This window comes from Coregonus lavaretus (genome assembly GCF_964263955.1).
Source record: "Coregonus lavaretus genome assembly, chromosome: 6".
Taxonomy (NCBI): Eukaryota; Metazoa; Chordata; class Actinopteri; order Salmoniformes; family Salmonidae; genus Coregonus; species Coregonus lavaretus.
The window spans coordinates 31,256,091-31,377,621 of NC_139993.1; the positions used below are offsets into that span (position 1 = coordinate 31,256,091).

Genomic DNA, 121,531 nt, shown 5'->3' on the forward strand with positions numbered 1-121,531 from the left:
CATCACCGCCTGGTATGGCAACTGCTTGGCCTCCGACCGCAAGGCACTACAGAGGGTAGTGCGTACGGCCCAGTACATCACTGGGGCCAAGCTTCCTGCCATCCAGGACCTCTATACCAGGCGGTGTCAGAGGAAGGCCCTCAAAATTGTCAAAGACTCCAGCCACCCTAGTCATAGACTGTTCTCTCTGCTACCGCACGGCAAGTGGTACCGGAGTGCCAAGTCTAGGTCCAAAAGACTTCTCAACAGCTTCTACCCCCAAGCCATAAGACTCCTGAACAGCTAATCATGGCTACCCGGACTATTTGCACTGCCCCCCCACCCCATCCTTTTTACGCTGCTGCTACTCTGTTAATTATTTATGCATAGTCACTTTAACTCTACCCACATGTACATATTACTTCAACTACCTCAACTAGCCGGTGCCCCCGCACATTGACTCTGCACCGGTACCCCCCTGTATATATAGCCTCCCTACTGTTATTTTATTTTACTTCTGCTCTTTTTTTCTCAACACTTTTTTTGTTGTTGTTTTATTTTTACTTTCTTTGTTAAAAATAAATGCACTGTTGGTTAAGGTCTGTAAGTAAGCATTTCACTGTAATGTCTGCACCTGTTGTATTCGGCGCATGTGACCAATAACATTTTATTTTATTTTATTTTATTTTATTTTATTTACTCACAGTCTGGACTAATCATTATCCAATTGGTGTCACCTGTGTCTACCTGTTCACCTGTGTATTTATGCCCTCACTTCCCTGTGTTCCCTTGCTCAGTTTTCTCTGCTAGTTTCTCTATGCTCAGCAGTACTAATCAGTGTCTGATCTGAGAAGTATGTACAGGTACTCGAGTGTTCTCTCTGTTTCTTTACTATTTCAGTCTCCCTGTTTCTTTATTATTTTTAGTTACTATTTCGTATTTTGGCTGTCAGCCTGTTTTTGGAGACTTATTTGCTCCACCTTTCTTTTATCGTGTTAAGTCCGTTGTTTTGTATCTTCTTTGTGGGGAAAAAGGATGGTGGGCAACGGCCGTGCATTGATTACCGGGCGCTCAACGACATTTACATTTACATCATTTAGCAGACGCTCTTATCCAGAGCGACTTACAAATTGGTGCAGTCAACTTATGATAGCCAGTGGGACAACCACCCTTTTTTTAAATTTAATTTTTATGTGGGGTGGGGGAGGGGGGGGTAGAAGGATTACTTTATACTATTCCAGGTATTCCTTAAAGAGGTAGGGTTTCAAGTGTCTCCGGAAGGTGGTCAGTGACTCCGCTGTCCTGGTGTCGTGGAGGAGCTTGTTCCACAATTGGGGTGCCAGAGCAGCAAATAGCTTTGACTGGGCTGAGCGGGAACTATGCTTCCGTAGAGGTAGGGGAGCTAGCAGGCCAGAGGTGAATGAACGTAGTGCCCTCGTTTAGGTGTAGGGTCTGATCAGAGCCTGAAGGTAAGGAGGTGCCGTTCCCCTCACAGCTCCGTAGGCAAGCACCATGGTCTTGTAGTAGATGCGAGCCTCAACTGGAAGCCAGTGGAGTGTGCGGAGGAGCGGGGTGACATGAGAGAACTTGGGAAGGTCGAACACCAGACGGGCTGCAGCGTTCTGTATAAGTTGTAGGGGTTTAATGGCACAGGCAGGGAGCCCAGCCAACAGCGAGTTGCAGTAATCGAGACGGGAGATGACAAGTGCCTGGATTAGGACCTGTGCCGCTTTCTGTGTAAGGTAGGGTCGTACTCTGTGAATGTTGTAGAGCATGAACCTGCAGGATCGGGTCACCGCTTTGATGTTAGCGGAGAACGACAGGGTGTTGTCCAGGGTTACGCCAAGGTTCTTTGCACTCGACAGGGAGTTGTCAACCGTGATGGCGAGATCATGGAGCGGCAGTCCTTCCCCGGGAGGAAGAGCAGCTCCGTCTTGCCGAGGTTCAGCTTGAGGTGGTGATCCAACATCCACACTGATATGTCTGCCAGACATGCAGAGATGCGATTCACCACCTGGTTATCAGAAGGGGGAAAGGAGAAAATGAATTGTGTGTCGTCTGCATAGCAATGATAGGAGAGACCATGTGAGGATATGACAGAGCAGACGTAGGGAGGTTAAATTCACCCAGAACTGTGAGGGGTGAGCCATCCTCAGGAAAGGAACTTATCAAGGCGTCAAGCTCATTGATGATCTCTCCAAGGGAACCTGGAGAGCGATAAATGACAAGGATGTTAAGCTTGAATGGGCTAGTGACTGTGACAGCATGGAATTCAAATGAGGAGATAGACAGATGGGTCAGGGGAAAAAGAGAGAATGTCCACTTGGGAGAGATGAGGATTCCTGTGCCACCGCTGCGCTGACCAGATACTCTCGGGGTATGCGAGAACACATGGTCAGACGAGGAAAGAGCAGTAGGAGTAGCAGTGTTTTCTGTGGTAATCCATGTTTCCATCAGCGCCAAGAAGTCGAGGGACTGGAGGGTAGCATAGGCTGAGATGAACTCTGCCTTGTTGGCCGCAGAACGGCAGTTCCAGAGGCTGCCAGAGACCTGGAACTCCACATGGGTCGTGCGCGCAGGGACCACCAGATTAGAGTGGCAACAGCCACGTGGTGTGAAGTGTTTGTATGGCCTGTGCAGAGAGGAGAGAACAGGGATAGACAGACACATAGTTGACAGGCTACAGAAAAAGGCTACAATAATGCAAAGGAGATCGGAATGAAATTAACTAAACATCTGGGAAAGCGAGAGAGCGGGGCCTCCCTCACTTACGTTTCACTGAAACACTCAAATATAACTCTCCCAACTTCCACTTTAGAAATTATAATTGTTGTAAATTACAGCGGTTCAATGTTTTCTAGGAATAGACTCTAACTTAGTTTATTCAGCTAGCTAACTTGGTACAGTATTCTTCTGTGAAAACCATCCAGGGCAACAAATCCTAAGACGCCAAAGCCAACTAGCATGCCAGCCTCCAATAACACGGTTTAGCACCAATACTCGGTTACAACAAATCACCAGTGTGTTAACACGCCAAGCAGATCATTCGTGTCCGTGTCTAACGTTGTGTAAAGTTTTGGGTTAGTTTTGACAGTTTGAGTGAGTACGTCGTCAACTTATTCAGCCAGTTAGTTAGCTAGAATAGTTAGCATACTAGCTAGCCATTGCTCTCTGCCAACGAACCAACACCTCCTCCCACGTCACGAACACACAGAGAGCCAAGCTAACGTTAACTAGTCACCCATGTCCCGAATTCCCTTGAACGACTCTGGTTACCAGTATGTAAAAACAAACAAAAATAGATGTAGGTTATAACTTACCCTTACCCTTAGCTACTGTTAGCCAGTTAAGTGCAAAGCTAGCCACTGAATCGATTCAGCCAGTTCGCGTCTGTCCCAACGGAGAGAAAACGTCTCCAAATATTAAAGCTAGGTCGTTCCAGCTATTGTTTAGTTAGCTATCCAGGTAGCAACAAGCTAGCTACATTTAGAGTACAGTAGCTACTAACTACCTAACGTTAACGCTTCAGATAATGAGGTTAGAAAAACAGCTGAATGGTAGGTAGCTAGCTGGCATAATTACAGGTACTCTTAAGCGTGAAATAACATTGGAAACAACTATCCACAGTTGCTAATAGTTACCAGTAGCTACCCGCTAGCTAGCTAGCTTTATTGGTCCAGGTAGTGAGTTAGCTAGCCTCGTGCTTCACCGGGCTCAGCCGAATACAATACTTACCTACAATAATTACCTACAATAACCTACAATAACTACCTAGATAAATGACCTACAATACCTAACTACAACACCTACCTACCTACCTACCTACCTACCTACCTACCTACCTACCTACCTACCTACCTACCTATCTACCTACCTACAGTGGGGGAAAAAAGTATTTAGTCAGCCACCAATTGTGCAAGTTCTCCCACTTAAAAAGATGAGAGAGGCCTGTAATTTGCATCATAGGTACACGTCAACTATGACAGACAAACTGAGATTTTTTTTCAAGAAAATCACATTGTATGGTTTTTAATGAATTTATTAGCAAATTATGGTGGAAAATAAGTATTTGGTCAATAACAAAAGTTTCTCAATACTTTGTTATATACCCTTTGTTGGCAATGACACAGGTCAAACGTTTTCTGTAAGTCTTCACAAGGTTTTCACACACTGTTGCTGGTATTTTGGCCCATTCCTCCATGCAGATCTCCTCTAGAGCAGTGATGTTTTGGGGCTGTCGCTGGGCAACACGGACTTTCAACTCCCTCCAAAGATTTTCTATGGGGTTGAGATCTGGAGACTGGCTAGGCCACTCCAGGACCTTGAAATGCTTCTTACGAAGCCACTCCTTCGTTGTCCGGGAGGTGTGTTTGGGATCATTGTCATGCTGAAAGACCCAGCCACGTTTCATCTTCAATGCCCTTGCTGATGGAAGGAGGTTTTCACTCAAAATCTCACGATACATGGCCCCATTCATTCTTTCCTTTACACGGATCAGTTGTCCTGGTCCCTTTGCAGAAAAACAGCCCCAAAGCATGATGTTTCCACCCCCATGCTTCACAGTAGGTATGGTGTTCTTTGGATGCAACTCATTCTTTGTCCTCCAAACACGACGAGTTGAGTTTTTACCAAAAAGTTCTATTTTGGTTTCATCTGACCATATGACATTCTCCCAATCCTCTTCTGGATCATCCAAATGCACTCTAGCAAACTTCAGACGGGCCTGGACATGTACTGGCTTAAGCAGGGGGACACGTCTGGCACTGCAGGATTTGAGTCCCTGGCGGCGTAGTGTGTTACTGATGGTAGGCTTTGTTACTTTGGTCCCAGCTCTCTGCAGGTCATTCACTAGGTCCTCCCGTGTGGTTCTGGGATTTTTGCTCACCGTTCTTGCGATCATTTTGACCCCACGGGGTGAGATCTTGCGTGGAGCCCCAGATCGAGGGAGATTATCAGTGGTCTTGTATGTCTTCCATTTCCTAATAATTGCTCCCACAGTTGATTTCTTCAAACCAAGCTGCTTACCTATTGTAGATTCAGTCTTCCCAGCCTGGTGCAGGTCTACAATTTTGTTTCTGGTGTCCTTTGACAGCTCTTTGGTCTTGGCCATAGTGGAGTTTGGAGTGTGACTGTTTGAGGTTGTGGACAGGTGTCTTTTATACTGATAACAAGTTCAAACAGGTGCCATTAATACAGGTAACGAGTGGAGGACAGAGGAGCCTCTCAAAGAAGAAGTTACAGGTCTGTGAGAGCCAGAAATCTTGCTTGTTTGTAGGTGACCAAATACTTATTTTCCACCATAATTTGCAAATAAATTCATTAAAAATCCTACAATGTGATTTTCTGGATTTTTCTCTCTCTCATTTGTCTGTCATAGTTGACGTGTACCTATGATGAAAATTACAGGCCTCTCTCATCTTTTTAAGTGGGAGAACTTGCACAATTGGTGGCTGACTAAATACTTTTTTCCCTCACTGTAACTACCTACAATCTAAATACATGGTTTAAGCTTTACTCGACACCATATAAGCCAAGCTTACCTCCTGCCAGAGAGAGACGGTTAAGAACCGCTACCCACTCCCCCTGATGACAACGGCATTCGAGTCATTGCAGGGAGCCCGGATCTTCTCCAAGCTGGACGAAATGCCTACAACCTGGTGAGGATTCGGGAGGGGGACGAGTGGAAGACAGCTTTTAACACATCCAGTGGGCATTTCGAGTACCAAGTCATGCAGTTCGGTCTAGCCAACGCACCTGCGGTGTTCCAGGCATTGGTCAATGACGTGCTCTGGGACCTCCTCAACCACAGCGTCTTTGTGTATTTGGATGACATCCTATTATTTTCAAAGGACATGAGCAGCACGTTCGGCAGGTCCTCCAACGACTTCTCCATCCCCAGCTCTACGTCAAGGCGGAGAAGTGCGTGTTCCACACGGAGACAGTCTCCTTCCTGGGGTTCATCGTCACCCAGGGGGACCTACGGATGGACCCAGCCAAGGTCAGCGCGGTACTGGATTGGCCCCAGCCATCCTCCCTCAAGCCACTACAATGGTTTTTAGGGTTCACTAATGTTTATAGGCGATTTATTCGCAATTTTAGCTCCCTAGCCGCTCCCCTGACAGCCCTCACCCAGACGAGCGTGCGCTCCTTCTCCTGGACCCCGGAGGCGGGGAACGCATTCGATGCACTTAAGCAGTGCTTTACATCGGCCCTGGTCCTAGGGCATCCTGATCCGTCCCCACCGTTCATTGTGGAGGTTGATGCTTCAGATGTTGCGATGGGAGCAATCCTGTCCCAGCGATTCCTCATGGACGGTAAGACTCAACCCTGCACGATTTTCTCCCGTCGGCTGTCCCCGGCGGAGCGGAATTACGACGTGGGGAACCGTGAGCTGCTAGCAGTCAAGCTCGCCCTGGGGGAGTGGAGGCATTGGCTAGAGGGGGCCGCCCATCCATTCGTCATATGGACTGACCATAAGAACTTAGCCTACATTCAGGGGGCCAAGAGGCTCAACTCGCGCCAGGCCAGGTGGGCGTTGGTCTTCATCAGGTTCCAGTTCACGATCTCATACCGTCCGGGGTCGAAGAACACCAAGCCTGACGTGCTCTCCCGGCAGTTCGACCCCATGGACTTGGTGAAGAGGGATGACCCCATTGTCCCCAACGCCCTGATTGCTGCCACCGTTTCGTGGGGAATCGATAGGCTGGTCAGAGCAGCGATACGGCGGGCAGAGGTCCATCTGGGAGGATGTACGTACCCAAGGCGGCGCGCTCGCAACTGCTTCAGTTGGCGCAAGCGTCCGACCTCACCAGCCATCCGGGGGACGCCAGGATGTTGGAGTTCCTGCATAGGAGGTTCTGGTGGCCATCAGCTGAGGGGGATATGTGCGCCTTCGTGGCTGCTTGTCCGGTGTGCGTTCACGAAGAGCTCACGTCAGCCCGCGGCAGGGCTGCTCCAACCCCTGCCTAAGTTTCCCTGGTCCCACATCTCGCTGGATTTCATTTCCGCCCTACCCCCCTCTGATGGATACACAGTCATCCTGGTCGTTGTGGACCAGTTTTCGTAGGCTGCCCACTTCCTTCCCCTTCTCAAACTGGTGCAGCACGTTTTCCGGGTCCACGACCTTCCCCAACATGTGGTGTCGGATCGGGGCCCTCAGTTCACCTCCAGGTTCTGGAAGGCATTCGCCACCTGCCTCGGCGCCTCTGTCAGCTTGTCTTCCGGCTTCCATCCCCAGTCGAACGGGAAGATGGAGCGCGTCAACCAGGATCTGAAGGAGGTGCTGAGGTGCTACGCCCCCAGCAACCCAGCTACGTGGAGTCAGCGACTGGCGTGGGCGGAGTACGCCCACAACACCCTTCTCTGCTCGTCCACCGGCCTGTTCCGCATCGAGTGCCAATACAGGTACCAACCCCCCCCTATTCCCAGAGCAAGAGGAGGAGGCGGCGGTCCCGTCAGTCCAGGCCCACATCATTCGCTGTTACCGCACCTGGAGGCAGGTACGGGCGGCGCTTAAGTGGGCCTCGGTCAGGTCTCAACATCAGGCCAACCGCAGGCGTCGCCCGGCCCCAGTTTTTGCCCGGGACAGAGGGTGTGGCTCTCCACGCGGGATCTTCCGACAACCTTAGGCACCTCCTTACTTACAGTCTGGACTAATCATTATCCTATTGGTGTCACCTGTGTCTACCTGTTCACCTGTGTATTTATGCCCTCACTTCCCTGTGTTACCTTGCTCTGTTTTCTCTGCTAGTTTCTCTATGCTCAGCAGTACTAATCAGTGTCTGATCGGAGAAGTATGTACAGGTACTCGAGAAGTGTTCTCCCTGTTTCTTTATTATTTCAGTCGTAGTTACTATTTCGTATTTTGGCTGTCAGCCTGTTTTTGGAGACTTATTTGCTCCACCTTTCTTTTATCGTGTTAAGTCCTTTGTTTTGTATCCTGGCTTCGGGTCCACCAGTAAAGATCCTTGTTTCACCATCTCTGCCTACTGCCTACTGTCTATCCTGCACCGCACCTGGGTCACACCTCACACCAACCCTTACACGGGTGGGATCAATTTGATTATCATTCGAAGTGAACAAAGCTGCGTGCTCCTGAATTTCAGATCGCTACTACTGTGTTTAGAGGTACATAATGCAAGATTCCTTGCAGTCGCTTGTGAATGTGCTTGAGTCGTACAGAGGAAGAGAGAAAGTGTTGTGTTGCACCTAAAAAAACAGAAAATATCTGATTAAGTATGAATTTATACAAAGCCAATTATTTCATTTTATTTCAAATATGACAACAAATAAAGGTTGAGTCATTGCCTACTTAAATAAGGCGAGTTGCATAGCTCCACCATATTCTTCCTAATATACAGTGGGGTCCGAAATGATTGACACCCTTGATAAAGAGGAGCAATAATGACTGTATAAAATAAATAATTCAAATACTGAGCTATATTGTATGCTAAAAAATGGGAAATTATATTATTTTATCCTAATACAATTGCTCAGAGAAAGAGTAATTGTTTAACAAGTAATACCTTTTTTTCTCAAAAAGGTAGGGTCAAAATGATTGACAACCCTAAAGATTCTTATAAATAAAGTAGTCAACATTTTAGTATTTGGTCCATATTCCTAGCACGCAATGACTTCATCAAGCTTGTGACTACAAACTTGTTGGATGCATTTGCAGTTCATTTTGGTTTGGTTTCAGATTATTTTGTGCCCAATAGAAATGAATGGTAAATAATGCATTGTGTCATTTTGGAGTCATTTTTATTGTAAATGAGAATAGAATATGTTTCTAAAAAAATATCATAACCCCCAGACATGCTAACCTCTCACCATTACCAATAACAGGAGAGCATGTCTTTGGGGTATGATCTTTGACCCTCTGTAACTTTCTCACTCATCATTATTCACGAGTCATTCAGGATTATCCTTAATCATGGTAGCATCCACATTAATGTATAAGTGTTTAGAAACATATTATATTCTTATTTACAATAAAAGTGACTCAAAATGACACAATACATTATTTACCATTCATTTCTATTGGGCACAAAATAATCTGAAACAAGTGCTTGACTTGGGCCAGAGCTGTCTGGAACGCAGTACTGGCACCTCAAATTTTTGGGAACTGCATACCAGTTCCTTTTTACCGTTACTCTGTGAATCCGGCATATGTGTGCCAGTAGACTGTTCGAGATTGAGAATATGCAGACTGAGAATGCGCAGGATGAGCTGTTCCAAGTCGTCAAATCACAACAGAGCCAAGCAGAAACGACATCAAATGGAATGCTGCAGCAGGAAAATTTGATTTAGCTATGTTTATGTTTTTTTGCTAGTAGGTAGGCTAGCTAATTACCGATCGCGCTAGCTAGTTTTAGCAATGTTGGATTAAGAGCAGGGGTGCATTGGACAAAGAGCAAATGATGAAATTAGTTTAAGAGTTGCAGTGGATGAGATAGAACGAGAAAGAGCTGACCGAGTGCGTACGGGAAGTGGTACAGCGCATCCTAACCATCGGGTGTGTTCTCTCCATCCGCTGGGGGGGGGGGTGGTCTGCACGTTTCTTTCTATTCAGAAGTTGAAAGAAATTTGGCGCGAATAATATTGTTCAAGCAAGAAGAAGGAAATAAAGAAAATGTTTAATATGTTGTATTTGTAACATAGTTAACTATTAAATGCATTACAGAAGTGTAACGTTAGATCAGCTAATGTTAACCTGGCCGTTTGTTACTTTCTTTGTGAATTAATTAATGAATTGGCTTGAATCCTGGGCTATGTATTCGTTTGCATTGTTTTTGGTTTAGTTTTGTAGCTAATTCTAACAGTCAGGCATTTAAAATGTATGGCAATATGAAAAAGGATATAATATTTGATCAAAAACGCATGGTGCTGAGTGCTTTTACTTAACCACACTCAGTAAACGCATTGTAATGTTAAAAGGTTAGACATGAAAGATAGCTACCTAGCAAGTCAGTTATTTTCAGTAAATGAATTAATAAGCTTGGTCCCCATTGCTTTTGCTCTATAGTTCTCACCAAAATGAAGAGAAAAAAGGACGTCATGTCCTTCTTCCAAAGAAAAGACAAGGCAGAAAGTCAGACAAAGCCAGAGGGTTCAGGTGTGGAGAGAGCAAGAGAGAGCAGGAAGACTTGTCCATTGGAGAGACTGAGAGTGAAGGCATAGTAGAGCAGGAAAGTGAGACAGATGGAGAGACTGAGGCTGAAGGGGACGTAGAGGCTGGGAGTGAGACACCAACAGATGAGCCATGTGCGTCCACAAGCAGTGGACCATCAGGTTTGTGATGTTGAATGAATCTGTGGTTACTTGTGAAGCAGTGCAATTAGTCAGTTTATATGGTGTATAGAAATGTCGGTTTATGATTTAAATGAATGATCTCATTTAACATGCTAATGGACTTGTGATATAGATATCAGATGGAGTTGTCTGATGGCTATGGTATGTGTCTAAAATTACCCAAATAGATACTTTTATTTATAGTTTTTTGTTGTTGTTGACAGATGACAGCAAATCCCGGGAGGACCCACCGGTGCAGCCAGTGATGAACATGTACCCAAGAACTCTGATGGGGGACAGGAGGAGGAGCTTCAATGCGGCCTGGTACCACATCCACCCCTGGCTTGAATATTCAAAGAAATCAGACTCTGTGTTTCAGAGACTGTATTTGATTCAAAATTGGGTTTTAACAACTGGAAGAGGGCAACTTACAAAGAGGGGGGATTTGCAATTCATGCAAGGTCTGAGCGGCACAAACAAGCAATGATTACATGGAGAGACTATCAGAAAGCTGTAAAAAGTAATGCAACACTGGTAAATGCCCTAAACAAGGAACACAACAAACAGGTTCAAGAAAATCGGGACTATATTAAAACAACAGGAGAAGTACTACTACTTACAGCCACACAAAACATTGCACAAAGAGGACACGATGAGTCTGCAGAGTCTGATAATAAAGGGAACTTCATGGCAATCCTAGAAACAATAGCTAAGCATGACACAACTGTGAAAAAAAGGTTGACTTACATTCATAATGCAAAATACACAAGCAAAGGGATTCAGAATGAGGTTCTGAGTTGTTTGGCAGACATGGTTCGAACAAAAATTTTAGAAGAAGTGAAAGACAGTGAGGTCTTTGTCACGTTCGCTTACAGACGAGACGGACCAAGGCGCAGCGTGATATGCGTACATGTTTATTAAATATTAACCACAATGACAAAATAACAAACGAAACGAAACATGACGTCCAAGGCAGCACAACACAACATACCTTACACGGAACAAGATCCCACAACCCACAAGTGCCAATAGGCTACCTAAGTATGGTCCCCAATCAGAGACAACGAGCTACAGCTGCCTCTGATTGGGAACCACACCGGCCAACATAGATCTACACGATCTAGATCTAAACATAGAAAATGCAACATAGAACATACCACACAGAAAATACACACCCTTACTCAACAAATACGAGTCCCCAGAGTCAGGGCGTGACAGTCTTTAGCATAATGGCAGACTAAACAAAATATGTTTAAAAAAAGGAGCAGATATCTCTAGTACTCAGGTACTATTTCAGTGGAGCTGTCCATGAGAGCTTTCTCCACTTTGAATCGGCTGATCGACTCGATGCAGCAGGGCTTACTGACAAAATCATACACATATTAGAAAGTCATGGTCTTGAATACAAAAACAACCTAGTAGGCCAAGCATATGACGGTGCTTCAGTTATGAGAGGCAAACATTCAGGCGTCCAGTCACGCATTAAAGAACAAGCAAAGCATGCCTTTTACATCCACTGCAGTGCACACTGTCTAAACTTAGTTTTAGTGGATACAGTCAAAGCTGTCCCTGAGGTAGGACAGTTCTTCTCCTTACTAGAAAGACTATGTCTTCACATCTGGGTCATATGTGCATCAAAAATGGCTTAGCGTACAAAGAGAGATGTACCCAGGTGCACCTAGAGAGCTTCAGAGACTAAGTGACACTCGCTGGGCATGTCGATATATGGCTCTACATACTATTATGGATAGATTGCCTGCCATTAAGCGAGTCCTGCAAGACATAGTTGTCATAACTTGCCCTCATGGGTTGAGGATCAAACATTCCTGCTAGGCAAAGGTTTGAACACCCCCTTTCTTGGGGGCCAGTTTTATGACTTAACAGCCGGTCATAAATAGTTTGCAGAAAAGTACTCTTTGTGGTCTCTAGTATGGGAAGAAAGAATTTCCCTGTGAGACAAAGGAAGTCTTCCCGCCAAGACTCCAACATCCAAAAGTGGATAATGAAACAATATTCCTACTTAAAAGAATGTGGAAAATGGTCAGTGGGGATCTAAAGAATAATCATGTCATATTGTTTATTATTTTGTGACGTCATTAAGGATGGTAAACTGTAGTTTACATCTAAATGTTGTATAAAATATATGATTAAGTATGAAAGTATTTTGGTGAAGATAGAAATGTGATTTTAGTCTTCTAATGAGATAATAGTTGTTCATATAAACTATGCACAGTGACTAGCCACGCCCTGAGTGACATCAGAGATCGTGTAAAAATGATGGAACACCCCTTTTACCCCGAGTGCATAAAAAGCCTTGAAAAACAAATCAACCTTTAGACCAGCAGACGTGAAGCGTGAGCTAAACGTTGCAAATGGTTGAAACTCTACAGACCAAGAAGCGTGAAGCGTGAGCTAAACATTACAAAATTGTTTAAAACTACAACTCCATTACCAAAGGAAGACCAGCAGATGTGAAGCGTGAGCCAAACGTTGCAAATGGTTGAATTTCTACAAGACCAGAAAGACCAGAAAACGTGAAACGTTAGTCCACACGTTTGAAATGGAGAATCTCTGAAACTCTCAACCTCTACACGAGGTGAAGAAGAAGACAATGCACTAGACCTTATTATTTCAGTCTGCAGCTGGCATGTATAGTCATCTAGAGAACATTCACAAAAGACACAAAGTGGGAAGGACAATCCTTCTCAGAGAACCGCTGTTACATCTGAAGTATCCATCTAACCAGCACTACGCCCAGAAACTATACCAAGGACATTGGGATTTCTGGTGGGCAAACCAGAGTCCTACATCATCAACTCAACTATCGAGGACAGATACACGTAAATACATGTTGCATTTCTAATCCGAATGAGCGTTATTATGGTGCATAGGTATTATGATTACTGTGAGCATAGTCTCCAAAGTAACCATGATAGTTTGAATCTCTGTCTCTCCCTTCCACTCTGACCCTCCTTCTACCTGTAGTGTCTAAACAATTTATGACTTTGCTGACGTTTGCAAATGGTGTTAGAGGAAGTTGACTCAGCTTGTGGAAGCATCTGGAGAGCATTTCTATAGGGGCACCCTAAAACAGAGGAAGTCTGTTATGTGGCGTCCTGGGATTGGTCTGTGGGGGAAAACACCCATATCAGGTTACATATGATATATATACCTTGGTTGGGACAAAGGACTGGGAGAATAACATATTAAAGATTGGGCCGGTTGTTCTCCAGATGTCTGCAGAAGTCTGTAAATTGGCGCTGAAATCTTCAATGTAATAAATTATTATAATCGAGGACAGTGTCAGCGGATTCCTTGTCATCACAGCATCTCAGCATCGTTCTCGACACTACATACCCAAGCAGTCATGCGATTGTTAGTCCAGTCCACTAGGGACCTGTTTTCATTGTATTACGTTAGTATCAATAACCTATGTGTGTTTGTATTGTGTTATTATTTAGTTAGTTAGTAAATACATAATTAAGCCAATTTGTGTATTGCTGATTCATCAATAAGGTTAGAGTTCTTGCAGGTTCAAGGATTATGCGACGTTCAGAATGAGACTGATAAGAGGTAATTATTTGATAAGTGACTGTTATCGATATATAACATATCTTATAAGAGTTTAATTTGGGAGATGGTAACTCGTTAAACAACTTCTTCCGTGGTGCCCCAAATTCCTAATGTGTTGATTGTTACATGATTAATTTAATCATGTGACAATTAAACATAGTTAGGTGATTCGATAAATAACAGTCATACATTAAAGTAAGTCACATCACGACATAGTCCAAGAACACAACGGTGACAGATCTGTTGAGGCACGAGGTCTGCTTGCACAGATATATTTACAATTAATTGTGTGCCTTGTTACACTCCATATCGTTTTTGGAGAAGCAACATTTCTATCAGATATGCTTCAGTCTTCATCACTTGACCTGTCAAAGGCTGTTGATTTAGTTGAAGACTTAGTTCAAACTTTGTATGACTACAGGGATGAGTCATTTTTTGATGACCTATGGAATGAAGTGTTGAACACAGCTGAGCAATGCGATACTGCAATACAGCCCTCTGCAAAACAACCAAAAAAGCTAAGCTCTCAATTTAATGGAGACTGTGTACTCAGTACAGTAGGTCAGAGGTCAGATTCAGAAATGGATAAAGACAGTTTTCGTACAACCTTTTTCTACCCTTTCTTAGAGCAGTTGCTCAATGAGCTTAACAGACGGTTCTCTAGCAATAACTGTGACATAATGAATGGCATCCAAACTCTAAACCCCAAAAGTGAAGCATATACATTTACATTTACATCATTTAGCAGACGCTCTTATCCAGAGCGACTTACAAATTGGTGCATTCAACTTATGATAGCCAGTGGGACAACCACCTTTTATGGGGGGTGGGGGAAGAAGGATTACTTTATACTATTCCAGGTATTCCTTAAAGAGGTAGGGTTTCAAGTGTCTCCGGATGGTGGTCAGTGACTCCGCTGTCCTGGCGTCACGGGGGAGCTTTCATCTCAAAGAGAAGTCCCTGTTTCCATTTGCTAGAATGTATGAATCAAATATTGAGGACTTGGGGCATGAACTACATCAGTTCAGAATACTTTTACAAAGGAAAATACAGAGAGGCATGCAGAGACCCTCCAGTGTAGTAGAGCTAGCATTATTCATTGAGCCTTATAAAGTTTTCTTTGATCTCTTTAAACTGTGCAAAATAGCTGTTTCAATCCCTGTTAGTACCGCTTCTTGTGAACTGAGTTTTTCTGCACTAAAGCTGGTGAAAACGTATCTTAGGTCCACAATGTCAGATGAGAGATTAAGCAATTTAGGTATATTAAGTATTGAGTCAAGGAGGGCAAAGGCCTTGAATCTAGATGAATTTGCTGATCTTTTTGCAAGAAACCACAGAAACCATAGAATACAGGTGATGTAACTGATACTGAATATGTATTAATGTAAAAATGTAATGTAAATGCAAATAATACATTGTTGAATGATTATAAACATAGTATTTTGCCTATTAATGCCTGCAATGCAGTGAAGAAAACGATATGACAACAATAATGTCTAATGTAACTGGCCCCAGCCTGCCCCCCCCCCCCCCCCCCCCCCCCCCCCCCCCCAGTTGAAATGGTCTAGAACTGCCACTGCTTGGGAGCTGAGTGACCTCTCCCGCCAGTTCCAGCGGCGGGACATGACTCTCCCCATAGCTGACAAGCAGCTAGGTCAAGCGATACGGGTGTTTGAGTCAATGGTGAACATCCTTGTTCCCCATGCTGAGCAGGTGGGCACAGCGATCGAGAGGATGGCCTTCAAGGGTGTGGAGCTCCATGAGAACAGACGTGTGATGAGGATAAGTGCATCGCAATCCTTCAGAAGTCTGCCGGAGAACAGCAGGCTCACCCCAACCACCTCCTCCCACGTCAGCGCAATGGACAACGAGAGCAGACAAACAGACAGAGAGAGAATTTAAGATGTGAAGGTCCTCTATCCACACTCGTGGCCTGAAGAGCTGGACATTCAGTTTGGAGACAATGCAGTGAGACACCTGTGCGAGGTGTTCAGAGTAGATGGGATGGAGAGTGTTCGGGGATTCCGAGAGTTCAAGGATTCCAAAGCTACAAAATTGCCGGTCTCCTTGTCACCTCTGATGAAGGCAGTAGAAACCATTGCCATATCCACCAGTGAATGCGTAAATTCAGCAGCATGAATGACATCCTGACAAGCAAGCGAAATGCGCTTGCAGTCAGCCACCTTTCCAATCTGCTTTTCCTCAAACGCAACAGTCCACCACTGCAGTTCCATCCCTTGCCATATGTGAAGGCATGGCTGAGTAAAGGAAGGAGACACGCCAACACAACTGACTGCCCTGCCACTGCCAAAGAAGACACAGAGCACAAGACAATGTGGAGTTTTTTTTATATGGTGAGTAAGGCTAAATAGTGTGACAATAGTTTGTTTGTTATCTAAAATATTTGAAATTGATCTGCTAATAGGCCCACATTTTAATCAATAGTTTGTTCGTTGTCAGGGTTGGGGAGACGCGGAGTTCAGTCTACTTTACGCACCAGTCCTCGCAGACATTTCAGCACCATGGCCACCTCCTCCTCAGCACCTGGACAGCGACTTGTTTAACGTTATCAATGTTATGTCAGTAATGGCATGCAGGATTCTTCCGTTAACTAGGCCTAATCTGTTTTTTTTTTTTTTTTTTTTTTTTTTTTTTAGTCATTTAGCAGACGCTCTTATCCAGAGCGACTTACAGGAGCAACTTGTAGACGCTAGTGGTGCTGATATGCTCATGTTTGTAGGCCTAAGAAAAAAGTCACTAAGCCTAACACAAAACCAATGTAATCAAGTAAAGACCACAACTTATTGTCGATTTAACGTTGATTAGTTATTGTTTCTTATATGAAAATGAGTGTATACTTGAATGGTGCCTTTATGCTTTACTTCTGCTTGTAATGTGTAGATCTGTTCTCGTATAAAATATTCCATTCAAAATCATTCCTTATGACGACCAAATTTACTGCTGTTAAAACAGTTATTTTATCCTATGAATTTGAGAGCTTATGATTTTTTTTATTTGTATCATTCAATTACATTAACAAACTCTTGAACTTGACTTGACTGTTGTTATGCATTTATTAGGGCTAATAAATAAATAGTCAGTATTGTATAGTACATTCTAAGTGTATATTCTTGTTATTTGATAGGCTACTAGACTTTAATGGAATAAGCCTTATTGACAGTGAATAATCAAAGGTCTTAATAGCATAGTGTCATTTGTGAATTTCGGTGAACATATATTAATGGGCTGACTGTTACGGTCCGGCACTGTTGGTCCTGTTCCTGCTGGTTTTCCTTTCCCTTTTTTCCCCTGTGTGTGTTGTTTGTGTCTGTCTCCCCCTGCTGTGCAGCCCAGTCAGAGGATCTAGGTCAGGGGGCGTGGCCATTCTCTCACAAGATCAGTTACATCAAGCTGCAGCTCATTGTCACCAATCAAGCAGCAGTTATCTACCCGGGCTGGACACCTCTCCAGCGCCAGTTCGTTCCTACACTACCTGTGGTAACTTGGCCCGTACAGCACTCTCAGTTTAGTTGTACTCTCTCAGTATTATTGTTGTTCCTGCCACGTTTGTAACCTGTCTCTCCTTCGACCAGATCCCGTCTGTTCCTGCTGCCTGCCTGCTTGCCATTCCCACGCCGCTACCTGCTCCTCTGTTACCTGTTATCCTCGTCATCCAGCTCTCAGGACTACTGGCTCTCCACCCCACTCAGCTCCTACCCCGGCCTGAAGCTACTCCACCCTGAACTGCTTCTCTCTGCCAAAACACGTTGAATAAACTACATCCTAATTCACTCTCTTTGTCCGTGTGTCCGTCTCTGCACCTGAGTCCCCCACCCAACCTAATACTGACTTGGAAAAAAACTGCTCCTGCGCCTCTTTCAACTGTCTGAAACACAACCAAAAAACGAAATATGAGACCAAATACTAAATGTTTTACTACTTTATTTATAAGAATATTTAGGGGTGTTAATAATTTTGCCCCCTACCTTTTTGAGAAAAAAAGTATTACTTGTTAAACAAGATATCTTTCTCTGAGCAATTGTATTAGGATAAAATAATATAATCTCTACATTTTTTGTCCTCGGCACAGCTTGGAAAGAGCCTTCTACTGTTCTCAGCACAGCTAAGCCACTGCCGGACTGTACTTCGACTCTTCGATGATCTCTCCATGCTCACATACTCACAAAGCTATGGGCTCGGAGCCAGGGTGAGCAAAGAGTCAATAGGATTGGACCCTTCTGTCATTCAATTATGTGTATATTTTCTATATTGCTGTGTCCAGAAATGCCGTCTATGAAATATTTTTGAAGTGACATACCCAGCCATCACCTCTGCCTCAAGACATGGCAATATCCCCACTTCAACATCAAGGCATGTCAGTGTCAACACTCAACACACAATGGAAACCAATTAAAGCCTAATTCTCCGTAGTGAGGTATTGGGGGCCCGATACTTAGCGTAGATTTTACACTTCCTTTAGATTTACACTCATATCTACTCTTCTCCAGGAGGAATATTCGGCAGTGCGCTGGATGTGAGCACATAGCATGGGCTGCCGTACCCAGATCATCAGTGCCAAGTCTGACAAATGGTGGCTACTAAGCGGCATACTCTGGGGAGTATCTCTGCCTTTAGGAATTATCAGGTAAGGCTACTTCTCTGCTGATGGTTTCATACTACAAACGAATCTGAGGTACTCTTAAATCAGTGAATATTACAATGCTGCTCGCCTATTTGCACCTTTAATGTAGACTATCTGCACCTTAGAGACTAATTGCACTGACTCTCCACACACCCAACTCTTACACACAACCACACATAAACACACGCACACACACACACACACACACAAGCACACACATGCACATATACTTACACACACACACACACACCTTCACAGCAAGATCGAAGTAAGCTTGATATGTTTTTTTGTAGATAATTAATCCAGTGTGATGACCATTGCTTACCATATGATGCTCATACAGTGGGGAAAAAAAGTATTTAGTCAGCCACCAATTGTGCAAGTTCTCCCACTTAAAAAGATGAGAGAGGCATGTAATTTTCATCATAGGTACACGTCAACTATGACAGACAAATTGAGAAAAAAAAATCCAGAAAATCACATTGTAGGATTTTTAATGAATTTATTTGCAAATTATGGTGGAAAATAAGTATTTGGTCACCTACAAACAAGCAAGATTTCTGGCTCTCACAGACCTGTAACTTCTTCTTTAAGAGGCTCCTCTGTCCTCCACTCGTTACCGGTATTAATGGCACCTGTTTGAGCTTGTTATCAGTATAAAAGACACCTGTCCACAACCTCAAACAGTCACACTCCAAACTCCACTATGGCCAAGACCAAAGAGCTGTCAAAGGGCACCAGAAACAAAATTGTAGACCTGCACCAGGCTGGGAAGACTGAATCTGCAATAGGTAAGCAGCTTGGTTTGAAGAAATCAACTGTGGGAGCAATTATTAGGAAATGGAAGACATACAAGACCACTGATAATCTCCCTCGATCTGGGGCTCCACGCAAGATCTCACCCCGTGGGGTCAAAATGATCACAAGAACGGTGAGCAAATATCCCAGAACCACACGGGGGGACGTAGTGAATGACCTGCAGAGAGCTGGGACCAAAGTAACAAAGCCTACAATCAGTAACACACTACGCCGCTAGGGACTCAAATCCTGCAGTGCAAGACATTTCCCCCTGCTTAAGCCAGTACATGTCCAGGCCCGTCTGAAGTTTGCTAGAGTGCATTTGGATGATCCAGAAGATCATTGGGAGAATGTCATATGGTCAGATGAAACCAAAATATAACTTTTTGGTAAAAACTCAACTCATCGTGTTTGGAGGACAAAGAATGCTGAGTTGCATCCAAAGAACACCATACCTACTGTGAAGCATGGGGGTGGAAACATCATGCTTTGGGGCTGTTTTTCTGCAAAGGGACCAGGATGACTGATCCGTGTAAAGGAAAGAATGAATGGGGCCATGTATCGTGAGATTTTGAGTGAAAATCTCCTTCCATCAGCAAGGGCATTGAAGATGAAACGTGGCTGGGTCTTTCAGCATGACAATGATCCCAAACACACCCCCCGGGCAACGAAGGAGTGGCTTCGTAAGAAGCATTTCAAGGTCCTGGAGTGGCCTAGCTAGTCTCCAGATCTCAACCCCATAGAAAATCTTTGGAGGGAGTTGAAAGTCCCTGTTGCCCAGCGACAGCCCCAAAACATCACTACTCTAGAGGAGATCTGCATGGAGGAATGGGCCAAAATACCAGCAACAGTGTGTGAAAACCTTGTGAAGACTTACAGAAAACGTTTGACCTGTGTCATTGCCAACAAAGGGTATATAACAAAGTATTGAGAAACTTTTGTTATTGACCAAATACTTATTTTCCACCATAATTTGCAAATAAATTCATAAAAAATCCTACAATGTGATTTTCTGGATTTTTTTTCCTCATTTTGTCTGTCATAGTTGACGTGTACCTATGATGAAAATTACAGGCCTCTCTCATCTTTTTAAGTGGGAGAACTTGCACAATTGGTGGCTGACTAAATACTTTTTTTCCCCACTGTATTATAACTTAAAATATGGGATAATATAATTGGTTATTCTATATTACAGTGAACTTTTAAGTAAAATTGGTAAACATTTTGTCACGTCTGCTACTAGTACATCACGAATGCATTGTCATTAACTTTGCAAAGCATAACATGCATTATGCCAGCTAAAAGATAAGGGAAACACTAGTTTACTTTATATTACAATGAAACTTGAGCTAACATAATTCAATTTTAACAGAGTCAAAATGGATGGTAAACATTTTCTCATGTCTGCCAGTAGTAGATCACAAATCCATTGTCATTAACAATGCAAAGCATAACATGCGCATATTATGTCAGCTTCAACATTGGAAAAACAGTAGTTTACTGTATATAATAACTTTGAGCCAACATAATTCAATTTGACACAGTAAAAATGGATGGTAAACATCTTCTAGTTTACAAAGATGAGTAAGATAATCTTGGAAAAAATATAGCACTGTAATTAACAACCCTCCTCATGCAGAACTTTTAGAAGAGACAACAGGACCAAAGGAGTGATGGAGAAGAGCCATTGGGACCTGAAGCACATCCGTCTTCCAAGGCGTCTTACAAGGCTGGATGATACAAAAGTATGTGGACACCCCTTCAAATTAGTGGATTCGGCTATTTCAGCCACACTTGTTGCTGACAGGTATATAAAATCAAGCACACAGCCATGCAATCTCCATAGACAAACATTGGCAGTAGAATGGCCTTACTGAAGAGCTCAGTGACTTTCAACATGGTACCGTCATAGGATGCCACCTTTCCAAAAAGTCAGTTCATCAAATTTCTGCCATGCTAGAGCTGCCCCAGGTCAACTGTAAGTGCTGTTATTGTGAAGTGGAAACGTCTAGGAGCAACAACGGCTCACCGCGAAATGGTAGGCCACACAAGCTCACAGAACGGGACCGCCGAGTACTGAAATGCGTAATGTGTAAAAATCATCTGTCCTCGGTTGCAACACTCATTACCGAGTTCCAAACTGATTCTGGAAGCAACGTCAGCACACATGCCTAAGATCACCATGCGCAATGCCAAGTGTCGGCTGGAGTGGTGTAAAGCTCGCCGCCGTTGGACTCTGGAGCAGTGGAAACGCGTTCTCTGGAGTGATAAATCACGCTTCACCATCTGGCAGGCCGACGGATGAATCTGGGTTTTGCGGATGCCAGGTGATCGCTACCTGCCACAATGCATAGTGCCAACTGTAAAGTTTGGTGGAGGAGGAATAATGGTCTGGGGCTGTTTTTCTTGGTTCGGGCTAGGCCCCTTAGTTCCAGTGAAGTGAAATCTTAACGCTACAGCATACAATGACATTCTAGACGATTCTGTGCTTCCAACTTTGTGGCAACAGTTTGGGGAAGGCCCTTTCCTGTTTCAGCATCACAATGCCCCCGTGCACAAAACGAGGTCCATACAGAGATCGGTGTGGAAGAACTTGACTGGCCTGCACAGAGCCCTGACCTCAACTCCATCGAACACCTTTGGGATGAATTGGAATTCCGACTGCGAGCCAGGCCTAATTGCCCAACATCAGTGCCCGACCTCACTAATGCACTTGTGGCTGAATGGAAGCAAGTCCCTGCAGAATTGTTTCAACATCTAGTGGAAATCCTTCATAGAAGAGTGGAGGCTGTTATAGCAGCAAAGGGGGGACCAACTCCATATTAATGCTCATGATTTTGGAATGAGATGTTCGATGAGCAGGTGTCCACATACCTTTGGTCATGTAGTGTACCAGGAAACACACACAGCTCTTCTGAGAGAATACAAGGACTCAACAAGACGTGTAGAGTATGTAATGTATATTACATATAGGGTACGTAGATTAAACCACACTTTGTAACGTATTTCTAAATTAAGTAATTGATCTTGTTAATTCTAAGATGTATTCCTTTTTGTTCTTTCAAAACAATAACAAACCTATTTTTAGTTGACTTAACTGTGTTACAAGTTTTTATATTTTAATTACCATGCCAGGCTATTTTGGTTGATAGCGTATGCTGATTTCTGTTTTTTAAAAACACACACATTAAAAACACGTTTTTGAAATGTGTTTTTATGGCACACATAGGGACCAACGATACTAGTAAAACGACATGTAAAGGCAACATGGTATCTGAACTTCGTTGTCCGTCAAATGCACACCTTTATGGCTGTGTTATATCCTTCCTGGAACAATTAATGATGAATCCTAGCCTTGTGCCATGGAGAAATATCCAGCGGAACAAAACCATCGGCAGATAGCTACACTGCTGCCATAAAGGGACGCACCTGATTGGCAATGCCGTTCAGATATCCTGTGGCCCCATGTCTGAAACTAAAACACCCTACAACATCAAGCTGCCAGGCAGTAATTACGCTAGCTTTCACCAGGTCAGTCTATTTCAAGGAATTGGAGGACTACCAGATAAAGTGGCCTCTCATTTTATTTTATTTTTTACTCCAGCCACACAGGGTGCAATTGGAGAAATGGAAACAGCGCCAACAAAATGTTTTATTATCTTACTTAAAGTCCACTGTAATATAGAATAACCAATTATATTAACCCATATTTTAAGCTGGCATAATATGTGCATCGTATGGTACGCAATTGTCATCACACTGGATTAATGATCTACAAAAAAAACATGTGAAGGTGTTTGTGTATGCATTCTTTGACAATTTAACATTTCCTAAACAGCACCACCGTTAGGCTACTGCAGACTCTGCAGTCTCACTCTACCCGTGATATCAAAGTAATTTTTGGTAAGTCGCGAAAATGAAATAAAATATTTGGTATAATTTTGATTTTGGAAGATTAAATAAGTGTGCTTCAAACTGTTTGCTTTGAATGATTTGTAGCTATCGTCTCTATCTGTGCATGAGAGTGCATCCGACTCCAGAAAACACGCGATACCGTAAAGTGGTGTGCATTCTCGCACCAAAATTCAGGCGGAAACTGAAGAGCGGATGGGTTGAGTCGGCGGCGTTTTGCGAGTGTCGGCTTGACCTCAATGAAACTACAGGATTTTATGTATCATAAACACGATATGAGCGTCCAGCTAATTGACTCACCAAAAAGCTGTTACATTTGTAGCTTAATTACTATTAAGACAATGCTACATTGCTGACTTCTCTGTTTTGTTGCGGAGTTCCCAACCACGTAAACTTCATCCGTGACAGTTAAATTCAAACAGTTGTCAGTCATCGGATCCAGAATTTAACCGGGTGAGCATCTGCATCATGTCAGTTATGTTGGTAATGCCAATATTGCCCTCAATGGCTCGTAGTTGGCAAACCAGCAGGAATATATCTTATTTAGGGACGCTTCTTGGCTGTAAATTAGCTGTAAATTAGCTGAGTAGCCATAGGTAGCTAAGCTAGCTAGCTAGCTAGCAAATTAGCTCTGGTGATCCAGGCTGCAATGACAATCGCGCTAACGTTACTGTAATTTAGCAGCACTGCCAGCATATGATATGTGTTTTGTCTGTAATTATATTCAGTAGATTGGAGTCTTGTATTTATTTGTAAGTGTTGAGTAGCTCACCATGATCATAATCACTTATACAATGTTTTGATTATGCTATTTTTATATTGGTTGCAGCTCTATTACTGGTCATTTTGTTGCAGATGTTTCAAATGTTATTATACACATAATAGCCTACTATAATAGCATACAAATAAACCATACCATATTGTCATAGGCTAAATACACAAAGGGGACTTTCTATGGTGGTGACACACATGACAATGACATGTACTTTGAGCCTGAGGCAATACCACTGCTATCTTGATGGACATAGGTCAATGAAGAGACTAAAAAAGAGTGGAGGTTGCTCTCATTATTCCCCTGCACATGAAATGGCGAATGCAAAAGCATTTGTAATTTTGTCATTTTAATGTGTGGGTTTTAAAACTGTCTGCTTACACAGTGAAAAAAATAAAAACTTCCGACAGTTACCCCTATAAATTGCAGAAACACCCTACTAGGCATTGAAAGGGGCTTGTATATGTAGTCTCCATCATGTCAACCTGGTGATGTGCTGCCTATGACCCATGCTCTTATCCACAGAATGGAGGCAGATAATTGCCCTGCTGGAAACAAGGAGAAACATACAATTTCCTCACCTTCAGCTCAACAGGAGAACACTGCTTGTGGTGGACCAGACAGCCAAAGCCAGTCCTCTAGAGCTGCTTCCAAGGCTTCCTACCCTGAATCGGAGGACCTGGACTCCTTTAACCTGATAGAGCCCCCTCCTCTGGACTGGAGGTCAGATGACTCTAGTGAAGCAGGTTCAGTGGAAGAGATGGATGACCCCAGCTTCCCTCCCTCCTCGGTGCCTGTGGACAGTTCAGAGGACGGACTAGGTGAGTCCCTGCCTCCAAAGGACAGACTAGGTGAGACCCTATCTGCAGGGGACGAACTAGGTGACTCCCTACCTCCCTTGGACACCAGTGACACTGCAGCTTCTTCTGTGGTAGTTAGCCAGGAGGAGCTAATCGACTATGCTGCTGAGGATAACACCGCAACCGAACAGGTTCTGGATCCTAGCGAAGAGGGAGGAGAGGTGGGGGATGAGGTGGAGGAGAAGGTTGAGATCAGGAGACCAGGTGACGAAGACCACACTCGGATCCACCACCTGCTAAACCGACTCCAGGTCATCAGAGAAAGCCCTCTCCCCGGGGACTCAACCTCTGACCCTACACCATCAGCATTCTCTGAGACCTCTGAATTTGAGCCTCCGGGCCAATCTCGGTTGACGGACATCAGCTCATTGCTACCAGACCCAGAGCAGAACCCGAAACAGGCCTCGGGGCTGCTTTTCTCAGAGAGTCACCAGAGAGACCTATTAGGGCTGCTGAAGTGTACAGAGATAGGGGCTCCCCAGCCCAGTTCATCTGACATCCAGGTTCCTCCTCACATGGCCCGGAGAGGGGAGATGGACGCGGTGGTGTCGGTCTCCTACAACCAGGAGGATGGCGAAAGGTTCTGGGACCACTTTGGGAACGGCGAGCGGCTGCGACACAGGGATGACTCCGTGGACTCTTTCCCGGAGGACGAGGTCCCAGAGCCCGTATGGATGAAGTTAGGGGAGGAGGCTCCGGAGGAGGTAGACTCTGCAGAGAACAGTCAGCGGGTAAGTTTCACATGCTAAAATATGGTTATCAATGATTAATGGTGGTGTTATTAGTGTCTATTATTTTGCTGATGATTGGTTCGAATGAGCTGTGTCTTTCACTTTGTTCAATAATCATTGACCTCTTCACTTACAGGGCACAGAGGACCGCCCAGCCTATAAAGATGGTAATCTCAATTTAGGCTGTATGTAAAACTTCTGCTTCTTTCATTGGACTAAATAATAATAGTAATACGTTTCTGTCAGTGCCTGGCCCCTGTGACCCAGATGACCTCCTGGATGGGGTTATATTTGGGGCCAAGTACCTGGGCTCTACCCAGCTCAAGTCTGACAAGAACCCGTCCACCATTGCTCGAATGAAACAGGCCCAGGAGGCTGTGGATAGGATCAAAGTGAGTTTTCATTTTAAATTGTAGTCATTTAGGATTATTTAAGATTCTATTTGAAGAGGTAGGTTTTCAGATGTTACGGAAGATGGACTGGGACTGTACTGACATTAGGGGGAAGCTTGTTCCATCCTTGGGATGCCAGGACAGAGAAGAGCTTTGACTGGGATAAGCGCGTAACTGGCCTCTCGTAAGAATGGGAGGGCCAATAGACCAGAGGTGGCAGAATGGCTCAGACCATTCTGCTAAAAAGGGGTGATCTGCTTTAGATTGTATCATCAAAAGGTTTGCTCTTGTCTTTCTCCAGGCCCCAGAGGGAGAGTCTCAGCCTATGACCGAGGTGGATCTCTTCATCTCCACTCAGCGCATCAAAGTCCTCAGCACAGACACACAGGTAGGTAACTTCTACAATTGACACAATCAGCCGAGCATGACGTGCATGACATGGTTTGAATGGATGACAAAGTAGTTGAAGGTCATTCCTTGAATAGCAGTGTCTCTAATTTAAGTCAAACTCGTCCTGTACAGTTGAATAGTAAAGAGAATCAAAGTGGGTCAGTTTGTGTCAGCTTGCTCCCTTCTGCATGGTTGGCTGCTTCTAGATATATAGTGGGTGCTGTTAGGCTGTGTTCACAAAGGCAGCCCTATTCTAGTATTTTTTCCACTAATTGGTATTTTGACCAATTACATCAGATATTTTGAGCTGATCTGATTGGACAAAAGACTGATAAGTGAAAAAATATATCACAATTGGGCTGCCTGTGTAAATGTAGCCTTAGACTAACCTGGCCCTCTTTGTTGTTAGACCTAGTGGGAATGGGTCCATCATGGATTTTTTTCACATTCTTTTACAAAAATAATTGCCTCTGTACCATTCAAGTGTTAGTTAACTTACATGAAAGTGTTAGTAAACAGTTAGTACATGTTTCCACACATTCATCCCTCCTGTTCCACCTATAGGAGACCATGATGGACCACCCTCTCCAGATGATCTCCTACATCGCAGACATCGGCAGCATCGTGGTCCTGATGGCCCGCAGGAAGCCGGCCGGGGGGCGTAAGGGCCAGGAGGGGAACCCTGCTGGGGCCAACTCCCCCAGGCCACAGAAAAAGTGCTGCATGATCTGCCATGTGTTCAACTCTGACGATGTGAGTCAGCCAAGCAGAAACCATACAACATTATGTCCAATTGGTTTTCTGTGGGGTTTTTTTTGTTGTTGAAAATAATCAGATTGGGTTGAACTGTTTTTTTTATTGTTATTTTTTTTATTCCCAGTGCCTGTCTTTTTCTACAGTACTTGAGCCAACAGTACTTGCCAAAGCAACTAGGTAGCCCAGCTTTGTTGATTACAGAAACAAACAGCCTGGCACCAAGGTGACTTTTACATGCCAGGAGTTGCTAAACAGGAGGAAATTAGCAGTTCATTACTGTTACAGTTAGGTTAAGGTTTGGGATAGATTATGGTTAGGTTTAATATTAGGATTGAGGTAAACCATAGAAAACAATCGGCCATATCTTGATGGTTAGCCACAGCCTATTTTGACTACTTGAAATGCTCTGTGAGATTATGAGGAGGAACAGGATTGCCATACTGTTGTATGAAAATGATTATCGTACTCTTACCTGCCAGGCTGGGACATGTTTGAACATGCCCACTGACTCACTGTGTCTCCTGCATGCAGGCCCAAGTGATCGCTCAGGCGATTGGCCAGGCCTTTGGTGTGGCCTACCAGCAGTTCCTCCACGCCAACGGCATCAAGGCCAGTGAGCTGAGGCCCAGTGAGTACAGTGACTACCTGGGGACACAGGAGCACTACAACGGAGACCTGGTGCACTTCTCGGATTCAGATAACATCAGAGAGGTACAGAAACCCCTCAGCATTTCAGCACCATGTTGTTATTACCAGCCAGGGTTTCCTTTTGAGTGTAGGCCTACAAACGCAGTATTCCTCCTACCTTTAGCCTAGATAAGCGTCTGTTTTTACTTTTGATCTAATTGACTCATGTTCGCTTATCGAAAGCAGGCAGTGGCGATTTAACCATAAAGCAGATTTCATAGGCTCCTGGTTGATGTAAACATTTGGTTGTGCATGGAGTTAAATGTTGGCCTTCATAAATCAAAGAGATATTTGCTGGTTGTACACTATGCAACAAGCACTTCCTATCTTGCTCAAGACAGTATTGAAACAGATCCATACATTTCATGATGTGTCTTAAGTGAAATGTACATCAAGGTTGTGTTCAGTTGGGGAAAAAACATTTTGAAACGGAGTGAGGTACTACCTGAACTTTTCCAATAAGAACGTCATTTTTTTGTTTTCAATTGCAAAACGTTTTGCTACGGCGTTTCCCTACTGAACACCACCCATGAAATCCCTCTTTCTCTTAAACCATCTCCCTACTGTCTGTGTCCAGGTGTCCATCTCCAAGGCTCCCGGGGAGATAGTGGGGGTGGCTGTGGTAGAGTCGGGCTGGGGCTCTATCCTGCCCACGGTGGTGGTGGCCAACCTGCTCCACGGTGCTCCTGCAGAACGCTGCGGGGCCCTCAGCATAGGAGACCGCATCATGTCAGTCAATGGCACTAGCCTGGTGGGCCTCCCCATAGCCACCTGCCAGAGTATAATACGGGTAAGAGTGTCTGTGCCTGTTTAATTTGTTCCTGTGAGCTGTCTCACAGGGATGTAGCTCAGTTGGTAGAGCATGGCGTTTGCAACGCCAGGGTTGTGGGTTCGATTCCCACGGGGGGCCAGTATGAAATATAAATACAAATACAAATAATAATAATAATAATAATGTATGCACTCACTAACTGTAAGTCGCTCTGGATAAGAGCGTCTGCTAAATGACTAAAATGTAAATGTAAACGTCTCGGTTGTGTAGTTCCTAGAATGTACACTAGATGGTTCTGTATTGCTGAAGTCATAGAGATTGATGCGGGTGATATGTAGAGAGGGAGAAGAATTGGTAGAAATGGTTGCTTTCTAGGTATGATTTCGGCATGAGGTTGGACCTGATGGCAGGTTGTTGCATTTTGTCACCTAATGTTGTTTTGTTAAATGTATTCCATGCACATGCAGGGACACTCACACAATACTCCTGTCATTCTGTGAATGTCTTTCATTATCTAAGAAGCACAGAATGCAGTTAGTGAACAGATACTTTAAGGTGACATAGACATTTATGGTTGCAGACATTTACTGTATGTTTGCAGACATCTCTCCAGTATTTGTATGATGTATTTTCCACTTTTGTTTTTGTAAAAGGATTTTAAAAAACAAGCAGAGGTGAAGCTCAGTATCGTCCACTGCCCTCCCGTCACCATGGCAATTATCAAGCGACCGGACCCAACATTTCAGTTGGGCTTCAGTGTGGAGGACGGGATTGTAAGTGACAGTTGCTTTATTATTTTACTCTACAAACTTGTATGGATACAACTGCCAGACAGAATCCCCAAATAGGATCCAACATTCTGTCACAACTTCCTCCGAAGCTGCCTCCACTCCTTGTTCGGGCAGGCTTCGGCGTTCGTCGTCACCGGCCTACTAGCCACTGCCGCTCCATATCTCAGCATTCCATTTGTCTTGTCTTGTCAATTTCACACACCTGGTTCATATCCTTTCATTAGTACATGTACAGTGAGGGAAAAAAGTATTTGATCCCCTGCTGATTTTGTACGTTTGCCCACTGACATAGACATGATCAGTCTATAATTTTAATGGTAGGTTTATTTGAACAGTGAGAGACAGAATAACAACAAAAAAATCCAGAAAAACGCATGTCAAAAATGTTATAAATTGATTTGCATTTTAATGATGGAAATAAGTATTTGACCCCTCTGCAAAACATAACTTAGTACTTGGTGGAAAAACCCTTGTTGGCAATCAGAGGTCAGACGTTTCTTCTAGTTGGCCACCAGGTTTGCACACATCTCAGGAGGGATTTTGTCCCACTCCTCTTTGCAGATCTTCTTCAAGTCATTAAGGTTTTGAGGCTGACGTTTGGCAACTCGAACCTTCAGCTCCCTCCACAGATTTTCTATGGGATTAAGGTCTGGAGACTGGCTAGGCCACTCCAGGACCTTAATGTGCTTCTTCTTGAGCCACTCCTTTGTTGCCTTGGCCGTGTGTTTTGGGTCATTGACATGCTGGAATACCCATCCACGACCGATTTTCAATGCCCTGGCTGAGGGAAGGAGGTTCTCACCCAAGATTTGATGGTACATGGCCCCGTCCATCGTCCCTTTGATGCGGTGAAGTTGTCCTGTCCCCTTAGCAGAAAAACACCCCCAAAGCATAATGTTTCCACCTCCATGTTTGACGGTGGGGATGGTGTTCTTGGGGTCATAGGCAGCATTCCTCCTCCTCCGAACACGGCGAGTTGAGTTGATGCCAAAGAGCTCGATTTTGGTCTCATCTGACCACAACACTTTCACCCAGTTCTCCTCTGAATCATTCAGATGTTCATTGGCAAATTTCAGACAGGCATGTATATGTGCTTTCTTGAGCAGGGGGACCTTGCAGGCGCTGCAGGATTTCAGTCCTTCACGGCGTAGTGTGTTACCAATTGTTTTCTTGGTGACTATGGTCCCAGCTGCCTTGAGATCATTGACAAGATCCTCTCGTGTAGTTCTGGGCTGATTCCTCACCGTTCTCATGATCATTGCAACTCCACGAGGTGAGATTTTGCATGGAGCCTCAGGCCGAGGGAGATTGACAGTTATTTTGTGTTTCTTCCATTTGCGAATAATCGCACCAACTGTTGTCACCTTCTCACCAAGCTGCTTGGCGATGGTCTTGTAGCCCAATCCAGCCTTGTGTAGGTCTACAATCTTGTCCCTGACATCCTTGGAGAGCTCTTTGGTCTTGGCCATGGTGGAGAGTTTGGAATCCGATTGATTGATTGCTTCTGCAATCGCAACAAATAATCTGCTCAGACCCCAACCAAGGAGCATCAAAAGTCGTGCTATAAATTCTCAGACAACACAAAAATTCATTGATGCCCTTCCAGACCCCTTCTGCCTACCCAAGGACGTCAGAGGACAAAAATCAGTTAACCACTTAACTGAGGAACTAAATTTAACCTTGCACAATACCCTAGATGCAGTTGCACCCCTAAAAACGAAAAACATTTGTCATAAGAAACTAGCTCCCTGGTATACAGAAAATACCCGAGCTTTGAAGCAAGCTTCCAGGAAATTGGAACGGAAATGGCGCCACACCAAACTGGAAGTCTTCCGACTAGCTTGGAAAGACAGTACCGTGCAGTACCGAAGAGCCCTCACTGCTGCTCGATCATCCTACTTTTCCAAATTAATCGAGGAAAATAAGAACAATCCAAAATTTCTTTTTGATACTGTTGCAAAGCTAACTAAAAAGCAGCATTCCCTAAGAGAGGATGGTTTTCACTTCAGCAGTGATAAATTCATGAACTTCTTTGAGGAAAAGATCATGACCATTAGAAAGCAAATTACGGACTCCTCTTTGAATCTGCGTATTCCTCCAGGGCTTAGCTGTCCTGGATCTGCACAGCTCTGCGAGGGCCTGGGATCGGGAGAGACACTTAAGTGTTTTAGTACTATATCTCTTGACACAATGATGAAAATAATCATGGCCTCTAAACCTTCAAGCTGCATACTGGATCCTATTCCTACTAAACTGCTGAAGGAGCTGCTTCCTGTGCTTGGCCCTCCTATGTTGAACATAATAAACAGCTCTCTATCCACCGGATGTGTACCAAACTCACTAAAAGTGGCAGTGATAAAGCCTCTCTTGAAAAAGCCAAACCTTGACCCGGAAAATATAAAAAACTATCGGCCAATATCGAATCTTCCATTCCTCTCAAAAATTTTAGAAAAAGCTGTTGCGCAGCAACTCACTGCTTTTCTGAAGACAAACAATGTATACGAAATGCTTCAGTCTGGTTTTAGACCCCATCATAGCACTGAGACTGCACTTGTGAAGGTGGTAAATGACCTTTTAATGGCGTCAGACCGAGGCTCTGCATCTGTCCTCGTGCTACTAGACCTTAGTGCTGCCTTTGACACCATCGATCACCACATTCTTTTGGAGAGACTGGAAACCCAAATTGGTCTACACGGACAAGTTCTGGCCTGGTTTAGATCCTACCTGTCGGAAAGATATCAGTTTGTCTCTGTGAATGGTCTGTCCTCCGACAAATCAACTGTACATTTCGGTGTTCCTCAAGGTTCCGTTTTAGGACCACTATTGTTTTCACTATATATTTTACCTCTTGGGGATGTTATTCGAAAACATAATGTTAACTTTCACTGCTATGCGGATGACACACAGCTGTACATTTCAATGAAGCATGGTGAAGCCCCAAAATTGCCCTCGCTAGAAGCCTGTGTTTCAGACATAAGGAAGTGGATGGCTGAAAACTTTTTACTTTTAAACTCGGACAAAACAGAGATGCTTGTTCTAGGTCCCAAGAAACAAAGAGATCTTCTGTTAAATCTGACAATTCATCTTGATGGTTGTAAAGTCGTCTCAAATAAAACTGTGAAGGACCTAGGCGTTACTCTTGACCCTGATCTCTCTTTTGACGAACATATCAAGACTGTTTCAAGGACAGCTTTTTTCCATCTACGTAACATTGCAAAAATCAGAAATTTTCTGTCCAAAAATGATGCAGAAAAATTAATCCATGCATTTGTTACTTCTAGATTAGACTACTGCAATGCTCTATTTTCCGGCTACCCGGATAAAGCACTAAATAAACTTCAGTTAGTGCTAAATACGGCTGCTAGAATCCTGACTAGAACCAAGAAATTTGATCATATTACTCCAGTGCTAGCTTCCCTACACTGGCTTCCTGTTAAGGCAAGGGCTGATTTCAAGGTTTTACTGTTAACCTATAAAGCGTTACATGGGCTTGCTCCTACCTATCTTTCCGAGTTGGTCCTGCCGTACATACCAATACGTACGCTACGGTCACAAGACGCAGGCCTCCTAATTGTCCCTAGAATTTCTAAGCAAACAGCGGGAGGCAGGGCTTTCTCCTATAGATCTCCATTTTTATGGAACAGTCTGCCTACCCATGTGAGAGACGCAGACTCGGTCTCAACCTTTAAGTCTTTACTGAAGACTTATCTCTTCAGTAGGTCATATGATTGAGTGTAGTCTGGCCCAGGAGTGTGAAGGTGAACGGAAAGGCTGGAGCAACGAACAGCCCTTGCTGTCTCTGCCAGGCCGGTTCCCCTCTCCACTGGGGTTCTCTGCCTCTAACCCTGTTGCAGGGGCTGAGTCACTGGCCTGCTGGTGCTCTTTCATGCCGTCCCTGGGAGGGGTGCGTCACTTGAGTGGGTTGAGTTACTGACGTGATCTTCCTGTCTGGGTTGGCGCCCCCCCCCCCCCTTGGTTTGTGCTGTGGTGGAGACCTCTGTGGGCTATACTCGGCCTTGTCTCAGGATTGTAAGTTGGTGGTTGGGGATATCCCTCTAGTGGTGCGGGGGCTGTGCTTTGGCGGAGTGGGTGGGGTTATATCCTTCCTGTTTGGCCCTGTCCGGGGGTTTCTTCGGATGGGGCCACAGTGTCTCCGGACCGCTCCTGTCTCAGCCTCCAGTATTTATGCTGCAGTAGTTTATGTGTCGGGGGGCTGGGGTTAGTTGGTTATACCTGGAGTACTTCTCCTGTCTTATCCAGTGTCCTGTGTGAATTTAAGTATGCTCTCTCTAATTCTCTCGTTCTCTCTTTCTCTCTGAGAACCTGAGCCCTAGGACCATACGTCAGGACTACCGGGCATGATGACACCCTGCTGCCCCCAGTCCGCCTGGCCTTGCTGCTATTCCAGTTTCAACTGTTCTGCCTGCGGCTACGAAACCCCTACCTGTCCCAGACCTGCTGTTTTCAACTCTAAATGATCGGCTATGAAAAGCCAACTGAGAGACCTGAGCCCTAGGACCATACGTCGGGACTACCGGCCGTGGTGACTCCTTGCTATCCCCAGTCCGCCTGGCCTTGCTGCTATTCCAGTTTAAACTGTTCTGCCTGCGGTTATGGAACCCCTACCTGTCCCAGACCTGCTGTTTTAAACTCTAATGATCGGCTATGAAAAGCCAACTGAGATTTATTCCTGATTATTATTTGACCATGCTTGTCACTTATGAACATTTTTGAACATCTTGGCATGGTTCTGTTATAATCTCCACCCGGCACAGCCAGAAGAGGACTGGCCACCCCTCATAGCCTGGTTCCTCTCTAGGTTTCTTCCTAGGTTTTGCCTTTCTAGGGAGTTTTTCCTAGCCACCGTGCTTCTACACCTGCATTACTAGCTGTTTGGGGTTTTAGGCTGGGTTTCTGTACAGCACTTCGAGATATTAGCTGATGTAAGAAGGGCTATATAAAATAAAATTGATTGATTCTGTGGACAGGTGTCTTTTATACAGGTAACACGCTGAGATTAGGAGCACTCCCTTTAAGAGTGTGCTCCTAATCTCAGCTCGTTACCTGTATAAAAGACACCTGGGAGCCAGAAATCTTTCTGATTGAGAGGGGGTCAAATACTTATTTCCCTCATTAAAATGCAAATCAATTTATAACATTTTTGACATGCGTTTTTCTGGATTTTTTTGTTGTTATTCTGTCTCTCACTGATCAAATAAACCTACCATTAAAATTATAGACTGATCATTTCTTTGTCATTTTTCCCTCACTGTATAAGTGTTCCCTCTGCCCCCCTTGTCCTTGTGGGTGATTGTTATTTGTGAGTTGAGTGTAGCTCGGTTGAGCTACCCGTACCTTGTATTTCCGGGGATATTGTTCCCCGTGTGCCTGTATTTTGTTGACGCTATCCAGCGTAACTGTGTCCTACGGAATAAACTCTGTATTCAGTGATTTACCCTCCTGCGCCTGACTCCTTCAAATCACATTCTCACACATTCAGGTTATTCATGTTTTATTTTTGTCCCACATAGTGAGTAGTATTCATTTGAGGTTATTTTCGTTTATCACCGCGAACATGGTCTGGAATAAAGATAAAGTGAATCTTAAATTGATGTGGTCTGAGACAGCATTTTAGACGGAATAGTACGTGTACAACGTCCATTTTAGGAACTCTATAGTTGTCATGCTAAAATTGTCAATTGTCCACTTTCACTCACCTCAAAACTCTCACTTATCTTTTAATCTGTATTTTTCTATCTTTCTCATCCCCTGTTGCCTTGAACAGATCTGCAGTCTGATGCGTGGAGGGATCGCGGAGAGAGGGGGCATCCGGGTCGGGCACCGCATCATTGAAATCAATGGGCAGAGTGTGGTAGCCACTCCTCACGAGAAGATCATCCACATTTTGACTAACGCAGTCGGGGAGGTGAGCGAGGAATTCAACCCCAACTCAGAAGCACTAGATTTCACACTGACTTTCATTTCATGAATCCTACTTTCTCTATGTTGACAGAACATTAATCAATAAGTAAATTAATTGGTCAAAGAAATATTAGCATTGTCATTCATAGCTGTGTTCATCCTTCTGAGCAGATTCACTTGAAGACCATGCCAGCCTCTACATATCGCCTTCTAACGGGACAAGAAACCCCAGTATTTCTCTGAGAGAATGGAGGAGAGAATGCTGCTGCTTCTCTCAGAAGCAAACAAGGAAGAATACAATTTTGAAGCTATACACATGCACACTCGCAGCCTCAAATTGGACTATGCAATTGTACTGTATCACCTGGCTATTGATACACCACTGAACATAATGGGGTTATCCACCTGTACAGAATATTTTATGATGTATGTTGGAATATCATGATAATACAGCAAATGTTTTCAAAGATAGAACTGTTAATAAAACTTTATATTTATGAGATGTTTAAAGCAGATAACTGAGATCGGCAATAGGAAATGTTAGGTTATTTTACTACTATACTAATTATCTTTCTGCAATTAATGACTTCCACCACCACTCTTTAGTTGCCGATGTGCCTCAGCTCAGTGGAACTTGAGTTCATGGAGAGGAGCCTTATTTAAGAAAGATGGTCCATATCTCTAGTCATTACGTGCTTCCCACCTCTAGACAATGTCATTGAGTAACATGCACATCAACAGGCTACTACTACATCAGTGTTACATTGTTATTAAAATGAATCTCCAAACAGTGTACTATTAATATGCTGAAAGATTTTGCATTGTGCATGCCATTCCCTATTGTTCCCATTTCAGTGCCTGGAAGAATTCAGAACTTAGTTCTGTATTTGCAGAATCAAAGGTAACTTAGTGTTCAAGAGATATACACGGCCCCGTGTAGCTCAGTTGGTAGAGCATGGCGCTTGCAACGCCAGGGTTGTGGGTTCGATTCCCACGGGGGGCCAGTATGACAATGTATGCACTCACTAACTGTAAGTCGCTCTGGATAAGAGCGTCTGCTAAATGACAAAAAATGTAAATGTACACTGAGTTTACAAAACATTAAGGACATCTGCTCATTCCGTGACATAGACTGACCAGATGGATCCAGGTGAAAGCTATGACCGCTTATTGACGTCGCTTGTTATATCGACTTCAATCAGTGTAGATGAAGGGGAGGAGACACGTTAAAGAAGGATTTTAAGCCTTGAGACATGGATTGTGTATGTGTGCCATTCAGAAGGTGAATGGGCAAGACAAAATATTTAAGTGCCTTTGAACGGGGAAAGGTAGTAGGTGCTAGGCGCACTGGTTTGTGTCAAGAACTGCAACGCTGCTGGGTTTTTCACGCTCAAACAGCTTTTCCATGTGTATCAAGAATGGTCCACCACCAAAGGACATCCAGCCCAACTTGACACAACTGTGGGAAGCATTTGAGTCAACATGGGCCAACATCCATGTGGAACGCTTTCGATACCTTGTAGAGTCCATGCCCCAACAAATGAAGGCTGTTCTGCGGGCAAAAGGGGGTGCAACTCAATATTAGGAAATTGTTCTTAATGTTTTGTACACTCAGTGTATATTTTTAATGACTGCAGTTTTGTATGTTTATTAAAATGATCTATCGCAAGCAATTGGCATTTGTTTTTCAATTTGATTGATTATGGACTGGGGACGTGTGACTAAACCCTGTATTGTAGGCTGTTGTTCTGATGGTATTGTGTGATATGTTATGTCCTTGTTCTACCTCCAAAGTTTAATATTTGATCCGATAATGGAAAAAAGGTACAAAAAAAGGTAGAATATAACCCTGTGACAATATTGATATCTTAGAATGCTCATAAGTGGGAGTAGCTGTATGGTGGTGCATTCTCTGCAATGTATGGATCTTAATTTTTAGGAGTTTCAGGCCTGACCCTACAGTGACAGGGTGGCAATGGCGTCTTGCGCCCTACATAATTTCTGTGATGGGGATATGGCCCGGCCACATTAGCCGCCACAGGTGAGTACCTAGGGTCATGTATTAAGGGCACACCATAGCAAATGTTTCGAAACGTTGTGCAACGGAAAACAAATGATCTTGATGAATATTTAATCACTCCACTATTGAAATCAGTTGTATACTGCAGTGCCACTTATTATTTTGCATACACAATTCCTGTTGAATGTTGTGTGCATGCAATATGTCAGAATGTTTTATATTTTTGAAAGGAAAGCGTCTACAAAAAACAAAGAAATGTGGGTTTACTTATTATATTGTTTTATTCTACACCTAAGAATATACACTGCTCAAAAAAATAAAGGGAACACTAAAATAACATACCACCTTCATGGAGTCTGTTTCTGACCGTTTGAGCAGACACATGCACATTTGTGGCCTGCTGGAGGTCATTTTGCATGGCTCTGGCAGTGCTCCTCCTGCTCCTCCTTGCACAAAGGCGGAGGTAGCAGTCCTGCTGCTGGGTTGTTGCCCTCCTACGGCCTCCTCCACGTCTCCTGATGTACTGGCCTGTCTCCTGGTAGTGCCTCCGTGCTCTGGACACTACGCTGACAGACACAGCAAACCTTCTTGCCACAGCTCGCATTGATGTGCCATCCTGGATGAGCTGCACTACCTGAGCCACTTGTGTGGGTTGTAGACTCTGTCTCATGCTACCACTAGAGTGAAAGCACCGCCAGCATTCAAAAGTGACCAAAACATCAGCCCGGAAGCATAGGAACTGAGAAGTGGTCTGTGGTCACCACCTGCAAAACCAGTCCTTTATTGGGGGTGTCTTGCTAATTGCCTATAATTTCCACCTGTTGTCAATTCCATTTGCACAACAGCATGTGAAATGTATTGTCAATCAGTGTTGCTTCCTAAGTGGACAGTTTGATTTCACAGAAGTGTGATTGACTTGGAGTTACATTGTGTTGTTTAAGTGTTCCCTTTATTTTTTTGAGCAGTGTATTATAACCTCGGTACCTTTTTCTGTTAGTATGTAGTAGTAGTAGTCGACCTTGTTTAACACTGTACCTCTCATACTTCTGGCCAATAAGCTTAGTTTGTGTACCAAAATAGAGGTAGACTTGACAGTGTTTCAACAAATCAGATAGGAAATGGGTTTCTGTGACCCTGTCATAATCATCTTTTAGCCAATCAACATCTCCAATAACAAACACTTGAAATGGAAAGTTTAAGTCAACGAGTTACCGAAATGACTTATTTGGGACTGTTTCACTGATAAATAGGCATATTTTCATTGATGCAAAAGGTGAGCATATTACATTTTTAGTCCAGCATGCCTCTCAGCTGCATTTGCTAATTTAATCAGTAATACTGCGTAGGCTGTTTTATCTCACACACGTTAGCATCACTTTGGGACGAGAGGACTGGGTAGGTGCATGTTCAATTGTTATATGGTATACATTTTTATAGCTATGATAACATGTCATGTATCATATTAATTATTTGTCTGTTTTCATAGTTTTATTGTATACACATTTTAAAGTGACCTCCATAGTTGTATGGCTTGTGTAACAATTTTGCTGACTTGTTTGAACACTGGTTTTGTTCTTTTTCAAATGTAATTTAGTTCTAATTTGATTAATGAATACCTTTTATTTTATTAATGAACATGTTAGGTTTGCGTTTCTTGAGTGATAGCTGAATGGCATTTTCTGGTATGGCATGTTGTTTTCATACTTTCTCTTTCATATTTTACATTTTAGTCATTTAGCAGACGCTCCAGTGACTTACAGTAGTGAGTGCATACATTTTGGTACTTTTTTTTCGTACAGGTTCCCTGTGGGAATCGAACCCACAACCCTGCCGTTGCAAGAGCCATGCTTTACCAATTGAGCCACACGGACCATCTTTCTCAGTGTTGTACCCCAAATTGTGTGAAATGTTGAGAACTATGTGGTCATACTTAATGTCATGAAATGTAGTAATGTCCCTTTTATTCATTTTAAGGTGCAGCATTAATATTTGATTTGAGCCCAGGTCAGTTGATATGCTCAATGGGGGGAGACCAGGTAGGGCTTGAGTAGGCCTATTTGTCTTCCTCCCACGACATTCATCCAGGCCCCACCTGGGTTCTCAACTGAATTGTGTTCACTACAGTCATTTCAGTGGCTGATATCAGCCTCACCATTTTGATCTGATTGTTGTGTAGAGAGATTTAGAGATAATTTAATTATTTCATATTGTGATGTAGTATTAATTTATTAGCAAATTATGGTAATGAGCATGTTATAAAGGCTTACTGCAGATAAAGTGTTAGTTGTTGTACAAAGATGAATACACAGACAATGGCTTGGCACTAGGGATGGCCTATGCAATTTCCTAAATTAAATTTGCAAGTGAAATCAGTTGTGTCTTCACCGATGAATTAATTTAGGTGAAAACAATGCTGTTATTAAATAATTGATAGTTTGTGGAAGCATTTGTTGAGCAAAAGTTAATATTGAAATCTCATAATCACGTAAGCCAATTGGGATAATGAGGATTGCAGGATCAACATGGGGGGAGTCCAGAGAAAACGAACGTCCTCCTCCGTGACATGATGGCATAGTACCCTCATCTTCATGCTTTTTCATTCATGTGATTGTGTTTTTGTTAATATTTCTCCTCTCCCGTATTAGATAACCTTACTCTCAAAGTTTTCCAATTGTAGCTTCAATAAACCCATCTGTAAAGTACAAAGGTGTGTCATGGAAATTCTACACAAGGGCACTCAAAGTCAATCTTAAATGAATCATTGTTTATGAACAGTTAACTGGAGAGGTTCCAACAAACTGGATGCACCATAGTACACATCTGTCAGGAGCTCTCTCGGGGCAGTCCCGTTAGATGTGTTATATACTGGTTACAGACACGTTACATAGGCATAGTTCATAGTGTTGGTTCCGGCATGCGTCAGGCACCGTCTCCTATCTTAATTTATAGAACATATTCTGGGTGTTCTGCCAGATGGTCCTAAGGAGGGGGTCATGTCGCCCCCCCTCATATCTTTACCAAGCACAGGCAGGAACCAAGGATTATTTATGACACTAAGACAAGATGAACATTTTCAAGGCTGTCTCTTCACAAGAAAACATTTTCCATCACAGGTGTATTAAAAGAGCTTGTTTATTTTCTGGATTAAGCTGGCCTGACGTGTTTGAACACTGGTTTTGTTCTTTTTCAAATGTAATTTAGTGTAATCTACTGGTGTCGTTAGCTGCCTGTAGGGAAGTAGGACTTATAGGACAGTGTGCTTCCGTCTGCACCTGAATTATCCATAGACTTTGGCATTAAGTGGAAATAAGATCAGTTGAAATAACTAATATCCCGATTTTTCTGCTTGTTTGACATTTCCAAGTGGAGGTGCCAGCACCGCTGTTGTGTAGTTCATTATCTTTGGTCAGATTCTTTTTTGGGGTCAGAACAAAGGTAAGTAACTCTGCTCTCCCTCATGTTTGATCCTATAGTGCTGCACAATGGGTTGGTAGCACCTTTCAGCACAACATGGGGATTGGGGACTCTGCTATTGCTCCTACTCTGGAAGAAGTTCACTTACCGCAGGAGGAACAAGGTGGGAACTGAACAGGGACATGTTATGTGGTGTAGCAGTAGTTGGCCCTACATCACATTAACAGACAACTTGGATATAAAGAGCCAACATTTTTCTTTATACAAATTATCTTATGTATTCTGTTTCTGATTCTAACGTTACTGAACATGTCCCCTTTCATCATTAATTAAATGTATATCCATGCTGTAGCCTAATGAATAAATGAAGCCTTTATAGCAATTAGGCTACACTAGCCACTATGAGCCCAATGTGTGTATGATGATGATGTCTTCCATTTCCCTTCCTCCAGATCCAGTTGATTATCGAGCTGGTCTGGCCTCTGTTCCTGATCCTGTTCCTCATCCTCATCTCAGTGCGTCACTCTCATCCTCCCTACAAACAGAGCCAATGTGAGTGCCCATCATTCAGTCTTCTCTTGACGGTGCTGCTCCAGTGTAAACTGCCTACCAGCTCTGCTGTAACACACAGGTTAAACGCTCCCTCCCCCCTTCTGAAATTTCCAGCCAACCACATAAACTGGTTAGGTAAGAGTGATTCTGGGTGCAACCTGTTATGCTCTTCATCTTTGTCTTATTTAAGGACTCTTGTCATGCAGTGGTTCAATCACACAGTCATAATATTGTATGTATTTCAGGTCGATCTCAGTGTTTACATTTGACTCCATGCTTCATTACATTTACATTTTAGTCATTTAGCAGACACTCTTATCCAGAGTGACTTACAGGAGCAATTAGGGTTAAGTGCCTTGCTCAAGGGCACATCGACAGATTTTTCACCTAGTCTGCTCGGGGATTAGAACCAGCGACCTTTTGGTTACTGGCACAACGATCTTAACCACTAAGCTACCTGCCGCCCCGTTCATGTCAGTGAGAGTGTTTAGACTCTGGTTTCAGGCCAATCCTTGTCTCCCTAGGCAAACTGGTTGCCTCCCACATTACAATGCTCTGATTGACATTTCCGAGACTAGGCCAATCCCTCTGTGTTGAAAGGAAAGTGATTATTACACACATTCAAATATAGCACAGGAACCGGGCACTGCATCGCAGTGCTAACTGTGCCACTAGAGATCCTGGTTTGAATCCAGGCTCTGTCGCAGCCGGCCGCGACCGGGAGACTCATGGGCGGCGCACAATTGGCCCAGCGTTGTCCAGGGTAGGGGAGGGAATGGCCGGCAGGGATGTAGCTCAGTTGATAGAGCATGGCGTTTGCAACGCCAGGGTTGTGGGTTCGATTCCCACGGGGGGCCAGTATAAAAAAAAAAAATGTATTCACTAACTGTAAGTCGCTCTGGATAAGAGCGTCTGCTAAATGACTAAAATGTAAATGTAATGTTGAGATGTTTTGCATGTCTCAGGACAATCCCTCAGCTAGCACATATACAGTTCATTCGGAAAGTATTCAGACCCCTTCACTTTTCCCAAATTTTGTTACGTTACAGCCTTATTCTAAAACAGAATTTTTTTATTTTATTCCCTCATCAATCTACATACAATACCCCATAATGACAAGGCGAAAACAGTTTTTTTGACATTTCTGCCAATGTATAAAAAACTAACAAAAAAAACGTATTTACAGAAGTATTCAGACCCTTTGCTATGAGACTCGAAATTGAGCTCAGGTGCATCCTGTTTCCATTGATCATCGGTGAGATGTTTCTACAACATGATTGGAGTCCACCTGTGGTAAATTCAATGTATTGGACATGATTTGGAAAGGCAGACACCTGTCAATATAAGGTCCCACAGTTGACAGTGTATGTCAGAGCAAAACCAAGCCATGAGGTCGAAGGAATTGTCCGTAGAGCTCCGAGACAGGATTGTGTCAAGGCAAAGATCTGTGGTAGGGTACGAAAAAATTTCTGCAGCATTGAAGGTCCCCAAGAACATAGTGGCCTCCATCATTCTTAAATGGAAGAAGTTTGGAACCACCAAAACTCTTCCTAGAGCTGGCCGCCTGGCCAAACTGAGAAAAAATCGGGGGAGAAGGGCCTTGGTCAGGGAGGTGATGTCAGCATACAAATACACAAACACAACACAATATGACATGCAACACATTTACATTTCCACATATTCAAAGTCTCTGCAGCCTACTCTCCGACCGTGTATTGTGCCTGCATCTGTCCTATGTCCCACTGTTCAGCAGCCTGAAGGCTGATGGAATGAAACTTGCCTTGCTCCTATTCTTACTGTGGGACCCTTAATCAATCAAGCAAATGTATTTATAAAGCCCTTTTTACATCAGCAGTTGTCACAAAGTGCTTATACAGAAACCGAGCCTAAAACCATGCAAAGCAGATGTTGAAGCACAGCTCAAAACATTGAGCAAGATTGTGTGTGGGGTCCTCTATGATGCGTTTGGCCCTTTCCCTTGCCCTTTTATCATAGAGGCCCTGAAGCCAGTCCGCCTGAGGATATCCTTTTTAGCCAGTGACAGCCAACTGTACCAGGCCAGGAAACAGAAAGTAAGCACACTCTATATGGCAGGTGTAGTAGTTGTAGTAGAGTGTCCTGGTGTTGACATTAAGTTGTCTCAGGGACAGTCATTGCTGGCATTTTTTATTGATGTTCTGAGTGTTGGTATTTAAAGAGAGTGTGCTGTCCATGATGGTTCCCAGGTACTTAAAACTCCCCACTCTCTCTACCTCTTCACCAACCAGGACTAGGTGACTCACTGGGTCTGCCTTCCTCTGGAAGTTATTTTGTTTTGTTGATGACAGTGTTTGTGTGTGGACAAAGTACTTAATGGGTTGTTGTTGAACATCAGGGATTTGGGCCAGTTCTGTTTCAATGTGTTTTGATCAACTGTTCTCAGTCAAATTATGTTATAAAATAAAAGTACATTATTTAGGGCATCAATTGTAATCAGATAATGTCTAAAATGGTGGCAACTTTCCGTATATCTTCTATATTTATTCAAACTGAACGTGAGTTGACGTCCAACCCTGCTGCACTTCACTGAGTTGTTTGATATGAAGCTTTAATTGTATAACAACCAATCCATAAAACCTGTTTATCTCTCCATCTAATTCTCCTGCAGACTCTCTCGACTCTAAGTGGACTCCCAGACAATCTTGTCCTACAGTGGCAACCAGACAGCCTTCTCTGGCTTTCAGGACCACCTAGATACTATACAGAGACTTGGAGAGAGGCCAGGCGCCTGGCCAAGTATGTGGCAGTCTATTCAATGTATTTCACTAGATGGTAGTTGTGTAGTTGAGTTTGGTATGTCCAGTTACGTGTTTATGTAATTGTTGTCCTATCGAAGTGCATGAAATGAAGAATAAACTTACGACGTACTAAAATATTCAGCCACTCTTGATGGGAAATGGAATGCTCTATACTATAACAAAGGATCACATATTATGTCTGCTAAGCTCTTTTACAGTTTAATTCTACCTGCTTATTATTGTCTTCCAAGAATCAGCTACTGTACTGTATGAATTAATCCAAAGACAACGAGAAAGGCTTACTTCAAAAGACTGAATTGACCTGTACTTACATAGGGCTTGGGATAATATATGTGTACTTGAGATGGTGAATACGGATCCGAGTATTCCAGTCTGTAAATTCTCTTTGTTGATTGTCTCAAACAAGTGCCAAGTATGAATGGTGTCATGGGTCTGTCTGTGCTATTTGTTGTTGTCCTGATTCACGTTTTTTGTTTACATCAATACCTGAGAGCCAATAAGACCTTCTCCAACTTCCTCCTGACCAATGGCAGCCTGTCTCCCTCTGCTCTAGAACAGCTGTTGAGGGCTCGCCTGAACTTTCAGGTGGTAAGCACTGCAGTAAACCCCTCCATGACACCACCATCAACCACTGTAACACACATTGACTCCCAGTCAGGCTAAAAGTAGCTCATGAGCTCAACCAAGGGAGTATGTGATAACTGTGATCTCATGGTTTAAATGTGTGTTTTGCACAGTAAAACCGTCCAATTGAATCAGCGGTTAACTTGAACCTGGCTATATACACAATTACAACTACACTCTTAGAAAAAAGGGTTCCAAAAGGTTCCTTCGGCTGTCCCCATAGGAGAACTCTTTGAATAACCCTTTTGGGTTCCATGTAGAATCCTCTGTAGAAAGAGTTCTACCTGGAACCAAAAGGGTTCTGCTTGCAACCAAAAAGGGTTATCCTATGGGGACAGCCGAAGAACCCTTTAAGGTTCTACAAAGTACCTTTTTTTCTAAGAGTATATGAACAAAAAATTCATACCACTTGTTTTACATCATATGTGTCTATGGGCATCTTCTTGACCTTATGTATCTCTCTGTAGGTGTCTCTGGCAGGCACTGGGGTGATGCTGAAGGATATTGTGTGCAATGACACTGTGCTGAGCCAGTTCCTCACTGTGGATGGAGAAGACTCTATGGCTGAGCTGCAGAGCCAGTTCTGTGCCATCCCAGCCGACACCTTGTAGCAAGCAGAGCAGCTCTTCCTCTCCCAGCTGGACTTCAGCAAGTTCTTCACGGTCAGTTGCGCTCACACACTCTGTCAGTGGCTGTTCATGTTGTTGTGAAAGGAAAAATAAATTGTTGTTCTATCGAAGTGCATGAAATGAAGAATAAACTTACGACGTACAAAAATATTCAGCCACTCTTGATGGGAAATGGAATGCTCTATACTATAACAAAGGATCACATATTATGTCTGCTAAGCTCTTTTACAGTTTAATTCTACCTGCTTATTGTGGTCTTCCAAGAATCAGCTACTGTACTGTATGAATTAACTACTGTGTCATGCTCTTAGCTGTGAACAAGATAAGAGCATCTGTCTTTCATCCACTACACAAAACACTATTCAGTTACAGGGGCTCCATTGAAGCTCTAACAAAAATATGTACTCAACACAGTAGGAGTGGAAATGAATAGTCTGGCCTACATAGTCCACTAAATGCTATGAGAATGTGGAGTATAAATTCTTGTTTAGTTTGGCCATCTACTTTTGGATTATATTATTATTTATTTATTTTCTCTGCTTTGATAGAATGAGCAGACCCTGGCTATATTTAGAAATGTTTAGGTGAGCACAACATGAATTTGTATTGGGGAACACAACTTTGTGAAGGCTGTTAGAAAGCTCATATACCATAGCATTTGTGCTAATGGAGCGTTCCACTCCTAACACTAACATAGAATCTCACTGCACACAATAGCGTCTCCCATCTTCAGAGTCTCTAGATGGAAGCAATTGACAACAGATCAAGCTAAGCCTTAAAATGTATCCTAGCTCTCCTTTCCTCCCTCAGAGAGACAGACTGGTGACTAACGCCGGTGACCTCCAGGTCATCAGTCAAGCGGTCACCTCCATGTCCAAGGAGTTGGCAGTACTCATGGATGATGTAAGAATACCCTCTTCTATTCTTTGTTATGGATTTACTATATGTTTTAATCATTTCTACCATCTGTTGTATGAGTTGTTCTCAATATTAAATACTATTCTTCTCTACTGCTATGTGATGCAATAAGTTATATCTCTTAGCTACCTTGTAAATGAGGATTAGCTGTTTCTATTGTTAGACGTTCAAGCTTCAATACCTGTTTTGATAGCTTCGTGACACTGCCTAAAGGCATTCTCACTCAGTAGTAGCAGAACAATGCTTCACACCCACATGCCGGAAAATCCATGAATGTTGCATCTCCCCTCTCTTTCTTCTCTCTCTCCTCTTTCTTTTTTTCTCTCTCTTTCATTTCTTACTCTTTCTCTTCTCTCTACTCTTTTCCCCCGCTAGCTGTCCTCTCTCTCCAGCTTTATGGAGTTGAAGTCGGAGCTGCGGCTGCTCTCACCAGAGAACCGCTCAGCCCTGCCACGGGAGAGCTTCAGGGCCTTCTCCAGGATCATGTGTGGCCACCCTGAGGTGGGTGGCAAGATGATACCTTCACTCAACTGGTACGAGAACAACAACAACATTCCTGGGCAAGAACGGCACCGAGGACACCGACATGAACAAGGATAACGTCACCAGTGAGAGAGAGTTCAGAGTTCACTAATTCATTAGCCTATATCTATAGGGTTTATGTGTGGTAGCATTAGCTAATACTAATTCAAAGCTAGACTAGCATACCTGTAGATCAACTTGGATGAAAATTGATTTAATTATTAGATTTACTTGAGTTTAACTCTTTTTGAATGGTGGATGAATTGACGTACATTCAAAAGGGATATTGTTACAAATAAGTGGTGAGCTGATGAGGCGAAAATATTTCTACCTGCCTAACATTGGTGCTGTGTTGTTTCTCTTAGCCCCATATTGTAAAAGCTTGATCCAGAGCCTGGAGTCCAGCCCCTGTTAATTGGCAAGCCGCGGTACACACCAGACACCCCTGCCATACGCAACGTCATGAAAGAGGTACATCAAGCCTCCATTTTCTTTTTGCACTCATTCCATTCCTTCTGTATTTCTTGTTGTATATTTTTCTCTTTTCTACTTCTTTGCTTGTAACAATTTATTTCAATTAAGTTCTGTTTACTTACTCTTCTACCTCTTAGTTTAACTAATATAAAGGCATCTCTACATGTCATTAAACACTTTTGCAATGACCCATTTCAAGTTTTATTCTGTTACAGGCTTCTATACCCGTCTTTCCTCATACCCTCTATCACTCATAGGTGAACAAGACCTTCCAGGACCTGCAGATCCTAGAGGAGCTCAATGGTGCCTGGATGGAGGTGGGACCTCGTATCAATGTCACGAATGTCGGTGGAATGCGGTAGGCCAGAGTCAAGCGCAGGACACAGAATGAGATGAAGAACCACTTTACTGAGTAGTAAAGAAATACAAGGAAAATCCTCCAAAACAACAAAGGAGGAGCAAAACCCGCTCACACTAATGACACTCGTACATACAATAAACACGCACACCAAACAGTGGACGTGTACAGGTTAAATAGGCAGACAAACTAACATAATGGGGAACAGGTGCGCAACAACAGACAACAATCAAGTGAACATAGAAACATCTAACATAGAGTGGCAGCAGCTAGTACTCCGGTGACGACGAACGCCGAAGCCTGCCCGAGCCAGAAGGAAGGGCAGTCTCGGCAGAATCCGTGACAATCAAGACCTACATGGAGAGTAGTGTGTAGATACAGCTGCTGCAGGTTCTGCAGAGATTAAATATGCCAACAAACCTGGAACGGTCTTGATTAAGAAATTGTCCCCGTGGATACTATGTGGCCCTAGCAACCAAAGTGCAGTTTTTTGCATACGTAACATGTTCACTATTACTATTGTATGTTGTGTTTACGAAGAGCCTGCTGTATACATTGCTTAAGTGCCAAGTAGTCCATGATATCCAGGAATTAGAGCCTCCCTGGTGAGTGTTCCTATTTCTAGTCTGGCCTTCGCCATTGAAATCCTCCCCATTTGGCATCTTTGGCCAACCATCTCACTTCGTCTGTGTGACAGGATCTGCTTAGACAGCCAGAGGTGTCCGTGTTGGTCCGTCTGCAGCTGGAGGAGACTTCCTGGACGGCCAAGCACATTGCAGCTTCCTGTCCACGCCCAACAAACCCAGGAAAGAAGGAGCGCCCTCTACCTGGCTGGATGTGTACACCGACCTGAACAACACCATCACCACTCTGGCTCAAGTCACCCAGGTAGCTACCTCTCCTACTCACTTAGGGCCAAATCCTAACTTCCACTTTAGTTGAATTTTCACTTAGTCATTCATTGATGTCAATGGGAGATTTAGTGAAAATGTGACTTAAGTGGAAGTCAGGATTCACCCCTTATAGATCACGGGTCACCAACCCTGGTCCTGGAGAGCTTGTCAAGACCTTGATTAGGTTCATTAACTGTTCATTAACTGGCAATTGGTTTAGTTAACTGTTCTACCACTGAAATAGTCCTCATTGGCATGTGTGCATGTGTGTGTGTTATCTTCAATGTCAGTCTATGGCTGTGGTTCCAGCTTTTGTTTATGCACTTATTTACATAACATACATACAATATAACCATACATATCCATATCCATTATCCCTCACCAATATCCCTTTCATTAAGTTGTGTTTACCGAGTAGATTGTTTTGTTCTGTACGTTACTTACAGTGAAGTCGGAAGTTTACATACACCTTAGCCAAATACACCGACCTGAATATACCATTTCAGTGTATACCATTTCAGTTCATGTCAAGTCAGGTGAAATTTAATTAAATTGATATTTTCTCTCTTTTTCTCGTCTCTCTCTCTCTCCATCAGATCACACCATCATCCTCTCCACTCACTACATGGATGAGGCTGACCTTCTAGGAGACCGCATCGCCATCATCTCCCAGGGAAAGCTGTGCTTCGGCGGCTCCCCTCTCTTCCTCAAGGCCAAGCTGGGGACGGCCTACTACCTCACCGTGGTCAAGAAGGAGGTACTAGATACTCAAACCACCAGTAGTGCCAGCGCTGCCAAACTCCCCCCTACCTCAAAGGTGAGTGAGAGATTGTATATCCCTGCAAACTGAATTGAATTTTGAAGGAATACATAGTGTGCTGGGGCCGTATTCACAAAGCGTCTTAGAATAGGAGTGCTGATCTAGGATTAGGTCCCCCCGTCCATATAATTATGATCTAAAATACACAACTAATTCTAACACTTTGAATATGAGCCCTGAAGACTATTTTAAGCAGTCTATCTTAATAGTTGAAAGTGTCTCTCCTTGCCTCTTTTCCCTTTGAGAGGAGAGTAGATGAGGAGAGGGAGTTATTGTAGACTATATCCATAGGGCTGTGTATGCTGTGAGATGCTAGAAGTCATGACCTTTATCTCTGAACTCTGACCCCTTCGCTGATTGGCTCTCCCTCTGTATTGCAGGACAGCGACTCCTCCATGAGTGACGACACAGGACTGGGCAGTGACGTCAGCGGCTCGGGGGGGTCTCACACCCAAAGTCACTTAGTGACATTCTGCTAGCTGTGTGTTGACATCACGTCATTATTGAAGACACTTTTCATACTTATCGCAAATACCTGTAAAATCTGTAAAAACAACCATTAGCTTGGCTACAGTGGCGGCTCCTGAAAAAATTCTCAGGGGGGGCAATTTTTCTGATGATTTAGGTGACCTACACACATTTAAAAAAAGATATGTCCAGCAACAACATGAAGACAGGGGCAGCATATAAGTCAATACCAGAAGCATTTATTGACTGATCTCAAAAGTGTTGGCTTACCAGGGTTGGTGGAGCCCTCAGTTTCATCTTTGCCTCGCAAAGCTAACTCAAACACTCCGCAAAACTTCACACACTGGATTAGCCGGCTGAGGATGTGGCGGTTCTTGCTAATGTCGTAGTAAATATATTTGTTATAGTGAATATGGAATATGATATGTTGAGTAAAATGTTGTGCTAAGATCTATTTAGGTCAGGAGCTGGTTATAAGTTCTGTTCCTATCCAATAACAATGGACAAAAGGGTCCTATCTTGTCAGCCTTGTCAGCAGGTGGCCAAGGACAACACCCACGCCATAGGCCTCTCAGTTCTTCCAACTCACGAGTTCTTGCTCTGAGGACACACACACACACACACACAAACACACACACACACACATCATCACTGTTAAACACACACACACACACACACACACACACACACACACACACATCATCACTGTTAAACACACACACACACACACACACACAAAAATCCCCTCTCTTAGGCTGAACATTTGAAGACAGAGAACCCGACTCAGAGCCAATGCAACAGTGACAGTAGCCTGGAGGGGACCTCGCCCAACTCATCAGGACCAATCAGAAGATCAGAACTACTAGATTCAACCTACTTCATTTATTGCATAAAATGTCTGCACACAATGTTTCGGGGCTCTCTTCAGATAATAATAATAATAATAATAATATGCCATTTAGCAGACGCTTTTATCCAAAGCGACTTACAGTCATGCGTGCATACATTTTTGTGTATGGGTGGTCCCGGGGATCGAACCCACTACCTTGGCGTTACAAGCGCCATGCTCTACCAGCTGAGCTACAGAAAGTGGATACTCATGGATGCGCATCGCAATTGTAAAATGTCAACACAATTGGAGACACCACGTCATTTTTGGAGACATGTTATTGACAGTAAACTATTGTAGATGCGACTGCTAACTAAATAAAACATTTTAGCTGGCTAGCTAATCATCTTAGCTAAATGTGGGGCAAACAATTCAGTTATTTACCGTTAATTTGAGGGATTGGGGTGAAAGAAATCGAGTTACATAGTGATACTTTACGATATATACTGTATTGACAATATCGCAATATTTTAGCGCTAGTTGGCTGTACCTGCACCAAAACACCATTATTGTTCCTTCATAGCTTGTTCTCAATCTTTTCACATTGGGAGCCAATTTGTTTTCAGCACTTTTATTTCCATGACTGATCAAAACTCGTTCTCATGGCTTTCTGATCCCTCTGCAACAGACATATGGTGCGCAATAAAATCACAGTATCGAATCGCAATACGTATAGAATCATGAGACTCGCAATGCTGATGCATATATCTTATCGTGAGGTTCCTGGCAATTCCCAGCCCAAGTTCATTTGCCACAACAAATCTCTTCGCTAGCAAACGCGATGTCTTCTCCAAAACGGCAATGTGTCTCCAGCAATGTTTACTTTTTTGACGTTCTATGGCATCTCCACTTTCCAAGCATATATGACCACATGTAATATTTTGGTAAGTGATGCAAATAGTGAACTATGTAGGGCCAGGATGTAAAATATATGTAGCTGCAGCAATTTCTCTTATCTGATATGGTAAGTAATGGGGCTTAATTTATAGCTCCCTAAGAGTTTGACGAACGGGTCCGTGCACGCGATTCCAGATATCTTTACCTCTGAATAAACTGCCTTTATTATACCATATCCACCCTGTCCAAAGTCTCTACTTGGTCTCAGTTCTCCAGTAAACTTGTGATTATCAACACTAACCTCATCGTTGTGGCGGCGGACAGCTAGCCTGTATCCCTCATCAAGTTGAGTGGCAATGTTATTTTTCCGTTCGTACCAATTTTTGGAAAATCCTCGGGTGTAGGACTTTCCGCCTTTAGTAGAAACCTGTTGAATTATTAAATTTGGTCTGGGAGGTCCTAATTGTTTCGTTGCCAATTTATCTTCATTTGTTCGCCGACAAAAAGGAACTTCTTTCAAAGACACAATCCGCTCTTTTCTCAGTTACGTTCATGGTTACGTTACGTTACGTATGACGAAAGCGCGTAAGTGCAAGCCCTCAGACACCCATAGAGATTGTATTGAAGGCTCTGAAATTTGAAAAAAATAGATTTTACATTAGAGGCTATGAGAGACTTCTGGGCGATTTTCAACCTGACTGAAATCGCCCCAAAAGGGGGGGGAGCCATTTGAAGCACGACTTTAGCCTGATTCGACATTTAGTGGCAGTGTGGCACTGTGGCAGATCAGACGTATAGATTACAACACTGATAACTACTGTTGCCGTGATATAATTGATTAGAAAAAAAATCCCTTCCTTTTCCCGTTTGGCAGTGCGTCGCCCATATCGCCCTATTGAACAGGCCGCCCCTGTTCAAAGGGTTCTCCTATGGGGACAGCCAAGAACCGTTTTAGGTTCTAGATAGCACCTTTTTTTCTAAGAGTGTATGAAACTGTGATGGATAGGATATCATGATACCACACTGGTTTAAAAGTGACTAATACTTTTTATCTTACCATACTCATTGTCTCTCTGTTTTCAGGATGACCACCTCAGTAGATGTGCTGGTGTCCATCTGCGTGATCTTCGCCATGTCCTTTGTGCCGGCCAGCTTTGTGCTGTTTCTCATTGACGAGAGGGTCAGCAAAGCCAAGCTCCTTCAGTTTGTCAGTGGTGTCAGTCACATTCTTTACTGGCTGGCTAACTTCACTGGGACATGGTTAGTATCTCACTATCCGGATAGGCTAATGAGAAAGGTACATTCCAGAGCCTTAGTCACTAATTACCTTGAGTTTTGGCTCAAATATAAACTTTATATTATTCATAACGGATAAAAGAGACACAACGGGAATGAAAGTAGACATTTATTGTCTACGTTTCAGAAGCCTGACAATGTTGACATTAAAAAGTCTCCTTTCAATCCTTGTGTCTGTATAATTCAGAGGTACATAACTCCAGGGGATAAGTCTTTATTCTTTAGCTCTCATCTCTACTGAATTGTACATAACTGGCCTTCTATTTCCTCCCAGTTGAACTCTGCAGCCACCATGGTGGTCCTCATCTTTATTTGCTTCCAGCAACAGTCCTACGTGTCTGAAACCAACCTCCCTGCTCTGGTCCTGTTGCTCTTGCTTTATGGGTAAGGGCCATAGAAACGGGTGGCTTTGTTACATTTACATTACATTTTAGTCATTTAGCAGACGCTCTTATCCAGAGCGACTTACAGGAGCAATTAGGGTTAAGTGCCTTGCTTAAGGGCACATCGACAGATTTTCCACCTAGTCGGCTGTTCTCATTGAACTCATAACTAATTATGTTGTATGTGCACTTCATTACATTACATTCAGTAAATAACAAATTTGAAAATGATGAATTATCTTTTAAAACAACTAGCTCAACGACAGTATGTTTGCTTGAGTGGTGATATCAATGTTTTTTGCAATTCAATAGCTGAGGTCTCCTTCTTTAATGAATGTTACGCAGAGTTGTTCTTAGCAAAGTTCATGGTGCATTACAAAACAGATTCCTTGATACTGATTAGAATTTCTCTTTCCTCCATTTCAGCTGGTCTATCACTCCTCTCATGTATCCAGCCTCCTTCTTGTTCAGTGTCCCCAGCACTGCCTATGTTGTCCTTACCTCAATCAACCTCTTCATCGGGATCAACGGCAGCATTGCCACCTTTGTCTTGGAGCTGTTCGTAGATCAGGTGGGTCTTGGAGTTCACTATTTTTTCACTATTTTTTTTAACTATATTTTATCAGGGCTACTGATTAGTCCTAGGGACACTCCTGATATATTTACATCCAACACTAGGTCCGCTGTGGCTATCTGGTTACATGGGACAACAGTGTACTCCTTTGAGTGTATTTCTCAACTTGCTTGCACCACTGCAATTGCAAAATTGATGCCAGTGATAACAGTATCTGATAAACAAATCAGAGAGTGAATGTGAATGTTCTATGGTATTCAGAGGTGAACTTGTCTTTCTGCTTTTCAGCACTTGAACGATGTCAACAAGATATTGAAGGAAGTCTTCGTGATCTTCCCCCACTTCTGTCCGGGCCGAGGCCTCAACGACATGGCCAAGAACCAGGCTACGTCAGATGCTTTTCAGAGACTGGGTATGATAATACTCTTGTTCAGACATTCAAACTCAATGACATCATAATCTATTTTTTATATCGATATCCTCTCTCAACTCCTGTGCTTTACACTCAAGCTTATTGTCCCTTAGTCACTTACCGGTAGCGCAATGGTTCCGAAGCATTTATTTGGACAGGGACCCACCTTAAGGCTTTTTTGGTGTACTTACTCCATAGTGTCAAATCAGTGACATCTCCGGCCCAGTCATAGACTTAGATTCTCATTCTATTTTTATAGGCTCAATTCAAGTCAGGTCATATTGCTCATACATCTTTCCTTTCAGGTCCTGCTCTGAGCCTGAGCTGCCCCCTCTTGGTCCAGAGGATGAAGACATCGCCAGGGAGAGAGATGGTGAAGATTGTGAAAGCCCAGGCGGATACACTCACCATTTGTATTTGAATTTATTATGGATCCCCATTAGCTGCTGCCAAGGCAGCAGCTACTCTTCCTGGGGTCCGGGAAAATTAAGGCAGTTATACAATTTTAAAAACATTACAATACATTTATTACAGACTTCACAACACACTGTGTGCCCTCAGGCCCATACTCCACTACCACATATCTACAACACAAAATCCATGTGTACGTGTGTGTATAGTGCGTATGTTATCGTGTGTGTATGCATGTGTTTGTGTAGCTCCACAGTCCCCGCTGTTCCATAAGGTGTATTTTTATCTGTTTTTTAAAATCTGATTCTACAGTTACCTGATGTGGAATAGAGTTCCATGTAGGCATGGCTCTATGTATTACAGTGCGCCTCCCATAGTCTGTTCTGGACTTGGGGACTGTGAAGAGACCTCTGGTGGCATGTCTTGTGGGGTATGCATCGGTGTCTGAGCTGTGTGCTAGTCATTTAAACAGACAGCTCGGTGCTTTCAACATGTCAATACCTCTCACAAATACAAGTAGCGATTAAGTAAATCTCTCCTCTACTTTGAGCCAGAAGTGATTGACATGCATATTATTAATGTTTGCTCTCTGTGTACATCCACAGAAAATATACCTCTGATGATATCACATATATTATCAAGCATTTCACACATGTTATCCAGATACTGACTGTTAGCACTTAGTGGTCTATAGCAGCTTCCCACAATAATGGGCTTTAGGTGAGGCAGATGAACCTGTAGCCATATTACTTCAATAGTATTTAACATGAGATCCTCTCTAATCTTTACAGGAATGTGGTTCTGAATATAAACACCAACACCTCCACCACTGGCATTTGTATTTTCTGTAAGTGTTATAACCTTGTATTGCTACCACTGTATCAAAGGTATTGTCTAAGTGAGTTTGAGAGATAGAATATGAATGTCATTTGTTACTAGCAAGTTATTAATTTCATGAACCTTGTTTCTTAAGCTACATATGTTAATGTGGGCTATTTTGAGCACTTTTCTGGGATGCTTGCTTGTTTTCATTTCTTTACTGGGAAGCTTAGCAGAAGTAGATATTCTCATGTTATTTATGTTAGTGCAGGGTGAGCTGCACACAGTGGACTTCCTACTAGGGTACACCGCCTCAGTGCTAACAGCATAAATCTGGTTCATAGGCACATTGATTGCAGACAATAGCTGTAGGATCAGCAGAGGCATTCAGGGCAGTTAGAGGGACAAAAATTAGGTTACTTACATTGTGTCTACCAATGGAGCTTTGGGACAGTAACCGAAAGGTTGCTGGATCGAATCCCCGAGCTGACAAGGTACAAATCTGTAGTTCCACCCACATTTCAGTTGAATGCATTCAGTTGTACAACTGACTAGGTATCCCCCTTTCCCTTTCCCTTCCAATGCCGCTGGTATAATGTACATTTGCTAAAGCATTATGATGACTCAGCGACACAATGGTAGGGATTAACTGAGTTGGGCTTGGGTCATTGAGAAGTCATTATCTCAACGCAGCCATGATGGACCTGAGCAAGGCAAGTAAAACACCCTATGGATTTATGAATGAGTTGTGCTATTATACGTTTTTGCAACGTTTTGGTTGGTCTTTCAAGGTGTTAAACAGATTACCCTGTTTGTGCAGGTGTACAAAGCTGGCAAGAAGCCAGCAGTGGATTGTCTGTGTTTGGGAATCCCTTGTGGAGAGGTGAGAAATAGAGCAGTGTTTCTGTCAGCCACAAAACTACTGTTGACTCTTTAGAGCACTTAACGAGTATCACACTATGCATGTATTAGGTAGGTGTGACTGTGAGTGTTGTTTTCTCTGCCTCCCCCTGTCAGTGCTTTGGGCTGCTGGGGGTGAACGGGACCTCCACGTTTCGCATGCTTACTGGAGACACCGTGATCACCTAAGGAGAAGCATTTCTCAGTTATCACAGGTAATAGTAAGCCCAGTTTGATATACCAAACATGTTTGCACCTTTTCTTCCTGTTGTTTTATGACATCATTCATATGCTTAGTGACTGTGAAAATAAAAAGTAATAGGAATAATGTATTATTGAGCAAGGTGTAATCTCTGGCCGAATGTCTTGGGATATTGTGAGAAATTACTTTTAATGACAAAAGAGGCAGTGAAAGTGGAAATACTTGTAATGAATACTCGGACAGAGTGGTAAGATCCAATCGCAGAATAGCGATGCTTTATTAGAGGACAGACAAGGGAATAGCTTAATCGTGGTCGGGCGGGCTGTGGTCAAAACCGGGCCAGGCATAGACAGGCAGAGGTACCAAGGGAGCGGGCTTAGTCGTAGTCGAGGGCACAGGCACAGGATCAGAGAACGGTAATCACTGGGGTAGACAAGCAGAGGATTAAGCAATACGGGGAGTCAAACAACAAGGCACAGGTCGGATACACGGGTAATCAAAAACAACAAACTCTCTCTCTCTCTCCTACCGTGAAGCACAGGGGTGGCAGCATCATGCTGTGGGGGTGCTTCGCTGCAGGAGGGACTGGTGCACTTCACAAAATAGATGGCATCATGAGGAAGGAAAATTATGTGGATATATTGAAGCAACATCTCAAGACGTCAGTCAGGAAGTTAAAGCTTGGTCGCAAATGGGTCTTCCAAATGGACAATGACCCTAAGCATACTTCCAAAGTTGTGGCAAAATGGCTTAAGGACAACAAAGTCAAGGTATTGGAGTGGCCATCACAAAGCCCTGACCTCAATCCTATAGAAAATGTGTGGGCAGAACTGAAAAAGCGTGTGTGAGCAAGGAGGCCTACAAACCTGACTCAGTTACACCAGCTCTGTCAGGAGGAATGGGCCAAAATTCACCCAACTTATTGTGGGAAGCTTGTGGAATGCTACCCGAAACGTTTGACCCAAGTTAAACAATTTAAAGGCAATGCTACCAAATACTAATTGAGTGTATGTAAACTTCTGACCCACTGGGAATGTGATGAAAGAAATCAAATCTGAAATAAATCATTCTCTCTACTAGTATCCTGACATTTCACATTCTTAAAATAAAGTGGTGATCCTAACTGACCTAAAACAGGGAATTTTACTAGGATTAAATGTCAGGAATTGTGAAAAACTGAGTTTAAATGTATTTAGCTAAGGTGTATGTAAAGTTCCGACTTCAACTGTATTTATTGTTATTCTCTAAGAATGTTCGGCATTTTGCAAATGAACGTCTAAAAGCGGTGTTCCTCAGGGCTCTTAGCATTTGCATTTTGCCTTAAGCACTTTAACTGAGAAATGCTGCGCACAATCTTATTGATGATTGTTACATTATCACTGAAGATGTTCAGGGCAACAAAATCATCACATCTTCAATATCTTTTCACATTGGTCTCATGTTTTGCACAGAGACAAAAAATAGTATTTTTATCAGCTGTCCAATCAATTTTATTATTTGACTCTCAAAACATGTGGCTTATTTGCACTGGCAGTTACAAGACTGCGTACCATACTCCAAACACTGCCTTCATTTGGTCAACTGTTATTTTATATTCAGTTTTTCTGTTTTTAATTAAGCTCATGTTATAAATTGTGGCCGTCAATCCAAAGCAGGAGAGATATTTACAATTTTACATTTACATTTTAGTCATTTAGAAGACGCTCTTATCCAGAGCGACTTACAATTAGTGAGTGTATATACTGAAAATATAGTAATAAACCTTTAAATGAGGATACGATGATCTTGGATATTTTGTCTTGAAATTTATCAAAACCTCATTAACATGTACAATTTTCATCTATTGTTAAAAGACGGTGATGTGTCCATGTTTAAAGATTTCTCTTGATCATACTAAGGATGACAGGCAGTTTGGTTCCATTGCAGAGGTCTTTGTCACGTTCGTTGAATGACAGGATAGACCAAGGCGCAGCATGATGCGAGGGGCAGGAACGGGCGGGGCCGGACTGGCGACGCGCACCGCTGGCTTGGTGCGATGAGCAGGAACAGGCCGGGCCGGACTGGCGACGCGCACCGCTGGCTTAGTGCGAGGAGCAGGAACAGGCCGGGCCGGGCTGGCGACGCGCACCACTGGCTTGGTGCGAGGAGCAGGAACAGGCCGGGCCGGGCTGGCGACGCGCACCACTGGCTTGGTGCGAGGAGCAGGAACAGGCTGGGCCGGGCTGGCGACGCGCACCACTGGCTTGGTGCGAGGAGCAGGAACAGGCCGGGCCGGACTGTGGAGGCGGACTGGAGGTCTAGAGCGGAGAGCTGGCACAACCCGTCCTGGCTGGCTGCCCACTTTCGCACTACACGTGCGGGGTGCTGGCACAGGACGCACTGGGCTGTGCACGCGCACTGGCGATACAGTTCGTAGAACTGGCGCAGGATTGCGGGACCGAGGATACATTATTATTATTATTATTATTATTATTTTATTTTTTGCATTGATGTTGTTTGTGGTTATTTCACAACCTTTAGTCAACTGTAAAGCAGTCTTTCTGGGGAGTACACATTTCACTGCTCCCACAACCAATGGATGGGGGTCAGGTGTTACTGGGTTATTGCCTATTTCTGGTCTTGTTGCCATTGGCTTGTTTGTCCGGCCCATTCCTATGTCTACAATTTGTCTTTGATTCTCTAAATATTATGTACAAGCAAAACATTTTCCAAAACATTCAAGAATGCAGTTACTGCACTTTTACTGCAGTTTCAAAACTGCAATCTTTTTTGTAAGGGTACAAAGGAAAACACCAGGACATACCTGAGAAAGATATCCAAAATATAAAAGTTGCCTTTTCCCAATTATATCCCCAGAGGAACACCTAGAATGAACAGTAGGCTACTGACTATGTCTGACCTGGTGGGATTGTAGACACAAGAAGAACATGGAGGTGAGTAGGAGCATAAAGTGACTGAAGTTTAGGGAGGAAGGGGGAGTTGACGGCTATCATAAAAGAGTTGATTGAAGAGGAGTTTGGAGGCCGACACGTTTCCCTGCGGCGTGACAGAAGAAGTTTACTCGCAGGAGGTATGGGGTGGGGTTGTGTACCTCTAAGCGGGGAGTTAAACTTGGCTTCTTCTTTATATGTGTTGAGTAAAGCTTAAACCATGCATTCAGATTGTAGGTAGGTATTGTAGTTAGGTATTGTAGGTAGTTTATCCAGGTAGTTATTGTAGGTAAGTATTGTAGTGTATTCGGCTGAGCCCGGTGAAGCACGAGGCTAGCTAGCTAACCCACTTCCTGGACCATTAAAGCTAGCTAGCTAGTGGGTAGCAACACCGCAGCCACTGCTAGCTGGCCAACTATACCAGCTAGCAGAACTGTAGCAACTAAATACATTTCAACGGAACGATTTGATTAGTGTAAAGTTAGCTAGCTACATAGTTGTCTTGGTATCAAAGACAAAGGTGTAATATAGAAAAACTATCGAGGTTAGCCAGCAGGCAATACGCTTGACCTCATCTTTACTAGATGCTGTTCTTCTACTAATCTCATTGCAACTCCCCTCCAAGTCTCCGACCACTACTTTGTATCCTTTTCTCTCTCGCTCTCCTCCAACACTACTCACTCTGCCCCTACTCAGATGGTAATGCGTCGTCGCGACCTTCGCTCTCTCTCTCCCGCTACCCTCTCCTCTTCCATCCTATCATATCTTCCCTCTGCTCAATCCTTCTCCCTCCAATCTCCTGATTCTGCCTCCTCAACCCTCCTCTCCTCCCTTTCTGCATATTTTGACTCTCTATGTCCCCTATCCTCCCGGCCGGCTCGGTCCTCCACTCTTGCTCCGTGGCTTGATGACTCATTGCGAGCTCACAGAACAGAGCTCCGGGCAGCCGAGCGGAAATGGAGGAAAACTAGACTCCCTGCCGACCTGTCATCTTTTCACTCCCTCCTCTCTACATTTTCTTCCTCTGTTTCTGCTGCTAAAGCCACTTTCTACCACTCTAAATTTCAAGCCTCTGCCTCTAACCCTAGGAAGCTCTTTGCCACCTTCTCCTCCCTGCTGAATCCTCCTCCTCCTCCCCCTCCCTCCTCCCTCTCTGTGGATGACATCGTCAACCATTTTGAAAAGAAGGTTGACGACATCCGATCCTCATTTATTAAGTCAAATGACACCGCTGGTCCTGCTCACACTGCCCTATCCTATGCTTTGACTTCTTTCTCCCCTCTCTCTCCAGATGAAATCTTGCGACTTGTGACGGCCGGCAGCCCAACAACCTGCCCGCTTGACCCTATCCCCTCCTCTCTTCTCCAGACCATTTCCGGAGACCTTCTCCCTTACCTCACCTCGCTCATCAACTCATCCTTGACCACTGGCTATGTCCCTTCCGTCTTCAAGAGAGCGAGAGTTGCACCCCTTCTCAAAAAACTTACACTCGATCCCTCCGATGTCAACAACTACAGACCAGTATCCCTTCTTTCTTTTCTGTCCAAAACTCTTGAGCGTGCCGTCTTTAGCCAACTCTCTTGCTATCTCTCTCAGAATGACCTTCTTGATCCAAACCAGTCAGGTTTCAAGACTGGTCATTCAACTGAGACTGCTCTTCTCTGTGTCACGGAGGCTCTCCGCACTGCTAAAGCTAACTCTCTCTCCTCTGCTCTCATCCTTCTAGACCTATCTGCTGCCTTTGATACTGTGAACCATCAATACTCCTCTCCACCCTCTCCGAGTTGGGCATCTCCGGCGCAGCTCACTCTTGGATTGTGTCCTACCTCACAGGTCGCTCCTACCAGGTGGCGTGGCGAGAATCTGTCTCCGCACCACATGCTCTCACCACTGGTGTCCCCCAGGGCTCAGTTCTAGGCCCTCTCCTATTCTCTCTATACACCAAGTCACTTGTTTCTGTCATATCCTCACATGGTCTCTCCTATCATTGCTACGCAGACGACACACAATTAATCTTCTCGTTTCCCCCTTCTGATAACCAGGTGGCAAATCGCATCTCTGCATGTCTGGCAGACATATCAGTGTGGATGACGGATCACCACCTCAAGCTGAACCTCGGCAAGACGGAGCTGCTCTTCCTCCCGGGGAAGGACTGCCCGCTCCATGATCTCGCCATCATGGTTGACAACTCCGTTGTGTCCTCCTCCCAGAGTGCAAAGAACCTTGGCGCGACCCTGGACAACACCCTGTCGTTCTCCGCTAACATCAAAGCGGTGACCCGATCCTGTAGGTTCATGCTCTACAACATTCGCAGAGTACGACCCTACCTTACACAGGAAGCGGCACAGGTCCTAATCCAGGCACTTGTCATCTCCCGTTGGCTGGGCTCCCTGCCTGTGCCTTTAAACCCCTACAACTCATCCAGAACGCTGCAGCCGGTCTGGTGTTCAACCTTCCCAAGTTCTCTCACGTCACCCCGCTCCTCCGCACACTCCACTGGCTTCCAGTTGAAGCCCGCATCTGCTACAAGACCATGGTGCTTGCCTACGGAGCTGTGAGGGGAACGGCACCTCTGTACCTTCAGGCTCTGATCAGTCCCTAAACCCAAATTAGGGCATTGTGTTCATCCACCTCTGGCCTGCTGGCCGCCCTACCTCTGCGAAAGCACAGTTCCCGCTCAGCCCAGTCAAAACTGTTCGCTGCTCTGGCACCCCAATGGTGGAACAAGCTCCCCCACGACGCAAGGACAGCGGAGTCACTCACCACCTTCCGGAGACATTTGAAACCCCACCAATTTTAAGGAATACCTGGGATAGGATAAAGTAATCCTTCTACCCCTCCCTTACCCCAACCCCCCCCCCCCCCCCCCCCCCCCCCCCACAAAAAAAAGAGAGGGGGATGGTGCCAGGTTTCCTCCAGATTTGACGCTTGGCATTCAGGCCAAAGAGTTAAATATTGGTTTCATCAGACCAGAGAATCTTGTTTCTCAGGGTCTGAGAGTCTTTTGTCTTTTGCCAAACTCCAAGCGGGCTGTCATGTGCCTTTTACTGAGGAGTGGCTTCCGTCTGGCCACGCTACCATAAAGGCCTGATTGGTGGAGTGCTGCAGAGATGGTTGTCCTTCTGGAAGGTTCTCCCATCTCCACAGAGGAACTCTGGAGCTCTGTCAGAGAGACCATCGGGTTCTTGGTCACCTCCCTGACCAAGGCCCTTCTCCCCCGATTGCGCAGTTTGGTCGGGCAGCCAGCTCTAGGAAGAGTCTTGGTGGTTCCAAACTTCTTCAGTTTAAGAATGATGGAGGCCACTGTGTTCTTGGGGACCTTCAGTGCTGCAGAAATTGTTTGGTACCCTTCCCCTGATCTGTGCCTCGACACAATCCTGTCTCGGAGCACTACGGACAATTCCTTCGACCTCATGGCTTGGTTTTTGCTCTGACATGCACTGTCAACTGTGGGACCTTATATAGACAGGCGTGTGCCTTTCCAAATCATGTCCAATCAATTGAATTTACCACAGGTGGACTCCAGTCAAGTTGTAGAAACATCTCAAGGATGATCAATGGAAACTGGATGCACCTGAGCTCAATTTTGAGTCTCATAGCAAAGGGTCTGAATACGTATGTAAATAAGGTCCTTTAGTTTTTTTGTCATTATGGGGTATTGTGTGTAGATTGATGAGTGAAAAAAAACATTTTAATCCATTTTAGAATAAGGCTGTAACATAACAAAATGTGGAAAAAGTCAAGAGGTCTGAATACTTTCCGAATGCACTGTAATTGTATGTGTGAGGTACAGAGAATGAGATCATGTTAAGAATCATGTTAAACATTATTATTATTAGTCCATGCAACTTATTATGTGACTTTCTAAGCAAATATTTACTCCTGAACTTATTTAGGCTTGCCATAACAAAGGGGTTGAATACTTATTGACTCAAGACATTTCAGCTGTTTTTGTAAAAATGTCTAAAAACATAATTCCCCTTTGACATTATGGGGTATTGTGTGTAGGCCAGTGACAAATATCTCAATTTAATAAATTTTAAATTCAGGCTGTAACACAACAAAATGTGGAAAAAGTCAAGGGGTGTGAATACTTTCTGAAGGCACTGTACAGCTGCTTCATAGAATTTCTCCACTGACATTTTGTTTGGAATGTCTAATCAAAAAGTATTGTACCGATTTGTGTACAGTACCAATGAGTTAATATAACACAACATTACTTGACAGCAAACCTGCTCTGTGCTTTGCCTCTCAGGCATACTTTCCTAGCATAAATCACCTCTGGACTAGTAGTTATGCCTTACGAATGCATGTAATAGGTTTCTACATATTTATGCATGTATTTATACTAATGAGCTTTTGAAAGCATCCATCCAGGATCCCTAACTTTATTTGTACTATCAAAAATGGTATGAAGAAACTTGACCAAAGTTTGTTGCGCGCTTGTGTGTGCAAATTCTGTTTCTCAGACTTTCAACCACTCACTATGATTATCTTTTGTGATTTCACAACTAATTTATGCATACTAGAAGCTGTAGTTCTTTTGAATATTACAACCAACAACCCTCTACAATATGTAGTGGTGCCACTTTTACAACTTTGTCACTTGTTTGTTACTAGCGGTGGTGTAAATATTGAGCTCCAACATTAATGTTCAATGTGTGCCAACGATATAGGATAAGAACTTATGTTTCAATTTATTCTCTCAAAGCTTTATACAGTGACAAAATACCTTGCGCCGACGAAGATGGCGGCCTCGCGACTAGCTCTTAGGAAACTTTGCAATGACGAGACCGCCTACAGGGAGGAGGTGAGGGCTCTGGGAGTGTGGTGCCAGGAAAATAACATCTCACTCAACGTCAACAAAACAAAGGAGATGATCGTGGACTTCAGGAAACAGCAGAGGGTGCACCCCCCTATCCACATCGACGGGACCGCAGTGGAGAAGGTGGAAAGCTTCAAGTTCCATGGCGTACAAATAACCGACAAACTGCAATGGTCCACCCACGCAGACATTGTGGTGAAGAAGGCGCAACAGAGCCTCTTCAACCTCAGGAGGCTGAATAAATTCGGCTTGGCACCTAAAACCCTCACAAACTTTTACAGATGCACAATTGAGAGCATCCTGTCGGGCTGTATCACCACCTGGTACGGCAACTACACCGCCCGCAATCGCAGGGCTCTCCAGAGGGTGGTGCGGTCTGCCGAACGCATTATCGGGGGCAAACTACCCGCCCTCCAAGACACATACAGCACCCGATGTCACAGGAAGGCCAAAAAGATAATCAAGGACATCAACCACCCGACCACTGCCTGTTCACGCCGCTATCATCCAGAAGGCAAGGTCAGTACAGGTGCATCAAAGCTGGGACCGAGAGAATGAAAAACAGCTTCTATCTCAAGGCCATCAGACTGTTAAATAGCCATCACAAGCACATTAGAGGCTGCTGATGCCTATTGAAATCACTGGCCACTTTAAGAAATGGAACACTAGTCACTTTAATAATGTTTACAGTCACTTTAATAATGTTTACATATCTTGCACTACTCATTTCATATGTATATACTGCATTCTATTCTATAATATTCTACTGTATCTTAGTACATGCCGCTCTGTCATTGCTTGTCCATATATGTATATTTTCTTAAATTCCATTCCTTACTAGTTTTGTGTGTATTAAGTATATGTTGTGAAATTGTTAGATATTACTTGTTAGATATTACTGCACTGTCGGAGCTAGAAGCACAAGCATTTCGCTACACCCACTATAACATCTGCTAAACACGTGTATGCGACAAATAAAATTTGATTTGATATGAATGGATATTTCTTTCAATACTTGTTTGATGCAAGAATGTGTGTGTGTGTGTGTGTGTGTGTGTGTGTGTGTGTTTACAGTTGAAGTCGGAAGTTTACATACACCTTAGCCAAATACATTTAAACTCAGTTTTTCACAATTCCTGACATTTAATCCTAGTTAAAATTCCCTGTTTTAGGTCAGTTAGGATCACCACTTTATTTTAAGAATGTGAAATGTCAGAATAATAGTAGAGAGAATTATTTATTTCAGCTTTTATTTCTTTCATCACATTCCCAGTGGGTCAGAAGTTTACATACACTCAATTAATATTTGGTAGCATTGCCTTTAAATTGTTTAACTTGGGTCAAACGTTTTGGGTAGCCTCCCACAAGCTTCCCACAATAAGTTGGGTGAATTTTGTCCCATTCCTCCTGACAGAGCTGGAGTAACTGAGTCAGGTTTGTAGGCCTCCTTGCTCGCACACGCTTTTACAGTTCTGCCCACACATTTTCTATAGGCTTGAGGTCAGGACTTTGTGATGGCCACTCCAATACCTTGACTTTGTTGTCCTTAAGCCATTTTGCCACAACTTTGGAAGTATGCTTGGGGTCATTTTCCATTTGGAAGACTCATTTGCGACCAAGCTTTAACTTCCTGACCAATGTCTTGAGATGTTGCTTCAATATCCACATAATTTTCCTTCCTCATGATGCCATCTATTTTGTGAAGTGCACCAGTCCCTCCTGCAGCAAAGCACCCCCACAGCATGATGCTGCCACCCCCGTGCTTCACGGTTGGGATGGTGTTCTTCGGCTTGCAAGCGACCCCCTTTATCCTCCAAACATAACGATGGTGATTATGGCCAAACAGTTCTATTTTTGTTTCATCAGACCAGAGGACATTTCTTCAAAAAGTACGATCTTTGTCCTCATGTGCAGTTGCAAACCGTAGTCTGGCTTTTTTATGGCAGGTTTTGGAGCAGTGGCTTCTTCCTTGCTGAGCGGCCTTTCAGGTTATGTCGATATAGGACTCGTTTTACTGTGGATATAGATACTTTTGTACCTGTTTCCTCCAGCATCTTCACAAGGTCGTTTGCTGTTGTTCTGGGATTGATTTGCACTTTTCGCACCAAAGTACGTTCATCTCTAGGAGACAGAACGTGTCTCCTTCCTGAGCGGTATGACTGCTGCGTGGTCCCATGGTGTTTATACTTGCTTACTATTGTTTGTAGAGATGAATGTGGTAGCTTCAGGCATTTGGAAATTGCTCCCAAGGATGAACCAGACTTGTGGAGGTCTACAATTTTTTTTCTGAGGTCTTGGCTGATTTCTTGTGATTTTCCCAAGCAAAGAGGCACTGAGTTTGAAGGTAGACCTTGAAATACATCCACAGGTACACCTCCAATTGACTCAAATTATGTCAATTAGCCTACCAGAAGCTTCTAAAGCCATGACATCATTTTCTGGAATTTTCCAAGCTGTTTAAAGGCACAGTCAACTTAGTGTATGTAAACTTCTGACCCACTGGAATTGTGATTTAGTGAATTATAAGTGAAATAATCTGTTTGTAAACAATTGTTGGAAAAATTACTTGTGTCATGCACAAAGTAGATGTCCTAACCGACTTGCCAAAACTTTAGTTTGTTAACAATACATTTGTGGAGTGGTTGAAAAACAAGTTTTAATGACTCCAACCTAAGTGTATGTAATCTTCCGACTTCAACTGTATATATATATATATATTAAGTAATTTCAGTATGTATAATCAACAATGGTAATATAGTAGTGTAGCTTGTAAATGTAAACTTTTCTCCTATTTCTAAGCAATTGGTTGTGTAATCCTTACTGAAAAAGAGTGCTGATAGCCATGTCTGAATAGACAATTGTAATAAATGTTAATTCAAGTGTTCAATTACTCTTAAATTAGGTAGTTATTTAATCATTGATTCAGACAGTATTTCAGGAACTACTTAAACCATACTATGTTTTAGCTTGGAGCCATACGTGCACAGCAGGGCTGTGCACAGACCTTTTTCAGAGGGTAGGTGATAGTGAATCATCTTCAATGCTCTTAAATAATAACTTCATAATCTAATATTCAGAATCTTCTAACTCAAGATATATGGCTGGCTGGCTAGTGGCTTGTGTGGATATTTTAGTATATGTTGGTTAGCTAGACTACCTGTGTTGCTGCTTCCGACTGAGGAAGGGATGGAGTTGGGTCGGAGCGAAGGTCTTTGATGCTGCCGCTCCACTCTGTCTTTCTGCCTCTGCTGCGCATATCAGCCAATCAGACCGAATATTGATGATGATGTAAATCAACTGTTATCAAGTGTTAATCAAATGTTATGGTGCTGTGGCAGTACTGTTGATATTTAAACTAGGTAGCTAGCTAAACACACTCGACGGTTCAGAACAACAATGATACAACTTTATACAAAAATGTTTTATTATACCACCATCCAAAAGGGCATTTTGCAAGTCAGAGGACAAAGTGGTATGTGCTCGGCACAGGTTGACTCCTGTCTGTGCGTGTGCCTGGTGCACAGTCACGCCCGTTACAGTTGGGCAATTACTGGCGGTATTTGCTCCTGTTTGCCGTGCGGAAATAAATCAGACATTTAGCATAGGCCTATATGTGCATGGTAAATGACACAATGTTTTATGATAGTGAAAATTTCAGTTGTTTTGCAACGTTGTCAACAGTTCTACCCCCTTTCCCTTTCTGCTACAAGAGAGCGAGAGTTGCACCCCTTCTCAAAAAACCAACACTCGATCCCTCTGATGTCAACAACTACAGACCAGTATCCCTTCTTTCTTTTCTCTCCAAAACTATTGAGCGTGCCGTCTTTAGCCAACTCTCTTGCTATCTCTCTCAGAATGACCTTCTTGATCCAAACCAGTCAGGTTTCAAGACTGGTCATTCAACTGAGACTGCTCTTCTCTGTGTCACAGAGGCTCTCCGCACTGCTAAAGCTAACTCTCTCTCCTCTGCTCTTGTCCTTCTAGACCTGTCTGCTGCCTTTGATACTGTGAACCATCAGATCCTCCTCTCCACCCTCTCCGAGCTGGGCATCTCCGGCGCGGCTCACTCTTGGATTGCGTCCTACCTGACCGGTCGCTCCTACCAAGTGGCGTGGCGAGAAGCTGTCTCCGCACCACGTGCTCTCACCACTGGTGTCCCCCAGGGCTCAGTTCTAGGCCCTCTCCTATTCTCGCTATACACCAAGTCACTTGGCTCTGTCATATCCTCACATGGCCTCTCCTATCATTGCTACGCTGACGACACACAACTAATCTTCTCCTTTCCCCCTTCTGATAACCAGGTGGCGAATCGCATCTCTGCATGTCTGGCAGACATATCAGTATGGATGACGGATCACCACCTCAAGCTGAACCTCGGCAAGACGGAGCTGCTCTTCCTCCCGGGGAAGGACTGCCCGTTCCATGATCTCGCCATCACGGTTGACAACTCCGTTGTGTCCTCCTCCCAGAGTGCGAAGAGCCTTGGCGTGACCCTGGACAACACCCTGTCGTTCTCCGCTAACATCAAGGCGGTGACCCGATCCTGTAGGTTCATGCTCTACAACATTCGGAGAGTACGACCCTGCCTTACACAGGAAGCGGCACAGGTCCTAATCCAGGCACTTGTCATCTCCCGTCTGGATTACTGCAACTCGCTGTTGGCTGGGCTCCCTGCCTGTGCCATTAAACCCCTACAACTCATCCAGAATGCCGCAGCCCGTCTGGTGTTCAACCTTCCCAAGTTCTCTCACGTCACCCCGCTCCTCCGCACACTCCACTGGCTTCCAGTTGAAGCTCGCATCTGCTACAAGACCATGGTGCTTGCCTACGGAGCTGTGAGGGGAACGGCACCTCCGTACCTTCAGGCTCTGATCAGTCCCTACACCCAAACGAGGGCACTGCGTTCATCCACCTCTGGCCTGCTGGCTCCCCTACCTCTGCGGAAGCATAGTTCCCGCTCAGCCCAGTCAAAACTGTTCGCTGCTCTGGCACCCCAATGGTGGAACAAGCTCCCTCACGACGCCAGGACAGCGAAGTCACTCACCACCTTCCGGAGACATTTGAAACCCCACCTCTTTAAGGAACACCTGGGATAGGATAAAGTAATCCTTCTACCCCCCCCCCCCCCAAAAAAAAAATATATATAATAATAATAATATTTAAAAAAATAATAATAATAATAAAAAAAAAACATTGTAAAGTGGTTATCCCACTGGCTATAAGGTGAATGCACCTATTTGTAAGTCGCTCTGGATAAGAGCGTCTGCTAAATGACGTAAATGTAAATATAAAATGCTACAGTAAATTGCTTGCAAGATAGTGTATTTTATTTTGAGAGTTGCCATGATTCATGAATCTATCCACTAGATGGCAGCCTGATGTTAGGAATGGATGATGTTAGTAACGCTGCAAATATGTAACTTTTTGGGAGACCTGACAAAATTCACATAGAAATATGAGTTGTAGATCTGACATTCTCATTGAAAGCAAGTCTAAGAAACGGAAGATCTGTTTTATGTGTGCTATTTCTATGCTTACTGTTTTAAAGTTTTGTTATTGCATCTTTTACTTTTGGTTTTGTACACTAGTTTCAAACAGCTGAAAATACAATATTTTTGGTTATGGAAAATATATTTCACAGCAGTTTAGATGGTACAATGTTTTTCTACACTGTACTTGCTTGTTTTGTCACATAAACTGAAACTAGGCGAACTATTAGAATTTTAGCAACCAGGAAACGGTGGAGAGATTTCTGCATAGAATTTTAGCAACCAGGAAACGGTGGAGAGATTTCTGCATAGTGTATCTTTAATGTGTTAGGAAAAAAAAAAAAAGGAAAAAAAACCTATTTCATGTGTTAGAAGAAACGTACGTTTTCCTCAGTAAACTTCAATCAATTATTTTTGTTTTTTATTTATTAAATGCCACAAAATATATTATAGGTAAATTGTTGATACTGGTAAGAATGAAATTATGCTTCAATTAAAATACTTGTGCTGAAAATGGACTTAAAGCGGCAATAAGCAGTTAGAACAATAACAAAGCGCTTCCCCGCCCCTGTTTCAGTAAAAAGTTGAGGGATGGGGCTGGAGAAATGTAACCACTCTCAAATTCATAGACAGAGCCATGTATTCAAGGAATGACTATCCATTATATCAAAATTATAGTTTTAACCATGTTTTGAGGCTATATGAGGTTTGTTTACATTTACTTTGTTTACAAACATTGGAGTAAAACAAGCTCATATTTTGGGTTCTAATGGGGTGCGACAGTTGAACTATATTCTTCAAGAATTAATGGGTACATATCAATATATAAGCCCAAAAATTGATGTAGTAACTGCAGATTGCCCCTTTTAAGTCCTGTCTCACTTCAGCATTCTTAAAATTAGACATTTTACTATATTTGACTATAAAATATAGTAGGCCTACACTCGTGAAACAGACCTGCAAACCAAAGATTTTTATAAATGTGTGCCAAAGGTCTACATTCTCCATTATATCACCTTCAATGGCAAGAAAAACATATATGGCACCTAACCTGATTAAAAGTATAAATGATATCAACACATTATGCTGCTTAAATCAGAAATGCAATTCTGCTCAAGCATCACATTTGTTTAAATGAGTAGCCAAATCTTATCAGGATTGCAGTCTGGGCTAAAATAGGCTACCTCAACTAATTATTGTTATGGTCAGTAGTTTGACCATTATTGTACTGTATTGACTCTTTCATGAATTAAAGAAGAATAGTAGTAATTTGATACATGAATTCATGATACAATCATTTCAATTAATGTATTAGAGCTCATGCAGTTATCTTCAGTTTAGTAATTGGTGTTTATAATTACAAATACTGTAGCTGTATTGTAGCTGACCTTTGCTGGGTGATTGAAATGCATACCCATTGATAGGACAAGTAGTCTAAATCTGATGAAGAAACGCAAGATTTATCTCGTTAATTGTTATGCATTAATGATAGTTAATATAATCATCATTATTAATAATATTAGAATAATTAAATAATGTAGGTTTATTCCCCAAGGAAAAGCTAAATTTATAAGCGATAATTAGGAGGCGTGGACTCAATTCTTCATTCGGTTTGCTTACTTTGCGTGCTGTATATTAAGTATACAGTAGACACCACCCACCCACCCGCTGTAGGGTTAAAATGATCACTACCTAAGGGAACGTCGCCAAAAGCTCTACATGGGTTAGGTAGTCTTCGTTATAATGTCAAGGGACAATCTGCCAAGTTTCCAACCATGACTACGCCAAGGTGTGCTTAGGCAGAAAATGGTTAACGCATTCCTCGAGTTATAGAACGCACACACGTTTCAACATCTCTTAGTTATTTCAACAACATGAAACGTATAAAGTCGGTTTATAATGCAATTATTTCCCCCCACACTGACAGCACATATATCTACATTTGCCGACATTCCCTTTGTAATGGGGTAGGTTGGCCCCCTCTGATTCAGAGGTTAGGAATTTGCATTCGATTGCTGTTTGTCAACCAATGAATTTACTCTACGACGGTGAGAACGCCTTGGATTAGGCAAAGATACAATGTAACCTCTGAATCAAGGCCATACATTGAAATCGAATAAGATGCATACAACAGAATAGAAATATCACAATCAATTGATATTAGTTTACTACTATATATGAACTACACAATCAATTACCACCAGAACGCCGTGGATTCTGGGGAAATCTGGCATGTTTGTTCCCGAGTGCAAAAACAAAACGGAAGCTGATTTGGTAAGTTTTATTTCTGTTATTGCGGCTCACACATTCGATTTGATTTGGAATTATACAAATAAGCACCAGGCTTATTCTGCCTAGTGTTAAAAAAATATATAGAATTAAGATATGTTTATATCATGTCTGATTCAACTTGACTAATCGGATACAGCCTAATGTATTCGTATACATAGGCTGCCATGTGTGATGTACATGCCCTCTTCGATATGTGGCGATGTGCCAAGTAATTAAATGCTCGTTATGGTATAAAAGCTTAAATTATATGGAACCAAACTGTGACCAATATGTTTCTGTGAAACCTTTTCATCTGCAGTTATCCAGAGTTTTGGTTGATTTTGCATTTGCAAATAATAAAGTACATTATCTCATATACTTTCTAATATAAAAAAGTGTGCTGTGTTATCTGATGGTCACATTATTTTGGGAAATGGGGAAGTTCCAAACAGATTTGGTAGCTATATTTACAACTGACCTGAAGCCAACTTAAATAGAAAACAAAACACTTTCATGAAAGTTATATAAATATAAAAACCAATTGGCCTGTTATATTTATCAGGTAAATTACATGAGATTGCATGGAATCAATTGGGCCCTTTCAGCACTGCGGGTCTGTTTTTCTTGGCCTTTGAATTGACTTTTTGTAGATACATAAAAGTTGCAGCATTTAGATGAACGGTGAGGGGGAAACACTACACTCTTAGGAATAAAGGTGCTATCTAGAACCTAAAAGGTTTCTTCGGCTGTCCCCATAGGAGAACCCTTTGAATAACAATTTTTGGTTCCAGGTAGAACCCTTTTGGTTCCAGGTAGAAAGAACCATTTTCAGTTCCATGTAGAACCCTTTCCACAGAGGGTTCTACATGAAACCAAAAAGTGTTCTACCTGGAACCAAAAGGTGGGGACAGCTGAAGAACCCTTTTGGAACCCCTTTTTCTAAGAGTGTACTACCACAAGCAGTGTTTCCCCAATGTTAATTTGCACAAGCCATCCTTGCCTTGTAAATTGTTAATGAAGGCCTACACACAAATTAAATGTGTATATCAATCATAGTGCATAATGTATATTTATCTGTGTGGTATATTCATGTATATGTCAATATTTGTTTAGACAGCCCAACTTGTATGTTGAGATGGCCCAATTTGAATAAGTAGAGTAAAGCAAAGGGATAGGAGGAGTCTTACGTAAGTGCTCAAAAAAGGGTGTTGGGTCTGGCAGTATGGAGGGAAACGAAATCTGCAACAATCAAATGTCATCTCTTTGACTGTTATTACATCATGACATAAGGTGCCTGTGTCTATGGTTCCAATCTGGTAATACATTGATTCTGGCCCGTAAAGGTTTTGAGAAAGCCTCATCACAAGTCTCTTTTTTGTAAACATGGCATTTGTGATTTCATTGGAGATGATTGACCAGGGTTAAACTCAGGAAGAACTTGCTAAGACTTTCATTCATTGTGTGTTTACAGAGTCTGACTTACAATATACTCTTGGGAAAAAGAGTCCAGAAAACAAACAAACACACACATGCAATGTTGATGTTTGTTTGATTTGTTGTATTCATTTCGTATTAGCCTGACAAATAACAATCAACACAGTCTTTTTTCTCACTATCAAACCCAGCCAAGGTAGTATATCTACTTGAAATCTGTGTGGACAGCATGCCAAATTATGAAACCATAGTGGCTCACTTTGTGCCTGTCCATATTTAAAGCCTACTGTAACTCAGCATCCCATACACATTCCTCTTCCAATGGAGGGCCATTCTCCCTATTAGCCTGCAATGAGGCCTCGTTAAGAAAAGGGGGATTTGCTCAGTGATTGGACCTCTTTGGATTAGAAACGTATGGTAGGCGATCAAGTTCAGATCTTAAAGGCCCAAGGTCTTTGCATAATGAAGGCAGTCTAATGAATAACATGCCTTGTTAAGGCAGAATTTACGTTACTGCTGGCCACTTGTTGTGTACAGGAAATTATGTTTTGAATGTGCTCAGAGCCCAAACTGCTCACTAAGGAAGCGCTTTTGTAGTTCCATCAAAGTGAAAACTGTAACTGAAATAGTGAGTCGGAAACAAACAAGTACTTTTGGTTTGATATGTATCATCTATCATATGATTTGTACATGGTGTAGTCTAGAGATAATGTCATTTTCTAGGAAGCTGGGGAGTCAGCTGATTTTTCCTTTGTGGAAAATATTCCTGGTGCCTCCCTTTTATTTCGTGATTTATTTTGTGTGAAAAAACTATTGGAGACCTTCATACTCTTGTTTAATGGAATGAAACTTAGTTTTGTTTTACAGAATATGTCAGGAATTATATCAAAAAAGAGATTCTGTACATTGTGTCTTGAACACTCAATATAAATTTGGTGATATAACCTAATTATTCACTATTTCCACTAACACATGACCCTAATCCTGTTGTTGCATCTGGATTTATATATTTTTGCTGACAACATTCCTAGCATCAATCTGCAGTCCATTTATTTGATAAAAGTAGTCAAACAAGGGCAATTTGTAGAACAGTGACAACATCTTCATCCTTGTCGATACATTACAATAGCTAAAACCTATTTGAATTGAGCTATCATGTTTCTAAGCTATGAGCTTAACATCCATCCAATAGTTCTCTGCTATAGCGTTGTGCGACTGTCTCCTTTTTCCAGGTGCAGTGGAAATACAGACTCACATAACAGCTTAGTTGTTTATGAACACACTGGCAAAATATGAAGAAGAAAAATGTGGCCTATGTTTGCTGTTGAAATGTATGTTTTTATAGACACGTTTATATCTCAGTGTAGCTCAGTTTATATCAGTTTTAGCTATAGTGACAACGATTGAAATTACATGGGTAAAATATTGTTACTATCCAATCTTACATCTACAGTGTAATTACAGTGTAGTTGGTTTCTAGTGACTTCATATCACAAAGGATGACAATCCTCTAAATACACATTTAGTTTTGCTGTATTACATACATCTTGTGATATTTGCATAACATATTCATAACAGACTAGTAAGCAATTTGAATAAGTCTGCTCAGAGCTGGGTCAACTCTCAGTATCAGAGTGAACAGTAACCACAAGGCCAATGAATTGAGTATTTGTTTTAAAAGGAGGATAAATCTTCAACCGCCAAATACTGTATGCTTGAACTGAGTGCTTTATTTGTAGTGATCATGTCCCCTGTAGCTCAGTTGGTAGAGCATGCCGCTTGCAACGCCAGGGTTGCGGGTTCGTTTCCCACGGGGGGCCAGTATGAAAATGTATGCACTCACTAACTGTAAGTCGCTCTGGATAAGAGCGTCTGCTAAATGACTAAAATGTAAAATGTAAATAATCATGCTTTTGTACTGTCATCATCTTGTTATTGCGCAGATATATTTGTTACTATAAAATGTAAGTTGACACCTGTTGTCTTCTATAATTTTAATATCGTATGTCGTTTTCTATTACTGCTTGCACAGTGACCACACAAACCCAAAATGTGTGTGTGTGTGACTGGTTGCCAACTACCTGCCTCTTTACTCCACTACTGTAGTTTCCCAGCCATTGAAGGGGGAAGTGTAGTGAGTTGGCTCGTTTGCAGCTGTTCCTTTGCCAAAACCCACATATCAAAGTGTCTTTCTGGCACGAAGGCAGTTTCTGTGTTTCTCCTGCCAAAAAAAGGAAAATAAAATCACTACTTCACTCTTTGGGTTTGAGCCATGGGGGAATCCCGGCAGACTGATAGTGACGTACTGTAGGTGGATTGAAGCTTGGATAAGGATCTTTCTGTGGGAAGAGCCATGTTATTTGTCCACCAATAACATTGATATACATTTTGCGTGGACAACTGCCAGTGCAATTACATTGAAAGTCAGAGTCCCAGTCATCCAGGACTATGCTTACATGTGTCTGCCTTGAGATCAACACAGAGCTTCACACATGCACGTGTCCATCTAGGAGTTTATTTGCGTTTAATATTTACACCCCTTGGCGTGAATGTGTGCTGAATGAGCAAGTTGGCAACTTGCACCCAGAATGAATTCAAGACAGTGCTACTGGATAATTATTTTCCCGACTGGGCTCCCAAGTTGATTGCATGTTTTGCATACACAGGCACACAACGTGTCATGTAGCCCACATGTACGTGTAAAGTCTTTCACCAGACTAGATAAGGAATCCATGCCAAAGAGCTGTTTCCTGGCTATCGCTCCTCTCTTACCCAGACAATGGCTGGATTGTACAAGATTAAATTAAATCCAATTATTATTAAGAAATATCAGAACGAGTCCGGAATATATATATATATATATATATATATATATATATATACGTGTGTGTGTATGTATATATGGGTATACATTGCCTTCAGAAAGTATTCAGACCCCTTGACTTTTTCCACATTTTGTTACGTTACAGCCTTATTCTAAAATTGATTCAATAGTTTTTTCCCTCATCAATCTACACACAATACCCCATAATGACAAAGCAAAAACAGGTTTTTGTTTGTGCTAATTTATTAAATATATAAAAACTGAAATATCAAATTTACATAAGTATTCAGACCCTTTACTCAGTGCTTTATTGAAGCACCTTTGGCAGCGATTACAGCATCGAGTCTACTTGGGTATGACGCTACAAGCTTGGCACATCTGTATTTGGGGAGTTTCTCCCATTCTTCTCTGCAGATCCTCTCAAACTCTGTCAGGTTGGATGGGGAGCGTTGCTGCATAGCTATTTTCAGGTCTCTCGAGAGATGTTCGATCGAGTTCAAGTCCGGGCTCCGGCTGGGCCACTCAAGGACATTCAGAGACTTGAAGCCACTCCTGCGTTGTCTTGGCTGTGTGCTTAGGGTCGTTGTCCTGTTAGAAGGTGAAGCTTGGCCCCAGTCTGAGGTCCTGAGTGCTCTGGATCAGGTTTTCATCAATGATCTCTCTGTACTTTTCTCCGTTCATCTTTGCCTCGATCCTGACTAGTCTCCCAGTCCCTACCGCTGAAAAACATCCCCACAGCATGATGCTGCCTCCACCATGCTTCACCATAGGGATGGTGCCGGGTTTCCTCCAGATGTGACGCTTGGCATTCAGGCCAAGTTTCATCAGACAAGAGAATCTTGTTTCTCATGGTCTGAGTGTCTTTAGGTGCCTTTTGGCAAACTCCAAGCGGGCTGTCATGTGCCTTTTACTGAGCAGTGGCTTCCGTCTGGCCACTCTACCATAAAGGCCTGATTGGTGGAGTGCTGCAGAGATGGTTGTCCTTCTGGAAGGTTCTCCGATATCCACAGCGGAACTCTAGAGCTCTCTCAGAGAGACCATCAGGTTCTTGGTCACCTCCCTGACCAAGGCCCTTCTTCCCCGATTGCTCAGTTTGGCCGGGCGGCCAGCTCTAGGAAGAGTCTTGGTGGTTCCAAACGTCTTCCATTTAAGAATGATTGAGGCCACTGTGTTCTTGGGGACCTTCAATGCTTCAGCAATGTTTTGGTACCCTTGCCCAGATCTGTGCCTCGACACAATCCTGTTACGGAGCTCTACGGATAATTCCTTCAACCTCATGGCTTGGTTTTTGCTCTGACATGCACTGTCATATATGCACTGTTATATAGACAGGTGTGTTTCTTTCCAAATCATGTCCAATCAATTGAATTTACCACAGGTGGACTCCAATCAAGTTGTAGAAACATCTCAAGGATGATCAATGGAAACCGGATGCACCTGAGCTCAATTTCGAGTCTCATAGCAAAGGGTCTGAATACTTATGTAAATAATGTATTTCTGATTTTTATTTTGTCATACATTTGCAAAAAGTTATAAAAACCTGTTTTTGCTTTGTCCTTATGGGGTATTGTGTGTAGATCGGTGATATATATATATATATATATATATATATATATATATATATATATATATTTTAATCAATTTTAGAGTAAGGCTGTAACGTAACAACATTTGGAAAAAGTCAAGGGGTCTGAGTACTTTCCGAAGGCACTGTGTGTGTGTGTGTGTGTGTGTTTGGTATGTGTGTGTGTGTGTATATACAGTACCAGTCAAAAGTTTGGACACACCTACTCATTCCAGGGTTTTTCTTTATTTTTACGATTTTCTACATTGTAGAATAATAGTGAAGACATCAAAACTATGAAATAACATCATGTAGGAACCAAAAAGTGTTAAACAAATCAAAATATATTTTATATTTGAGATTTCTCAAAGTAGTCACCCTTTGCCTTGATGACAGCTTTGCACACTCTTGGCATTCTCTCAACCAGCTTCATGAGGTAGTCTCCTGGAATGCATTTCAATTAAGAAGTGTGCCTTGTTAAATGTTTAATTTGTGGAATGCATTTGAGCCAATCAGTTGTGTTGTGACAAGGTAGGGGGGGAATACAGAAGATAGCCCTATTTGGTAAAAGACCAAGTCCATATTATGGCAAGAACAGCTCAAATAAGCAAAGCGAAAAGACAGTCCATCATTACTTTAAGACATGAAGGTCAGTCAATCCGGAAAATTTCAAGACTTTGAACGTTTCTTCAAGTGCAGTCGAAAAAACCATCAAGTGCTATAATGAAACTGGCTCTCATGAGGACCGCCACAGGAAAGGAAGACCCAGAGTTACCTCTGCTGCAGGGGATAAGTTCATTAGAGTTACCAACTTCAGAAATTTTAGCCCAAATAAATGCTTCAAAGAGTTCAAGTAACAGACACATCTTAACATCAACTGTTCAGAGGAGACTGCGTGAATCAGGCCTTCATGGTCGAATTGCTGCAAAGAAACCACTACTAAAGAACACCAATAAGAAGAAGAGACTTGCTTGGGCCAAGAAACACGAGCAATGGACATTAGACTGGTGGAAATCTGTCGTTTGGTCTGAGGAGTTCAAATTTGAGAATTTTGGTACCAACGCCGTGTCTTTGTGAGACGCAGAGTAGGTGAACGGATGATCTCTGTATGTGTGGTTCCTACCATGAAGCATGGATGAGGAGGTGTGATGGTGCTTTGCTGGTGACACTGTCTGTGATTTATTTAGAATTCAAGGCACACTTAACTAACATGACTACCACAGCATTCTGCAGCGATACACCATTCTATCTGGTTTGCGCTTAGTGGGACTACCATTTGTTTTTCAACAGGACAATGACCCAAAACACACCTTCAGGCTGTGTAAGGGATATTTGACCAAGAAGGAGAGTGATGGAGTGCTGCATCAGATGACCTGGTCTCCACAATCCCCCGACCTCAACCCAATTGAGATGGTTTGGGATGAGTTGGACCGCAGAGTGAAGGAAGAGCAGCCAACAAGTGCTCAGCATATGGGCGGCAGGTAGCTTAGTGGGTAAGAGCGTTGTGCCAGTAACCGAAAGGTCGCTGGTTCTAATCCCCGAGCCGACTAGGTGAAAAATCTGTCGATGTGCCCTTAGCAAGGCACTTAACCCTAATTGCTCCTGTAAGTCGCTCTGGATAAGAGCGTCTGCTAAATGACTAAAAATGTAAAAATGTAAATGTGGGAACTCCTTCAAGACTGTTTGAAAAGCATTCCTCATGAAGCTGTTTGAGAGAATGCCAAGAGTGTGCAAAGCTGTTATCAAGGCAAAGGGTGGCTACTTTGAAGAATCTAAAATCTAAAATATATTTTGATTTGTTTAACACTTTTTTGGTTACTACATGATTCCATGTGTTATTTCATTGTTTTGATGTCTTCACTACAATGTAGAAAATAGTAAAATTAAAGAAAAACTGTTTAATGAGTAGGTGTGTCCAAACTTTTGACTGGTAGTGTGTATATATATATATATATATATACTGTATGTGAATAGGAAAGGTATGTACAGCAGTTATATAGGATGACTAGAATACAGTATACAGTGGGGGAAAAAAGTATTTAGTCAGCCACCAATTGTGCAAGTTCTCCCACTTAAAAAGATGAGAGAGGCCTGTAATTTTCATCATAGGTACAGGTCAACTATGACAGACAAATTGAGAATTTTTTTTCCATAAAATCACATTGTAGGATTTTTTATGAATTTATTTGCAAATTATGGTGGAAAATAAGTATTTGGTCAATAACAAAAGTTTCTCAATATTTTGTTATATAGCCTTTGTTGGCAATGACACAGGTCAAACGTTTTCTGTAAGTCTTCACAAGGTTTTCACACACTGTTGCTGGTATTTTGGCCCATTCCTCCATGCAGATCTCCTCTAGAGCAGTGATGTTTTGGGGCTGTCGCTGGGCAACACTGACTTTCAACTCCCTCCAAAGATTTTCTATGGGGTTGAGATCTGGAGACTGGCTAGGCCACTCCAGGACCTTGAAATGCTTCTTACGAAGCTACTCCTTCATTGCCCGGGCGGTGTGTTTGTGATCATTGTCATACTGAAAGACCCAGCCACATTTCATCTTCAATGCCCTTGCTGATGGAAGGAGGTTTTCACTCAAAATCTCACTATACATGGCCCCATTCATTCTTTCCTTTACACGGATCAGTCGTCCTGGTCCCTTTGCAGAAAAACAGCCCCAAAGCATGATGTTTCCACCCCCATGCTTCACAGTAGGTATGGTGTTCTTTGGATGCAACTCAGCATTCTTTGTCCTCCAAACACGACGAGTTGAGTTTTTACCAAAACGTTCTATTTTGGTTTCATCTGACCATATGACATTCTTCCAATCCTCTTCTGGATCATCCAAATGCACTCTAGCAAACTTCAGACGGGCCTGGACATGTACTGGCTTAAGCAGGGTGACACGTCTTGCACTGCAGGATTTGTGTCCCTGGCGGCGTAGTGTGTTACTGATGGTAGGCTTTGTTACTTTGGTCCCAGCTCTCTGCAGGTCATTTACTAGGTCCCCCCGTGTGGTTCTGGGATTTTTGCTCAGCGTTCTTGTGATCATTTTGACCCCACGGGGTGAGATCTTGCGTGGAGCCCCAGATCGAGGGAGATTATCAGTGGTCTTGTATGTCTTCCATTTCCTAATAATTGCTCCCACAGTTGATTTCTTCAAACCAAGCTGCTTACCTATTGCAGATTCAGTCTTCACAGCCTGGTGCAGGTCTACAAATTTGTATCTGGTGGCCTTTGACAGCTCTTTGGTCTTGGCCATAGTGGAGTTTGGAGTGTGACTGTTTGAGGTTGTGGACAGGTGTCTTTTATACTGATAACAAGTTCAAACAGGTGCCATTAATACAGGTAACGAGTGGAGGACAGAGGAGCCTCTTAAAGAAGAAGTTACAGGTCTGTGAGAGCCAGAAATCTTGCTTGTTTGTAGGTGACCAAATACTTATTTTCCACCATAATTTGCAAATAAATGCATTAAAAATCCTACAATGTGATTTTCTGGATTTCTTTTTCTCAATTTGTCTGTCATAGTTGACGTGTACCTATGATGAAAATTACAGACCTCTCTCATCTTTTTAAGTGGGAGAACTTGCACAATTGGTGGCTGACTAAATACTTTTTTCCCCCACTGTATATATATTTGAAGTGGGTAAAACAGTATGTAAACATTATTAAAGTAAACATGATTAAAGTGACCAGTGTTCAATGACTATGTACAGTACATAGGCCAACCGTCTCTAAGATGCAGGGTAGAGTACTGGGTAGTAGCCGGCTAGTAACAATGACTAAGTTCAAGGCAGGGTGTTGGGCGGAGGCCGGCTAGTGGTGACTATTACAATAAAATGGCATGACCTCCCTGCAATTTTATGAATCAACAAGTTAATCCAGTTTGGGGCATTTATGTGTTTCAATGTAGATACACTTCATACGCTTACGCTCAGTACCGTCTCTTCTGCTCAGTCCTTAGGGAGAATTATTTTTCTGTGTCATGTAAAGAGTGAAAATGGAAGTGAGTCTCACTGCGTCCTATCTAGGAAATGCATTTCTAGGGCTGTTTCTGAAATCTCCCGGAAAGTCTTTATAAACATTTAATGGTGCTTTAAAGGAATGAATAGCCTCAGACATGATCAATGTTATGTGCAGACAGGGTAATGATAATGGATAATAGGCAGTGAAAGGCCAATATCCGCAAGAGAGAGCTAGCTGAAGCCAGTAAACAAAATAATTGTATCGACAGGCAGAATTTCATTTCAGAGGTCATTTGACATCTATGTGTGTGTCATTCACCCAATAGCAGAGTAGTCTTACAGTTGCAACAGCTGTGCAAGGTTTAGTTGTTTGTTATGCGGGAGATCTGATATACTAAGATCACCATTGATTCAGAAGCCAGAGTGCTGGTGTCAGAACCTAGAGAACTGAGCACTAGCAAAACTGCAATTGCCATTGCTGGTGCTGCAGTAGAGAGAACCTATCAAACTGAATTAGTTACATCTCCTTTAAAGTTGTTGATGGCTTTCCAATTACAGCAACCTTAATCTCTGATTAGCTTTCTTATTGGTAGTACTTGGCTGGTTTACTCTTCTGCATGTTCAATCTGGAACGCATAGTCTCAACTGAAATCCTGACTGCGCCAATCGTAGGTTGACTTCCACGTCACAGTATTTTCCTTCCATGGCTCAAGGGAGAGTACAATGCTGCTCCTGATAGCAGTGTTGGAGGGGGAGAGCCTTTTTGCTAGCCTAGTGTTAGCCTATCATTCAGAGATGAGCACAGGCCACAGTCAATCCATCCATCCTTCATGTATTTTCAGTCCCATTGATTTACCATGCTTTTGCTCTGAAAAATTAGTCAAAACTGGTTTGCAGTTTCATTCCATCAGGACTATATTGAAGTGAATAGTGAGTAGGTTACTACCTCTCAGCATTTTCATAATGGCTGAATTTGGGTGCTTGATTGATAACTACCTAAAATTCCTCTAAACTTATAATAAGGAGATCATTGGATTATGATTATTCTGAAATTTGACCAACATAATTAATGGCTGGCTTTGCTAATCAGATTTGAGATTTGGCCCCATTCTGACTGGATTGTGGAAGAGGTTGGTGGAAAGTGCGTGTGACACTTCCTGAATGATCTTGTTGTTAGTGTAATGGGCTCAATAGAAGCAGTGTTATTCTCTCCAGAGGTAATACTTGGAGGAATGTGACAGAATACCACATACTAGTAATCAAGACCAGCACTATTGACTGGGTTTTGTCAGAGGACCTTATGTATTTATCTTATGTGGTTATCTGGTCTGCAAAAGGCCTCCAAAATGTCCAACTGTATTCTAAGCAAAAAGGAGATGTCAAGATGTGGGCCGTACTCTCAGATATGTTGAAGAGATCCCTACACACTTCCAAACTCAATTAGCCCTTTTCTGTCCAATACCAGCTTGCCGGTTAAATATACACTGCAAATTACAAACGTTATGTGTTCTTTAGGAGACTATAGTTGAATATTGGATACCCTTTATGTGAGGCGGCAGAGACCCTTTATCACTTTGGAATTAGACCCTTAGCGCTTTCCTTATCTCTTTGTCTTGTTTGTTCAGACCTCACAATCTTCCACCCTCACCCCTCCCTCAGTCTCTGTGCCAGTAGGTAACTAGAGGATTAACCCAGTAACTCTCATCATTCGTCCGTTATCCTTCTTTTAAACCAGCTGTCCACCCGGTTGGCTTTGTGGCAATTCCCCCCTCATCCAGTTTCATCTAGCCTCCAACAATAACCCTACAGTCAGATCACTTATGGGTGTCCATTGCTATAGTTTGAAGCCAAAAGACATTTCAGAGGAAAGTCATATGAAATTGAAATGGGTTGCAATGATACAGTGGTTGACTCAAGGTTGTGGTTCACATTGTGTGTAGTGTAGAGTAGTACACTGAAGTTACTCAGTTCGCCCCAGCCATTCACCACCTGTGATGCAAAGTAGCATTAGTTTTGCATGCAGACAAATGAAAATGGCATTATTATGTGATGACATTAATCATAGATATAGACAATCATAGATATAGACAACATAGTCCCAAAGTTGTTCATATAATGGTGATTAATGTGATGCAACACTTCAATGTTCCCTATTGACAATAAGAATGATGACTGGATGATCTAACACATACAGTCCTTATTCCTTGCTCTATCTTGCCATGTCTGTGGGAAATCAAAGGTGTTTGCCACCAAAAAACGCATTTGAAGCAGAGAAACCACTAACTCCTCCCACAATTCAATGTATTTTAATCAGGAACAGCAAAGACCTTGAAAGCAGTTTGCTGTTCTGCCATGGTGTGTCTCTGTAATGGAATATTTCCAAATATAGAGAAGCACATTTTGTGCAACATTTTTGAAAACCACTCAGTCGTGAAGCAGTCAGTTTTGAATTGGGCTTAACCACTGGCTTACAAAACTGTATTGTGAAACATTGGGGGCTGCAAATTGACGTAAGATAAATAATTATGGTCAATGCATTTGACTGTTGATGATTCAGCATGTATGTTTGGAACGTAATAGCAACACCACAGTTTTGGTCTGTAGCCTGTAGTCTAGTTTTATTGTTGCAATAAACAGACAAGAGACTTGTTACCAAAAGTATGTGGACATCCCTTCAAATTAGTGGATTAGGCTATTTCAGCCACACCCGTTGCTGACAGGTATATAAAATCGAGCACACAGCCATGCAATCTCCATAGACAAACATTGGCAGTAGAATGGCCCGTATTGAAGAGCTCAGTGACTTTCAACGTGACACCGTCATAGGATGCCACCTTTCCAACAAGTCAGTTCGTCAATTTTCTGCCCTGCTAGAGCTACCCCGGTCAACTGTAAGTGCTGTTATTGTGACGTGGAAACGTCTTGGAGTAACAACAGCTCCACCGCGAAGTAGTAGGCCACACAAGCTCACAGAACGGGACCGCCGAGTGCTGAAGCATGTAGCGCGTAAATATCGCCTGTCCTCGGTTGCAACACTCACTACCAAGTTCTAAACTGCCTCTGGAAGGAACATCAGCACAATAACGTCGGGAGCTTCATGAAATGGGTTTCCATGGCCGAGCAGTCGCACACAAGCCTAACATCACCATGCGCAATGCCAAGCGTCAGCTGGAGTGGTGTAAAGCTCACCGCCATTGGACTCTGGAGCAGTGGAAACACGTTCTCTGGAGTGATGAATCACGCTTCACCATCTGGCAGTCCGACGGACAAATCTGGGTTTGACGGATGCCAGGAGAACACTACCTGCCCCAATGCTTAGTGCCAACTGTAAAGTTTGGTGGAGGAGGAATAATGGTTTGGGCTAGGCCCCTTAGTTCCAGTGAAGGGAAATCTTAATGCTACAGCAGACAATAACATTCTAGACGATTCTGTGCTTCCAACTTTGAGGCAACAGTTTGAGGAAGGCTCTTTCCTGTTTCAGCATGACAATGCCCCTGTGCACAAAGCGAGGTCCATACAGAAATGGTTTGGTCGAGATCGGTGTGGAAGAACTTGACTGGCCTGCACAGAGCCCTGACCTCAACCCCATCGAAAACCTTTGGGATAAATTGGAACGCTAACTGCGAGCCAGGCCTAATCCCCCAACATTAGTGCCCGACCTCACTAATGCTCTTGTGGCTGAATGGAAGCAAGTCCCTGCAGCAATCTTCCAACATCTAGTGAAAAGCCTTCGCAGAAGAGTGGAGGCTGTTATAGTAGCAAAGGGAGGACCAACTCCATATTAATGCCCATGATTTTGGAATGAGATGTTCGACGAGCAGGTGTCCACATACCGTTGGTCATGTAGTGTATGATGTTCTATTACTACTATTTTGGATCCAACAACTGCTGTGACACAGTTGCTCTATGTGCCAGAAAAGAATGTTGCGTGAGTCAATATTGAATGTCTCTCACCTCTACTAATACAACTGTTCATCTGGTGTTTATTTCTTGTCTCCTGACACACAAGCCCATAGAAGTCACAAGGTTTGCCAGTGCCTTTATTGCCAGTGCCATTTTAGTCACTGTATTATCCCATTCATACTAAGACATTTTTCTGCCAACTTTACCATACCACCAACTTTTTTCCGCCTTTTCCTTATATCTGAAAGGAATTGCCGGTATCAAAGCCAAAACTTGTATTTCCGCCTAACGACTTAGTAATCATTTCGGTAAACTTCTGTCTATGTCTTAGTATGAAACATAGCCGTAGGCCTAATGCCGAGGCCGCATTGGCACGAACTACGCTCTTAAGCTCTTGATGGTTCCTAGGCAGTGCCAGTTAACCATCCTCCTGCTAGTTCTTAACTTTGCGAGGCATGTCTCTTCTCCCATCTCTTTGCATAGCCCACCACTAAGCATGCAGTGTTTTCTTAACCACAACTGGATGGATCCATAAAGAATTACTGTGGGACTAAATATCACCGAAAGACAAAAATATTGGAATAGAGTAAATTAATGCAATTAAAGGCATGTATCAAATTGTTGTTTACTGAAACTCCCAAAGTCATCCAATCATTGTAATAAATTTGAAACAATAACCTACCCGTGTGTGGTCAATTGGGACAGCACCATCACGCTACTTTCAGACAAGCGTGGGGACTCGTCTTGATAAATCACTGTCAGATTTTGGTTTTTCACTGAATCTCCGTTTGGATATTGGTAGGCTACAATTATGCTGGGGAAATGTTAGCTAAGTTGAGGTAAATGCTGCTCATGATCATTTTACATTTACATTTTAGTCATTTAGCAGACGCTCTTATCCAGAGCGACTTACAGGAGCAATTAGGGTTAAGTGCCTTGCTCAAGGGCACATTTACGTCATTTAGCAGACGCTCTTATCCAGAGCGACTCACCAATTGGTGCGTTCACCCTATAGCCAGTGGGATAACCACTTTACAATTTTTTTGGGGGGGGGTAGAAGGATTACTTTATCCTATCCCAGGTATTCCTTAAAGAGGTGGGGTTTCAAATGTCTCCGGAAGGTGGTGAGTGACTCCGCTGTCCTGGCGTCGTGAGGGAGCTTGTTCCACCATTGGGGTGCCAGAGCAGCGAACAGTTTTGACTGGGCTGAGCGGGAACTATGCTTCCGCAGAGGAAGGGGAGCCAGCAGGCCAGAGGTGGATGAACGCAATGCCCTCGTTTGGGTGTAGGGACTGATCAGAGCCTGAAGGTACGGAGGTGCCGTTCCCCTCACTGCTCCATAGGCAAGCACCATGGTCTTGTAGCGGATGCGAGCTTCAACTGGAAGCCAGTGGAGTGTGCGGAGGAGGGGGGTGACGTGAGAGAACTTGGGAAGGTTGAACACCAGACGGGCTGCGGCATTCTGGATGAGTTGTAGGGGTTTAATGGCACAGGCAGGGAGGCCAGCCAACAGCGAGTTGCAGTAGTCCAGACGGGAGATGACAAGTGCCTGGATTAGGACCTGTGCCGCTTCCTGTGTAAGGCAGGGTCGTACTCTCCGAATGTTGTAGAGCATGAACCTGCAGGAGCGGGTCACCGCCTTGATGTTGGCGGAGAACGACAGGGTGTTGTCCAGGGTCACGCCTAGGCTCTTCGCACTCTGGGAGGAGGACACAGCGGAGTTGTCAACCGTGATGGCGAGATCATGGAACGGGCAGTCCTTCCCCGGGAGGAAGAGCAGCTCCGTCTTGCCAGGGTTCAGCTTGAGGTGGTGATCCGTCATCCATACTGATATGTCTGCCAGACATGCAGAGATGCGATTCGCCACCTGGTTATCAGAAGGGGGAAAGGAGAAGATTAGTTGTGTATCGTCAGCGTAGCAATGATAGGAGAGGCCATGTGAGGATATGACAGAGCCAAGTGACTTGGTGTATAGGGAGAAAAGGAGAGGGCCTAGAACTGAGCCCTGGGGGACACCAGTGGTGAGAGCACGTGGTGCGGAGACAGCTTCTCGCCACGCCACTTGGTAGGAGCGACCGGTCAGGTAGGACGCAATCCAGGAGTGAGCCGCGCCGGAGATGCCCAGCTCGGAGAGGGTGGAGAGGAGGATCTGATGGTTCACAGTATCAAAGGCAGCAGACAGGTCTAGAAGGACAAGAGCAGAGGAGAGAGAGTTAGCTTTAGCAGTGCGGAGAGCCTCCGTGACACAGAGAAGAGCAGTCTCAGTTGAATGACCAGTCCTGAAACCTGACTGGTTTGGATCAAGAAGGTCATTCTGAGAGAGATAGCAGGAGAGTTGGCTAAAGACGGCACGCTCAATAGTTTTGGAAAGAAAAGAAAGAAGGGATACTGGTCTGTAGTTGTTGACATCAGTGGGATCGAGTGTTGGTTTCTTGAGAAGGGGAGCAACTCTCGCTCTCTTGAAGACGGAAGGGACATGGCCAGCGGTCAAGGATGAGTTGATCAGCGAGGTGAGGTAGGGGAGAAGGTCACCGGAGATGGTCTGGAGAAGAGAGGAGGGGATGGGGTCAAGCGGGCAGGTTGTTGGGCGGCCTGCAGTCACAAGTCGCAGGATTTTATCTGGAGAGAGAGGGGAGAAAGAAGTCAAAGCATAGGGTAGGGCAGTGTGAGTAGGACCAGCAGTGTCATTAGACTTAACAAACGAGGATCGAAGGTTGCGGCGGTGCATTACCATCTGTGTAGGGGCAGAGTGAGTAGTGTGGGAGGAGAGCGAGAGAGAAAAGGAAACAAAGTAGTGGTCGGAGACATGGAGGAGAGTTGCAGTGAGATTAGTAGAAGAGCAGCATCTAGTAAAGATGAGGTCAAGCGTATTGCCTGCCTTGTGAGTAGGGGGGGACGGTGAGAGGGTGAGGTCAAAAGAGGAGAGAAGTGGAAAGAAGGAGGCAGAGAGAAATGAGTCAAATGTGGACATAGGGAGGTTGAAATCCCCCAAAACTGTGAGGGGTGAGCCATCCTCAGGAAAGGAACTTATCAAGGCGTCAAGCTCATTGATGAACTCTCCAAGGGAACCTGGAGGGCGATAGATGACAAGGATATTAAGCTTAAATGGGCTAGTGACTGTGACAGCATGGAATTCAAATGAGGAGATAGACAGATGGGTTAGGGGAAAAATTGAGAATGTCCACTTGGGAGAGATGAGGATTCCTGTGCCACCACCCCTCTGACCAGATGCTCTCGGGGTATGCGAGAACACATGGTCAGACGAGGAGAGAGCAGTAGGAGTAGCAGTGTTTTCAGTGGTAATCCATGTTTCCGTCAGCGCCAGGAAGTCGAGGGACTGGAGATTAGCATAGGCTGGGATGAAGTCAGCTTTGTTGGCAGCAGAACGGCAGTTCCAGAGGCTGCCTGAGACCTGGAACTCCAGGTGTGGGGTGCGTGCAGGGACCACCAGGTTAGAGAGGCAGCAGCCACGCGGTGTGGGGCGTTTGTGTAGCCTGTGCAGAGAGGAGAGAACAGGGATAGGCAGAGGCATAGTTGACAGGCTGTAGCAAATGGCTATAATAATGCAGAGGAGATCGGAATGAAATGAACTAAACATCTGGGACAGTAGAGAGCAGGGCCTCCCTCACCAAAAACTTCTACTTCTAACAACTATAATTGTTTCACTGAACCACCCGAACAAAAACTCTACCAACTTCCACCTTTAGAAATCAGAATTGTTGTGAACCACAGCGGTTCAATGTTTAAAGGAATAGACTCAACCCACTTTATTCAGCTAGCTAACTATGACACCATAGCTAACTAGCATGCTAGCATCCAAAAACACACAGTTTAGCACCAACACTTGCATCCAAAAACACACAGTTTAGCGCCAACACTTGGTCACAACAAACCACCAATAGTGTGTTAACACACTAAGCAGATAATTCGTGTCCGTGTCTGTTGGCTAGCTAGCAATGGCCACTGTGTTGACCTTGTTTGAAGAACGGCTAGCTAGCTAGCTAGCTTCGTGCTACCCCCGGCACCGCCGAACAACATCATCTTGTCTAGTAGGCTCATTTATTAGAACATTTAGCCAACATGTTATGTACTGTAGATTAACAAGTGGATTATTTTGCTCTTCACTCGCAGTATTTTAGTAGCCTAGGCCTGTGACGTCACTTGTCTCAATCAATGTGGTGGTCCTCTGTAGCTCAGCTGGTAGAGCACGGCGCTTGTAACGCCAAGGTAGTGGGTTCGATCCCCGGGACCACCCATACACAAAAATGTATGCACGCACGACTGTAAGTCGCTTTGGATAAAAGCGTCTGCTAAATGGCATATTATTATTATTATTATAATGTGATTTGGTTTCACTGAATCTCTGATAGTATAGGCTATTTGGTAAAATAGTTTCTGGCTGGGCAAATAAGTGGAGGTGGTATAGCTCATCTATTCATTTGCTCATCTATCACTGATCAGAAACTTTTAGCATGCAGTAATGTAGCCCAAATCAAGTGTAGGCCTATTATTTTGCCCGATCGCGTATAGGCAACTCCAAAAGCCAACGGAGGTTGTGAAATATGGACACAAGACTGCTTTTGAAAATCGGATTGCTATTATTTTCTATCGGGGAAAATATAATTTGTATTTTATTCTGTTATATTCCATTATATTCTTACTACAAAATATGTGTGTTGACTGTGATCGGGGTAGGTGTGTATTGTCTGTTTAATAAACAAAATAATGAACTATTGATTTAATTAAACTCAAAATATGCCATTCTATTGTTTTGAAAAAACATTTGATTAGTCTTATAATGTTTCTTAGGACCAGCCTAAATGGATTAATAATAGATTTCTTTTTGATGGTGTATATTCAATGGATTTATTAAAATACACGCCCACCCACATCTGCACACCACTACTACCACTCGTCCCCGGCATGCGCACGGGAGGTATAAAAGGCGTATGCAGGCAAAAATGTGGTAAAAATTGGCCTGTTTGTAAGGGGGTCATATAAGCATTTTTGACAGGCAAAATACCGTAAATCCTATGTGAAAGCAGTATATGTTTGAATGAGTAGAGAAGCACAGTCATCATGACTGGAGTCATGGGCCTATGGTCAAAAGCAGTACATAGGGTATAGGCCAGGGTGTCATTCCAGAGGCAACCTAGTCTGTTCAACACCTGCTTGGAGAATTTGTCTTCATATCCCTGTTAGTGTGTGCTATTGTTTCTAGGGCAACGTGTGTAAAGCGTATCTTTTTTCTGACCTAGATGTGACCTAGGTCTTGTTCAATCAAAATGGAGACCTTTCCCCTTATAACATGTGATAGGTCTTTCTAGCTTACATACACTACCAGTCTAAAGTTTGGACACACCTACTCATTCAAGGGTTTTTATTTATATCTTAAAAAAATTACATTGTAGAATAATAGCGAAGACATCAAAACTATGAAATAACACATATGGAATCATGTAGTAACTAGAAAAAGTGTTAAACAAACAGATTCTTCAAATAGCCACCCTTTGCCTTGATGACAGCTTTGCACCCTCTTGGCATTCTCTCAACCAGCTTCATGAGGAAGTCACCTGGAATGCATTTCAATTAACAGGTGTGCCTTCTTAAAAGTTAATTTGTGGAATTTCTTTCCTTCTTAATGCGTTTCAGCCAGTCAGTTGTGTTGTGACAAGGTAGGGGGGGTATACAGAAGATAGCCCTATTTGGTAAAAGACCAAGTCCATATTATGGCAAGAACAGCTCAAATAAGCAAAGAGAAATGACAGTCCATCAATACTTTAATACATGAAGGTCAGTCAATACTGAAAATGTCAAGAACTTTGAAAGTTTCTTCAAGTGCAGTCGCAAAAACCATCAAGCGCTATGATGAAACTGGCTCTCATGAGGACCGCCACAGGAATGGAAGACACAGAGTTCCCTCTGCTGCAGAGGATAAGTTAATTAGAGTTACCAACGTCAGAAATTGCAGCTCAAATAAATGCTTCACAGAGTTCAAGTAACAGACACATCTCAACATCAACTGTTCAGGGGGGACTGTGTGAATCAGGCCTTCATGGTCGAATTGCTGCAAAGAAACCACTACTAAAGGACACCAATAATAAGAAGAGACCTGCTTGGGCCAAGAAACACGAGCAATGGACATTAGACCGGTGTTGTCCTTTGGTCTGGAGTCCAAATTTGAGATTTTTGGTTCAAACCGCCTTGTCTTTGTGAGACACGGTGTGGGTGAATGGATGATCTCCGCATGTGTAGTTCCCACCGTAAACCCTGGAGGAGGAGGTGTTATGGTGTGGGGGTGCTTTGCTGTTGACACTGTCTGTGATTAATTTGGAATTCAAGGCACACTTAACTACAATGGCTACCACAGCATTCTGCAGCAATACGCCATCCCATCTGGTTTGGGCTTAGTGGGACTATCATTTGTTTTTCAACAGGACAATGACCCAACACATCTCCAGGCTGTGTAAGGGCTATTTGACCAAGAAGGAGAGTGATGGAGTGCTACATCAGATGACATGGTCTCCACAATCCCCCGACCTCAACCCAATTGAGATGGTTTGGGATGAGTCGGACGGCAGAGTGAAGGAAAAGCAGCCAACAAGTGCTCAGCATATGTGGGAACTCCTTCAAGACTGTTGGAAAAGCATTCCAGGTGAAGCTTGTTGAGAGAATGCCAAGAGTGTGCAAAGCTGTCATCAAGGCAAAGGGTGGCTATTTGAAGAATCTCAACTCTCTAATATATTTTGATTTGTTTAACACTTTTTTGGTTACTACATGATTCCGTATGTGAAAATAAAGAGAAACCCTTGGATGAGTAGGTGTGTCCAAACTTTTGACTGGTACTCTACATGCATGCCAAGTTTTTTACATAGAAGCAACTACAGTGCCTTCAGAAAGTATTCACATGCCTTGACTTTTTCCACATTTGGTTGTGTTACAGCCTGAATTTAAGATGGAATTTAAAAGTTGCTTACCAAGAAGACAGTGAATGTGGTTGAGTTACAGTTTTGACTTAAATCTACTTGAAAATATATGGAAAGACCTGAAAATGGTTGTCTAGCAATGATCAACAACCAATTTGACAGAGCTTGAATAATTTTGAAAAGAATAATGGAAAAATGTTGCACAATCCAGGTGTGGAAAGCTCTTAGAGACTTAAAGACTCACAGCTGTGATCGCTGCCAAAGGTGATTCTAACATGTATCGACTCAGGGGTGTGAATACTTATGTAAATTAGATATTTCTGTATTTCAGTTTCAATAAATGTAAAACAATTTCTAAAAACATGTTTTGACTTTGTCACTATGGGGTATTGTGTTTAGATCGGTGAGATTTTTTAAAATATTTAATCCATTTTGAATTCAGGCTGTAACACAACAAAATGTGGAATAAGTCAAGGGGTATGAATACTTTCTGAAGGCACTGTCTCCCTATGAATTGCTGTCCATGTGAGTCATTTGAGTACAGTCCAAAAAGATCTTAGTCAGCCTAGAAAATACTCTGAGTAACGTTTTACTGGACAGTTTGCATATTGGTCATGCAAATTGGGGCTGTGTCATGGATTTCCCCCTTATATTTGAATTTCTGACAAAAAATAGTATGTCCTACGGGTCGTTCCATGAATAGGGTGCCTTTTATGTCCTTCAGACATTATGTGTGTGAATGTTGGTAAAACACTCAATTTAACAGTTTGATCGCATACATATATCTAACTAAACGAAACGAAATATTCCAATAGCAATGTGTTGTCATTAAAGTACGTTCTTTGTTTTCTCTGAAAATCAAAATGTTGGCTTGTCTCACGTCATGTTTGACCAACTTCTAGGAAGATTTAAACCCACTTAACCTCAAGATTTTCCCAATTCTTCACCGTCACTGTAAAGCCCTAGTTATTTTGTAACTTTGGGAAAGGAATTTCTGAAGATTGTTACTTTTTTTATGTGATTAATTTACATGTGTCCCTCAGGTTGAAGGTCAACCCTCTCTTGTGAGCTGAACTTTCATTTTATTATGTTAAAACTGTTCCTTAAAAAAATATATTATAATTAAGAAACATTGAACATCTATTAGTGAAATCATAGTGTAAAAGCAGGTGAGCATAACACTTCGACCCTGTTACCTATAGAAAGATAGACTAGTTTACATCAATTGCCCCTCCCTGTTTCACACAACAAACTTTCATTCCCCCTGTCACAAGGAGAGTTATGGCTGATTTAAGATAAAATTGTCAACCCTGTTACGGTCAACCCTGTTACGGTCAACCCTGTCACTTAAATTAAACTGAGTGGCTGCGGATCCAACTTCTCTAGACCCCTCTTCCCGACAGCTAAAGGTCAGAAGCTTCTGCACATGTGCAGGATTCTCTGCTTTGTGCACCGTCTCTGCTCTACTCGTTCGGCTACTCAGAGAACAGGCTACTCTGGTGAATGGTGCTTGTTTTAATAAAGCTAGATCAAAGCTGAATCAATGTCTCTAAGATCACATAATGACAGAATTCTACATAACAGAACCGAATATAATAGCATAGTATAATGTTACTGTAAGACAAAAAAAGGCCACCTCATTTATTATTAGATTTAATGATGATTGTGCTAATGGTTGTATTTTTCTCTCATGTGGCCAAAACTCAACAGCGCGCACCACTAGGCAAAATGTGTATAAATATACACAGGTATGCAACAGTTTGCTACGTAGCCTAGCTAATTCAAAACACTGTAGACTACTTCGAAACAACATTGTAGCCTACATAACTCAAGAAGATCTAAATGCATCTCCCTATGAAACTGCAGAGGCAGCATAGATGTTTCACCAGTAAAGCTTGAAGAATTATCATTCACAATTGACAGTGAGAAATGTGAAGGGAGGGTGAACGCAAAAATGTGTGAGGGAAGTAGAAGTAAAGAAACATGCGCAGAACGTGATTTGGATCTTAAGCTCTGGGGAAAAGGGATCTGGGGGGCGGGCGGGGGCGGTTACCTAGGTATCCTCTGTCTAAATTAAATTGTCACTTTTTATATTAACTTTTCATAATTTAACCTATTGAGATGGGAAAATGTGCTCTTTATGACAGAATGTTAAAATTAGGTGAAATAAATTGTTTTTTGGGGCCAAAATTACATTACCCAAAAGGCTCTCTATTTGTGGAATGATACTTATAATATGTGTCATTATATTTCTATCTTTTTAACCGGCTAAGGTAACAGTTGACTTTTATTATCCGGTCCACAAAAACAGATTTGCCTATTCCCTAATTCAATCATGTGTTCATTTCAATCAATGTTTTCTTTGAAAGTATTAAAACGTTGGCCTAGCAGAGAAGGAAATATACAGAGAGGGAAATATAGAAGACAGTCTATCTAGCAACGGTATGTAACACACTTGTTACTATCTAATTTCTACAGTTTTCACACGGTTTCACTTTCTCTTTGAACACTTTTTGAATCTGTCACATCAACTGAAACCAGCATGTTGTAGACTGTCTGCAACCAGGCGAACATATGTGCTAACCAACATGTGAAACAATGTTGAAGCCGTGGCTAGTGCTTTGTCTCACATGTGTTTGTCTCTTTCCCACAGGCCCTGGTAAATCCCTTCCGGTGAGAGATCTTCAGCCACTAGTTCCTAAGTACCGCACTCGCATGGACTCTGCTAAGTGGTGAGTCTTCACTGGCCTTCCCTGCACCGAGAAACAGCACAAGAGACTTCCAGCTCGGGAGCTGTGGACAGTGTCCGAGTGCATGTCTCATCGCTCTAAGAACCCTTCCCGCTCTTCAAGGACCTACCTGACCGTCAAAAGAGCGCTCCAGCCGCTGAGTTAGCTGGTCAGTCCTTCTATCCAGCCCCTCAGCATCAGGACTTAGAGAGGTGGCAGCCCTCACCGGCCCCTGTGACTGGAGCTGTTCAGGGGGGGAGGGGAAGGAGACCACTGACTGGTGCTTCACTTTCCCTTGAGATGAAGCTTCAAGCCGTGATGGAGAACCTTCACAGGCAGCAGAGGGCCAAGTTGCTGATGGAACTGGAGCAGCAGCAGCTGCAGCAGGGTGGCGCTCCGCAGAGTCACGGCCGTACCTCCGCCGGCATTGGGGATGAGCTGATCGGAAGCTCCATCCCCGAGTCGGAGCACGCCCAGATGGCGGCACTGGCAGCCATGAGAGCAGTGGCGGCAGGGCTGCAGAGGGCCTCAGACAGCCCCACTTCAGAGCGCAGCATCAAGGGAGAGGATGATGAGGATGAGGAAGGAGAGGAGCAGTACAAGGATATGATGGGCTCTGTGGAAGAGGAGCAGATGTGAGTAGGACTGCCTCATTATTTTACCCTGTTGTCTTCATTTCACCTTGAATGTCTGACTGGGTGCTTTGCTCTGGTCTAGGGTTTTGTCTGATCTTTGTTCACTTGTAATGGGTGAGCATTTCATAGACATTTCCTCAATCTTTACCATTTAGCCTAGCCTATATAATGCAACACCTTTTTAAAGTTTCAATAGTGTGTTAGCTAGCTTTCCATCGAAATAATAATTGCCCTTATGTGATTTCACATGATTGCTTACACAAGTGTACCAGTATACAGGTATATGCCAGGTATATGCCATTTTGTGTACTGTGTTGTAACATGCGGGTGGCGTGGCTTTTCTCTCGCCTGCAGAAAGCAGAAGTGGGATGAGGAGGACTTTGAGGGGGAGATGGAGGAGGACTACGAGGACGAGCTAGTCAATGAGGGCCTGCCTACAGGCCTGGAGGCGGTGGCCTCGGGGAAGGGCATCCTGCTGCTGCCCCACCGCCAGCTGCACCCCCACTCCCAGCTGCTGAAGCCGGCCCGGCCCAGCACCGACCCAGATCAGGAGCCCCGTGCGGCCATCCTCCCCCCACACGGATCCCACAGCCAGCTGGGTGGCCTGGACCATGGGGACTGGACCTACGAAGAGCAGTTCAGACAGGTAGGACTCGCGGGGCGGCTGGTAGCCTAGCGGTTAAGAGTATTGGGCCAGTAACCGAAAGGTCGCTGGTTCGAATCACCCAGACGACTAGGTGAAAAACCTGTCGATGTGCCCTTGAGCACGGCACTTAACCCTTATCGCTCCTGTATACTCTGGATAAGAGAGTCTGCTAAATGACAAAAAATGTCATATTTAAATGTTATAGTGGGTATCTACACTCAGTAGTATGACATCATCATACACAGCAGGATGACTTCCTGCTTACAGACATCAACAACAACGGAATTCAATATTTGCCAAGGATGCCACTATTAGCTCTTCAATTCGGCTCTCCAATTTGCACCCTCCCTCCGTTGAGGTATGCTCACATCGGAAAGAGTCTCGGCTGTTGATGTAAGCAGAAAGTTGCCTAGTTGTGTATGAGGATGTCATATTGCTCTCTTTAACCTTCCTTAGCGGTCTAGTGTTTACTGTAAACACTGCATTGGTTTTGATATGGTTTGGAGGACCTGTTGAAATCATTGTATAGATACAGTGGACTTGTTTTCATGTGAAGGATTTTGGTTATGAGCAGCTGTGTTTGAGCGGAGTGATAGGGATATCTTGAGGTGGACCAGAAAGAAGAGAAAATACACTGGGGCCACTATTGTACATTTAGTTGCTCTCAAGAACAAACATTAACCATTTGGTACATACTGTACATTTAAAGCTGTGACATTGAATTTATACTCCTAGCGTAAAGAAAGTGTTTTGTTTCCACACATGGCAAAAGAACATGAGCAGGACACAGGGCAGTCCTGCATCCACATTGTTTATGCATATGTTTCCATTTTAGCTAATGCTAATGCATAGGTTAGCTAATGCTAAAGGTTAGTTGTGGAAAAATAATAGGTTAAACATGTGACTGAAATTAAATTGCATTATTTAAACCTCAATTATATTATCTCTTGTGTGAAAACAAAGTATAACCAACCATAAAACATGACTGTTTGTACTAACATGCCTAGCTGTTAGAAATCTGCACTTTTACATAGTCCAGCCGCTGTACAACGCGGTAAATGTTTGCTACACAGATTGTCATTATTTGATCAGACTTTGGAAGTTATGTAATAATGACACAAAAATGGTGGTAATGTATAGGGGAGTTTGTGTATTTGGTAAAATTACAGTGTAACTAGATTTGTCTTATTTGAGATTTTAAAAAAAACTCAAATAAGACTTGTATAATTATGGCTATCTAAAAGGGTATGTGCCTTAAAATGTGTGTGAATTACCTAAATTGTTGCTTTCAACTAATTATTTACTGTGTTATAAGACCCAATGCAAAATGTGTTAAATTTGTCATGTTCTAGTAAATGTTATCATGACATGTCCGTAGCTAGGTTTCCATCCAATTGGCGACAGATTATCCTGTGAACATTCACATTTTCCCACCAGTGGTGTGTTTCCACCAAACTGACTTGTTGCAGATAAAAATCAGTGCGTGACGACGTAGTGCACATAAAATGTACTTTTTCATGTACCGAATAAAAATCGAAAGTTCAATATGTTTCCATCGCATTTTCAACTCTACTGATAGTTTTGGCACAAAAACTGTTGCATTAAATAGCAAATGTGCCTACTCTGGTCTTGGCACGTGCGCTCTATCTAACAGCTTGCAGATGCAGTGTGGGTAGGCTATCTACATGATGAGATTATTATGGGTAAGAGAGAGAATATTTGTATTTGTCAAACGGCAGTCAAGCGTCGATCATCATGTCACCAGAATAATACCCTCGATATTTATTGGAAAGGAGCATCAAGATCACTGTGCACTTTCACCACCCTGTGAAGTTCATCATCTTATTTCATCTGTAGCCTAATAAACTGCATGGTTTCCCGAGTCGTAGTAGGAGGACCACACACCATATCATCGAGTGACTCAAAGTTTACTTCGATACGATGGTTATTATATTAATATTTGCACATAAAGGCTTTTCCACGCCATTTCTCACATAATTAATTTTACAGACACAAAAAGATCCCACCATGTCAATCAAACAAATTATCTGTCGGCATTTATAAAATTGTATCTAAACTTCCTGTTTCCATCACAGCTGTCAGGATTTTATTTTATATGGTATGACTTTATTCGCATAAAAACTGTGGATGGAAACGTGGTAGTGTTGCTGAAATGATAAGAGTTTTATCATGGTTACCCCAGAATCGATTCATAATGTTGACAGTTATATAATCAAGAGTGCCAGTGTGTTTTTTTTCTTTGCCGATTCCCCCCCCCCCCCCCCCCCCCCCCCCACACACCCCCCCCGAAACTCTGGAAGGAATATAAAGAACTCAAACTTTATGAGTTCAAAATATATTTATTGATGTTATATAATCGATGTTTAAAAAAAAAAATATGATTGTAGCTGAGTAGAAGTATTGTGGTGTTCTGGCGTGTGCTTCTTCCTGCGGAAGAAAGGGGTTAAGACTGTAGAGTTTATTTTGGGCAGGTGGGTGGAGACAGTTGGAATGCGCCTGAGGGAGAGTGATAATCTGGCCATTCTGGACCCAGACACTCTCAGAAATGCTGCATGTCTCTATCAGTCTATGTCAGTTGGAACCATTCCAAACTGAAATGTGGGCCCTACATACAAACTAGACATTCAGGTGAGCGCTACATGACAGCCAGTGTATAGCTGCCTTTAGTCAAACCTGGCCGTGAAGCCTAGGAGTGTCTATCCTCTTGGCTGAAGAAAGGTCTGACAAAATTAGCCTCAATGTGGTCTGGGCGGAGGTCTGATAAAATATGTGGTCATTAATTAATAAAAATGTCTAGGCAGGTTGCCAGTAGCCTCTGATAGACTATATCTGCCGGAGGCAGGAGGAGGCAGCTGAATTAAAAAAATGATTCATTGGGTGGATATCAAATTATACCAGGGGTGGATAATGTTTTGACAATTAAACTGATTTGCCTCTGGTATAGTGCCATTTGAGCTGTGTTATATTAGTGAGACCCATCCCCACCCCCTGGCACCTGGACATACACCTGGCCCCTGATATGTTTATATGGCAGCACTTCTTTTATTACTACCCGGCCCTCTTTTTCCATTCAGAGTTGTTTACTCTGAATGGAATAAACACATGAGGGAGAATCTTTTACTTTTTTCTCTCCCAACCTGTAGGCCTACATGTATCTGTTACCATTTGACATCTGATAAGGCAGAGGTCATCATAACCGTCCGTTATCACAATCACATGAGATGAGAATCTGGTTCTTTTTGGGCTACTTCCACAGTGAAAATTAACCTGTGCTGTGTCCAAAATGGCACCCTGTTCCCTATATAGTGTACTACTTTTGTCCAGAAAATAGTGCACTATGTAGGGAATACGGTTCCATTTCAGAAGCAGCCTTGGTGCTCATTCACCAGAGGCAGGGCTCTACACTGACCTTTTTTACAAGGGCATGTGTGCGCCTAAGTTGAAAAATGTAGGCACACACAAAGAAATTTAGGAGCACAATGAAAAATATTAGAAAATATTAAAGCTAGAATCCTTAATTTTTCTAGGTGCTCTGTTGCTCCTAAATTAAAAGTCCAGGTCGCACAGCAAAATATTAATGCGTAAAATGGTTGCACTGTAGAACACTGAGAGGGTCAACACCATGTTTTACCTCCATGTTCAGAACTGACTTTACCCCCTGAAACTCATTAACCCTGCAGCTAGCGTGTAGACATACATATTCACCTCTTGTATTTGTTAAAACACCTTGAAACATGTTCTAATTATGATCACAGCATGCAGTGCATTCAGACCTCTGTTACAAACATGTCCAACTCCAAAAATCATTGCAAGCACTTTTTAAATAGAGAGAAATACTTAAGTAATACAGCAGATTTCCAGACGAAACCGCTATCTGGGATTTTTTACTTTTTAGGCCTTTTAGGACAACAATTACCACGTTCCTAGTTCCTTAAAGTTGACTAACCACAACAGTCATTTTGCTGAAGGGGAATCTGCCGCTCGTGCACAAACAAGGCGGAGAGTGCCTCATAAATAATCGTTTTGACCTCCCAACTGTCCACTGCCTAACCCTTCTCGCATTACACTATCATCCTCAGGCTAGAAAACTCCAAAAGCAGACAAACCTTTGATGTACCCACTCTTGTCTCTCTCCTTCTGTATTTTAAAATATAAACAGCAGGGCAGATGGAACACAGATGGACATTAAAGAGGGTATCTCTTAAAAAATTCATTGCACTCCCTATTATCAGGGAGTTGGCATTAAATATTGATTTGCACGCACACACATGGAATGGGGGAAGGGCGGTGACCACAGGAAATGAAGGGCGAATTGGAGCCAATACAGCAGAGTGCCACTTATTGGGATTGCTCGCCAGCACGATTCTGTTGATACAACTCCTATGCCGATGGAATTCCTTGATGTTCGCCTCTGAAATTTGTTAACAGTTTCTTCCTGACTGTTTAGTGCTCAAATGACAAAATACATGTAGCCTATAGCTAGGCCATCCTACTTGTTATAGTGTCAAAAGCAACTGCCATGCAGTTTTGCGTTTTAGATTATCTCAGTATTTTTTAAACCGTTATTTATTTTGTATGACTTGGGGTTTTACCAGCTGCTGTCTATTTATTGTAACAAATACATTTTATATTAGAAAAAAATATGAACTGTCTAAAAAAACAATTTCACTATATCCTGAGGTTTAGCTTTTAATATAATTTTCAACGGATTTATACATTTAGGCCTAAATCCTAAAAGCAAGATATTGATCAGCCAATGACTCTGAATATTAGTGGAATTTATATTACACAAAGTCTTGCTCAAAATGTGACTTAAGCCTTTTGCCTTTGGTGTAACCACTGTAAAACAGTTTGTCTCTCTGAAACTATTTAGCCTATAAGGATTCATTCATACAAATGTAGTCCATTGGCCTGATATAAATGAATTAATATCAAAACTTTAGCAAAGTCAGTGAAGTATTGCGTCCAGTTCTCACAGCATTTACTTGTGTGACCCAACCATTTTGTATAGTGCACAACAGACCATTGGAGGAGCATATGCTAAAGACCTATTGAAAAATTCAGTTGTCAAACTATCTGCCTTAAAGTGCCCTGGGGAACCTTTGGGTGTGCGACAGGCTCCGTTTAACACAAAGAAGGAACAGGGTTAATGGAACTTGGCATCCCACAAAAACAATGGATTGAAAATAAAAGAAACAGCAACATGGGAAGCCCTATTAAAGTCTCCCTGTTGAATCAAGGAGAAATGGAGGGATGTAACTGAAGGGTGTTGGAGGGAGATAGCATGGAGGAGTTACAGTTTGAACAACAGCCAAGCAGTACAAGTGTAGTGAATACTGGACTTCGGCTGTGAAGTAGAGTGTTGGAAATTGTCCAGCATTTAGTTGCTGTGCAGCTGATGTCAGAACTGTGCAGCCAAGGGGATTCTGGAAATTGGCAGGCGCTCAATATGGCGTCGAAGGGGGGTAGCTAGTAGCAGGAATGTAAACAAAGATTGCATAAAGGCCAGCACTTTTTTGTGTGTTCCCATTTCGGCACTTGAACTTTTTTGTATTTGGTTTGAAGGCACCTATACAGTGTTTTTAGTTATCTGAAAAGCCTTGTATGTCTTCATAACTTGATTTGATTTAGGCATAACCGTGAGTTGTCTGCTAATACATTGTCAGGGAGTGGACTGAGATTATACAACTTGCATTTCCTTTATTGGCTTAAAGCAATTTAAAAAAAACAAAAGGTTGACATTGCTGGACTTCTCAAGCCATATCTTTCTTTGTGGATGCCCTGTGTCTTTTGTATTGTCTAATCTATACATTTCTATACAAGGCTTAAACTCTGATGTCTCCATTTGTTTCTCCCCACCTTCTTACTGTATGAAAGCCTAGAATGTGACCTATAATACAAAGATATGTATGAGTTAATTAGTGTTTCACACTACCTCGCATTTCTGAATCCACCTTATTTGAAATAGATTGGTGGGATAGGAAAATGTCAGTAGGGTAAAATCTGAATTTACAATTTAATCCATAACGACCCATTATAAGCGTGACCTTCATACAAAGCATGATGAGTGAGATTAGCAAGCCACACCTTGTTTGGAACCCATCTACATATGGAAGATGTTTAGGATTCAAGTCAAAACAGTGGGCAGTGTCATAACTCCCCCTGATCTTCATATGACAATGGTGGGTCTTTGTCAGCTGTTTTGTATTGGTAGGAGGTGCGCTTGCCAAGGCCAGGCTGAGTAGCACCCCTCTTACCACCTCCATCATGGTTCCTCTCTTTGTCCTTTAACTCAATCTCCACAACATGGGGGAGGACAGCTGACAGGGAGAGGACAAATCAAGGGTCAGCAGAGGTTAAACGTTCACCCACATAACCTATTGATCTGGATGGTCCGTTCACGCGACCAGAACATCTCCTTCCCTAAAGAGCCCCATGGAAAGGGCTGCTGAGGGGGCAGGACCTGGGCTGTCGTCAACCATTACCCTCATAGCCCAGGCCATCAATCATTCTGATTGACACTTGAGGCGCCTTACCCCAGCCCTCTGCTACACAAACAACTGGAGCCTTTCTCTCCAGACATAACATGTCTTCTGTTCCCTCCAGATTGTCTGCCGGCCCTGTCAGGTGACACAGGCTCTGGTTTGTTTCGTGACTCTGGCTTGAACCCTGAGTTTTGCTCCTATCTCCATCTCTCCACCATTTAGAGACAACATTATCACTTAATCTCCACGGGCGCTGAATAAATGCTTCCAGCTTGCGTATGAATAGTCATTAGATGTTTATCTTGTTGTTAAGCAGATGTTTTGGGCCTTTCTGGGCTTAGTTACGCTTATCAGTCTCTAACGTGGTAATGTAGTGTGGAAAGGGTCCAATCTATATAAAGGACAACATTGTTTTGTTTGGTGATGTCATTCTTAGAGCCTGTTCTTCTTTGTGCCAATAAAAAATTTCCCCACCCACTCACATTGCTGCCATGTGAAACTGCAGCTTGCTCACAGTTCTGCCCTACCTTCTTTGCGATTTATAAACATGATACTATTCATTAGACTTTATACAATGGGTGGGTCTAATCCTGGACACTGATTGGTTAAAAACGTATTCCAGCCGGTGTCTATTCCACAAGTTACCAATGGCTAAAGCTATGACGTTGAAATGCCTATTCACTGTTCCATCTCACTGCGCAATCCACTGTCTCATCAGCCGAGCCAGACAACTTGATCTCCACTGTAAAAAGCATATAGACATTATCTTCCATTTCTTTTAGACTAGAAATTAGTTTTCAATAGCGGAGATTTGTATAAACCTTGTTGTCTGTCTCTCTGACATTTGTAACATTGTTTCAATATTGAAATTCTATCCTGCTGTTCCATAGTAATGAACGTCTAGGGGTCGGAAATCGGGACTAGACAGACAGGCAGGCAGCTTTTCTCAGCCAGTCGAAATCATGAATCAGCATAATTTCTATGGATATAAACAAAGACATGTCAATAGAAAACAGGTCAAATGAAACTAAATGCAGCTGGTTTGCAGTCTTTCCAGCTTCAGTTTGAAGTGATTGTGTTAGCTGTGTTGTTGGCTAGCTCCTCTGAACAACAGTGTCCTGACGAGAGAGCTGTTGGCTAGCTCCTCTGAACAACAGTGTCCTGACGAGAGAGCACATTTTCTATGCCAGGTGAAATCGCGCATCATTAGCTCATTCTTATGAATGTATCCAAATAAATGTAACTAGAAAACTGCTTAAACAAATGCAAAATGCAGCTATTTTGCTTTTATTCTGGCTGCACTGTTTGACGTGACTGTATGCTAGCCGTAGTTGGCTGGCTAGCAAGCAAGGGATAAGAACGTTGCCAGCCAGTATGTCAATAGAACCTTTAGAACGAACGACTGGGTCGCGTCCATAGATACAGAACAGAAATAATTAACGACTGGATTGTGTCTCTGGCAACCAAAACGGTAGAACGAATGACCAGACGGCTTGGGTAGCAACCCTAGATTTGTGTCAGGACTATATCTCCTGGAAGGATGAAATAGTATGAATAAATTAATCAAAATAACGTTTTTAAATAAAATATGTCAATCATTATTGGAATAGGTTGGTAACCCGTTGTATAAAATTGATAATGCCCTCAAAGCCAGTGTTTAGAGGATATATTGGCATGGTTTGCTGGCCCGAGACGAATATATCCTCCAAACACCGGCTTCTCTGGCATTATCACTTAAGTGTAGGAAGGTTAGGCCTTTAATACATCATCCATACAGTTAGCCATGTACAGTTGAAGTCGGAGGTTTACATACACATTAGCCAAATACATTTCAACTCAGTTTTTCACAATTCCTGACATTTAATCATAGTAAAAATTCCCTGTCTTAGGTCAGTTAGGATCACCACTTTAGTTTTAGAATGTGAAATGTCCAAATAATAGTAGAGAGTGATTTATTTCAGCTTTTATTTATTTCATCACATTCCCAGTGGGTCAGAAGTTTACATACACTCAATTAGTATTTGGTAGCATTGCCTTTAAATTGTTTAACTTGGGTCAAACGGTTCGGGTAGCCTTCCACAAGCTTCCCACAATAAGTTGGGTGAATTTTGGCCCATTCCTCCTGACAGAGCTGGTGTAACTGAGTCAGGTTTGTAGGCCTCCTTGCTCGCACACGCTTTTTCAGTTCTGCCCACAAATGTACTATAGGATTGACGTCAGGGCTTTGTGATGGCCACTCCAATACCTTGACTTTGTTGTCCTTAAGCCATTTTGCCACAACTTTGGAAGTATGCTTGGGGTCATTGTCCATTTGGAAGACCCATTTGCGACCAAGCTTTAACTTCCTGACTGATGTCTTGAGATGTTGCTTCAATATATCCACATAATTTTCCTTCCTCATGATGCCATCTATTTTGTGAAGTGCACCATTCCCTCCTGCAGCAAAGCACCCCCACAGCATGATGCTGCCACCCCCATGCTTCACAGTTGGGATGGTTTTCTTCGGCTTGCAAGTGCCACCTTTTTCCTCCAAACATAACGATGGTCATTGTGGCCAAACAGTTCTATTTTTGTTTCATCAAACCAGAGGACATTTCTCCAAAAAGTACAATCTTTGTCCCCATGTGCAGTTTCAAACCGTAGTCTGGCTTTTTTATGGCGGTTTTGGAGCAGTGGCTTCTTCCTTGCTGAGCGGCCTTTCAGGTTATGTCGATATAGGACTCGTTTTACTATGGATATAGATACTTTCCTCCAGCATCTTCACAAGGTTTCTGTTGTATTTTTGACTTTGTTTTGTTTTACCCCATATGTAACTCTGTGTTGTTGTTTTTATCGCACTGCTTTGCTTTATCTTGGCCAGGTCGCAGTTGTAAATGAGAACTTGTTCTCAACTGGTTTACCTGGTTAAATAAAGGTGAAAAAAAAAAAAAGGTTGTTTGCTGTTGTTCTGGGATTGATTTGCACTTTTCGCACCAAAGTATGTCAATCTCTAGGAGACAGAACGCATCTCCTTCCTGAGCGGTATGGCGGCTGCGTGGTCCCATGATGTTTATACTTGCATACTATTGTTTGTACAGATGAACGTGGTACCTTCAGGCATTTGGAAATTGCTCCCAAGGATGAACCAGACTTGTGGAGGTCTACCATTTTTTTTCTGAGGTCTTGGCTGATTTCTTTTGATTTTCCCATGATGTCAAGCAAAGAGGCACTGAGTTTGAAGGTAGGCCTAGAAATACATCCACAGTTACACCTCCAATTGACTCAAATGATGTCAATTAGCCTATCAGAAGCTTCTAAAGCCATGACATGATTTTCTGGAATTTTCCAAGCTGTTTAAAGGCACAGTCAACTTAGTGTATGTAAACTTCTGACCTACTGGAATTGTGATACAGTGAATTATAAGTGAAATAATCTGTCTGTAAACAATTGTTGGAAAAATTACTTGTGTCGTGCACAAAGTAGATGTCCTAACCGACTTGCCAAAACTATAGTTTGTTAACAAGAAATTTGTGGAGTGGTTGAAAAACGAGTTTTAATGACTCCAACCTAAGTGTATGTAAACTTCCGACTTCAACTGTAGATGCGCTCACAACCTACCAACTATTCTACATTCATTATCAAATACTGGCATTATGTAAGAACAGCTGGGGTTAGTGGGAATGGGATACATGTATCATTGAATATTGTTCATTCTATTTCCATGTCATGTATCGTCAATTGGTGTTCACTCTATTTTCACTTCAACTGTAAATATATCCAATGAAAGACATGATTATTACTTTGACGTAATACAGGATTCCTTGAATCAATTAAATGTAGTTATTTTATTGACTACATGAATTGGCAGAATTCAAACATATTACATGTGCTATCACCATATTATGCTTAATCCACACAAATCAAATCCTTGAAATTATTTTGACAATCCTCTCCGAACTCTCTTCAGTTCTTAGAAAATGCAGCAATACTCACTACGAGAAACAGCTTTGTTTTTGCTTCTGAGTATTTCAGTTTCAAGTTTCAGTTTTAAGTTTTATTAGTCGTATGTACAGGATACATTTAAATTTTAGTCATTTAGCAGACACTCTTATCCAGAGCGACTTACAGTTAGTGAGTGCATACATTATTTTTTATTTTTCATACACATGGTTACTTGCCTGCGTCTTAATCCTTTGATTGTGCCCCAACCCTCTGTCCACAAGGTGAATCTTGGATTTAAAGATCAGGAATTCAGTCAGGATTAAGATGTGTTGGAGCATGTTTGGTAGTGGGTTCTGTCTCTATAGGTATAGGGCTCAGAAAGGCTGCATTTGTTCTCGGGTTTCAAAAGAGTAAATGTCTGCTCATGCATAGGTTTCTGTATTTGTTTTGATGGCATTTCAGTAAAATGAGGTGTCTTGTGGATTTCAGTGTTGAATAGCTATCTGGGGGGTGTTGTGGTGTGAAGGCTGGTAATGTATTACTGCAGTATTATATAGGGTGTAGAAAGAGGAGAGAGACAGACGGGGAAGTCAGAAATCGACTAGTTTCGGGCTCATTCAAATACAGAGTGGAACTTCTCTTGCTATTCATTCTTTGACCATCCGCAGGTGTGAATTATTTCTTACTGTGTTAATTATGTCTTCACACTAAACTAGAAAAAGGTACAGGCTGGGGTTGATTTAGGAAGACATTCATCTTTATTTACATACCACATACTTCTTTGGTATATTCTGCAAGTCACTTTACCCTGTAGGTATTAGCTCCTTATTTTCATTTTAAAAACAAACTACAGTATACTTTGCTGGTTCCCTCTTCTTGAGCTTAGATAATGGGAAAGGATACCAGTTGTACAATTGAATGCATTCAACTGAAATGTGTCTTCCGCAATTAACCCAACCCCTCTGAAGCAGGGAGGTGCGGGGGGGCTGCCTTAATCGACATCCACGTCATCGGCGCCTGGGGAGCAGTTGTTGTTGGGGGTTAACTGCCTTGCTCAGTGGCAGAACGACAGATTTGTACCTTGTCGGCTCAGGGATTCGATCCAGTAACCTTTCGGTTAGACTCCTACCTGCCAAGCTACCATGTAGTCTCCATTTCCTGTTCCTACAGCCCAGTAAAAGTTTGACATGACTTGTACAAATTATTTTCCTCTTGAGTGGAAATATTTTCAAGAAGGCACACAGTGAAATTGCTTGCTGCTATATATCACATCTGGATAATATAGACCTAAGTAGCATTATGATCATTTTTTTCTTTAAAAAAAAAAAGGTAAGCTCTTAGTTGTGTAACATAATATAGTAGGCCGTAGCATAAAATCAGGGTATTATGCTCGACACAAATAATGATTTATCTGTTTCTACACGCCAACTCAAATGGATAAATTCAGAATGGTTGGTTCTTTTAATTCAATGCTAGCAAACTCAGCTAGCGTAGCATTAGCTCTTTAGCTTCCTTACCTCACTGTGATGCATTGCCATTACTGTGGTTTCTTAGTTGGAATTGTGGTTTCATATCTCTTTGAGTTGAGTGTGTATGAGTGGGATAATGAGTGAAAGGGAACAGCCAGCCCCACATTGTGCTGTTGAACTGTCCTTGTTCACTTGATAACCATGTGAAAACACAGCAAGCTAGCATAGGAGGAACACAGCTAGGAATTATACACTATTTGAATATCATGTACCCATGTTCACAAACCATATCCAGAACCCTCTCACACTGGTGAAGTCAAGCTGCATGTTCGCTCCCTCCCCTCCCCCTCCTGACCTTTCCCTCCCCTCCCCTACTCCTGTGTGTGTGTGTCAGCCCTGCCCGGAGGTGATTGTCAGGTGTGAAAGGATGGGTAAGTGTTTCATAGGCATCAGCTCGTGTGACACATCAGCTCAATGCAGTTCCCTCTCAATGTCCATGTGGGGATAGGGTTCAATAGCTAGGCCCAATTATGTGCTAAGTGACACTTCTCGCGCGGTGACATGATGGGACTCCGGTTGCTGTTGTTTTTCTTAACCTGTTTGAGTAAGATTGGCTACCTGTGCTGGAATTATTCACGATATTTTTTGTGTGTGTGTTTGACCCAACAGGCAAACAACAAGCTTGACCTGCACACAGTAGTTAGAGCATTCAGAAATGAACATGTTGCTTATCTTGTATCAATGATCCAAGAGTTACGAACAAAGAAACATCGTAAACAGCCAAATAAACATGGCGTGCTCAACCATTTGATGTAGTTTGCACAGGCAATGCATTGAAGTGGTCTATGACTATCTGTTTGCCTATTCACATTGTAACATTCTGGGTGGATCTAAGGAAATCTGTGCTGGCAGGAAACCTGCTCACATTAAAACTCCCTGCTACTAAAAGTTCCATCTAAAACGCCTGCCTGCTTTGTTGCAGTATCACTGGGGCACACGTAAAACTCCTCTGCAGTGGCATGTACTGTATGTAACAATTTTAATTCTCACCACCAACGTTTTGGTCATTGACACAGCTCTTTGCGAGACAATCGCACACAAGGAGACGGTCAACGCCCTATCGGTGTGTGTACTATAGATTTAGGTTGATGTGAAAACCTGTAGCCCCCAAACCCCACCCAACCCAGATAAACAGATGTGTTCCTACTAGAGGTATGTGGGGGAGGGGGATCTGGTTTGGGGGGTTAGAGGAGTGTGTGTGTGTGGGGGGGGGGGGTTCTCTAAGAGGTTCCTAGGAAAAGGATGCAGCTGTATCCAGTAATACGAGAGAGAGGGGCCCAACTAAAGGGAGTGGTGGTTGATAGAGAGAGGGGGAAGTGGGGAAGGGAACCTGATTGGTGAGTTTCTCTAGTACCTTGTCAGGAAAGTTAACTGTTTGAAGAGAGAGGAGCATGCTCTATGGCTTTGCCTAAATAAATTGATACTGTTTGTCAGGGAGGGTGTTGGTAATCTTGTTCAGAGTGGTTGCTGCTGCCCCTCAACCTCTCCAACTGTCTTGTTCACCCGCCACTGGTACGCCAAACCCCTTGCTATGACTTGGCCCAGCTAATCAACTTTCCTTTGACATTAATCTCATGCCAATCTTCAAATCAAATCAAATCAAATCAAATCAAATTTTATTGGTCACATGCGCCGAATACAACAGGTGCAGACATTACAGTGAAATGCTTACTTACAGCCCTTAACCAACAGTGCATTTATTTTAAACAAAAAAAGTAAGAATAAAACAACAACAAAAAAGTGTTGAGAAAAAAAGAGCAGAAGTAAAAATAAAGTGACAGTAGGGAGGCTATATATACAATAGAATAAAGTGACAGTAGGGAGGCTATATATACAGGGGGGTACCGTTGCATAGTCAATGTGCGGGGGCACCGGCTAGTTGAGGTAGTTGAGGTAATATGTACATGTGGGTAGAGTTAAAGTGACTATGCATAAATACTTAACAGAGTAGCAGCAGCGTAAAAAGTATGGGGTGGGGGGGCAGTGCAAATAGTCCGGGTAGCCATGATTAGCTGTTCAGGAGTCTTATGGCTTGGGGGTAGAAGCTGTTGAGAAGTCTTTTGGACCTAGACTTGGCACTCCGGTACCGCTTGCCGTGCGGTAGCAGAGAGAACAGTCTATGACTAGGGTGACTGGAGTCTTTGACAATTTTGAGGGCCTTCCTCTGACACCGCCTGGTATAGAGGTCCTGGATGGCAGGGAGCTTTGCCCCTGTGATGTACTGGGCCGTACGCACTACCCTCTGTAGTGCCTTGCGGTCAGAGGCCAAGCAGTTGCCATACCAGGCGGTGATGCAACCAGTCAGGATGCTCTCGATGGTGCAGCTGTAGAATTTTTTGAGGATCTGAGGACCCATGCCAAATCTTTTTAGTCTCCTGAGGGGGAATAGGCTTTGTCGTGCCCTCTTCACGACTGTCTTGGTGTGTTTGGACCATGATAGTTCGTTGGTGATGTGGACACCAAGGAACTTGAAGCTCTCAACCTGTTCCACTACAGCCCCGTCGATGAGAATGGGGGCGTGCTCAGTCCTCTTTTTTTTCCTGTAGTCCACAATCATCTCCTTTGTCTTGGTCACGTTGAGGGAGAGGTTGTTGTCCTGGCACCACACGGCCAGATCTCTGACCTCCTCCCTATAGGCTGTCTCATCGTTGTCGGTGATCAGGCCTACCACTGTTGTGTCGTCGGCAAACTTAATGATGGTGTTGGAGTCGTGCCTGGCCATGCAGTCATGGGTGAACAGAGAGTACAGGAGGGGACTGAGCACGCACCCCTGAGGGGCCCCCGTGTTGAGGATCAGTGTGGCAGATGTGTTGTTACCTACCCTTACCACCTGGGGGCGGCCCGTCAGGAAGTCCAGGATCCAGTTGCAGAGGGAGGTGTTTAGTCCCAGGATCCTTAGCTTAGTGATGAGCTTTGAGGGCACTATGGTGTTGAATGCTGAGCTGTAGTCAATGAATAGCATTCTCACGTAGGTGTTCCTCTTGTCCAGGTGGGAAAGGGCAGTGTGGAGTGCGATAGAGATTGCATCATCTGTGGATCTGTTGGGGCGGTATGCAAATTGGAGTGGGTCTAGGGTTTCTGGGATTATGCTGTTGATGTGAGCCATGACCAGTCTTTCAAAGCACTTCATGGCTACAGACGTCAGTGCCACGGGTCGGTAGTCATTTAGGCAGGTTATCTTAGAGTTCTTGGGCACGGGGACTATGGTGGTCTGCTTGAAACATGTTGGTATTACAGACTCAGTCAGGGACATGTTGAAAATGTCAGTGAAGACACTTGCCAGTTGGTCAGCACATGCTCGGAGTACACGTCCTGGTAATCCGTCTGGCCCTGCGGCCTTGTGAATGTTGACCTGCTTAAAAGTCTTACTCACATCGGCTACGGAGAGCGTGATCACATAGTCGTCCGGAACAGCTGGTGCTCTCATGCATGCTTCAGTGTTGCTTGCCTCGAAGCGAGCATAGAAGTGGTTTAGCTCGTCTGGTAGGCTTGTGTCACTGGGCAGCTCGCGGCTGTGCTTCCCTTTGTAGTCTGTAATAGTTTTCAAGCCCTGCCACATCCGACGAGCGTCAGAGCCAGTGTAGTATGATTCAATCTTAGACCTGTATTGACTCTTTGCCTGTTTGATGGTTCGTCGGAGGTCATAGCGGGATTTCTTATAAGCGTCCGGGTTAGAGTCCCGTTCCTTGAAAGCGGCAGCTCTACCCTTTAGCTCAGTGCGGATGTTTCCTGTAATCCATGGCTTCTGGTTGGGGTATGTACGTACGGTCACTGTGGGGACGACATCATCGATGCACTTATTGATGAAGCCAGTGACTGATGTGGTGTACTCCTCAATGCTGTCTGAAGAATCCCGGAACATGTTCCAGTCTGTGCTAGCAAAACAGTCCTGTAGCTTAGCAATCTCCAGTCTAAACCAGGGGCCTCAAAGTAATTTTGGCATATTGTATATTTTCAATATACAGTAAAGGCTCACAGTATAGCAATTACCACATTGCCAAACCAGAATTGACTGAATTCATTGAGGTTCACATTAGATTAAATTGCTGGATACAATTGGGCCCCCAGGCAGCATGTCTCAGACCCCTGGTTAAGCTATGAAGCCAAAAGGTATCCTATACCAGATGAAGAGAGCACACACATCTCCCTATTGACTACATAGATTCTCTGTGGCATCAAACAGATATGCCCTCTTGTTTATGTTTGCTGTAACTTATGTGATCTTATTTTGTCCAGACAGTTCTATTGTCAAGGCAATTGTCCCAGGCAGGGTAGGCCTATCTCAGGAGCCTACAGTAGGAATGCTGGCAGAGCAGACCGGTGTGGATTGGTTGGAAGGAAAAGGAAGAACACATTGGTTGCGCTGTGGAGGAGGAAGAAGTGCAGGGAGGCATGGGGGGAGATCCATTACAAACTGGTGAGAGAGAGAAAGAGCGAGAGAGACTGAGGGGAGCCATTTTGAAGATTTATGGCACGGCACTCCTCGAAATGCAGGCATCCTGTAATTAGGACTCGCCTTGCCTCCAGCCTTACATTACCGCTCTCCCCGCCTAATCATCCAGCCCCCCATCCCTCTGATAATAAGATCTTACGGCAGCTTGGCATCACTAATGAGCACTAAATGCCACAAAGAGAATGGCCTGTTTGTGGTTACACAGCAAGAGCCTGGAGAAAGCACTCCCAAATCAAGAACATGAATAGAGTTTTACATTGTGTGCTCTGGCCGATCTGTTGTAATGATGAACAACCTTGTGTAGCAGGTTTATATATATAATTTCAAGGAGAATTAGAACCCAATGGTTAAAAAATGTGTATTCTTTCGACCTCAGGGATACATTATTGGTTTATAAGCTGCACATTTGTTATACTCTCCACAACAGCGAGTGTGAATCAGACTGTTTTGAACAATCTTCATACCGCAATTAAAGTTGCCTCAATAGCCCACTGTATTCTCCTGAGCATGTGATCCACTTTTACTGTTAACTTTCACTGAGCTTCCGGAGCTCTCGGCCATAGCAGCAGGGCCACATCAGGTTTTCATCAGACCGGGCCTCCTCTCTCGACTTGATGGCATTCTAAAGCTGAGGCTCCATCCTCCATTTTGGGGCAATAATGGCTCTCAACCCCCCTTGGTAATCTGCTCCCATCTGTAACCTGTTTCATCTCTTCCCCCTCCCTTCTTCTCATCTCCTCAGCTCTATGAACTAGATGGGGACCCCAAGAGAAAAGAGTTTCTGGATGACCTATTCAGCTTCATGCAAAAGAGAGGTGAGAGTGTTGTATAAGGAGTGGCGTATGTGCCAGAGAGTACTGTACATTTCTGTCCCTGTATCTAGCAGAGCCACATCAATACCAATAAATTTGTAAGTCGCTCTGGATAAGAGCGTCTACTAAATGACGTAAATGTAAATGTAAATGTAAATGTAAATGTAAATGTAAATGCCATGACTCGATGGAGACTGGAAGGCTGTACTGTTTGCCTTGGTGGGTTAGTACTGGGAGGCAGTGTTCTGTTCTCTAGCCCAGTGTTTCCCAACTCCAGTCCACAAGGACCCCCAACAGTACACATTTTTATTGTAGCCCCGGACAAGCACACCTGATTCGACTCACCAAGGGTTTGATGATTAGTTGAAAAGTTGAATCAGGTGTGTTTGTCCAGGGCGACAATCAAAATATGTACTGTTGGGTGTACTTCAGGACTGGAGTTGGGAAACACTGCTCTAACCCCCTAACCCCCGCCCCTCCCCCCTCCACTGACATACAAAACACCATTTACATTTACACTTACATCTCAGCTTTCACCTCCATGGGTGGATCTTTATTCATTTGGAGATGATTGCTTTATGGTCGGCCAAGCCCTCACTGTTCCCAGCGCATCTAAAAGTAGAGAGTACACCAGAGTGCATGTATTGACTTAGGAATGTATTTACTTATATGTTTAGGCTCCAGAGTTTGTATGTTGCTCCGTTATGGTGTTTGGTTTGGTTCAGCATTCCATGTGTGAATTGCTGCCTCAAAACATGGCAATTTCACACAAGCATATTTGATTAATGATAGTCAGCTTTATCTACAAACCGATGCAGAGAAACATCATGGAGAGTAGTCAGAAGTCACATTGTGGGTTCAATAAGTGTTTTATTCAAGCATTTCAAACAGGACAGTACATTGTATAATGTTGATACACAAATTAGTTCTACTTTGGAAATATAAGGCCAACATGTCGAATGTAATAGCAATAAATATAAATAAATGTCAAGATAGTCAGTGTGAAAAATCCAGAATTGGATGTTTACAGTATGTTGGCTCTCAAACAAATGTATGGGTGGATCTGCGTGCATAGTTTCTCTAATAATTGGACACTGCCCTCTAGGGAAAATATAGGGAATTTACAAAAGACTGACAGGAGAAAATATCCTTGTTATTTTTTAATTGTTCAAGATGTCATGTTTTTGAAAGGATAATAAGACCCAATACCATAACAAGAATAAAACAGACATGGTATTGACAATTTATTATGTATTGAAGTATTGTGTGCTAAGAAAAGGTGTGACACTGTAGGAAAACAAACCCTCTTTCTCTAATAGAACATTACATTTCTGTCACCAAAGCCACGTCCATTGAATGTAGTGTTGTACTCCTGAAGCGTTCAAACAGTTTCAAACTACTAGAAAGCTTTCTCAGTTCACACTCAGTTCCATAGCAACTTATCAAAAGAGAAACCTAGCAAAAGAGTATGGTGTAACCACAGGCAGTGAGTTGTCTTTTCCTATCTCCAGGAACCCCTGTGAACAGGATCCCGATCATGGCCAAGCAGGTCCTGGACCTGTACATGCTGTACCAGCTGGTGACAGAGAAGGGAGGCCTGGTGGAGGTCATCAACAAGAAGCTGTGGAGAGAGATCACTAAAGGACTCAACCTGCCTACCTCAATTACCAGTGCTGCCTTTACTCTCAGGACACAGTGAGTACCAGGGGTTGGAACTGAAATAATTTTCCAACCATTTAGTTCTGAAAATAACCATTATTTTTTTCATTCCGTTCCACTGTTTGGACCAGCAAAATAAAGTTCTGAACTGGTTCGAACCAAAACAAAGTAACGGTTTATATCATTCCTTTCTGTTCCTTTTTAAAACCTCTGAAATCTATTACATTTAGCGCAACATGAAATGACTTCACCAATCAGTGCATATAGAGCAGCTTGCTATGGCGCGGGCAAGCTATTTACATGCATTGAACAGACAAGTGTAGGGCGTGAGATGCGATTGACATTTTGTGGGGAGTGAGAGAGGGTGGAGGAGGAGGCTTGGCATGAAGCGCTGGCCATCTTGTAGTTATGACATACATTATCTGAATTAGTCCCACATAATTATACCTACAGAGGAGTGGCTTCTATGAAGGAACTTTGAATGTCTTTGAACTTCAGAGAGTTGGCTTAACGTTGGAGCAGAGCGGCACCAGCATTAAAATAAAAACACGTCTTACCTTTTTGTAGTTAATAAATCCAATGTGAAACGTAATAACTACAGTATCCTTAACTAGCATTGAAAAGGTTAATCCATTCTTCTCTAATACAAAATCTCTCTAATTTCTGAATCCCATTTGTACGTCAGTAGGCTACACTTTGCATAGGCGCTTTGTTGCGTTTTTTGTGGGACTGAAAAACAATGGCCGTAACATAAAATAATGTTATTAACCGGTTCCCATGCTTTTAAAATAACCGTTCTGTTCTGGAACAGTATAAATCACTTTCGTTCCCGGTTCTGATTGTGTTCGTCGAAAAATTTAATTATTTTCCGGTTTTCTGTTCCATTCCCTGAACCAGTTCTAACCCCTGGTGAGTACACACATTCGCGCGTACACACACACACACATAATTTGGAAACTTGTTTTAAGGTATACTTATCCATTGTAATAGTGTTTTTCAAATGATTTCATATTTCATCAAATGTTCCTAATACCAACTGAAATTACGTTTTCACAGATACATGAAGTACCTGTACCCATATGAATGTGACAAGAGGAGCCTCAGCAACCCCAATGAGCTCCAGGCAGCTATTGACAGTAACCGGCGGGAGGGCCGCCGGCAGAGCTTTGGCAGCTCCCTCTTCACCTACTCCCCCAACGGGACCCCCACCATGTTGTCCTCCCCCAAGATGTCCATGCAGAACATGGGGATGAATGTGGCCACCAACGGAGCATCTCTCACTCACATCCAGAAAATCAAGAAAGGTGTTGTTGGAGAGCAAGGGGTTTTGCTCAGATATCTTTAGAGGACAATTATGCTGCATTGAAATTAGGAAGTTCATTTTTTGTTTTTAATTTAAATTGTTTTTTGGGTTCATTCATATCAGATATATGAATAAAGCCAACGATTGAAGTGAACAGTAACCCATAACACGAACACAACCACAGAGTGTTGGGAGGGTTCATACAGATTATAACAGAACAGTTGAAGTGAACAGTAACCCATAGCATCAGACAACAGATATTTTATTTGAAATGCCACCACATCCCACACCAACACTACCCTGTTCTAAACTTCTCCATCTCCCCTGCAGAAGAGGAGGGCGGTCAGCCCCTGTCCGGCGTGGGCCGCATGTCTGGGCATCCTCTGGTGGGTCACTCGGTGGCAGTGGTGCAGGCGGCAGGGGCCCAGGTAGCCATGGCGGCCCAGGTAGCGGCTCTGGAGCAGCTGAGGGACAGACTGGAGGCGGGCGAGCCCCCGGAGAAGAAGATGGCCCTGCCTGCCGAGGAGCACCAGCGGCTGCTGCAGAGAGCGCTGCAGCACAACCTGCTGGCTATTACCACCCAGATGCCCATGAATATCCGCATCAACAACCAAGGTAAAGCATGTTGCAATTTTAGATTCACTTTAAATAAAGTTTGATTTGAAGGTAGCAATATTGGGCCACCATTGCAGCACTTCAGTAAAATAACATGTGTCTTAGTATGGTTAATAACCAAGGTATGTCACTCACAGCATTGGTTCCCAAACTTATTTACATTGTGACCTAGCTAAGGCCTTTCAATTTTCCTTGACAACCACCACATTAGACAAAACCGTATCTCTAAGCCACAACCCAGTCTTTAGCTACAACCCAGGGACTGGGAACACAACCCATTAGTGGTTCTCAACCCATCATCTTAGAAAACTCTGGTCTACAGGACAGTCCTAAAGGGGGATTTATGTTATGTAGATCAGGCCTCCTATTGTGAAGCAAAATTGTCAATCTTGAACTGGTCAAACAATTGTGTATATTGACCCATTTTGCATATACAACGTGCCCCGGCAGCATACAGACTCTATACGTAAGGGATTCCCTAGGTCAACAGCAGCATTTTCTTATCATCTTATCAGTGTCTAGTAAAAGTACAGAATGCTGGGGAATTTGCCTTGATATTTTGTTGTTTTTATTAAAATGAATTCATACTATTTTATGGAAAGGCCCTAAAGCTATGCAGCGTTCCCCCCTCAACTCTTCTTTTATGTGTTTGCTGTCTATCTAACAGTAGTTTGCGAGTCTCCACAGAAACTTATGAGGTTTTGTGTGTCTGTGCTTCAGTAGTAGGGTTATGTTTTTGTAGTTACTCAGATGTTTGGTTGTTCAGGCTGTTTGTATGTATAGTTGTTCAGCAAGGCAGTTTACATAATAGGTTGTACAGTTAGTATGTAAATGTTAGGTTATTCAGTGACTTTGTTTAATATATTAGGTTGTTCTGTTTGTTTGTTAGGGTTGTTCACGTAGTTCGTTTATTCAGATATCCATTAGTACATGTTGTTAGATTGTTTAAGGAGTTTGTTTGTTTAGAAGTTTGTTTGTTTAGTGAGTTTGTTTATAAATTAGGTTGTGCAATTAGTTAATTAGTTTACAGTGCCTTCAGAAAGTATTCCTACCCCTTGACTTATTCCACATGTTGTTGTGCTACAGCCGGAATTCACCCATCTACACACAATACCCCATAATGACAAAGTGAAAAAATGTTTTTAGAAATGTTAGCAAATTTATTGAAAACGACATACAGAAACACAGTATTACATTTACATAAATACTTTGTAGAAGCACCTTTGGCAGCAATTACAGCTGTGAGTCTTTCAGGGTAAGTCTCTAAGAGCTTTCCACACCTGGATTGTTCAACATATTTCCATTATTCCTTTCAAATTGGTTTTTGATCATTGCTAGACAACCATTTTCAGGTCTTGCCATAGATTTTCAAGTAGATTTAAGTCAAAACTGTAACTCGGCCATTCAGGAACATTCACTGTCTTCTTAGTAAGCAACACCAGTGTAGATTTGGCCTTGTGTTTTAAGTTATTGCCCTGCTGAAAGGTGAATTCATCTCCCAGTGTCTGGTGGAAAGCAGACTGAACCAGGTTTTCCTCTAGGATTTTGCCTGTGCTTGCTCCATTCCATTTCTTTTTTATCCTGAAAAACTGCCCAGTTCTTAACAATTACAAGCATACCCATAACATGATGCAGACAGCACTATGCTTGAAAATAGGGAGAGTGGCACTCAGTAATGTGTTGTATTGGATTTGCCCCAAACATAACACAACACTTTGTATTCAGGATAAAAAAGTGAATTGCTTTGCCACATTCTTTGCAGTATTACTTTAGTGCCTTGTTGCAAACAGGATGCATGTTTTTGAATATTTTCCCTCTATCATTTAGGTTAGTATTGTGGAGTAACTGCAATGTTGTTGATCCATCCTCAGTTTTCTCCTATCACAGCCATTAAACTCTGTAACTGTTTTAAAGTCACCATTGGCCTCATGGTGAAATCCCTGGGCGGTTTCCTTCCTCTCCGGCAACTGAGTTAGGAAGGACACCAGTGTCTTTGTAGTGACTGGGTGTATTGATACACCATCCAAAGTGTAATTAATAACTTCACCATGCTCAAAGGGATATTCAATGTCTGCTTTTTATTTTATTTTTACCCATCTACCAATAGGTGCCCTTCTTTGCGAGGCATTGGATAACCTCCCTGGTCTTTGTGGTTGAATCTGTTTGAAATTCATTGCTCAACTGAGGGACCTTACATATAATTGTATGGGTGGGGTACAGAGATGAGGTAGTCATAAAGAAATCATGTTAAACACTATTATTGCACACAGAGTGAGTCCATGCAACTTATTATGTGACTTGTTAAGCACATTTTTACTCCTGAACTTATTTAGGCTTTCCATAACAAAGGGGTTGAATACTTATTGACTCAATACATTTTAGCTTTTCGTTTTTAACTAATTTGTAAAAATGTCTAAAAACATAATTCCACTTTGACATTATGGGGTATTGTGTGTAGGGCAGTGACAAAAAATCTAAATGTAATACATTTTCAATTCAGGCTGTAACACAACAAATTGTGGAAAAAGTCAAGGGGTGTGAATACTTTCTGTTAAGTTTGTGTAGTGAGGTTGTCCATATGTACAGATCTTCCTGTGATGTTGATGCTTTTATCTGACGTTAAAGGGATAAACTGCAGTTGCTACATCAATTTTTTAAAAATACATATAAAATGCCTCATGAGCTTAGTTTAACTGTCATACCCCATCATAACCTGAAATAGTATCATGTTTTACTCCAATGTTTGTAAACAAAGTGAATGTAAACAAACACTATATAGCCTCAAAACATGGTTAAACTATCATGTTGATATGGATGGTCAGTCCTTGCATCCATATCGGTGTCTATGAATTTGAGAGTGTTTACGTTTCTCCAGCCCCATCCCTCAGCTTTTTACGCAAACGGGCAGGGAAAAACGCTTTGTTGTTTCAACTGCTGATTGCCGCTTTAAACATCACCCATGAATGCTGTGGACGTTACATGCTGTGTGTGTTTTCTCAGATGGCCGGCAGGACTCAGCTCTCAATCTCACCACAAATGGCATGAGCAGCATCAGTATGTCAGTGGAGCTCAATGGAGTGATGTACACCGGTGAGTCACCAGTCACAGAGTCTACTACACTGTCCATATGTGTTACTACTGCAACTCACAACATTGTTTGTCAACATTGGACCTTTGCAGGTCAGGAAAACACATCAAGTTGAACTTACAACTTGCTATCTTATTTTTGCAATGACATAAATGTTACTGTACATCTCTGTTTTTTGTTTCCATGCAGGTGTGCTATTTGCTCAGGCAGCCTCGTCAGCCTCGTCAGGCCCCTCTGGATCATCAAGTAACAACAAAGCCCCTGGTGGGCGCAGTGGATCCCAGCCGTTCCCCTACACACCTACCTCAACCAACCCATCATCTTAACATCTCTGGACCTTTCCCTTTTTGATGCCAAAACTAAAGCCAAAAAAAAACCCAACCTCATTTTCTACATAGCCTACGCCAAAAAAAACATATACAGCAAAACACAAACCGAAACTCAGACCACTTGAAGTACACTATCTCAGGTTCTCTCATATATTCTTCCCTCTTTTGTTCTTTAGCCAAAATGAGTTTGAATAACCCAACAAAGAGCCAGTATATGATAACGATATATGCACAGCCTGTGAATAATTTATTTCTACATAAATGTAGAGATTATCTAAGAACAAAATAAAAATAATAAGTTGGAAGGGTAATGCACTGTTTACACATTTAATACAGCTACTGACTGACAATGAAACTTATTTTATTTTTAAGTAACATTATTATTATTATTATTATTATTAATATCATCATCACTAACAATATAGTCATTGCAAAAATATATATATATATTTAGGATTCTATAAAGCAGAACACTTTAAATATCTTCTATTTTAAGTAGACAAGCTTTAAAGATTTTATTTCTTCAGGGCATAACAAAGTACCATTGTGACCTCATGTTATAGAAAAAGAAAATACATTTGCATGATGCAGTCGCAAACAAATCAATCTTTGCTGAGATTTTCTATTAATTGTACCTCAGACACAGATTATCTTGCATCGTGAACACAGAGACTTGTGAACTTTTTTTTCTGGTGGAAGT

The 121,531-nt window shown here is 42.9% G+C and overlaps 2 protein-coding genes across 5 annotated transcripts; both read left to right on the forward strand.

Moving 5' to 3' along the window:
* Positions 1-23,369: 23,369 nt before the first annotated feature.
* LOC311131317 (amyloid-beta A4 precursor protein-binding family A member 3-like) lies at positions 23,370-36,938 on the forward strand (the record flags this gene model as incomplete). Of its 4 annotated transcripts, XM_084164221.1 has the most annotated exons (11): positions 23,374-23,647; positions 24,492-25,557; positions 25,694-25,724; positions 25,804-25,949; positions 26,251-26,337; positions 26,904-27,092; positions 27,627-27,806; positions 28,360-28,572; positions 29,208-29,327; positions 35,131-35,271; positions 35,439-36,938. In XM_084164221.1, 10 exons carry the CDS (start codon positions 24,493-24,495, stop codon positions 35,508-35,510), a joined length of 2,244 nt encoding a protein of 747 aa, XP_084020347.1. In that variant the 3' UTR covers positions 35,511-36,938. The 4 variants fall into 4 exon arrangements, with proteins under 4 accessions (XP_084020349.1, XP_084020347.1, XP_084020346.1 ...); XM_084164223.1 differs by lacking the exons at positions 35,131-35,271; positions 35,439-36,938 and adding an exon at positions 33,666-34,801 and having other exon boundaries at positions 23,370-23,647; XM_084164220.1 differs by lacking the exon at positions 23,374-23,647 and having other exon boundaries at positions 24,469-25,557.
* A 34,807-nt stretch (positions 36,939-71,745) lies between these two features.
* LOC311131178 (AT-rich interactive domain-containing protein 3A-like) lies at positions 71,746-121,112 on the forward strand. The gene is made up of 9 exons (XM_084164025.1): positions 71,746-71,998; positions 95,260-95,970; positions 96,325-96,616; positions 113,768-113,840; positions 115,349-115,532; positions 116,553-116,800; positions 117,130-117,414; positions 120,415-120,504; positions 120,692-121,112. The coding sequence occupies exons 2-9, from the start codon at positions 95,636-95,638 to the stop codon at positions 120,826-120,828; spliced, it is 1,644 nt and encodes a 547-aa protein (XP_084020151.1). The 5' UTR covers positions 71,746-71,998; positions 95,260-95,635; the 3' UTR covers positions 120,829-121,112.
* Positions 121,113-121,531: the final 419 nt, after the last annotated feature.

Bases quoted from the DNA above. Each gene is read 5' to 3' on its own strand.
- LOC311131178 (XM_084164025.1), top strand. From the start codon at position 95,636: ATGAAGCTTCAAGCCGTGATGGAGAACCTTCACAGGCAGCAGAGGGCC. The intron at 95,971-96,324 runs GTGAGTAGGACT...TCTCGCCTGCAG, and splicing joins TCTGTGGAAGAGGAGCAGAT to AAAGCAGAAGTGGGATGAGG. The intron at 115,533-116,552 runs GTGAGTACCAGG...ACGTTTTCACAG, and splicing joins GCCTTTACTCTCAGGACACA to ATACATGAAGTACCTGTACC.